At 37.5% G+C, this 135,637-nt stretch overlaps 6 protein-coding genes and 1 pseudogene across 6 annotated transcripts; all 7 read left to right on the top strand.

Moving 5' to 3' along the window:
• The first annotated feature begins 28,930 nt into the window (after positions 1 to 28,930).
• LOC143606414 (putative indole-3-pyruvate monooxygenase YUCCA10) lies at positions 28,931 to 30,257 on the top strand. The gene is made up of 5 exons (XM_077082190.1): positions 28,931 to 29,135; positions 29,209 to 29,543; positions 29,653 to 29,886; positions 30,028 to 30,093; positions 30,174 to 30,257. Exons 1-5 carry the CDS (start codon positions 28,931 to 28,933, stop codon positions 30,255 to 30,257), a joined length of 924 nt encoding a protein of 307 aa, XP_076938305.1.
• Positions 30,258 to 39,467: 9,210 nt separating this feature from the next.
• LOC143606404 (putative indole-3-pyruvate monooxygenase YUCCA10) lies at positions 39,468 to 40,852 on the top strand. Its single transcript, XM_077082181.1, has 3 exons — positions 39,468 to 39,703; positions 40,191 to 40,530; positions 40,640 to 40,852. Exons 1-3 carry the CDS (start codon positions 39,468 to 39,470, stop codon positions 40,850 to 40,852), a joined length of 789 nt encoding a protein of 262 aa, XP_076938296.1.
• Positions 40,853 to 41,023: 171 nt separating this feature from the next.
• LOC143606395 (putative indole-3-pyruvate monooxygenase YUCCA11) lies at positions 41,024 to 49,022 on the top strand. The gene is made up of 8 exons (XM_077082173.1): positions 41,024 to 41,077; positions 41,159 to 41,270; positions 43,081 to 43,241; positions 43,669 to 43,791; positions 43,872 to 43,983; positions 48,316 to 48,353; positions 48,701 to 48,766; positions 48,846 to 49,022. The coding sequence occupies exons 1-8, from the start codon at positions 41,024 to 41,026 to the stop codon at positions 49,020 to 49,022; spliced, it is 843 nt and encodes a 280-aa protein (XP_076938288.1).
• A 22,623-nt stretch (positions 49,023 to 71,645) lies between these two features.
• On the top strand, positions 71,646 to 75,539 carry LOC143606385 (putative indole-3-pyruvate monooxygenase YUCCA10; annotated as a pseudogene).
• A 3,578-nt stretch (positions 75,540 to 79,117) lies between these two features.
• LOC143606376 (putative indole-3-pyruvate monooxygenase YUCCA11) lies at positions 79,118 to 80,523 on the top strand. Its single transcript, XM_077082162.1, has 5 exons — positions 79,118 to 79,716; positions 79,826 to 79,831; positions 79,948 to 80,059; positions 80,144 to 80,266; positions 80,347 to 80,523. Exons 1-5 carry the CDS (start codon positions 79,118 to 79,120, stop codon positions 80,521 to 80,523), a joined length of 1,017 nt encoding a protein of 338 aa, XP_076938277.1.
• A 19,206-nt stretch (positions 80,524 to 99,729) lies between these two features.
• On the top strand, positions 99,730 to 101,486 carry LOC143606366 (putative indole-3-pyruvate monooxygenase YUCCA10). The gene is made up of 5 exons (XM_077082157.1): positions 99,730 to 100,285; positions 100,621 to 100,679; positions 100,789 to 101,022; positions 101,108 to 101,230; positions 101,310 to 101,486. The coding sequence occupies exons 1-5, from the start codon at positions 99,730 to 99,732 to the stop codon at positions 101,484 to 101,486; spliced, it is 1,149 nt and encodes a 382-aa protein (XP_076938272.1).
• Positions 101,487 to 108,215: 6,729 nt separating this feature from the next.
• LOC143606355 (uncharacterized) lies at positions 108,216 to 111,158 on the top strand. Its single transcript, XM_077082152.1, has 5 exons — positions 108,216 to 108,563; positions 109,818 to 110,075; positions 110,165 to 110,338; positions 110,407 to 110,631; positions 110,700 to 111,158. The coding sequence occupies exons 1-5, from the start codon at positions 108,216 to 108,218 to the stop codon at positions 111,156 to 111,158; spliced, it is 1,464 nt and encodes a 487-aa protein (XP_076938267.1).
• Positions 111,159 to 135,637: the final 24,479 nt, after the last annotated feature.

Below are 135,637 nucleotides of genomic sequence, written 5' to 3'. Positions count from 1 at the left end.
GATGTTTGTACTTACGGGTTTTCTTGAGCCTGAACGTACGAACGGGCGGGGACGAACCCGATGGAGCCGGTCTCTTGATGCCGGTCACCGTCGTCGTCGTTGGTTCTCCGGAGGTAACAGTCGTAACCTCCGGAGCAGTGGTCTTCTCACCACCGGGGTGCCCCGCCACCTCTTCACTATCTGACTCGGTGTCAGATAGAAGCACCGGATCAGCTGTGGAGGCCACCTTCTCCTTCCCTTTCCCGCCGGCAGCCTTCCTCTTCCGCACCAGCGGAGGACCATCTGCGGATTCCTCAGAAGAAGACAGGATGTAAGGAATTCCAGCAGCGGGTACAGCATTGAGGGGTTGAGGATAGAATATCGCCTTACCTGGCCGCCGGTGGCTCAGGATCTCTTGGCCCGGCGGATAGACCTCCACAAACCGATCCGCCGTTTGCTCCAGGATGGGCAACTCATTCTCGTCTAGAGCACGAGTGCCCACCCGCACGGGACCGTCAGCTTCCCGCGGGTACAGGAGCGACTCCAAATCATTCCCCTCTAAAGAAAAGAAACAGTTAGAAGACAAACTCAAATCAGCAAGAAAGACAAGACATACCATAAGGAATAGAGTTCAAACCGTATTCGAGAAGGATGGGAAATCGGGACGCATCCTTCCATACCCGGCTCATCCCCAGCATCACCATCCCGGACTCCGCAAACCGGTAAACCGGAGATTGGACCCGGGATATCTTCGCGAACCATTCCGCCTCCTGGTAGCTGGAAGCGTGAAGGCTCGGAAGCGCTTGTCCCTTCTTAAACTTCATGGCAATAGGGATGGCGCGGGCAGAAATGTAGAAGAACTCCCGCTTCCACGATCGGAGACTGCGCTCGGTCACGCAGATCTTCAAACCCTTAATACGGGTCGTCAGGGTGTACCACCCCTGGATGCACCTCCAAGTATAGAAGGTCATCAGGCGGTCCACATAGGGCTCAATACCCAGAATCCGGCACACCCACTCGAAGTGCCGGATCTTGGCAATCGCCATCGGATGCAACTCGGTTAGGTGCACACCGTGCCTCTCCAAGACACGGTACATAAACTTTGTCAATGGGAACCTAAGGTTCCCATAAACAAAGAATGCAGCATATACCCCGATCTTGCCACTGGGGGCATCGTACACAGTCTGGTGGGGTTCAGGAAACTCAGGCTCAAGAGACTCAAGCATGAATTTCCTGACGACATACTGGTACTGATCGACAGGTAGAGCACACTGGCACTCGCCAGCAGTACTCCTATCGTCGGCTACAGCTTCAGCATCATGGGAAGACATATTGCAGAGAAGAAAACGATTTCGGGAAAATGCTTGCCTGAAAAGGGGAGTATTTGCCGGAAATCGTTAACAAGAAGAAGAGAAGGGTGAAAGTGTGGATTACAAAGAACCCTCTCCCCCTTTATATAGTAATCGCAATTAATGCGGTGAATTTAATGCGGAGGAGAGAGAAATCGAAGGTGCAATGAAACTATGACACGTGGCAAAGAGCAAGCTGGAAACAGCTGTTGAAAGGACGTGTGCCAGTATTTTCGCGGCCACGCGCCCGAAAAACAGCGCCCACGCGCCTGAAAAAGCGTCTGGAATGACCATGTACTGTCACGTCACCATAACTTCCTGCACGTCCTGACACAGTCAGAAGAAACCGTCGCACGACGTTTCAGATGTTTGGACTGTTCCTATCTTTCCACCAACCTTTCAAATTTCAAAAATTCAAAATTTGAAAATATTAAAAAGTAAGCGGGAAAATACCCCTTACCTTGGCAAACAAGTAACCGTAAGACGGATGCGGGTACAGTGTAAAGGCAAAACCCTTCACGCACCTAGCACCCGCAGGGAATTGAAGCCAAGAAAAACCTTGGCAAACAAGTAACCGTAAGACGGATGCGGATACATTGTAAAGGCAAAACCCTTCACATACCTAGCACCCGCAGGGAATTGAAGCCAAATATTCCTCGGCAACCAAGTAACTATAAAACGGATGCGGGTACAGTGTAAAGGCAAAACCCAAGGCAAAACCCTTCACATACTTAGCACCCGCAGGGAATTGACGCCAGGAATACCTTGGAAGTAAAGTAACCATAAGACGAGCGCTGGTACAGTGTCAAGGCAAAACCCTTCACATACCTAGCGCTCCGCTGGGAATTGAAACCAGGAAGGATCTTCTGGGCAATGCTTGCGGAAACGGAAATAACACCCCCGCATAGCGGGAACGTCGAGAACTACGTTGTTGGAAACTCCAGGATGGAATTGGTGGTTTTAACATAATTGATCACTATGTTCAAAACAACCAAAACCTCATGGAAAGTCCACACAAGTGGGACCCAACGCTCCTGACTTGCGAGGAGGTTACAGACCTACCCGCATCATACCCAAAGACCAAGCAGGAAACTCGGGAATTTCTGCAAGTGACAAGGACTTCCGCGGGAGGAATCCCCATGGAAAACCTTAAAACTAAACCCTCTTCAAAACCCTTTGCTCAAGTCCAAAAGTTCACCTCACTTTATTAAACACGCATGAGAAGAACATTGGACTGGGGGGACTTGAAGAGGTAGGTCCCAGCAGAGCCCAGTTGGACCCGCAAGACTCACCTTAAACAGGAACGTCTGCGCAGAAACCAACTGGATCCGCAGGACCAACCATGCTCAGAGACGTGACGTCCTTACGCGCAGTACGCAAGCTGGTCTCGCAGGAAATGCCTCCCAATGGTGAAGGACTCCGCCTGTCCCCGCAGCCTCGGATACAAGCCATTAGGGAAGGCCACCCGCGCAGCAAGGCTACACGCACAAGGCACTTAGCTCTCAAACCATTCAGTGTCACCTGAAGGAATGAGCGAAGTCGGGAACAATCCCGCACAAGGACGGGAGGGGGAATACTCCCGCCCAAATAAGCCAGTCCGTACGATATGGGAAGATCTTCTGTACTGTACCTGACGAGGTATGGGAAAAAGATCTGACTAAAGATACGACAGCTTATGGACAACAGTATGGCGAGCAGCATGCTCCTACACTGTATGTCACTATTAGCCGCTGCCTACTCACCAACTCTTGTCATACCACGTGCGTAGCTGGCAGTTGGTAGAAAAGGAATAGTATACAGCAGGCCTGGTCACTATCAGCCGCTGCCTACCCACCAACTACCAGCAGGGCACGTGCGTAGGCTACTGTTGGTGGAACAGGAACACTGTTGCAGCCGGCCATACCTCCTTGGAAACCTACCTTCGGCTATAAATACCACAAATGGTATGACCAACTCATCTTATCTATTATCATCATATTATACCTGATATCTGCTCTAGCAATCTCTTAATATACTTTTATATTTAAAGAGCAATCTAGTCTGATTCTCACGCCGGAGGGTGGTCACAAGGAGGAACCCCCCCCCCCTTCTCAGTGACGAGCTCACGGTGTCTGTTTTGCAGGTTATCAGAAGAACCATCTTCCAAGGGTCTAACCCCTCGTGGGAAACAGCTATCCAACCCCCAGGTTACCAGTAATCTGTCCGGGGTCCGGTTAGTGTTTCTTCAGTTTTCCTAAGTAAACTCACCAATTAGTTCATGATCTATGCATAGGTATTATTAATAAGAGGAGCATGAACATTTGTTATTTTGAGACATTACAAATCAAATAACCAAAAGCACCATCAATTTTACATACGTTGTTCCATACACAAATTTAACTTACTAAAATTACAACACAACAATTCACCCAATAATACATAATAATCTAGTTACGACAAATACGCGCGGTGGGCATCGTCACACACACCACCGCGTACTTCTTCTTAGCGGCCTCGGTCCCCCTCTTGGGCTCTTCATCTGCGGCCAACGCAACGTTGGCCACAGATAATGCGGCCGCAGCTGCGGCCGCAAACATCATGTCCCTACGGGCACTTTTGTTGCTTCCTTGTTTTTTTTCATCCACCACAACTTTCTCAACCTTTGGGGCATTGGCCATCACCACCATTCCACGGCGGCTGGTGGTGGTGTTGGATGGTTGTTTGGTGACGGTGATGGCGGCTGAGCCACTGAAGAATGATGATGCCATTGTCATTGATGCCATTTGTTTGTGATTTGTCAGAAACAAGTGTTGGGTTTTTAGTTGGAATTGTTTGTGACAAAAGGTGATCCATTTCTTATCCAAATTATGTGGACAACTCAATGGGTTGTTGCCACGTGGATAATGTTTTATCTTGGAGAAAGTCTTAAACTTATGTGGTCTGGTTTGTGTTTCTTAAAATGTTCTCACACATTCGTGAACCGGATCTAAAGAATCTTAGGAGTATTTTTTATTTAAATATTTTACATTAAGCATATTTTGTTTTGTAAAGATAAATTTAAAACAGGATGAAGAAAAATTAAACAGAATTTAAAGATAATTTTTTTTACTAGCAAAACGAATTTTCAATCGGTAAAAAGCAATTACAACGAAATATAATTAGCAAGGTGTTGAAAGTTGAGATAGAGACAAAAATTCAATAAATGTGGTCTTAAGCATAGTCTTAACTCTTAAGTGTTACTAGAGGTGAAGAAAAAAACATGTATCTGGACCTGAAAAAAAATTGGAATCGAGTTTTTACTACCCGAACCCGTATCTGGCCCTACTTGCAGAGTATGAATAGGGTATGCATTTCGATAACAAAACCCATACTCGGAACTGGACCCGATTTGTATTAGGTAATACTCGAAACCTGAACTGTGTTTCTCCAATACCCGAAACCAGGTTTTTTAAATACCCGACTTATCCCCGAAATTATCCAAAAATTACCCTTAAAACTTGCAGCCCCTTAAAAAAACAATCTATACCGGAAAAAACCAAAAAATAGGATTTTTTTTCCAATACCCGGAAATAGGGTATTCAAATACTCAGTTTTATAATATTTGGTTTTATACCCGATCCGGCTCCCATTTTTAAAAACAATAACCGGGCCTGAACCCAACCCGGGTATTGCCTATACCTGTTATATCCAAACCCGGCTCCATACCCCGAAACTGAGTATTAGAAAAACCCGATTTGTCCACCTATAGATAGAGGTGCACAAATCGGGTTTTTTTCTAATACCCGAGTTCGGGTATGGAACCTGTTTCGGATATGATCGGGTATTGGAAAATCGGGTATTGAGAGAAATCGGGTAGGGTTCGGGTAGGGTATTGAGGAGAAAAACTCAACCCTATGTACCCGGATAGGGTATGATCGGGTTCGGGTATTGGAACCGGGTACGACCGGATATTAATACCCGGTTTTGAATTTGTAATTTTTTTATACATTTTTTAATTTGTTTAAAATTTAAATTTGCTTTGTAATATATAAAAATAATTAAAACGATACTACACAAGCCATAAATCCACTTAATTACAAATTATTACTTAGTAATATACATTTTACAAAAGCTTAAACATAAAAGTTGTGAAGTAAAAATAAAAATATACTATAAAAACTCATGTATTATTTTGGGTATTAGAAAATTGGTATCGGGTATCGGGTATAACCGGGTATCGGGTATAGGGTATGACCGGGTCCGGGTATTTACGGGTATAAATCGGGTACGGTTCCGGGTACGGGTATTGACCTCAAAATGCATACCCTATCCATACCCTACGGGTAGGGTCGGTTCCGGTTTCGGGTATAGAATACCCGAGTATGAAAAAAACCGGTTCCGGGTATTTTTTCGGGTCCGGTTCCAGGTACGGGTTTTTTATGCACCTCTACCCATAGACGGTAGACTGTAATACCTAATTGGGCCCAGACCAAAACTGTTGTAAGGCTTCACAACCATCCATTAAGCTTGATTTGTGTAAGAAATGTTACAGCTTATTATGGCATTATGGCCCATGTTTCCAAGTACAAAGCCCATGACAAAATTTTCAAGTACTTTTATTTAGTTATGTACTTATGTTATAGTATCATCTTTTGAAATGATGCAATAATTCTTTTATTCTTTAACAGATTTTTTATAAAAGTGCTGTTTATTTCAAACATTTGATCACAAAGGTGTTTGGTATTATTTTTAATCACAAGAAGGGTTTTCGGGGTTAGTATTGGCGAGTAATGGAACAATAGGGGTGTATGGGAGATCAGAATTGTAAACCACTTATTCGTCACTAGCGATTGCAGTTTAACTCTATTCGCCACTAACAATGGCAACTTTACCCTTATCCGCCACTAGGAATGTCAATTAAGTCTTATTCGTCACTAGCATTGACAATTAAGTTTTATTCGCCACTAGCAATGACAATTAGCTCTTACTTTCACAAATAGCTTGTCATTATCGTATTAGTCTATTATTCGTCAATACTAACCTAAAAAACTCCTATTGTGATTAAAAATAATACCCAACATCTATTAGACCATCTTCAATAAGAGATTCTTGGGTGTTCTTAGAAGAAAAAAATGTGAGGTGGAAGAGAGAGATGATGAGGTGGAGGAGAGAAGTAGGGGTGAGATTCTTTCCTAAGAATCTCTAAGAATTTGATTTGTGAGAGGAGATGGAAGAGAGAGGTGAGAGGAGAAAGAAAGAAAATGTATTTTTGGTGAGCCTATTACCATATGTATATACAAAAACACTATCCAAAAACCTCTTTATTGGTGATCTATTATAATCAAATGTTTGAAATAAGCCCACTTCTAAAAAAAATAATTTTCACATTCTCTCTCCAAAAGTAATATTTCACTCTTGCATTCTCTATGCTCCTCTCTCTCACATTTCATTAGTTCTCTAAACATTGGTATGTGACTTGTTAAATCATTTCAACCACACGTATTAAATCAAGCACTCCTTTTTACATATGTAGCTTGTTATTAAAGTTTAAAGATATGCAAACCTTGGCTCCAAAAATTACTGTTCTTACGCATAAATCTCCAATCTCTTTGAATGGATTTTAAAACCAAAACGACTAAAAATTTGGACTTCTTAAATCAATTCAACCCACACATATTATTAATATAAAATGCCGAATTTTGTTTTTAGCCCTAAGTGTCAAGTGAATTTTAAAACCAAAACTACTAAAAAAAAGGTTTTAGACTTAAATCAATTCAACCAAAACATGTTATATAATAAATGTTGTATTTGTTTTTAGCCAAATTGTCAACTGGTATAAAACAAACAGATATAAACAATTTTTTGCATTTAATAATTGACCTCGTAGTTGGGGTCTTTTTTAAATTCTACACGAGTGGCATATGAGTTTTCGATTAAAGAAATATTAGTTCAAAAAAAGGTACGGTGTATTATGATATAGCATGTGATTTTCTAATTATTAGTGTTTTATTATGGTTATAAAAACTGTATTTTACAATAATAAGTTAACCTTTTTATATAAAAATTTAATCGGGTGGAAGGCAAAAATGAGTAAAATTCAAACTTCGTTATGTGAAGACATATTAGAATCGGCGGAACATATTCTAATCTCTTGTTACACGGCTTTGGTCGTTTGACAATTTATTAGTAATTGATGTATTCCACCTATATATGCTTTTGATGTACGCGACCTCCTCAAAGAACACAAGAGAGTTGACAAAGGAAAAAAGAAGGTACTACAAGCAATAATATTAACGTCTTGGTGTCTGTGGAAGGCGAGAAATAAATCTTTCTTCAATAAGACGAGAGTATTGGCAAATAGAATAAAAGAAGACAATAAACGTCTCTCTTTCCTATGGGTCAAAAATAGAGGTAAAATGAATAGTTTGGATTGGGAGATTTAGAGTGCATTTTCGTTTTAAGGTTACATAATTGTATGTTTATGTAGTTTGGTGAGTTTTTTCATTTTGTTTTGGTGTATGTAATCCGGGAGTTAGCTACTTGCTACTCTCTGATTAAAATTATCTGAAAGAGTAGCATTATGTATAACTTTTCATCCTTGACAAACTATTCACTTTTTGCTAAGCTTTTAAAATATAACTGTACTTCAACTATTTTTTTATATATCATATGTCAAAATATCATCTATAGCCTAAATCAAAATTTTGATATTGTCATTACTTATTACCGGTTAATATATTTTATTAAAAAAATAAAGTTGTCCAAACAAATGTATAGATTATATATTGGAGTATTAAATTCAGGCCTTTAAAATTAAACCAAAAGCATAACTGAACCCAAACAAATATAGAACATCCAACAACAATTCATAGTATGTGCTACCAATATTCCATAAATTAATTTAACCTAGAACTTAATGTTATCGACATTACTTCTAATTTATAGCAATAGCATGCCCCGCAATCGTCGACCTTGAAAGGGGATCATATGTTCGGATTGGTGAGATTTCAGCTGGCTAGTGGCAAACTCACAAACCCTATGACTCCGGTTTAAATAAGCTAAATAGTTTTAATAACGGAACTATAACATATTCTTGAATAATAATCCATAGCATCAATTTGACTGATGACACTCATAAATTTAATTTTCGTTATTAAGTTTAAGGCAATCGCACCTTAATACATAAGTAATTCTACATGTTCATAAAGAACTATTTACTGATTTTTATCTCAATCGAAATGTTGCAAATGGTTTGCAAATGACACAAGTGAAAAAAATCAATAAAAAGATTGTGCTATTTCTTAACGGAAAAAGATAATTGTTGGACATGGGAATGGCAAATACCACGAGGGGGGGGGGGGGTTGGGGTTGAAACAAATTCGTTTAATATCTTATAAAACGATTATGCGAAGGTTCAATGGTCGGAGGAGAAGGATATTGGGGTGGGATTTTGAGTTGCAAGATGGATTTAATGTCAAAGATGTGAGCAAATCGATTGAGAGCATTATTAATTCTAGTGATTATGCCTACCCGATGGAACAAATGGGTTACTTCTTCTTAGGCTATGTGTAGTGGAGAAGCTACAAATAGGTGCATTTGTGACAGGTGGCGCCCAGTCAGCAAGGGGTGAGAATTTGTTTTTTGGGTGTAATGGTGTAGGGGCTACAAATTGGGCCAACAGTATCTTTTTTTATTATTTTCTTTTTATAATTAAACTAATCAAATAAAAACCAATTTCTTCAAATAATTAAATAAAAATGCATTAAAATTAAAAAGAAATACAAAAAATACATAACTAAAAAAAATACATAACTAAAAATATAAAAAAACATATAGCTCGGTTGGCGTACATGTTTAGGTTCGGGTCGGGAAATTGAAACGGATAGCTCGGTTGGTTTAAGTTCATCGGGTTCCATTGTAAGTTCACGTTCTTGTGAACCATGGTGTTGACCGAAAGGAGGGAATGAGTGGTTCGGTTGGTTCGGGTTGTTTCTAGGATTCATTTTACATATATATATATACACACAAACACGACATATATACATATACATATACATATATATATATATATATATTTATATGTATCACTAGTAATATAATAATAATAAACTTTATCTCCTCTAGCGACAAATAACCCTCGCCTTCGCCCAAATCGCCCCAAATTCGCCCCAATTTCGCCTAGGGGGCGTGTCCCGTCCCAAATCGCCCCAACCTTGCGCCTACTACACATAGCCTTAATACACTCCCTACAAAGGAGCAAAGGCTCGAATGTTCCTTTTATTGCTCCTTAAATATATGAATGCTGGCGACTTTGGTCTGATTCGTGTGTGATCGTTAAAAAAAAGGAAAGAAAGAAAGAAAAAGATTGTTGAGGCTATCTTATTCGCGGCTTGGTAGGTTATATGAAAGTCTAGGAACTAGGGTAGCGTTTGATATGCAGTAATGGAGGACGAAATGGAATGACCCATTGTGAGGGAATGAAAAATAGTGTGTTTGGTTGATCAAAGGAATGGAATGACCCATTACCTAGTCCATTCCATTCCCTCTAAAATACCCCAATTTCATTCCATCCATACCTCATGTTTTTTTTTCATTCCATTCCCACATTCACCCTACATAACCTCCACCACCACCCAACATCAACACCCACCACCGCCACCAACCACCGCCGCCACTGCCACCAGCCACCACCATCGCCGTCCACCGCCGCCACCAACCATCGCCATCGGTGGCAGCCACTCATCACCGCCAGCCGCCCGCCGCATATATCAACCATCACCCCACCATTACACATGCCGCCCACCGTCACCGCTGCCCACCACCGCCGCCACTGCCACCAATCACCACCATCAGCGTCCTCCGCCACCCCCACCCACCTCCACAAACCATCGCCATCAGTGCCAGCCAACCACCACCTCCAGCCACCGTCGCATCCATCAATCATCGCCCCACCATCACACACGCCGCCCACCGTCATCGCTGCCCATCACCACCTCCACTGTTACCGCCACCACCACCTCCACCGTTACCGTCACCGCTCCCACCACCACCACCACTCACTACCATTTTAAATTTTTTATTTTATTTTTTTATTACCTACCAACAATACAAAGTAATGATTCATTTCATTCCCATGTGGTAACCAAACATTTCATTGGAATGGTAATAACTCATTCCATTTCTTTGTCCATTCCATTCCCACATCCATTCCATTACCTCATACCAAACAGACCCTAGACGATCTGTCAAGCTAGTGACTTGAAGAGGGAGCTAATTTATTATTCGACAAATATTTTTCTTTTCTTTGGATCATCATAAGAAAAGAAAAATTGAAGATTACTTGGGTCGAGTGGTTCACAAATCTGTTGATCATATTCATATAACTATTAACTTAAATGTTGTTGGTTTTCGTTTGCTAACCATCAACGATATATATATATATATATATATATATATATATATATATATATATATATATATATATATATATATATATATATATATATATATATAAAATGGTTCAAATAAGAATAAGGAGTTTCATAGGAATGGTAAGAACCAACATAATTTTGACATTTGGCATTACAAATGATGGTGAAAGAACAATTCTAGGAAACTATGTCTGTTATAATCACGAAATAGTAATTCTAGAAAACTATGTCGGTTATTGGTAATTTTGTATCTCAATCATTGATTAACATAATCCAATGGATATGATTTATTCCTAGTCTTCTTAGGAAACTACGTATTTTTAGGATAACCCTTCCCTATATATATACACACTAGTTTTTAGCCTGCGTATTACGCGGATTTTGTTAGTTTTTGTTTTAAATTTTTTTGTTATTTTGCTAATGATATTTTTATTTTTAAATAGAGTTTTGTTCAGAGTTAATATTTTAATTTAATTTGGTTCATTTTTATTTAATCTTTTGTAAGGAGGTTTGTTTGGATTTATTACATACAAATTAGTTTGTTCTTCATTCATACAACATTTTTTTTTGTTATAATGAAAATATTTGTCCATTTCTTATTTAGGTTGATTATAATTATATTGTTATACCAAATGTTTATTTGTGTTTGTTTAGGTTTGTTCTATTATGTTCGTTTAACTTAGTGTTCGCTTACACCCGAGAACTGTTCGTTTAGGTTTTAACTGAATGAGCATGAACATACTAAGTTTTTAATGCACAAACATGAACACAAAATATTGTTAGATTATATGTTTGTGTTTTGTTAAAGTTAAATGGTCGAACACGGACATGCGACAATTCGTATTCGCTCGGTTCATTTACACGCCTAATAAATGTCATATTTCATAAAAGATCCTATTGATTTAAAAAAACTAACATTTAGAATTCGTTGAGCTATTATACCTAGTATATGCCATGAAAACTTATATAAATTTTCTAATCGAATATAAGATGTAAAACTAATCTTGAAGTTATTGCCAAACCTACTTTATGTAAGGAAATAAAGAACATATGGGAAAATTCGATGAAAAATGTAATAAGTTCTCCGATGAGAAAAGTCCACCACAAAGTAGAACGAAACATGTGATTAGAAATTTAAAATATATTAAGAGTATTGGTCAACCATTTTTTTTTAGAAAATGAAGCTTTCCATGATCCCATCAATTATTCCAAAATCAACAATAAGATGATACATAACTAAAAAGTGTGTTGACGTTACTCAAATATTGTATAAGTATTATCATATTAACTAAAACACATTTACTTGATGTTACGAAACTGAGCTATCACACGCAATGTTCTGTTTTGGAGAATCCTCCTGTTAGTTTTTAGGTGAGCTTAGCATCATCAGGCATATATAACATGTTAAAAGGCGCTAACGCATTATTTAAACTTTTAGTTATTGATTAGTGTAAAGCGGTTGCCATGTTCATGCAAATCAAATGACGGGCGAGAATCGTCTTCGCTTCCTTGAGTACAAACACATGAAAGGCCTCTACACTGATCATTTCTAAAAAACCACACTTCCTATTATAACCTAACCCGTACAGTATATAATAGATAAATTAAAAAAACACAAGAAGTTGAGAGTTAATTATTAGAGTTATTTTTTCAAATGGGTGGTATTGAAAATTCGATTTACCAAAACAGGTGTTTATCAAAACAGGGATTTTAAAAAATGTTTATTATAATAGATTTTTTAGGTTAAAATAAAAATATACTTTTGTTTATAAGAAAAAAAATCTCTTATATTCTTAACCAACCGCTCTTTCAACCTTGCTCCTCTACCTATATTTAGCGGACCTACAATTGATTGGAAAATAGTAACACCACCTTCTTGAAACAAAGAAAGTTGCATTTTTGACATCTTATGATCAAAACACCCAAATAACATAAAGATAAATAATGCACAAATGAGTTTCTAACCCATTGGGTTGTGTCGGTTAAGTGATTTATTGAAAACCGAAAGTAGTGGGCCGAACCAAGCGAATTTTACATATTGTGATATTTAAAGTACAATCATATTGATGGAAGTACAATCATAATCCAAAAGAATAACTTTTCATGCATGTTTTCTGCAATTTTTAATACATTTTGATAGTCTCTTCAGCCTTATATGCAACATATTGCTCTAATTCTAGCACATCTTGTTTCTTGATGTGCAACTAACTTTGTAACTTGACCCCTTAACCTCGTCATCATCAAAAGAACATATTATTATAAATCAAGCTAAAAATATCTTTACCTCATCTTTTTTAAGAAATTCAAAAAATTCCCTTTTGTGGTTTTTTGGTTTCCAACTAAAACCAAACTTCAATTTATTTGCAATATGCCATTTCTAAGTTGAACTAAAAGTTTAGCTCACATCACAAGGTAAACTTTTTAAACTGGTAAAGGCTATGACATAATCCTAAATATCCAAATATATTAATACGAAGCTACAACTTGATTTTCAAAATGTTACTTCTTATAATGTTTAATTTGTTTTTAAAAACTACTTATTCTATTTCTATATATCAATCATTAACAAATTTAAAACTTACTCGTTCAATGGCTTCACGTTCCATCTCTAGCTTATATCTTTTGTAGAATCTATAAGAAGCCAAAAGTTGTAACCTTGGATGTACCTTGGTATTATGCTACATGCACACCATAAAAATATGTACATCAAATTTATAAAAAGGGAGCTCTCAGCTTTTACAAAATACCTTTTTAACATTAGGATCAACAAACTTTTTATATACTACAAACCAATCACATGCCCACATACATAACCTGGTTACCGATTACAACCAACTTGTTTACACTCAAACTTATTAGCCCTAGCATATTATGGTCAATATTCAGATGAGATTCGAACACCAATAAAAAGAAACGAATTTGACCTGAAAACCGTTCACACAACCCGAATGACACCCCTAGGAGAGTTTGAGTTGATTACTTACACAAACTTCTTAGATCTACAAACACTTTCAAAAAAATTAATGCATCAAAAATTTCTTTCAAACTCTCATCACTTATATGCCTACACCTTCATCAATTAGAGAGATTAAACAACCAATACAGATCGATAAAGAAAAAGACATAAACTTTACCGTGAGTTAGTTTATTACCAACATAAGTAACATGGGCCTTAGCTTGAACTATTGTCGGTTTCGAAAATAACAACATAAGTATAAAAATAAACAAATATACCTTAGTAACATGGGCCTTAGCTTGAACTATTGCCGGTTTCGAATTGACACTCTTCTTCTCAACAACAACCGGTCCACTTTTAATTGAAGTAGTTTGCTTTATTACCATCTACTTTCTTTCTGTAATCATTTTGATGGCCCAAACTGTAGCCCGTATCAGTTTCACACTTGGGTTGAACAGCTGAATCATCAGCATCTTTTACTTCAAGTTCCTAATAACAATAATAAAACAACATGGACCTTTAAATTCAAAACAAAAAAAGTCAGTCTCTAGCACAAAAACAGTCAACTTCCATCGTTGATAGTACCTTAAAAGCATCAAGATTGTTGCTTTCTGCAACTCTTTCAGTAACTGACTCATTAAAACTCCCATTTTCTTCTTTACTTTCACAATTATAATCAGGAATTTGGGCTACTATATCCATGGAGTCATCTTCTTCACTGTAGTTTTAAACCTGTTAATGCGACAATTTTATCATCAACACCCGCAATTGCTACAAAATTCACAACCTTTCCTATAATAATAATTGAAGAGGTAGGTCCCAGCAGAGCCCAGTTGGTCCCGCAAGACTCACCTTAAACAGGGACGTCTGCGCAAAGACCAACTGGATCCGCAGGACCAACCATGCTCAGAGACGTGACGTCCTTACGCGCAGTACGCAAGCTGTTCCCGCAGGAAATGCCTCCCATGGTGAAGGACTCCGCCTGTTCCCGCAGCCTCGGATACAAGCCATGAGGGAAGGCCACCCGCGCAGCATGGCTACACGCACTAGGTACTTAGCTCTCGATCAGTGTCACCTGAAGGAATGAGCAAAGCCGGGAGCAATCCCGCACAGAGGCGGGAGGGGGAATACTCCCGCCCAAATAAGCCAGTCTGTATACTGAAGGACCTTTTACTGTACCTGACGAGGTATGGGCGAAAGATCTGATCAGAGATACGACAGCTCACTGATACAGTATGGCGAGCAGCATGCTCCTGTACTGTATCACTATTAGCCGCTGCCTACTCACCAACTACTGTCATACCACGTGCATAGCCGGCAGTTGTTGGAAAGGGAATAGTACGCAGCAGGCCTGGTCACTATTAGCCGCTGCCTACCCACCAACTACCAGCAGGGCACGTGCGTAGGCTACTGTTGATGAACAGGAACACTGTAGCAGCCGGCCATACCTCCTTGGAAACCTACCTTCGGCTATAAATACCCCAAATGGTATGATCATCTAAACACATTACATTATCACATTATCATCATAATATACCTGATATCTGCTCTAGCAATCTCTTAATATACTTTTATATTTAAAGAGCAATCTAGTCTGATTCTCACGCCGGAGGGTGGTCACAAGGAGGAACCCCCCCCCCCCCTTCTCAGTGACGAGCTCACGGTGTCTGTTTTGCAGGTTATCAGAAGAACCATCTTCTAAGGGTCTAACCCCTCGTGGGAAACAGCTATCCAACCCCCAGGTTACCAGTAATCTGCCCGGGGTCCGGTTAGTGTTTCTTCATTGGCGCCATCCGTGCATAAAGCTAGAACTTTATTTTTCTCCAGTTTTTTCAAACTTCTACAAAGATGGTTAGAGAAATTCCGGTAACCACAACCCCAGCTACTGGGATGAACACCGGCAACACAGCTTTTACGAACACTACCCCGACTACCGGGGCCGGGGCAAGTGAAGTAAATTTTACGAACACTACCCCACTTACCAAAGCTGGGGCAAGTGCAGTAAATGATCGCCTACTGGGATCCACCGATACCCAGTTTGAGAAACGAAGACTCCCCCGCCAGACTCTCGATGAAGTTAAGGCATGGGCGGAGGCACGACAAAAGGAATTCCAGGCTGAGTTGGACGAACGCTTGCGTTCCGTGCAACAGGCCGACGAATTCGAATACTGGGAGGATGACTCGGAGGAATCCGACTCCGACGCGAACCCTCGCCATAGGGCAAAAGGGAAGCGTAAGGAAACGGAATCCCAACCGAAAAGGCATTTTGGACAAGCCTTCAAACCAAAAAGCACAGGTGGAAGTCCACGAGACTTCTCCAAAACGTTTAGACCAAACGTTGCAAATGCAGGAACGTCCAAGTTTGCAAGGGACATTGCGGAAGCAATCGCCCCAAAGAGTGCCAAACAAATGCCTAACATAGGCACATATGACGGTATATCTGATCCAGACGATCATTTGAACAGGTTCATAGCGGGGGCAACCGTCAGTAATTGGACGGAACCCACGTGGTGTTACATGTTCCAAATGACGCTGGTGGGGGCTGCTAGAGCATGGTTCGATCGTCTACCGGTCAACCACATCTACGACTGGGCAGACTTCCAACAGAAGTTTAGCCAACACTTCAGCCAGCAACGAAAGTATACCGAGGAGCAATGGACAATCCTCAAATGCATACGAGAGGAAGATGAATCTCTGCCAAACTTCATCACTCGCTTCAACTCAAAGAAGCTAAGTTTGGGCAATATCAGCGAAGATCTTGTTCGCGCTGCCTTCATCCAGGGCGCACATGACCCAGAGCTCATCCGCACCCTAACGGGTAAAGATGGCATGCCATCCACATGGGATGGCATCATGACAGCAGCAAAACGCTATGCGGAAACAGAGAAGCAACTGGGTAGAGATCTCCCACATAGCACAAACCTCTACACCCAGAGGACGAGAGAAGACAACGTCCTCACCGCCCGACTAAATAAAAAACGAAAGCTAGGCATTTGGCAGTCAAGGGTAAACTTTGACACCTCATCCGGCTTGCAACATCGGTTGGGCGGAAGGGATAATGTACAGTCGCACCGGAACTCCAGATGGACGCCACTCACCAAAAGCGTCACTGAGATATTCGCCACTGAAGAGCTCCCATGGCCAAAGCCTCCAATAATCCGACATCGTCACGATGCTGATCGGAGCAAATACTGTGACTTTCACAAGACAAAGGGCCACAACACTGAAGAATGCATAGATGTAAAAGATATGGTCGAAGCATTTGTCAGAGATGGGACGCTCGCGCACCTCGTGGCGTAATAAAGGCTGAGCAGGCGAGTGCGTATAGAACCCCAGCTGGGGAAAACACGAATCAATTCCAGCTTCAAAATCGAGACTACATGCTGCGTAAAGAACGAGATCCCGAACCAGGTGCGTATCGGCTCGATGGCACTCCCATCCCAACATGGAAGGGAGCTCATTTACACAGTCTGCATGTAAATCAATTCCAATTTGTAAAGAAAAGGCCAAGAGCCACTTCTAATGGAAATGATTCTCTTTAAGAACACCGAAGCTGATGATTTTACATTTATACTTTTCTGAACTAATATGCCGGTTTTCACCGCATAATTACGTCGTCATTGCATGGGAAGGCGGTCTTACCCGCACGAACCCAGCAACGTGACAAACCTTCACGCAGGTTAGTTGAAGGAGAAGAGTTCAATTATCCCATTAAATGAAAGTGCCGGTCTATCCGCATGAATCATGAAAGGAAAATGAACAAACCTATCGACAACCGCGCGTCGAACGGTTCAAAAACAAAATTCTTAAAAAAGGATAAGGAAAACCTACACGCAGGTCAGATAAGGGTAAAGTTTTGCCATCCTACTAAGTGCAAGTGACGGTTCTACCCGCACAATCACGAAAGAGGAAGCAAAACTTCACACCTATCAACCACGTTCAAAGGTTCACTTATCCTCAAAAGGTAAGAAAAACCTAAACGCAGGTCAGATAAGGGTAAAGTTTTGCCATCCTACTAAGTGCAAGTGACGGTTCTACCCGCACAATCACGAAAGAGGAAGCAAAACTTCACACCTATTATCAACCACGTTCAAAGGTTAACTTATCCTCAAAAGGTAAGAAAAACCTACACGCAGGTCAGATAAGGGTAAAGTTTTGCCATCCTACTAAGTGCAAGTGACGGTTCTACCCGCACAATCACGAAAGAGGAAGCAAGACTTCCTGTTATCAACCACGTTCAAAGGTCAACTTATCTTAATGCCTTAGAAATTTCGAAAAGGAAAACCTACACGCAGGTCAGATATAAGTTAAAGTTTAGCCATCCTACCAAGTGCAAGTGACGGTTCTACCCGCACAATCACGAAGGAGGAAGCGAAACTTTAACCCACTATCAACCACGTTCAAAGGTTCTTATTCTAAACACTTGGAAAATTGCTAATTTAAACTAAGTATGCAAGTCATAAGTTTATAAAGCAAGGAACCCAAAGAAGGAAATAACAATCTTATACGCAAAAAGATTAATATTTCAAGAATATATTACAAGAATGGCCGGGTAACTACCCGCCTAAAAGAAAAAAAAACTATACAAATCTATCTTAGCAATGGGAAGGGATCTTCAGGATCAAGCTTCAGGGGCGCTTCCACTTGGACCCGCTCCGTCAGAAGAACGGGGTGGTTCGAGGAACGCTTTGAGGACAGCTAACCCATCATCAGCAGCAGCTACTTCGTCCACCTTCTCCACCACTGGATGCGGGAAGGCGGCGTATTGGTTCAATGCTTGGTCATAAATGGCTTCGGTATCCACATTGAACAAAGGGAAGTTGGAAGGCGGGACGCCTTTCTCAACAAACCCTAGACCAAGCAAGAAGCCGGCCTTTTCCCCATCCTCATGAGAAGCGTTGAGGGCTGCGGTCATAGCATCATCGTAAGAGGTCTCTGAAAAGACCCGACGCACAACCTACAAAGAAAAAATACAAGTATTAGAACCTTTTCTTACAAAAGAAAAGCGTGAAGATAAAACTAAACATACCTGAGGCAACGCTTCTCGAAGAAGCCATTGGAGGGCAGCTTGAGCTTCGTTATGGGCGCGTTCGGCTTCGCTCTTGTTAAGGTTGGCAAGTAAAACTTCCTTTGCGGCAGCCTCTTCGACGCCCTTAAGTTTCCGCTCGGTGTGGTCAAGCACCCCCCTCTGGTCCAGGATTTCCTGGAGTTTCTTGGCATCTTCCATTGCCAAGGCATCATGAGCGCGTTGGAGAGCCTCTAATTTGGCCTTGAGCTCCTCATTCTCCACACGCAAAGGCTCAGCAACGGCTTCAGCCTTGGCAGCCCTCTCGGTTGCGTTTCGCGCAGTCTCCCTGGCCAGCCGAAGCTGTTCATTCACAGCTTGGGCAGCCTTGGAGCGGGCCTCGAGTCGCGCCTGAACTTCAACCTCGAGGGCCTTGAAGGCCTTCTCCTTGTCGGCGGCAGCTGCCGCCAGCTGTTGGTTCTCCTCCCGAAGAGCACGCGCCTCAGATATGTCCTTGGCGCGAGCTGCTTTCAACTTGTCGTTTTCACGACAAAGCAGCTCGACGCGCGGCTGCATCCGGGCCTGGAGAACCCGAAGCTCATTAGTTAGCCTACCCTCCTGGTAGCTAACCATGGCTTCCCCCAACGCACCCGGAGGAGCAGCGTGGCGAGCCCAGTCCACGCACTCCACAGGTGTGCGAAGGGTTGTTCCTCGGCGTATGTTCCATCGAGGAACATACACTTCATTGGAATCCGACACTGCAAAAGAAACAAAAGCAGTAAGGAAAAGATGATAAAAAACATAAGGGAAAAAGAAAGGAACCCTACGCACCTGTAGGGTCAATGACAGGCCGATAGCCGCCAAACCCATCACCTGAACCTAAAGGAAATCCATCCAACAGGTCAGGCAGACGGGAAGGTGGCAAAAATCGGCGGGAAGCCCTGCGCGTACCTGATGGTCCGGCCATCGGTGCCGGTGGCGCGGGCATGGCGGCAGCCGCCGTGGTCGCCGTTGTGGTCGCCGCCGTGGTCGCCGCCTTGTAAGCAGCAGCAGTAACCGCCGGCTCTGTGAAGGATGCTGTAAAAATCGCACTCACAGCCGGCGGTGACGTCATCTCTGCCGGAACAGTTGGCTCAAAGGAATGAGCAACTGGACCAGCGGATGCAGGCGCAGGCGCCTGGGTCGACGCCTCAGGAAGGCTGACCGAGCCTACCGTCATTGGCGGGGGGATACTCCCCTGCGCTTCACCCCGGAATGCGTCAACACCCACGCCTGCACAAAGAAGAAAGTGTTAAATTTATAATGATAAATCTGCAGACATTATGATTGTACTTACGGGTTTTCTTGACCCTGAACGTACGGACGGGCGGGGAGGAACCCGATGGAGCCGGCCTCTTGGTACCGGTCACCGTCGTCTTCGTTGGTTCTCCGGAGGTAACGGTCGTAGCCTCCGGAGCAGTGGTCTCCTCACCACCGGGCTTCCCCGCCACCTCTTCACTATCTGACTCCGAGTCAGAGAGAACCACTGGATCAGCTGTGGAGGCCTTCTCCTTCCCCTTCACGCCGGCAGCAGCCTTCTTCTTCCGCACAAGGGGAGGACCATCTGCGGATTCCTCAGAAGAAGACAGGATGTAAGGATTTCCTGCAACGGGTACAGCATTGAGGGGTTCAGGATAGAATATCTCCTTACCTGGCCGCCGGTGGCTCAGGATCTCTTGGCCCGGCGGATAGACCTCCACAAACCTATCCGCCGTTTGCTCCAGGATGGGCAACTCATTGTCGTCCAGAGCACGAGTGCCCACCCGCACGGGACTGTCAGCTTCCCGTGGGAACAGGAGCGACTCCAAATTATTCCCCTCTGAAAGAAAAAGAAACAGTTAGAAAATTAACTAATATCAGCAAGAAAGACAAGACATACCATAAGGAATAGAGTTCAAACCGTATTCAAGAAGGATGGGAAACCGGGACGCATCCTTCCATACCCGGCTCATCCCCAGCAGCACCATCCCGGACTCCGCAAACCGGTAAACCGGAGATTGGACCCGGGATATCTTCGCGAACCATTCCGCCTCCTGGTAGCTGGAAGCGTGAAGGCTCGGAAGCGCTTGACCCTTTTTGAACTTCATAGCAATGGGGATGGCGCGGGCAGAGATGTAGAAGAACTCCCGCTTCCACGATCGGAGACTGCGCTCGGTCACGCAGATCTTCAAACCCTTAATACGGGTTGTCAGGGTGTACCACCCCTGGACGCACCTCCAATTATAAAAGGTCATCAGGCGGTCCACGTAGGGCTCAATACCCAGAATCCGACACACCCACTCGAAGTGCCGGACCTTGGCAATCGCCATCGGATGCACCTCGGTCAGGTGCACCCCGTGCCTCTCCAGGACACGGTACACAAACTTTGTCAATGGGAACCTAAGGTTCCCATAAACAAAGAATGCAGCATATACCCCGATCTTGCCACTGGGGGCATCGTACACAGTCTGGTGGGATTCAGGAAACTCAGGCTCGAGAGACTCGAGCATGAACTTCCTGACGATGTACTGGTACTGATCGACAGGTAGAGCACACTGGCACTCGCCAGCAGTACTCCTATCGTCGGCTACAGCTTCAGCATCATGAGAAGACATTTTTGCAGAAAGAAGAGTGATTTCAGGAAAATGCTTGCCTGAAAAAGGGGAGTATTTGCCGGAAATCACTAAGAAGAAGAAGAAGAGAGGTGAAAGTGTGGATTACAAAGAGGCCTCTCCCCCTTTATATACTAATCGCAATTAATGCGGTGAATTTAATGCGGAGGAGAGAGAAATCGAAGGTGCAATGAAACTATGACACGTGGCAAAAAGCAGGCTGGCAACAGCTGTTGACAGGACGTGTGCCAGTAATTTCGCGGCCACGCGCCCGAAAAATCGTGCCCACGCGCCAGGAAAAGCGTCTGGAATGACCATGTTCTGTCACGTCACCATAACTTCCTGCACGTCCTGACACAGTCAGAAGAAACCGTCGCACGACGTTTCAGAGGTTTGGACTGTTCTTATCTTTTCACCAACTCTTCGAATTTCAAAATTCAAAAATTTTGAAAATATTAAAAAGTAAGCGGGAAAATACCCCTTACCCCTTGGCAAACAAGTAACCGTAAGACGGATGCGGGTACAGTGTAAAGGCAAAACCCTTCACATACCTAGCACCCGCAGGGAATTGAAGCCAAATAAACCTTGGCAAACAAGTAACCGTAAGACGGATGCGGGTACAGTGTAAAGGCTACCCTTCACATACATAGCACCCGCAGGGAATTGAAGCCAAATAAACCTTGGCAAACAAGTAACCGTAAGACGGATGCGGGTACAGTGTTAAGGCAAAACCCTTCACATACCTAGCACCCGCAGGGAATTGAAGCCAAGTATTCCTCGGCAACCAAGTAACTATAAGACGAGTGCGGGTACAGTGTAAAGGCAAAACCCTTCACATACCTAGCACCCGCAGGGAATTGACGCCAGGAATACCTTGGAAGTAAAGTAACCGTAAGACGAGCGCAGGTACAGTGTCAAGGCAAAACCCTTCACATACCTAGCGCTCCGCTGGGAATTGAAACCAAGAAGGATCTTCTGGGCAATGCTTGCGGAAACGGAAATAACATCCCCACATAGCGGGAACGTCGAGAACTACGTTGTTTGAAGCTCCAGGATGGAATTGGTGGTCTTAACATAATTGATCACTATGTTCAAAACTACCAAAACCTCATGGAAAATCCATACAACTGGGACTCAATGCTCCTGACTTGCGAGGAGGTTACAGACCTACCCGCATCATACCCAAAGACCAAGCAGGAAACTCGGGCATTTCTGCAAGTGACAAGGACTTCCGCGGAAAGAATCCCCATGGAAAACCTTACAAAACCCTTTTCAAAACCCTTTGCTCAAGTCCAAAAGTTTACCTCACTTTATTAAACACGCATGAGAAGAACATTGGACTGGGGGGACTTGAAGAGGTAGGTCCCAGCAGAGCCCAGTTGGTCCCGCAAGACTCACCTTAAACAGGGACGTCTGCGCAAAGACCAACTGGATCCGCAGGACCAACCATGCTCAGAGACGTGACGTCCTTACGCGCAGTACGCAAGCTGTTCCCGCAGGAAATGCCTCCCATGGTGAAGGACTCCGCCTGTTCCCGCAGCCTCGGATACAAGCAATGAGGGAAGGCCACCCGCGCAGCATGGCTACACGCACTAGGTACTTAGCTCTCGATCAGTGTCACCTGAAGGAATGAGCAAAGCCGGGAGCAATCCCGCACAGAGGCGGGAGGGGGAATACTCCCGCCCAAATAAGCCAGTCTGTATACTGAAGGACCTTTTACTGTACCTGACGAGGTATGGGCGAAAGATCTGATCAGAGATACGACAGCTCACTGATACAGTATGGCGAGCAGCATGCTCCTGTACTGTATCACTATTAGCCGCTGCCTACTCACCAACTACTGTCATACCACGTGCATAGCCGGCAGTTGGTGGAAAGGGAATAGTACGCAGCAGGCCTGGTCACTATTAGCCGCTGCCTACCCACCAACTACCAGCAGGGCACGTGCGTAGGCTACTGTTGATGAACAGGAACACTGTAGCAGCCGGCCATACCTCCTTGGAAACCTACCTTCGGCTATAAATACCCCAAATGGTATGATCATCTAAACACATTACATTATCACATTATCATCATAATATACCTGATATCTGCTCTAGCAATCTCTTAATATACTTTTATATTTAAAGAGCAATCTAGTCTGATTCTCACGCCGGAGGGTGGTCACAAGGAGGAACCCCCCCCCTTCTCAGTGACGAGCTCACGGTGTCTGTTTTGCAGGTTATCAGAAGAACCATCTTCTAAGGGTCTAACCCCTCGTGGGAAACAGCTATCCAACCCCCAGGTTACCAGTAATCTGCCCGGGGTCCGGTTAGTGTTTCTTCAATAATCTTTTGCAGGTATGAACATATGAAATAATGACATTGTCCTTTGAGTTTTAAACTAAATTTTTGTGCGCATTTATACAAACACTTGGTGGGCATGTGCATGGTTCTGGGTATACAACAACATCAAATTCAAATATTCAATATTTCAATCACAAAAACATATAATAATAATAATAATAGTAGTAGTAATAAATCCCAAACCCTAGGCGTTCACGAAGAATAATTCAAAACGAAAATTTAAGATTTAGCACACAGAAAAAACGAATAGCTTAAAAAATCATACCTGCATAAGTCACGGTTACTTTGAACGAACTACCAAGAGGAACACATGTGGCGAGTGTTTGTTAATCAAGTGGTGGTTGTTGGAAACTCACATGGCGGATTTAGGATTTAAAAGGATGAGAAGATTGGGGAAAACCTTTGCTTTAACATTGAGATGAGTCTGATATAATCTTCTTTGTGAGGACTGAGGCTTCCAATGGGGAATATAAAAACAATTATATAGATAGTTAGATATTATATTATATAGAAAAGGGTTCAAATAAAAACAAGTAGTTTTCTAGGAATGGTAAGAACCAATAGATTTTTGACATGTGACATTACAACCTATGGTGAAAGAATAATACTAGAAAACTATGTCGGTTATAATGGTAAAAGAGTAATTCTAGGAAACTATGTCGGTTTTTAGTAATTTTAAATCTCAACCATTGATTAACATCATCCAATGGCTATGATTTATTGCTAGTCTTCCTAGGAAATACTTCTTTTTATTATAAACCTCCCATATATATATATATATATTTACATATATAGGGTAGGGTTATTGTAAAAAACAATAGTTTTGTAAGAAGTGTGAGAATAAATATAAACCATTAGATTTAAAAATAAATGGTTGAGATTTAGTGTTTCTTAAAAAGTAAATAGTGTTTTATTTTGGTTAGTAAAATTAATTCTTTTAGGGGTAAAACCGTCCAAATAGTGTTTGGAACACATTCAACTGCCCCTAAATTATAGGTTTTTTTTTTCGATCATATGGTATGTGCCAATATCAAGTACGTAATTTAAGAGTGTTTAAAATGACGGTTGATTGATGGTTAAGTTTAATAATTCAGTGGGTTAATATCCTATTAGGGGTATGATCAATGTCTTTGGTTATGTAACTGGTAAAAGTTTTAAGTATGCTAGGCCATATGTAGTGGGGTGCGAGTTTGGGCGCAAAGGGGCGTGAACACTGCCCCTCCAGCGATTTTTGGGCGAAAAGGGGCTGGGGCGGGTTCTTCTCGTCGCCTGGAAGAAGGGGCGAGTTCTTCGTGGTGGGTCAGCATGTATGGGTATGTGAGTGTTATATATATACAGATATATATATATATATTATATACATATATATTATTATTATATTACTATTTGTAGCCCCTACACCATTACACCCGAAAAACAAATTCTCACCCCTTGCTGACTGGGCGTCATACGGCGCAAAACGCCCTAATTTATAGCCCCTTCACTACGCATAGCCGACATAATTTGGTTTTTAGTTTTGTGTTGTGCAAATAACTTGTATGTAGGGTGGTTATGATCACAGTATTTTAAATATAAAAAAAGAAAAAAATTACGTTACTACCATTGCATATAAATTTATTGAATACCACATGTTAATTATGTATTGGTTCTCATTCTTCTCACAAAATTATTATTTCTTATTTGAACTCTTTATCTATATATATATATATATATATATATATATATATATATATATATATATATAGTTAGTATCATTTAAAAACTCTAAAAAAGTTAAGAACTCTTAGGATCTACACAACCAAATATTTTTTTAATTTTTTTATATATTAACATTATTTAAGAGTAGTTTTATCATATTTTACATAAAAATTTTTGATTACATATATAAATAACAAGTTTACATATATATAAATAACAAGTTTACATATGTGTAAAATTTATGTACTAACAAATTTACATAGGTGTAAAACAAAACATAGATATGTATAAAAACTAGTTTTCAAAATTGTAATCGTAAATATAGATATACAAAATGATAAAACTACACTCAACTAACATTAACATACAAATTTTTTTATAAAAAACATTAGTTTTCAAGGGTTCTTTCAAGTTCTTAAATAATTTAACAGTTCTGTAATGATACTTATCATATATATATATATATATATATATATATATATATATATATATATAGAAAAAGAGTTCAAATAAAAAACAAGTGTTTTGTGAGAAGTGTGAGAAGAACTTTAAAATAAAACAAACCACCTAAATATGACACTATACAATGTAAATATGAAACAATACAATTATTTAGAAACTACCAATCTCAACCACTAGATCTAAGCCCTTGGATCTATGATCTAGTGGTTGAGATTGATAGTTTTTAAAAGTTGTATAGTTTCCTATTTACATGGTATAGTGTCATATTTAGGTGGTATACTTTATTTTAAATCATTCTCACACTTCTCACAAAACAATTGTTTTTTATTTGAACCCTATATATTTATATATATATATATAGGGGAGGGATATTTTGAGAACCATGTTGAGTTTTAAGAACTCGATTCTAGGCCACACATTTAATTAAATGGATTATAATATGTGGTTGAGATTAAATCTGGCAAAAAAGTCAAAGTAGGATAGAGAATAAATATGTAAGTGGTTACACTAACTTTTACGTCCGTTACACATATGTAAAAAGTCGACTCGGTGCGTAAAAAATTATGTAATTTTTTTACGTATATGTATTATATATATTACGCATGTGTAAAAAAAATTCGAAAAAAAATCGTTACACTGAATTCTTTCGAGTTCTTAAAACTCAAAGGGGTTGTTAATTGAAATCTCCCATATATATATATATATATATATATATATATATATATATATATATATATATATATATATATATATGGTTAGTATCAATTAAGAACCCTTAATTTTTGTAAGAACTTTAAGAACCCGTAATAACCTATAGATCATTTGATCAATGGTTCAATGGTTTAAAACAATAATGACATGAGTGTAATTATAATAATCTTTAAAGAAATTAATAAAGAAAAAAGGGTAGTTTAGGGATTTTAGAGAAAATAAGAGAGAAACCGTGGAATTCTTTTCCTAAATATACTCCTCATTTAAAGGAGTATAATAATTCCCTTATTATCTTATTTTGTTTCATCACCCGTTGACACTTAATAAACAACAAAACGTTTTCATAAAAAATCAATCTTTATTTGTTTGTGAATGGCTAACACATTTGATATAACAACGTAGTTATACCTTTTGAATTAGCACGTATGTTAATCATCTTACGTTATCATAAAAAATATGTTTGAATAATTTTATTTTGAAATGATTGCTTAATATCGTACAAGACATTAAATCTAGTAATTTATTTTTGAATGGTTTGAATTTACACATGTGTAACATCTATTTTTTGTCACCTACACAAACGTAAATATTTGTTTTACATATGTGTAAATGTATATTGAATTATGATTCGGTTAATGTAGTTTTTTACCCATATTTTATAATATATTCATGCTTAATTGGTTACCTACAAATGTTTTATATATAAATAAATGATTAGCTTGAAATATGTTTATTTAGTATTTATATACATGTAATTGTTTGCATATATGTAAATATTATTTTATGTATATTTTACTTGATGACTTGCAATCAATATTATTATTTATTTTTTGTTTTTATTGTAACAGTTTGATTCATATTCATAGGGAAAAAAGGGAAAAATAACAAACTAATTGGATACAAGAGGAGAGACCAGAGAGAAATATAATTAAATTAGTTAAATAGTTAAACAGAGAAAAAGAAATGTTTTATATGTACCATTATACCCTTTTTATTTAATTTTTAGTTTTTAAAATCATATAATAATGAGTGGTCTACATTAGTTCTTAGAGAAAATAGGGTTCTCTCTCTCTCTCTCTCTCTATATATATATATGGGTGGGTTAACGTACAATAATGGCTTATCGTAGATTACGTACGCGACCCTCCAGAGCGTCAGATTAAAAACACGCGGTGGCAGTTTCGCAAATAACCCAACAATTGTGCGCGAACAAATTCCATCAATTACAACTCGACTCTGATCCAAATTCGGAACTCATCGCTCTATCTCATCCAATTTCTAAACTCTAATCACAACTTAAAGTATGAAATCTCTAAAGTCAAAAACCAATTTAAAATCGAACGTCGTTGAACATCAAAAAAATCTTCAAAATAGATGAAAAAATGATGATTTAATCAATCGAATTAATGTGTAGAAGTGTTTAGATTCATCAATCGATTATGAAATTGCAGAAATAATGCACTCAATCGAGCTGTGATTAGAGTTCAAAATATTACGTTTTAAACGTTCTGAACAAAACTAAAGATCTTTAAACGTTCTGACAAAAAATGAACATCTTTAAACATTCTGACCAAAAATGAACATCTTTAAACGCTCTAATTCGTTATAATACGTTCAAAAAAGTTTAGAAGTACAGAACTTCTAAACTAACAAAAAAGTCCAGAACAAAAATTTTAAATGCTCAAGTCAAATTCCTACCCTTAAACATTCAAATGTTAACCTTTAAACGTTTAAGGTTACAAGTTTAAACGTTCAGGAAAAAACAGGCAAATATTACTAAGGGTCAACTCCACTTTATATGACCACTTTTCAAAGATACATTGCTATGCCTAAAGCACGTTTCAACTATCAGTTGGTTATTGGACCGGCAAGTTTGACCATGTATAATGAAAAATGTAATTTTTTCTCTTTAATTTGCATATATGATCACCTTTAAAATAAATTGATATTTAAATTTTTTTCCTTATAAATCACACATTTCTAGTTTCTAGTACAATGTACACTTTGGTTTATCATAAATTAAATGTAAAATTTCTAAAATTTATAATGTAACATACTTTAGTCAGCACCGTATGAACAAATTAAAGATAGACTTCAAAGTAAGGAAACACATTATCTAAAAAGTTATATATGTAAAATACATACATTAATTAGCACAGTATGAACACATTCTAGTCAAATATACAAATTCTCAAAATTTGTTTCCAATGAAGATGCAACAACTCGGTTAATAAGAACTAGTAATATTCTGAATTTTAAGCGCTAATACATTAGACAGTTAAACAAAAAAATTAAATTTGTTTACAATTTTGTAGCTTTTATATACAGGATATATGCGCATAAAGTGCATCATCTATAACCATATACTTTGTGATACAACAACCATATCAAAGAGCTTAAAGAAAAATGAAGCAAGAAACTGTGGTTGTGATAGTGGGAGCAGGACCCGCTGGTATTGCAACGTTAGCATGCCTCAACCTTCTTTCTATCCCAAATATTGTTCTAGAAAGGGAAGATTGTTATGCGTCTTTATGGAAAAAGAAAGCTTATGATCGTTTGAAGCTTCACTTGGCAAAAACTTTTGTCAACTCCCTCATATGGCATTTCCGTTGTCTGCCCTACATTTGTACCCAAAAATATGTTTGTATAATACTTGCAAAACTACGTTTATCATTTCAAAACAGACCCATTGTACCAACGTAGTGTTGAGAGTGCGCGGTATGATAGTAGTACACAAAAATGGGTGGTTACCGCCAAAAATAGTGTTTTGGGTTTGGTCGAGGAGTATGTAGATGAGTTTCTTGTGGTGGCAACCGATGAAAATAGTGAAGGCTATATTCCCAACATTTATGGTTTAGACAATTTCAAGGGGTTAGTCATTCACTCTAGTGAGTATGAAATAGGAAAGAAATTTGGAGACGAAAAAGTGCTTGTTGTTGGTGCTGGAAATTCTGGCATGGAAATTGCATATGATTTGTGTAATTGGGGTGCTCAAACATCAATTGTTATTTGTAGCCCGGTAAGCACATTAACACTCTCTTGCGTGACGTTTGAGTTTGAACAGGCGCGTTAAATTAAGATTATTGTGTATATTAGCTTTAATATTCAATTCTTGTTTATTGTAACAGATACATGTGCTTACCAAGGAGTTAGTGCAACTTGGAATGTATTTATTAAAATACATCCCGTGCACTTTTGTAGATAAGATGGTTTTAACGTTGAGCAAGTTGTTATATGGAGATATTGACAGATATGGAATACAAATGCCACGTAAAGGGCCATTTTCGCTTAAAAAAGATACCCGGCGGTCACCTGTAATTGACGTTGGGACAATTTTAAAGATAAAAGCAAGAGAGATTGAGGTAAACATCCTTATTATGTAATAACATTAAATAACGTTTAAACAACTTTTTTAACGGTTGTGTTTTCTTTCTTCCATCTTAAAGGTTATGCCGGCAATTAAAGATATAAAAGACGATCAAATCAAATTTACAAATGGTTAGGAGAAACAATATGATGCCATTGCCTTTTCAACTGGCTTTAAAAGCACCGTGCGCAAATGGCTTAAGGTAACAAATACTAACTACATATTGTTTAATAACTTGACATTTTTTTCTCTTTTACTCTTAAAATTTTTTAAATTAACTAGGATGACGGAGGGCTCTTTAACGAGAAAAGAGAATATGGTCTTTATTGTGTTGGATTTGCGAGTGTCGGCTTATTTGGTATCTGATATACATCTATTTATACATCTCGAATCCCGTGTAAAGTTGTGTTTCTTTAATGTTTTGAGTTCGGTTTAGTTCGCGTTTCGTTTATCTTTTATTAATTTAGGTTTCGATTTAAGTATTATGTGTTTACCGTGTTTTAAATCGTTTGTTGTCTTGCATGATTCTTTCTATCATTTCATGTGAAGCTTATGTTCGTTTTGTTCATCAACGGTTACATGATTACTTCACTTAAGAGTTTTGATTTATTTTCATGTAGATGGTGGCTTGGTGATCAAGGGAAAAAAGGTCTAGAAGGTTCTTATCGTTGCTTGGAAGCTAAGGAAGAGATCTAGCGAGTTTAAGTAATAAAATAACATGAAAATCTCGTAGCCCCTCCAGAAGCACGCCGTGCCGTGCGACGGGGGTGGCCAGGCCCGGTCGCTCGCCGCCTAGGTCTACTGGTTAGCCATATTTTGCAAATTTTAAAGCCCGGCTCGTTTATATATATATACTATTGCAAACCTAGACGTTGGAATACACTTTGGCAGCCGATTTTCCAAGGTTTAGAGCTAATATTGAAGGTGTTTTGGAGTTAGGAATCAAGGAGTATCATCAAGCTTTCATACGGGTGTTCAAGAGTCTATTAAGACAGGTTTTCTCGTTCTTTATCTTTGTTCTTGTTCATTATCTTTCATGATGTTTCTCTTTGTTCTTTGGTTTAGTTATTTATCTTTGATTATGACTTTGCTAGGCTAGACTCCATGTCTACCTAAGTTTTATGAACATGTGTTGATTTGATTCTTGCTTTGGACTAATTGTTTGATTATGGTTTCGTTATTTTAATAGTAAAGACTTGATTTTGCTTTCATGATGCATATGAATGTTTATTATCTTGATTGATTGTTAATTTTAGCTTCACATAGATCTTATATCTCTTGATTGTGTTATTTAGATTAGGGTTTATGTTTAATCATTACTTGGTGTTTTGATTATTATGGTTGAATAGGCCTATTAGATCATAGAAGCTAGTTGATAGTTGGTTAGGGTTTAAATGTTTTGCTAAATTCCAATAGCTGTAAGGTGAGTAGTTGTTCATGTGTCTTGGTCAATCGCATGCTAGGATAGATTAGTGACAATATTCTTGCTTATTGTGTTGATCCTTGTTCATGATGTCGTGATAAGCTTATCAAGTGATCTAAGGCTTAGTGTTTCGTAAGATTGCTTGCTCTAGATACTATTAATTAACCCTAATTGATAACTGTGAGGAAATTAATATAACTGATTGCTTAATAATCTAATATTCATTCTTTAGGATTTTACTTGATGCGATTGAGGGTCCTTTAGGGTTTGTTAGATGAATACGTTTAGAAATCAGTTTTCATATCATGTTATTTGTCCATTGCTTGATGATTGTTGATGCATGAGATTCTTACCTAGGTAGATTCCTTCTCTGATGGGTTTTGATCTTGTGTTTTATTGCGTATTTATAGTTTACTCGTTCATTTAATTTCTTAGTTTAATATTAGTTTAAAAACCCCCTTAAAACATTTATAGTAAATAGTCGTGTCGTAAATCGAGTCTAATTAGTTAATTAACGTAATTTATAGAGTCTTGTGGGTTCGATATTCCGGACTTACTTAGCTTTAGTACAATTGACCGGTTCATTTGCCGGTGTATTGTGTAGTTGAGTCTTAAGTCTAGTTTTTATTACTTGTTTAGTTTAGTTAATATTTAATTGATTGTTTCTAGCACATCAAGTTTTTGGCGCCGTTGCCGGGGACTCTTGGCAATTGCGTTATTTTTTTTAATTGGACATATTTGCTATATACGTGCTATTTGTTTTATTTTCGTTTGAGTCGTAGGAGTCTAATTAAATTTTAGTTTAGTTTAATTTAGTTTTAGTTTTTATTTTTAGTCTACTCACTTAGTCCGTTGCGTCCTTAAGGTTTATGCCACATCTTCGTTCGCAAGGACCACCGTTAGATAATCCGGATTTTTCTCCGTTCAAGACCGAGACCAGCTCGTCAGAAGAGAAACCACCGTCGGAAGCTACTTCTACACCGAAATCATCACCATCCAGTTCGCCACCGGAAAGTCCGAGAAGTCAACCAAACGTTCAGATGGCCGACAATAGAACAATCACTGCTCAAGCCTTCGATGGCTTAATCGGAAACCAATCATGCATACTCGTTCCCGCAATCAACAATCCCAACTCGTGGCAGATTCCGTCATACGTCATGAACAACATCGTTCAAACTAATCAGTTCACGGGGCGTGATGACGAGGATGCACCGGCTCACATTAACCGACTTTACCGCGTTCTTAAAACTTTTAATTTACAAGGTGCTACCGAAGATGCTATTTTCTTACAGCTGTTTCCGTTTTCACTTGCAGGTAGCAGCTACTTGGCTTGACACGCAACCACCTGGCACGTTCACCACTTGGGAAGCACTACGTTCTGCATTTATCAAGAGATACTTCCCACCGGCTAAAGCGGCTATTCTTCGCGATCAGATTCACTCGTTTCACATGGAGCCGGGGGAGCAATATTATCATGCTTGGAAGCATTTTCATAACATGCTAGCCCGTTGCTCACAGAATGGTCTCATACCATGGGCTCTCGTGAAAAAAATTTACAATGGGTTGAACTACGAAACCCAAGTTCGGTTCGACACGGCCGCAGGAGGAAGTTTACTGGAAAAGAAGAATGTCACCGAATGTAACGAGATGTTTGAGAGATTTGCTCAATCCGATTATGCCAAAGAGCCACATCGCGGGAATTCCACTCCCGCCACTAGTACATCATCGTCCGCTCGAGGTGTACACCAGGTTAATCTGGATACTAGTGTGGCTGCTGCTTTAGAATCACTAACCCGAGAGGTGAAGGAACTTAAGGCCAAGGTGGACAGGTGTGAGTTTTTTAGGGGTGGACATGGTAAGTTGGAGTGCCCGGTGAAGAATCAACAGGTCAATTTTGTTGCTGGTCAGACTAGGTTTCCCAACAATTATAATAACAACAGTCAGAGTTGGAACACCTATAAGAACCCGAATCAGAATAATGCTAATTGGCGTCCGTCGGGTGCATCACCCGGATTTCAAAATTCTTATGCTCCAGGACAAGGTCATTATTTTAATAATAATAACACCGATGGTACTAATGTCCAAAATAATGTGCAGGATTCGAATGGTGGAATTGGGCGTTTGGAAGAGATGATGAAGCTAATCTTGGAGAGAGATCAAGTTACACAGAAAAAGTTTGCCGAACATGATTTGCTCTTCAAGAATCAACAATCTTCTATTCTCGATATTCAAAGGATTGTTGGTGATATTGCTCGTCGTTTAGAAGAAAGACCCCCAGGTCAGTTTTCGGGTATCCCTCATACTAATCCGGCTGCTCAATTGAACGCCATATCCACTCGTAGTGGTAGGGTTTTTGGTCCGGAGGTAGTTAGTAGAGAAATTAGGAAAGATAGGGACGATGATTTGATAGATGAGGAGATAGAGGTAGTGGCTCCAGGTAAGTCACAAAATACAACACCGATCATAGAGCCGCAAGTTAAGAAAAACGCCGATAAGAAGCCGGTTGGAGTCCGGCCACCACCACACACCATTGACCTAGCCTATGTCCCGTATCCTGCTCGTCTAAAGAATCAAAAGTATACGAAAGATTACGGGCATTTTCTCAATATATTTAGCCAATTGAATGTCAACCTCCCGTTCGTCGAAGTTCTCCAGCATATGCCTAAGTAAACCAAATTTTTGAAAGACCTTCTTAAAAAAGGATAAGTTGGAGGAGCTGTTGACTGTACCATTAAATGGAGAGTGTTATGTAGTAGTTCTCAATAAAGTACCGGAGAAATTATCCGACCCGGTGTTTTTACCATTCCATGCCTTTTCGGAAGTGATACGACGTGTCAAGCATTAGTCGATCTAGGAGCTAGTATAAACCTTATGCCATATTTTTTGTATGAAAATCTAGACCTAGGAGACCTCACCACTACTCTAATGACGTTGTCTTTAGCCGATCGTTACGTTAAGTATCCGAGGGGTGTCGTAGAGAATTTGCTCATTAAGGTAGATAATTTGGTTTTCCCACATATTTCGTTGTTTTAGATATGGAGGCCGACGAGAGAGTTCCAATTATTTTTGGTCATCCATTATTACATATTGCTAGGGTGGTCATTGACTTGTTTGAAGGTAAGATCACTCTTAGAGCCGGTGATGATAGTGCCACCTATTTGGCTAAGTCCATGAGACATCCGAGTGGTCAAGACGGTCTCATTGATCCATGTCATCCAGTTTACTCGATAGAATCATTTATCTCAGGCATGGATCCTATTCTTGATTGTTCTCGTTCTGAGAGTTTAAGTGTGGGGAAGGAACAAGAGGTTTTTAGTTCTCGGGAAATGGTGAAGTGTGTTGGAGAAAAAGGTGGTGGTAAGCGAAAGATTGAAAGGGTTCGTGGTGTTAAAAATAAGAAGACAAAGGTTGACGAATGGTCGGATCATGATTCGATATCTTTGAGGGCATTGGAGTTCTACCGAGGTGGAGGAAGCTCCACTCGGTCCGCCACGTGATTCGCATAGCATGGGTTCTTGAGTGAAAACTCAAGTGTAGAGTTTGTATAATTTCTTTCATTTTAATTTTTTATTTTCTTTTACTTTGAGTCGCTAATGTAGTTTTGTAGTTCGACTTTGTTTTGTGTTTTTTGAGTTTTGCTAGTTTGAAGACTGAATGAGCTAGAGAGACGATCCCCAAGGAAAATTTATTGAAAAAGACAAGTGTGGGGATGGAGCAGCCGAGCCGTATACTTTTTATTTATTTATTTATTTGCTGCTAATTATTCATGATTTATTTGTTTGTTGGTAAAATACTTTAATTGCTTAATATCTATCATTTTGATAAGATACATTTTTAGATATGTTTGTTTGTTTTTGTTTTGGCCGCTTACGTTCGTGTGTGAGAGAAAGAGTTACCATTTGCTGAGCACGTTCGTAGTTGGAGGGCATTTTTGGAAGAAGACCTTGGCATTATGTTTCATTCGCATATTACCAGCTATGTCTTTTCCATTATCTAGCTTATTAACTCTTTATTTTGCTTTTATTTTTAATTTTTAGATTTTTAGTTTTTTTGTAGTCCGACTTTATCTTTATTTTAATTTTATTTTTATTTTAAGTCGTCCTTATCCTTGCATTGAGGACAATGCAAAATTTAAGTGTGGCGATAGGATATTTGAGTCGTAGTTAAAATTTAACTTTAAAAATAAAATAAAAAAATTTAAAAAAATTAATTAAAAAAATTAAAAATTTTGAAAAATGTCCATTGAATATAGTTTTTTGCGTTAAAGTGGGAGATGATGATATTTATCGGAAATCGATTTTTCAAACTACTAATAATATGAGATAAATAAAAGAAAACGCACTTAACTTGGGATGTGTCGGTAGGCTCAACCTTAAAAATGAAAGGGCAATTTGAAAAAATGGTTAAAACGGAAATCTTTTGTGGGTAAAGCGTTTTGTCCGTGGAAGATAAGTAATGAAAGGTCGGGCCATACTCAAGCCTCATACTATCATACCATTAAGAAACGAACCACAAGGGACACGCTACATGTAAGCCCTATAGATGAAATTTTGCATGCTCACCTATGGTGTTGGATTTGGGGTATTGCTTGATAACGGGGGTATGTCATGTTGTGGGGAGCACTAGCTATTAATTAAATTAAACTTAATTGTATCTAATGGCTGCTTGGTAGATTTTGATGCTTAAGCTTAGGTGGATAAACAATACCCTTGATCGTCTTAATTATTCATGAAAAAAATAGAGCAACAAGTGTTTAAATTCTGCTAATTTTGAGGTTTAAGTCAAGTTGGGGTGGTCTGGTCCGGTAAAAGCTGAAAATAAGCGGGTCTTAATTGTGTAAACCACTGAGTAATATAATTGTCGGATCTTATTTGTCCCGGTAAATAATAATGCATGGGTTTAAGCGGACAACAATATCGATGATCGCGGTTTTTGCTTTCTTCTAAGCTTTAAAAATTAACCTATATGTTTGTTAGACTGTAATTTTCCGATTCTGATCCAACTGCATAAGACTTTTTCAGGGATGAAAAAAGAGTAAGTGTGGGGATATTTGATATACATCTATCTATACATCTCGAATCTCGTGTAAAGTTGTGTTTCTTTAATGTTTTAAGTTCGTTTTAGTTTGCGTTTCGTTTATCTTTTATTAATTTAGGTTTCGAGTCAAGTATTATGTGTTTACCGTGTTTTAAATCATTTGTTGTCTTGCATGATTCTTTCTATCATTTAATGCGAAGCTTATGTTCGTTTTGTTCGTCAACGGTTACATGATTACTTCACTTAAGAGTTTTGATTTATTTTCATGTAGATGGTGGCTTGGTGATCAAGGGAAAGAAGGTCTAGAAGGTTCTTATCGTTGCTTGGAAGCTAAGGAAGAGATCTAGCGAGTTTAAGTAATAAAATAACATGAAAATCTCGTAGCCTCTCCAGAAGCACGCCGCACCGCGGGGGGGGGGGGGGTCCAGGCCCGGTCGCTCGCCGCCTAGGTCTACTGGTTAGCCATATTTTGCAAATTTTAAAGCCCAACTCATTTATATATATATATATATATACTATTGTAAACCAAGACGGGGGAATACACTTTGGCAGCCGATTTTCCAAGGTTTAGAGCTAATATTGAAGGTGTTTTGGAGCTAGGAATCAAGGAGTATCATCAAGCTTTCATACGGATGTTCAAGAGTCGATTAAGACGGGTTTTCTCGTTCTTTATCTTTGTTCTTGTTCATTATCTTTCATGATGTTTCTCTTTGTTCTTTGGTATAGTTATTTATCTTTGATTATGACTTTGCTAGGCTAGACTCCATGTCTACCTAGGTTTGATGAACATGTGTTGATTTGATTCTTGCTTTGGACTAATTGTTTGATTATGGTTTCGTTATTTTAATAGTAAAAGACTTGATTTTGCTTTCATGATGCATATGAATGTTTATTATCTTGATTGATTGTTAATTTTAGCTTCACATAGATCTTATATCTCTAGATTGTGTTCTTTAGATTTAGGGTTTATGTTTAATCATTACTTGGTGTTTTGATTATTATGGTTGAATAGGCCTATTAGATCATAGAAGCTAGTTGATAGTTGGTTAGGGTTTAAATGTTCTGCTAAATTCCAATAGCTGTAAGGTGAGTAGTTGTTCATGTGTCTTGGTCAATCGCATGCTAGGATAGATTAGTGACAATATTCTTGCTTATTGTGTTGATCCTTGTTCATGATGTCGTGATAAGCTTATCAAGTGATCTAAGGCTTAGTGTTTCTTAAGATTGCTTGCTTTAGATACTATTAATTAACCCTAATTGATAGCTGTGAGGAAATCAATATAACTGATTGCTTAATAATCTAATATTCATTCTTTAGGATTTTACTTTATGCGGTTGAGGGTCCTTTAGGGTTTGTTAGATGAATACGTTTAGAAATCAGTTTTCATATCATGTTATTTGCCCATTGCTTGATGATTGTTGATGCATGAGATTCTTACCTAGGTAGATTCCTTCTCTGATTGGTTTCGATCTTGTGTTTATTGCTTATTTATAGTTTACTCGTTCATTTAATTTCTTAGTTTAATATTAGTTTTAAAACCCCCTTAAAACATTTATAATAAATAGTCGTGTCGTAAGTCGAGTCTAATTAGTTAATTAACGTAATTTATAGAGTCCTGTGGGTTCGATATTCCGGACTTACTTATCTTTAGTACAATTGACCGGTTCACTTGCCGGTGTTTTGTGTAGTTGAGTCTTTAGTCTAGCTTTTATTACTTGTTTAGTTTAGTTAAGAATTAGTTGACTGTTTCTAGCACATCAGTATCTCAAATGACGCGAAGAACATTGCTAATGATATTTCCCGATTAGTTCGTGGGACTAATTAACCTTGTATCAAGAAAACGTGGGTGGTTTGACTGTTTTCGTGTACTGTGTATACTATGTGCAATGATTTTGTAATCCATATGCGTATTTCTTATTTTTGTTACGCCTTTATAATAGTTTATATTAATAACATTACATATTATAATAATTTGTGTTGATATTAATAAATCCATTACCATGTTTACATATGCGGTTTAAATTGAATAAATTTTAAGCGATTTTTTTTGAACGAATGATCATTTGTATTACCGACAAACCTTCCAACTTTACTTACAATACAGATTTAAAATGTAGAGTTATTAACATTTATCCACGAATACACTACCTTCATTTTGATTTATGTTAACTACCTTTTTGCCATACTCTACGTGAATTCAAAAGAATCTATTCCAGATCGTATTGATACAATTAAAGACTTTCGGAGTTGGAGGATGAGTGGTGGTGGTCGATGGTGGTGGAGGTAGAGGTTGGTGGGTGGCGATGGAGGTGGCTAGGGATAATATAATGAATAAGAAGATGAGATGGCCTTGTGGAACCCACAAATATATAACACATAAGCATGCCAACTCAGTTAAATAAGGGTACATGTCAGCTTCTCCACTAACGACGTTAGTCACCTATCATGTTGTTGACATATAGCTGAAGAAAATAAGAACCAAATATTACTAAGGGTTAACTCCACTTGTTATGACCTATATTCAAAGATACATTGTTCAGTCTCAAGCCTGTTTCAACTATCAGTTGGTTATTGGACCGACACGTTTGACCATGTATAATGAAAAATGTATTTTTTTTTCTTAATTGGCATATATGATCACCTTTAAAATAAGTTGAGATTAAAATTTTTTTCCTAATAAATCACAACTTTCTAGTTTTTAGTACAATGTACACTTTGGTTTATCATAGGTTAAATGTAAAATCTCTAAAATTTATAATGTAACATACTTTAGTCAGCACCGTATGAACAAATTAAAGATAGACTTCAAAGTAAGGAAACAATATATCTAAAAAGTTATATATTTAAAATACATAAATTAATTAGCACAGTATGAACACATTCTAGTCAAATATAAAAATTCTCAAAATTTGTTTCCAATGAAGATGGAACAACTCGGTTAATAAGAACTAGTAGTATTTTGAATTTTAAGCGCGAAGCATTAGATAGTTAAAGAAAACAATTAAATTTGTTTACAAGTTGTAGCTATTATATAAAGGATGTATGCGCATAAAGTGCATCATCTATAACCATATACTTTGTGATACAACAACCATATCAAAGAGCTTCAAGAAAAATGAAGCAAGAAACTGTGGTTGTGATAATGGGAGCAGGACCCGCCGGTATTGCAACGTCAGCATGCCTCAACCTTCTTACTATCCCAAATATTGTTCTTGAAAGGGAAGATTGTTATGCGTCTTTATGGAAAAAGAAAGCTTATGATCGTTTGAAGCTTCACTTGGCCAAAAACTTTTGTCAACTCCATCATATATCATTTACGTTGCCATTGCCTACATTTGTACCCAAAAATATGTTTATTCAATATTTTCAAAACTACGTTTATCATTTCAACGTAGACCATTGTACCAACATAGTTTTGATAATACGCGGTATGATAGGAGCACACAAAAATGGGTGGTTACCTCCAAAAATATTGTTTTGGGTTTGGTCGAGGAGTATGTAGGTGAGTTTCTTAAAGGTAAGCACGGCCCCGTGCTTCCAAAAGCACGGCCCCGTGTTTCCTAAAAGCACATCCCCATGTTTCCTGAAAGCAAAGCCCCATGTTTCCTGAAAGCACAACCCCATGTTTCCTGAAGCACAACCCCATGTTTTGTTGTTTTCTTTGGTTTTTCTTTGGCTTTTCATTCGTTTCTTCGTTTGAGGCTTGGATTTACCTGAAAATACATTTTACCTGATAAGTAGTTATTTTAACTATATTATACGATAGAAGTTGCAGTTTTTAGAGATTATTTGATGCTAAAAGGATGTATATTTTTATATACATCATTTATCATTTCAGCGTAGACCCATTGTACCAACGTAGTGTTGAGAGTGAGCGGTATGATAGGAGCACACAAAAATGGGTGGTTACCGCCAAAAATAGTGTTTTGCGTTTGGTCGAGGAGTATGTAGGTGAGTTTCTTGTGGTGGCAACCGATGAAAATAGTGAAGGCTATATTCCCAACATTTATGGTTTAGACAATTTCAACGGGTTAGTCATTCACTCTAGCGAGTATGAAAATGGAAAGAAACTTGGAGACGAAAAAGTGCTTGTTGTTGGTGCTGGAAATTCTGGCATGGAAATTGCATACGATTTGTGTAATTGGGGTGCTCAAACATCAATCGTTATTCGTATCCCAGTAAGCACATTAACACTCTCCAGCGTGACATTTGAGTTTGAACATGCGCGTTAAATTAAGATTATTTTGTATATTAGCTTTAATATTCAATTCTTGTTTATTGTAACAGATACATGTGCTTACCAAGGAGTTAGTGCAACTTGGAATGTATTTATTAAAATATATCCCGTGCACTTTTGTAGATAAGATGGTTTTAACGTTGAGCAAGTTGTTATATGGAGATCTTGACAGATATGGAATACAAAGGCAACGTAAAGGGCCATTTTCGCTTAAAAAAGATACCGGGCGGTCACCTGTAATTGACGTTGGGACAATTTCATAGATAAAAACAGGAGAGATTGAGGTAAACATCCTTATTATGTAATAACATCAAATAACATTTAAACAACTTTTTAACGGTTGTGTTTTCTTTCTTCCAACTTAAAGGTTATGCCGGCAATTAAAGATATAAAAGACGATCAAATCAAATTTACAAACGGTCAGGAGAAACAATATGATGCCATTGTCTTTGCAACTGGCTTTAAAAGCACCGCGCAAATGGCTTAAGGTAACAAAAACTAACTACACATTGTTTAATAACTTGACATTTTTTTCCTCTTTGAATCTTAACATTTTTTAAATAAACTAGGACGATGGAGGGCTCTTTAACGAGAAAGGAATGCCAAAGCATAAAAGTCCAAATAATTGGAAAGGAGAATATGGTCTTTATTGTGTTGGATTTGCGAGTGCTGGATTATTTGGTATCTCAAATGACGCGAAGAACATTGCTAGTGATATTTCCCGATTAGTTCTTGCGACTAATTAACCTTGTATCAAGAAAACGTGGGTGGTTAGAATGTTGTCGTGTACTGCCTATACTATGTGCAATGATTTTGTAATGCATATGTGTATTTCTTATTTTTTTTACGCCTTTATAATAGTTTATATTAATAACATTACATATTTAAAAAATTTGTGTTGATATTAATAAATCTATTACCATGTTTACATATGGGGTTTAAATTGAATACATTTTAAGCGATTTTTATTTGAATGAATGATTATTTGTATTACCGACAAACCTTCCAACTTTACTTACAATACAGATTTAAAATGTAGAGTTATTAACATATATCCACGAATACACTACCTTCATTTTGGTTTATGTTAACTACCTTATTGCCATACTCTACGTGAATTTAAAAGTATCTATTCCAGATCGTATTGATACAATTAAAGACCTTCGGAGTTGGAGGATGAGTGGTGGTGGTCGATGGTGGTGGAGGTAGAGGTAGGTGGGTGGCGATGGAGGTGGCTAGGGCTAATATGATGAATAAGAAGATGAGATGGCCTTGTGGAACCCACAAATATATAACACATAAGCATGCCAACTCAGTTAAATAAGCGTACACGTCAGCTTCTCCTCTATCGACGTTAGTCGCCTGTGATGTTGATGATATATAGCTGAAGAAAACAAGAACCAAATATTACTAAGGGTCAACTCCACTTGTTATGACCTATATTCAAAGATACAATGTTCAGTCTCAATCCTGTTTCAACTACCAGTTGGTTATTGAACCGGTAGGTTTGACCATGTATAATGAAAAATGTATTTTTTTTCTTAATTTGCATATATGATCGCCTTTAAAATAAGTTGAGAATAAAATTTTTTTCCTTATAAATCACACATTTCTAGTTTCTAGTACAATGTATACTTTGGTTTATCATAAGTTAAATGTAAAATCTCTAAAATTTATAATGTAACATACTTTAGTCAGCACAGTATGAACAAATTAAAGATAGAATTCAAAGTAAGGAAACAAATTATCCAAAAACTTATATATGTAAAATACATACATTAATTAGCACAGTATGAACACATTCTAGTCAAATATACAAATTCTCAATATTTTTTTCCAATGAAGATGGAACAAATCGGTTAATAAGAACTAGTAGTATTTTGAATTTTAAGCGCGAAGACATTAGACGGTTAAAGTAAATAATTAAAGTTGTTTACAATTTATAGTTTTTATATAAAGGATGTGTGCGCATAAAGTGCATCATCTATAACCATATACTTTGTGATACAACAATCATATCAAAGAGCTTAAAGAAAAATTAAGCAAGAGATTGTGGTTCTGATAGTTGGAGCAGGACCCGCCGGTATTGCAACGTCAGCATGCCTCAACCTTCTTTCTATCCCAAATATTGTTCTTGAAAGGGAAGATTGTTATGCGTCTTTATGGCAAAAGAAAGCTTATGATCGTTTGAAGCTTCACTTGGCCAAAAACTTTTGTCAACTCCTCATATGGCATTTCCGTTGTTTGCGCCTACATTTGTACCCACAAAATATGTTTGTTCAATACTTTCAAAACTACGTTTATCATTTCAACATAGACCCATTGTACCAACGTAGTGTTTAGAGTGCGCGGTATGATAGGAGCACACAAAAATGGGTGGTTACCGCCAAAAATAGTGTTTTGGGTTTGGTCGAGGAGTATGTAGGTGAGTTTCTTGTGGTGGCAAATAGTGAAAATAATGAAGGCTATATTCCCAACATTTATGGTTTAGACAATTTCAATGGGTTAGTCATTCACTCTAGCGAGTATGAAATAGGAAAGAAATTCGGAGACGAAAAAGTGCTTGTTGTTGGTGTTGGAAATTCTGGCATGGAAATTGCATACGATTTGTGTAATTGGGGTGCTCAAATATCAATCGTTATTTGTAGCCCGGTAAGCACATTAACACTCTCCCGCGTGACGATTGAGTTTGAACAGGCGCGTTAAATTAAGATTATTTTGTATATTAGCTTTAATATTCAATTCTTGTTTATTGTAACAAATACATGTGCTTACCAAGGAGTTAGTACAACTTGGAATGTATTTATTAAAATATATCCCGTGCACTTTTGTAGATAAGATGGTTTTAACGCTGAGCAAGTTGTTATATGGAGATCTTGAGAGATATGGAATATAAAGGCCACGTAAAGGGCCATTTTTGCTTGAAAAAGATACCGGGCGGTCACCTGTAATTGACGTTAGGACAATTTCAAAGATAAAAGCGGGAGAGATTGAGGTAAACATCCTTATTATGTAATAACATCAAATAACGTTTAAACAACTTTTTTAACGGTTGTGTTTTATTTCTTCCATCTTAAAGGTTATGCCGGCAATTAAAGATATAAAAGACGATCAAATCAAATTTACCAATGGTCAGGAGAAACAATATGATGCCATTGTCTTTGCAACTGGCTTTAAAAGCACCGTGCGCAAATGGCTTAAGGTAACAAAAACTAACTACATATTGTTTAATAACTTGACATTTTTTTATCTTTGAATCTTAACATTTTTTAAATTAACTAGGATGATAGAGGGCTCTTTAACGAGAAAGGAATGCCAAAGCATAAAAGTCCAAATCATTGGAAAGGAGAATATGGTCTTTATTGTGTTGGATTTGCGAGTGCTGGATTATTAGGTATCTCAAATGACGCGAAGAACATTATTAATGATATTTCCCGATTAGTTTGTGGGACTAATTAACTATGTATCAAGAAAACGTGGGTGGTTTGAATGTTGTCGTGTACTGCCTATACTATGTGCAATGATTTTGTAATGCATATGTGTATTTCTTATTTTTGTTACGCCTTTATAATAGTTTATATTAATAACATTACATATTTTAAAAATTTGTGTTGATATTAATAAATCCATTACCATGTTTACATATGCGGTTTAAATTAGATACATTTTGAGCGATTTTTATTTGAACAAATGATCATTTGTATTACCGACAAACCTTCCAACTTTACTTACAATACAGATTTAAAATGTAGAGTTATTAACATATATTCACGAATACACTACCTTCATTTTGGTTTATGTTAACTACCTTTTTGCCATACTCTACGTGAATTTAAAAGTATCTATTCCAGATTGTATTGATACAATTAAAGACTTTCGGAGTTGGAGGATGAGTGGTGGTGGTCGATGGTGGTGGAGGTAGAGGTTGGTGGGTGGCGATGGAGGTGGCTAGGGCTAATATGATGAATAAAAAGATGAGATGGCCTTGTGGAACCCACAAATATATAACACATAAGCATGCAAACTCAGTTAAATAAGCGTACACATCAGCTTCTCCACTAACGACGTTAGTCTCCTGTCATGTTGATGATATATAGCTGAAGAAAACAAGAACCAAATATTACTAAGGGTCAACTCCACTTGTTATGACCTATATTCAAAGATACATTGTTCAGTCTCAAACCTGTTTCAACTATCAGTTGGTTATTGGACCTACAGGTTTGACCATGTATAATGAAAAGTGTATTTTTTTTTTCTTAATTTGCTTATATGATCGCCCTTAAAATAAGTTGAGATTTAAAATTTTTTCCTTATAAATCACACCTTTCTAGTTTCTAGTACAATGTACACTTTGGTTTATCATAAGTTAAATGTAAAATCTCTAAAATTTATAATGTAACATACTTTAGTCAGCACAGTATGAACAAATTAAAGATAAACTTCAAAGTAAGGAAACAAATTGTAACATCCCGTTTCCCGAATTTCGGTTAATAAAATGAAAATACAAGTTATTATGAGTCGGGCTAGTGTTGGGTTAAATGGATATGCGTTATGGACTTGGGTTATGAAAGAAAGAGGAAAAGACAATTTTCTTAAGCCCGTGATCCATAATTATATAAGCATTTATTACCAAGTAATTCTCATTTTACACACATTCCACACCTCCCAAAACACACACTTAGCTCTCTCTCTTTCTAGCCGAAATCACCAAGGAAAACCGATTCCGATCCAAGGTATGATAGTATGATGTTTTTTGAGCTTAAAACCGTTAGATATGGTCATGAAATGACGAGCCGACACCATTAAACCGTTTAAGTCACGAGATCCGGGTGAAATCGGGTATAAAACGAGCCTAAGATGAGCTTAGGGAACACCCTAGCTCAGATATGGATCGAACGGGGCGAAAAACGGTGAAAAACGAGTAGAAATTCGTTTTTCCTAGCAAATCCATGGTTTTCTGGCGACGGCGCCGGAAAAGTTAATACGAGGTTAAAGGATGTCAGAGAATGTTCTGACATTCTCTGACCTAACCCTAATTCGTTAATAGGAAGTTAACGAATTAGAGGTAATTCGTTAGTGGGGAGTTAACGAACTAGGGGTGATTCGCCAAGCAGTTCGTTAAAGTTAACCTAACGAACTAGACTCAGTTTGTGTTCAAGTTCGCTAAGCATGAGTAAACTAACTAGCTTCCGATTCGCTATGACCATTCGTTAAAGGAGATAACGAATTAGAAGATCCAATTCGTTACGCGAACTGATTCGTTATATGAACTAATTCGTCAAAAGGACCGGTTCGTTAAAAGGTCCAATTTGTCTAATAACCAGTTCGTTAAAGGGTTCAATTCGTTGCAAGAACCAGTTCGTTATGGTAACCCAATTCGTTAACGATAAGTAACGAACTAGAAGTTTAACATAATGACAGAACAATCCCTAGACTTAGAAAAGAATGAGATAATTACACAATAATCCTTGGACTTTGATAATTTATGGAAGATACCTTTAAAGGTTAACGAGTAACGATTAACTAATCGGTAATAATCCAATGAAGTAAAACTGACTTAGATACATGAGACTAATTAACTAGATGATAAGAGGAGCTAGAGCTGTATTTAATATATGTATGATTATACAGTTAGTCGTGCTCAGCTTTGGAAAGGATTAACTATAACCGGTGAACGTAATCGCATTCACGTGAGTTTCTAGCCCCACTTCCTTGTTATGTTTTTGGGGCTGTGTGCATACTCGATGTGATAGTTAATACACTTACCCTAAGTGGTAAGTGTATGCCTTGTATGACTTACATATGATGATTGCTTGACGATGCATGAACGATCTTCGGATATTGCATGTACTGTCAAGTGATAGTTAAAGGCATGTCTGATGTGTACATATGATAAGTGAAAGATGTATGTATGTTATGATGATAGTACATAAATGATCTTCGGATATTGCATGTGCTGCCAAGAGATAGTCAAAGATATGACTATATATATATGATATGGAAATGAGGTATGTATGTTATGATGATAGTACATGAACGATCTTCGGATATTGTACATAAAATTTATAAAGGTATGTAAAGACATGTATGGTACAATGTACTAAATATAGGGAACCGACCCTAATAATGTCGGCGAATGGAGGGAACCGACCCTAATAATGCCGGCGAATGCAGGGAACCGACCCTAATAATGCCGGCGAATGTAGGGAACCGACCCTAATAATGTCGGAGAATGGAGGGAACCGGCCCTAATAATTTTAGCGAATGCAGGGAACCGGCCCTAATAATGTCGGCGAATGTAGGGAACCGACCCTTATAATATCGGCGAGGGGTTATAGGGCGAAATTCTCTTTGAACGTATATGTATGAATGGAAGTATGTATGTAAGAATGAAAGTATATGTGTATGGAAGTATGTACCTTCGGGTGCATATGTAAGTATGTGAATGTATTATATGTCGTCTGATTAACTAGAACTCACTCAGCGTAGCTGACTTTTAGTATGCACGCAGGTTAGCAGACTGAGACAGCTGGTTTGAGCGGGACACATGGCAAGATTGAAGATGCTGGCGTTTGAAGATTTGTCATTCTGTTTGATACTGTGTTTTAATTATGTTTTAAAAAGACAAGTTATGAATGTTTGTACTGAATGGTTGACTAATATTATTACTTTCACGAAAGTTTTACTTAATTCTGATATTTAGAACTGTGTTTATGAGTAATTCCAATCTTCCAATGTAGGGCACCGGGAACGGGGCCTTACACAAATTATCCAAAACATTATATATGTAAATAAGAATGAAAGTATATGTATGAATGGAAGTATGTATATAAGAATGAAAGTATATGTGTATGGAAGTATGTACCTTCGGATGCATATGTAAGTATGTGAATGTATTATATGTCGTCTGATTAACTAGAACTCACTCAGCGTAGCTGACTTTTAGTATGCACGCAGGTTAGCAGACTGAGACAGCTGGTTTGAGCGGGACACATGGCAAGATTGAAGATGCTGGCGTCTGAAGATTTGTCATGCTGTTTGATACTGTGTTTTAATTATGTTTTAAAAAGACAAGTTATGAATGTTTGTACTGAATAGTTGACTAATATTATTACTTTCACGAAAGTTTTAACTAATTCTGATATTTAGAACTGTGTTTATGAGTAATTCCAACGTCCAATGTAGGGCACCAGGAACGGGGCCTTACACAAATTATCCAAAACATTATATATGTAAAATACATACATTAATTAGCACAGTATGAACACATTCTAGTCAAATATACAAATTCTCAAAATTTGTTTCCAATGTAGATGGAACAACTCGGTTAATAAGAACTAGTAGTATTTTGAATTATAAGCGCGAAGACATTAGACGGTTAGAGAAAATAATTAATTTTTTTTACAGTTTGTAGCTTTTATATAAAGGATGTATCCGCATAAAGTGCATCATCTATAACCATATACTTTGTGATACAACAATAATATCAAAGAGCTTAAAGAAAAATGAAGAAAGAAAGTGTGGTTGTGATAGTGGGAGCAGGATCCGCCAGTATTGCAACATCAGCATGCCTCAACCTTCTTTCTATCCCAAATATTGTTCTTGAAAGGGAAGATTGTTATGCCTCTTTATGGCAAAAGAAGCTTATGATCGTTTGAACAGGCGCGCTAAATTAAGATTATTTTGTATATTAGCTTTAATATTCAGTTCTTGTTTATTGTAACAGATACATGTGCTTACCAAGGAGTTAGTGCAACTAGGAATGTATTTATTAAAATATATCACTTGCACTTTTGTAGATAAGATGGTTTTAAAGTTGAGCAAGTTGTTATATGGAGATCTTGACATATATGGAATACAAAGGCCACATAAAGGGCCATTTTCGCTTAAAAAAAATACCGGGCGGTCACCTTAAAAAAGATCTTGACAGATTGAGACAATTTCAAAGATAAAAGCATGAGAGATTGAGGTAAACACCCATATTATGTAATAACATCAAATAAAGTTTAAACAACTTTTTTAACGGTTGTGTTTTCTTTCTTCCATCTTAAAGGTTATGCCGGCAATTAAAGATATAAAAGACGATCAAATCAAATTTACAAAATGGTCAGGAGAAACAATTCGATGCCATTGTCTTTGCAACTGGCTTTAAAAGCACCGTGCGCAAATGGCTTAAGGTAACAAAAACTAACTACATATTGTTTAATAACTTGACATTATTTTCTCTTTGAATCTTAACATTTTTAAATTAACTAGGATGATGGAGGGCTCTTTAACGAGAAAGGAATGCCAAAGCATAAAAGTCCAAATCATTGGAAAGGAGAATATGGTCTTTATTGTGTTGGATTTGCGAGTGCTGGATTATTTGGTATCTCAAATGACGCGAAGAACATTGCTAATGATATTTCCCGATTAGTTCGTGGGACTAATTAACCTTGTATCAAGAAAACGTGGGTGGTTTGAATGTTGTCGTGTACTGCCTATACTATGTGCAATGATTTTGTAATCCATATGTGTATTTCTTATTTTTGTTACGCCTTTATAATAGTTTATATTAATAACATTACATATTTTAAAAATTTGTGTTGATATTAATAAATCTATTACCATGTTTACATATGCGATTTAAATTTAATACATTTTAAGCGATTTTGTTTGAACGAATGATCATTTGTATTACCGACAAACCTTCCAACTTTACTTACAATACAGATTTAAAATGTAGAGTTATTAACATATATCCACGAATACACTACCTTCATTTTGGTTTATGTTAACTACCTTTTTGCCATACTCTACGTGAATTTAAAGTGTCTATTCCAGATCGTATTGATACAATTAAAGACCTTTGGAGTTGGAGGATGAGTGGTGGTGGTCGATGGTGGTGGAGGTAGAGGTTGGTGGGTGGCGATGGAGGTGGCTAGGGATAATATGATGAATAAGAAGTTGAGATGGCCTTGTGGAACCCACAAATATATAACACATAAGCATGCCAACTCAGTTAAATAAGCGCACACGTCAGCTTCTCCACTAACGACGTTAGTCGCCTGTCATTTTGATGATATATAGCTGAAGAAAACAAGAACCAAATATTACTAAGGGACTTGTTATGACCTATATTCATAGATACATTGTTCAGTCTCAAGCATGTTTCAACTATCATGGTTATTGGACCGGCAGGTTTGACCATGTATAATGAAGAGTGTATTTTTTTTCTTAATTTGCATATATGATCGCCTTTAAAATAAGTTGAGATTTAAATTTTTTTTTCCTTATAAACCACACCTTTCTAGTTTCAAGTACAATGTACACTTTGGTTTATCATAAGTTAAATGTAAAATCTCTAAATTATAATGTAACATACTTTAGTCAGCATAGTATGAACAAATTATAGATAGACTTCAAAGTAAGGAAACAAATTATCCAAAAAGTTATAAATGTAAAATACATACATTAATTAGCACAGTATGAACACATTCTAGTCAAATATACAAATTCTCAAAATTTGTTTACATTGAAGATGGAACAACTCGGTTAATAAGAACTAGTAGTATTTTGAATTTTAAGCACGAAGACATTAGACAGTTAAAGTAAATAATTAAATTTGTTTACAATTTGTAGCTTTTATATAAAGGATGTATGCGCATAATGTGCATCATCTATAACCATATACTTTGTGATACAACAATCATATCAAAGAGCTTAAAGAAAAATGAAGCAAGAAACGGTGGTTGTGTTTCTTTCTTCCATCTTAAAGGTTATGCCGGCAATTAAAGATATAAAAGACGATCAAATAAAATTTACAAATGGTCAGGAGAAACAATATGATGCCATTGTCTTTGCAACCGGCTTTAAAAGCACCGTGCACAAATGGCTTAAGGTAACAAAAACTAACTACATGTTGTTTAATAACATGACATTATTTTCTCTTTGAATCTTAACATTTTTTTAAATTAACTAGGATGATAGAGGGCTCTTTAATGAGAAAGGAATGCCAAAGCATAAAAGTCCAAATCATTGGAAAGGAGAATATGGTCTTTATTGTGTTAGATTTGCGAGTGCTGGATTATTAGGTATCTCAAATGACGCGAAGAACATTGCTAATGATATTTCCCGATTAGTTTGTGGGACTAATTAACTATGTATCAAGAAAACGTGGGTGGTTTGAATGTTGTCGTGTACTGCCTATACTATGTGCAATGATTTTGTAATCCATATGTGTATTTCTTATTTTTGTTACGCCTTTATAATAGTTTATATTAATAACATTACATATTTTAAAAATTTGTGTTGATATTAATAAATCTATTACCATGTTTACATATGCGGTTTAAATTTAATACATTTTAAGCGATTTTTATTTGAAAGAATGATCATTTGTATTACCGACAAACCTTCCAACTTTACTTACAATACAGATTTAAAATGTAAAATGTAAAATGTAGAGTTATTAACATATATCCACGAATACGCTACCTTCATTTTGGTTTATGTTAACTACCTTTTTGCCATACTCTACGTGAATTTAAAGTATCTATTCCAGATCGTATTGATACAATTAAAGACCTTCGGAGTTGGTGAATAAGTGGTGGTGGTCGATGGTGGTGGAGGTAGAGGTTGGTGGGTGGCGATGGAGGTGGCTAGGGCTAATATGATGAATAAGAAGATGAGATGGCCTTGTGGAACCCACAAATATATAACACATAAGCATGCCAACTCAGTTAAATAAGCGCACACGGCAGCTTCTCCACTAACGACGTTAGTCGCCTGTCATGTTGATGATATATAGTTGAAGAAAACAAGAACCAAATATTACTAAGGGTCAACTCCACTTGTTACGACCTATATTCAAAGATACAATGTTCAGTCTCAAGCCTGTTTCAACTATCAGTTGGTTATTGGACCGGCAGGTTTGACCATGTATAATTAAAAATGTATTTTTTTTTAATTTTCATATATGATCGCCTTTTAAATAAGTTGAGATTTAAATTTTTTTCCCTATAAACCACACCTTTCTAGTTTCTAGTACAATGTACACTTTGGTTTATCATAAGTTAAATGTAAAATCTCTAAAATTTATAATGTAACATACTTTAGTCAGCACAGTATGAACAAATTAAAAATAGACTTCAAAGTAAGGAAACAAATTATCCAAAAAGTTATATATGTAAAATACATACATTAATTAGCACAGTATGAATACATTCTAGTCAAATATACAAATTCTCAAAATTTGTTTACATTGAAGATGGAACAACTCGGTTAATAAGAACTAGTAGTATTTTGAATTTTAAGCGCGAAGACATTAGACAGTTAAAGTAAATAATTAAATTTGTTTACAATTTGTAGCTTTTATATAAAGGATGTATGCGCATAATGTGCATCATCTATAACCATATACTTTGTGATACAACAATCATATCAAAGAGCTTAAAGAAAAATGAAGCAAGTAACGGTGGTTGTGATAGTGGGAGCAGGACCCGCCGGTATTGCAACGTCAGCATGCCTCAACCTTCTTTCTATCCCAAATATTGTTCTTGAAAGTGAAGATTGTTATGCGTCTTTATGGCAAAAGAAAGCTTATGATCATTTGAAGCTTCACTTGGCCAAAAACTTTTGTCAACTCCCTCATATGGCATTTCTGTTGTCTGCGCCTACATTTGTACCCAAAAATATGTTTGTTCAATACTTTCAAAACTACGTTTATTGATGTGAGTGCGCGTAGCTTGTATAAATATGATAGATTGGATATTTAGCTTTTGCACAAGATCGCGTTTTAAATTTATAAAAGTGATTTCTACAAAGACTAAACACACACAAAATAGGCAAGTGTACCTATCGTATATGTAGAATATTATTGGTAAGAACCAAGTATCGATCCGTGGACACAAATGTTTCTAATGATAAATCGTTGTTTTACTTTAATCGGAGGTTTTAATCATTTTGGGGTTAATTTTTAACTTTTTATAAAATATAAATACTTATATATAATATATATATATATATAGGTGACCAAGACAAGAGATTCTAAACGAGTTGTTCAATTATGCGAAGGTTACCATCTAAGATCAAGAATCCACTTCATTTTAGCATTGATAAATAATATTTGAACATGTGGTAAACTTGCCATAATAATATATTATAGATAGCTCCTTAAACCTTAAGTGAGCATCTTTGGCACTAAGGAGATAGCATGCGAATTTTAAAGTCCACCATTTCCTAATGTCATGCCATCTCATTGATGTCAATTTAAGTTGGCAAGTAGTTTCGTAAAGTAGAAAGATTAGGATTGACTTTGATTTCTCAAATACCAATTCTAACAACTTCGGGTGGTTGTAGTTTAGTCACACAACCTCCCCTTGGTTGATTTATGTAGGTTATAATTACACATTCCATTAACATATGATTTCTTTAACTAATTTGATATCCTAAGCAAAGCCATTTTCGGATTACCAAGGTTTAGAAAAATACATCATAACTTATATCTCATCAATTCTAAGTACAATATAACGATCCATGTTTCGATAATGTATCAAAGTATTTCTATCATTCAAGAACATGAATCGAACATGAACGATTGCCAATGGAATTGACAACCACCAACTTTGAATTAGTGATTTAAGATGGTGAAACATTTCTCATTAAAAGATAATTGTAATATAACCATGTACTTTACTAGACTACACCATATGTTTTATATAATTATCAAGTAAAAAAAAGCTTCTTCATTGATTTTAGATGGTAAAAGGAGTTTAGCTCATAATGAGCATGATGATAAACATTAAGATGAATGATAATAACAAATACATGATTAAACTTGGAACAATCTAACTAAATGTAGATGAATCTTCCTTCTTAATGATGATGATGATGGATGATGATGATGGTTGATGGTGATGACCTCCAAGCCTTCAAAATCTTCACTAAATCTTCAAAGTGAGTGTTAGTGTGTGTTTTTATAAGAGAGAACCGAATAGATTTCTTTTCAAGGCACACTCTTCAAATGGCACAAGAGCCACTATTTATAGGCAATCTGGAGTGTGAAGCACAGACCCGTGCTTGATGAGCACGCCCCCGTGCATTTTTAAGACATGTGCCAGATTTGTTTTGTCTTTTCTATGACGTGGCCACGGCTCCGTGCTTGATGAGCACGGCCCCGTGCTTTTTAGTGACATGTGCTAATTCTTTTTGTCGTTTCTGGAAGGTAAGCACGGCCCCGTGCTTCCTGAGGCACGCCCCCGTGCTTTTTACTGACATGTGCTAATTCTTTTTGTCGCTTCTTAAAGGTAAGCACGGCCCCGTGCTTCCAAAAGCACGGCCCCGTGTTTCCTGAAAGCACAACCCCATGTTTCCTGAAAGCGCAACCCCATGTTTCCTGAAGCACAACCCCATGTTTCCTGAAGCACAGCCCCATGTTTTGTTGTTTTCTTTGGTTTTTCTTTGGCTTTTCATTCGTTTCTTCGTTTGAGGCTTGGATTTTCCTGAAAATACATTTTAACATGATAAGTAGTTATTTTAACTATATTATACGATAGAAGTTGCAGTTTTTAGAGATTATTTGATGCTAAAAAGATGTATATTTTATATACATCAAACATCCCCACACTTGAACCTTGCTTGTCCTCAAGCTAGCTACTTATAAATATTCTTTAAAAATAGTAAGTTATTCTTTAAAAATAGTAAGTTAGGACCATAGCTTAAACATCCCCAAAAGATTTCCAAGAAAATGGGAATAAAATAACCAACCTTAAATCATAGGAATATATGTAGTGATATATAAAAAGGTGATTTTGTTTTTATGAGTTTCCGTTTATGCAAAATGTCACGTTCTCACAATGTTCACTCACACTTGGTTTTATATCTGATCATACCTGTGATGTATGTATGTGAACACTCTTAGTCAAAATGCAACCTGTGAAAAATAAGCTTGTAGCAATTTCAAATCTCCACCTTTGTGAAGGGTTGTATAGATTAAAAGGTAATATGGGTTGGTTTTGAGTAGGAATTTGGTATTTTGTGGTGGTTCAAGGGTTTACGTTAATGAGGACGAGGACGGTAAATACAACTTCTGCTGATTGTTGGGAGTCTTAAGATGTCTTCAACGATTAGCTCCTTTCTCCCGATTGCTATTATTTTAACCTAGTGACTCTTTTAAGGTCAGATCGTCAAGACCAGTTTTGTTGAGGATGTGGATTAGTTCTTCCTCAATGCTATTCTGAACATAACTCCCAAATCTAATGGATCGTTCGGCTTTGAGCCTAATAGCCCCCACCCTCATTAGTTCGGTATATTCATGCTGAGACTGAGTTTGACTTTTTCTACATCTTCCTTTGTGGGACCAGTTGCCGTAACCTAAGCATCGTTCGTATCTTTTCGCTCTTCTCTTCATTGCGTTTTTGGAAATTCCACAAAATGGTAGCCTTTGTTCTCCTTGGCGCCACTTTTTCCTCACCTCATTGCTAAAGAGAAAGATTCTCTCCTAAGTTCTGGAGGCAACCTAGGTTTTGTGAAGTGATGTAGCAAAGGAAATTGAAATCGAAATAATGCATTTCCAGTTCTTTAGGGTCTGTCGGTAAAAGACCAGTGTTGTATTTTACCGGTGAGAGGGATAAAGTGGAAAGGTTTTGGTTTAGGATTTTGGGTTTTGTAATTTGGGGAATGGTTTGAGAGGATTGTGACAATATTACCTTTTTCCTTATACAATGCTTCGTGCGGTCTTAAAATGAATAATTGCGACAAGTTCTAAATCACACGAAACATATGACTCACTCAATGCTTCCGAAAAAAGATTTATATGGCATGATGTTTATCTCACAGTAAAGGAGGAATTAGGTATAAACGCCATATTTTGCATAAATTTGTTCTCATTATTACAAAACTTCTTTTTACTTTTTCACTTTTTTGGTTATAGTAGATTTGTAGTTAGTTATTTGCAAAAAAATTCTCTTGAATTTTCTTTTGGTTTTGTCAAAAATAGTCTTTGTTTGCTACAAAAAATTTTGTTATTAGAGAATCTTATAATTAGTTGAGAAAGCAATTGGTCAAGTAATTCCCCTCCCCACACTTGAATCTCACATTGTCCTCAATGTGAAAAGTTTCATAAAAAGATCAGTAATAAGATTCATATGAAGTATGGAGGGTAAAATGGAAAGGAACTTCCCTACGGGCCAACGAAATTTTGACAGAGCGTCCCCTATTTTCGTCCGTTTTCCTGTAGTGTACCTATATAAAAACTGCATACGACCAACAAGCATAATAATACTTAAAATTATTATTATTTTTATTATTATTATTATTATTATTATTATTATTATTATTATTAGTATTAGTATTATATATTTTTAACCTTATTTCAATGCCTAGTTTAATCAGGGTCTTGGCCAGACCCTACTTCCAAAATGTTCATTGATCTGGGTGGAGGGTTAGTACCTCCGAGATGGTCTCGAATGGTCCATCGATGTATGGTTTTAATCGATGTCCGTTAACTTTGAACTTCTGGCCTTCAGAGTTTGAGATCTCGACTGTCCCATAGTCAAAAACTGATTCAACTATGTGTGGACCTGTCCAACGAGATTTCAATTTTCCTGGGAAGAGACGCAAACGTGTGTTATATAACAGTACACGATCGCCAAATTGAAATTTCTTGTTTCCTTTTAAATGGGCGTCGTGTAAACGTTTAGTCTTTTCTTTGTAAGACCAGGAATTTTCATATGCCAGTGCTCTTAGTTCTTCGAGCTCGTGAATTTGATCTTCTCGGTTTTTATTGGCGGACATTAGATCAAAATTCACTGCTCTCAGAGCCCAATATGCTTTGTGTTTTAGTTCTACGGGTAGATGACATGCCTTCCCAAAAACAAGTTTGAATGGTGTTGTTCCTATGGGGGTTTTGTAAGCCGTCTGAGGGCCCACAAAGCGTCATCTAACTTTTCTGCCCAATTTTCGCGATTCATTCCTACAGTTTTTTCTAAAATCCTTTTAATTCCTCGATTCGAGACCTCCACTTGCCCATTGGTCTGAGGGTGATATGGTGTTGCCAGTTGGTGGTGAACCCCATATCGTGCTAAGAATTTATCCATCAGAGCGTTACAGAAGTGGGTACCTCTGTCGCTGATTAGGGCTTTCGGAGTACCGAATCGTGAAAATAACTTTTTCAGAATTCTTACTACAACCCAAGCATCATTAGTGGGAAGAGCTTGAGCTTCTACCCATTTAGACACGTAGTCGACTGCTACTAGGATGTACTTATTTCCGGATGAGTTAGGAAAAGGACCCATGAAATCTATTCCCCATACATCAAAGACCTCACAAAATTGAATGCCTTTTTGAGCCATCTCATTCTTGGCTAATATGTTCCCAAATATTGTTCTTGAAAGTGAAGATTGTTATGCGTCTTTATGGCAAAAGAAAGCTTATGATCGTTTGAAGCTTCACTTGGCCAAAAACTTTTGTCAACTCCCTCATATGGCATTTCTGTTGTCTGCGCCTACATTTGTACCCAAAAATATGTCTGTTCAATACTTTCAAAACTACGTTTATTGATGTGCGTGCGCGTAGCTTGTATAAATATGATAGATTGGATATTTAGCTTTTGCACAAGATCGCGTTTTAAATTTATAAAAGTGATTTCTACAAAGACTAAACACACACAAAATAGGCAAGTGTACCTATCGTATATGTAGAATAGTATTGGTAAGAACCAAGTATCGATCCGTGGACACAAATGTTTCTAATGATAAATCGTTGTTTTACTTTAATCGAAGGTTTTAATCATTTTGGGGTTAATTTTTAACTTTTTATAAAATATAAATACTTATATATAATATATATATATAGGTGACCAAGACAAGAGAATATCTAAGGCTTTTCTAACCGTGGTGGCGCTACTATGGTGTCCACCAGTTGGTCATTCATGGCAGTGTTTGAGAATATCTAAGGCTTCCTTTCCTGATACACACCTACGAATAACCTGATCGGCCCCTATCCTAAACAAGTATGGATCTTCCCAGAAGTAGAACTTAAGGTCGGAGAAGAATTTCTTCCGTTGTTGATGAGTTAGCCCTTTTCTTAGAATTCTACAAGCCAGATAGTTTGTGAAGTCGGCAAACCAAGGACTTTCATCCTTTTCCTGCATGATTGCTTGGATATGCATGAGAACTTCGTGTGGAAAATTATCATCGATAATTTCTTTATGATGTTTCTCTGAAGCTGGGCATTCTAAGCGTGAGAGATGGTCCGCGGCTACATTCTCTGCTCCTTTCTTGTCCTTGACTTCTATATCGAATTCTTGGAGTAGTAGGATCCATCAGATAAGTCTAGGTTTGGCATCTTGCTTGTTGAAGAGGTAAGGTATGGCGGCATGGTCGGTGTAAACTATGGTTTTGGAAAGAACGAGGTATGATCTACATTTCTCAAAGGCAAAGACTACTGCTAGTAACTCTTTTTCTGTTGTGGTGTAATTTTCTTGTGCATCATTAAGAGTTTTACTAGCATAGTAAATTGGGTGAAAATGTTTTTCTTTGCGTTTCCCGAGTACGGCTCCAATTGCAAAGTCGCTTGCATCGCACATGATTTCGAATGGAAGGGTCCAATCGGGTGTAGTCATGATTGGTGCATTGATGAGTTTGTCTTTTAATATGTTGAATGATTCAACACATTCTTTGGAGAAGACAAACGGTGCGTCTTTCTCCAAAAGTTTGGTCATAGGTCTAGCAATTTTGGAAAAGTCTTTTATGAAGCGACGGTAAAATCCCGCGTGACCTAGAAAACTTCTAATGGCTCTAACTGAAGTTGGTGGTGGAAGTTTGGATATGGTTTCTATTTTTTCTCTATCAACTTCTAGTCATGCTTGGGATATCTTATAACCTAGAACGATGCCTTCTTTGACCATAAAGTGACATTTTTCCCAGTTGAGTACTAAATTCACTTCCTCACACCTAGTCATCATTTTGTCTAGGTTTTTCAGACAATGATCGAAGGAGTCTCCAAAGACTGAGAAGTCGTCCATGAAAACTTCCATAGAGTGCTCGATCATTTCATGAAAGATGGCCACCATGCAACGTTGGAAGGTGGCCGGAGCATTACATAATCCAAATGGTATTCTTCGGTAGGCGAAAGTTCCGTATGGACATGTAAAAGTAGTTTTCTCTTGATCCTCAGGAGCAATGGGAATCTGAAAGTATCCGGAAAATCCATCAAAAAAACAATAGAACATTTTTCCAGATAATCGCTCAAGCATTTGGTCTATGAAAGGAAGTGGAAAATGATCTTTTCTTGTGGCGTCATTAAGCTTCCGGTAGTCAATGCAAACTCGCCAGCCTGTGATGGTTCTCATTGGTATTAATCCGTCCTTCTCGTTCATCACGACCGTCATTCCTCCGTTCTTGGGTACTACTTTAACGGGACTAACCCAAGGTGAATCTTAGATTGGGTAGATTAATCCGGCATCAAGCAGTTTGATTACTTCTTTCTTCACCACGTCTTGTATGTTGGGGTTGAGACGTCTTTGATGTTGGACCACGGGTTTGTATTCTTCTTCCATGAGGATTTTGTGAGTACAAAAGGAGGGACTGATGCCCTTGATATCCATGATCTTCCATGCGATGGCCTTCTTATGGTTTTTGAGAACCTTAAGAAGTTCGTCTTTCTCTTCTTTGGAAAGGTGAGATGAAATAATTACTGGGAGTTGAGAATCTTTTTCTAGGAAGGCGTATTCGAGATGTTTTGGTAGTTCTTTTAACTCTAAGGCGGGTGGTTCTTCAATTGATGGTTTTGATTTTTCATTGTTCTCGGTGATCTCACATACTATTTCTGATGTTTCTTGATTGTTGTTGATAGCATTGAGATTTTCGTTATCTAAGATAGGTTTGGTGATGGTTTCGGTTAAGATTTGTGTTTCCATCCTGCTAGTGATGGAGGAATCTCGCACATAGCAACTCACGATAGAATCTATAATGTCGATACAATATAATGCGTCATAGTGATGTTGCGGATATTGCATAGATTTTCCTAAGTCAAAAGTGATTGCCTCGTCATTGACCCTGAGAGTGAGTTTGCCGGTGCAAACATCAATAATAGCCTTTGCAGTGGCTAAGAAGGGTCTTCCTAAAATCAGAGGTACACTTTTGTCTTCCTCCATGTCTAGAATCACAAAATCTACTGGGAAAACAAACTTGTCAATTTTGACAAGCATGTTTTCAACAATGCCCCGAGGATATTTAACGGATCGATCAGCTAACTTAATGCTCATGCATGTGGGCTTTGGTTCTCCTATCCCTAGTTTTGCAAAAACCGCATAAGGCATTAAATTAATACTAGCTCCTAGGTCAGCCAGGGCATTGCTAACAGACAAATTTCCTATGAGACAAGGGATAGTAAAACTCCCTGGATCGGTCATTTTTGGCGGCAGCTTGCTTTGAAGGAAAACTGAACATTCTTTGCTCAAGGTGACATGCGAGAGCTCCTCCAGCTTCCTTATTTTGGTCAGCACTTCTTTGAGAAACTTTGCATAGTTCGGCATTTGAGCATTGGCTTCGACGAAAGGGATGTTGATGTGGAGTTGTTTGAAGAGTTCTAAAAACTTCCCATACTGAGCTTCTAATCGTTCCTGCTTCAGCCGTCCAGGGTATGGAATAGGTGGAATATAAGTTCGGACTGACTCCTTGGGTTGTACGGTGCCCGTTGGGATCAGTCTTTCCTGCGTTTTATCAGGGGATTCCTTTTCCATAACTGGTTCTGAAGTTGGTGAGGCAACAGTGGTTGTGCCACTTCTTAATGTAACAGCGTTGGCTGCTGCATTTGGGTTTGTTATAGTGTTGCCTGGAAGAGTGTCGGGTGGTCTTTCTGACAATTGTCGGGCAATCTGTCCGATCTGAGTTTCTAGATACTGCAATGATGCTTGTTGACTTTTGAGGTCGGCTTCATGTTTTAACAATACTCCGCTGATATCAACAGCTCTTGAGTCGGCTTTCTTTTTTGCTTCATTTGTTTTACTCATCAATTGGATTAGCATTTCTTCGATCTTCGAGTAGCTTGGGTTTTGATGGATACTAGAACTTTGATCTTGAAATTGAGGTTTAGGTTGGAAGGGTTGATTCATAGGTCTCTTTTTGAATCCGGATAAAGGTTGAGTGTTACCTCCGTCTTTCCAGATGAAATTCGGGTGGTTTCTCCATCCTGGATTGTAGTTATTGCTGAAAGCGTTGTTATGTCGAGCGATGAAATCGACTTCTTCCATGGCCATAATGACTTGTTTATAGTCACTCGTCTTATGACTTCCTCCACAAGTGTCACAGGTGAGTCTGGTTTTTGATAGTTCGGCTTGAAGTTGTTCGAAGTTTTTAGAAAGGGCTTCAAGTTGTGCTGTGACAAGAGTGTTGGAGTCAACGTGGTGTATTCCTTTATGGGTAGGTGTAGATCTTGGTGGGTTGTAAGCGAAACTCTTCTTTGCGGCTTTCTCCAGGACTTCAAATGCTTCGTTAGGTGATTTGGATCCCAGGTCTCCACCAGCGATCTGGTCGATGGCCTGTTTGTTTTGACTGGATTGTGCGTCAAAGAAAGTTTGGACTTGTAACCACACGCTCAGTCCATGATGTGGGCATCTTCTCAGAAGACTTTTTTATCTTTCCCATGCTACGTGTAGCGATTCATCATCATCGGTCCGGAATCCGGTAATGCTGGCTCGGTATTTGGCAGTTTTGTCAGGCGGAAAATATTTGAGGAGAAACTGTTCAACCATCTGGTCCCAAGTGGTGATGGAACCAGAGGAAATAGATTCTATCCATTCTAGGGCTTGGCCCCTTAGAGAGAAGGGAAAGAGTTTGAGTTTGATATGATCGTCCGAACAGTTTTGAATTTTAAAGGTTCCGCAGATTCGTAGGAATCGAGATATGTGAGAAAGAGGGTCGTCGTCGAGGAGACCATGGAATTGAACTGAATTTTCCACCATATGAATGGTGCTTGATTTGATTTCGAAATTTTCGGTGATTTCGTAGCCTTCGAGAGTTGGCTTGGCATATTGGCTCATGTTCGGCTCATTATTCTGGGCCCACATCATTTCTTCGGTTTGATTTTCTCCTGATGTGGTGGCGTCTACTGATTCGTCTTTGATTGCTTCTGCGGTTTCTGTAGTCCGTTTACGAGTTCGTCGACGAAAGAGTCGTTCGGGTTCAGAAAGTGGAGAAACAAGCTCGGGCTCAAAAGTAGAGGACATACATGAGGCTAAATCAAAATAAAACTAAAGTTAATCTAAAGGTTAATCTAAGTTAAACTACGAGTTAGGCTAAGCTATTTTAATTTATACTAAGGTCTAAGTTAATTAAGCTAAAGTAAAGTAAGGTAACTAAAGGTAAAAGGTAGGTAGGCTAGCCGTAAAATTATGTACTTTAGTATTTAGTAAAAAAAATAAAGATAAAATAAAATAGAAGTTAAAAAATTTGTACAATTATAGACAATGATTAAATTAAAACTTGGATTGTTCTTAGAAATGTACCGTGTCCCTAGCAACGGCGCCAAAAACACTTGATGACGTGTGCGTGCTAGTGGTATAAAATATGAAAGATTGGATATTTAGCTTTTGCACAAGATCGTGTTTTAAATTTATAAAATTGATTTCTACAAAGACTAAACACACACAAAATAGGCAAGTGTACCTATCGTATATGTAGAATATTATTGGTAAGAACCAAGTATCGATCCGTGGACACAAATGTTTCTAATGATAAATCGTTGTTTTACTTTAATAGGAGGTTTTAATCATTTTGGGGTTAATTTTTAACTTTTTATAAAATATAAATACTTATATATAATATATATATATAGGTGACCAAGACAAGAGATTCTAAACGAGTTGTTCAATTCTGCGAAGGTTACCACCTAAGATCAATAATCCACTTCATTTTAGCATTGATAAATAATATTTGAACATGTGGTAAACTTTCCATAATAATATATGATAGATAGCTCCTTAAACCTTAAGTGAGCATCTTTGGCACTAAGGAGATAGCATGCGCATTTTAAAGTCCACCATTTCCTAATGTCATGCCATCTCATTGATGTCAATTTAAGTTGGCAAGTAGTTTTGTAAAGTAGAAAGATTAGGATTGACTTCGATTTCTCAAATACCAATTCTAACAACTTCGGGTGGTTGTAGTTTAGTCACACAACCTCCCCTTGGTTGATTTATGTAGGTTATAATTACACATTCCATTAACATATGATTTCTTTAACTAATTTGATATCCTAAGCAAAGCCATTTTCGGATTACCAAGGTTTGGAAAAATACATCATAACTTATATCTCATCATTTCTAAGTACAATATAAGGATCCATGTTTCGATAATGTATCAAAGTATTTCTATCTTTCAAGAACATGAATCGATCATGAACGATTGCCAATGGAATTGACAACCACCAACTTTGAATTAGTGATTTAAGATGGTGAAACATTTCTCATCAAAAGATAATTGTAATATAACCATGTACTTTACTAGACTACACCACATGTTTTATATAATTATCAAGTAAAACAAAGCTTCTTCATAGATTTTAGATGGTAAAAGGAGTTTAGCTCATAATGAGCATGATGATAAACATTAAGATGAATGATAATAACAAATACATGATTAAACTTGGAACAATCTAACCAAATATAGATGAATCTTCCTTCTTAATGATGATGATGATGGATGATGATGATGGTTGATGGTGATGACCTCCAAGCCTTCAAACTCTTCACTAAATCTTCAAAGTGAGTGTTAGTGTGTGTTTTTATAAGAGAGAACCGAATAGATTTCTTTTCAAGGAACACTCTTCAAATGGCACAAGAGCCACTATTTATAGGCAACCTGGAGTGTGAAGCACGGCCCCGTGCTTGATGAGCACGGCCCCGTGCATTTTTAAGACATGTGCCAGATTTGTTTTGTCTTTTATGTGACGTGGCTACGGCCCCGTGCTTGATGAGCAAGGCCCCGTGCTTTTTAGTGATATGTGCTAATTCTTTTTGTCGTTTCTGGAAGGTAAGCACGGCCCCGTGCTTCCTGAGGCACGCCCCCATGCTTTTTACTAACATGTGCTAATTCTGTTTGTCGTTTCTTAAAGGTAAGCACGGCCCCGTGCTTCCAAAAGCACGGCCCCGTGTTTCCTGAAAGCACATCCCCATGTTTCCTGAAAGCACAGCCCCATGTTTCCTTAAGCACAACCCCATGTTTCCTGAATCACAACCCCATGTTTCCTGAAGCACAGCCCCATGTTTTGTTGTTTTCTTTGGCTTTTCATTCATTTCTTCGTTTGAGGCTTGGATTTACCTGAAAATACATTTTAACATGATAAGTAGTAATTTTAACTATATTATACGATAGAAGTTGCAGTTTTTAGAGATTATTTGATTCTAAAAAGATGTATATTTTTATATACATCATTTATCATTTCAACGTAGACCCATTGTACCAACGTAGTGTTGAGAGTGCGCGGTATGATAGGAGCACACAAAAATGGGTGGTTACCGCCAAAAATAGTGTTTTGCGTTTGGTCGAGGAGTATGTAGGTGAGTTTCTTGTGGTGGCAACCGGTGAAAATAGTGAAGGCTATATTCCCAACATTTATGGTTTAGACAATTTCAAGGGGTTAGTCATTCACTCTAGCGAGTATGAAAATGGAAAGAAACTTGGAGACGAAAAAGTGCTTGTTGTTGGTGCTGGAAATTCTGGCATGGAAATTGCATACGATTTGTGTAATTGGGGTGCTCAAACATCAATCGTTATTCGTATCCCAGTAAGCACATTAACACTCTCCAGCGTGACATTTGAGTTTGAACATGCGCGTTAAATTAAGATTATTTTGTATATTAGCTTTAATATTCAATTCTTGTTTATTGTAACAGATACATGTGCTTACCAAGGAGTTAGTGCAACTTGGAATGTATTTATTAAAATATATCCCGTGCACTTTTGTAGATAAGATGGTTTTAACGTTGAGCAAGTTGTTATATGGAGATCTTGATAGATATGGAATACAAACGCTACGTAAAGGGCCATTTTCGCTTAAAAAAGATACCGGGCGGTCACCTGTAATTGACGTTGGGACAATTTCAAAGATAAAAGCAGGAGAGATTGAGGTAAACATCCTTATTATGTAATAACATCAAATAACGTTTAAACAACTTTTTTAACGGTTGTGTTTCTTTCTTCCATCTTAAAGGTTATGCCGGCAATTAAAGATATAAAAGACGATCAAATCAAATTTACAAATGGTCAGGAGAAACAATATGATGCCATTGTCTTTGCAACCGGCTTTAAAAGCACCGTGCACAAATGGCTTAAGGTAACAAACACTAACTACATATTGTTTAATAACATGACATTATTTTCTCTTTGAATCTTAACATTTTTTAAATTAACTAGGAAGATAGAGGGCTCTTTAACGAGAAAGGAATGCCAAAGCATAAAAGTCCAAATCATTGGAAAGGAGAATATGGTCTTTATTGTGTTGGATTTGCGAGTGCTGGATTATTAGGTATCTCAAATGACGCGAAGAACATTATTAATGATATTTCCCGATTAGTTTGTGGGACTAATTAACTATGTATCAAGAAAACGTGGGTGGTTTGAATGTTGTCGTGTACTGCCTATACTATGTGCAATGATTTTGTAATCCATATGTGTATTTCTTATTTTTGTTACGCCTTTATAATAGTTTATATTAATAACATTACATATTTTAAAAATTTGTGTTGATATTAATAAATCTATTACCATGTTTACATATGCGGTTTAAATTTAATACATTTTAAGCGATTTTTATTTGAACGAATGATCATTTGTATTACCGACAAACCTTCCAACTTTACTTACAATATAGATTTAAAATGTAGAGTTATTAACATATATCCACGAATACACTACCTTCATTTTGGTTTATGTTAACTACCTTTTTGCCATACTCTACGTGAATTTAAAGTGTCTATTCCAGATCGTATTGATACAATTAAAGACCTTTGGAGTTGGAGGATGAGTGGTGGTGGTCGATGGTGGTGGAGGTAGAGGTTGGTGGGTGGCGATGGAGGTGGCTAGGGATAATATGATGAATAAGAAGTTGAGATGGCCTTGTGGAACCCACAAATATATAACACATAAGCATGCCAACTCAGTTAAATAAGCGCACACGTCAGCTTCTCCACTAACGACGTTAGTCGCCTGTCATTTTGATGATATATAGCTGAAGAAAACAAGAACCAAATATTACTAAGGGACTTGTTATGACCTATATTCATAGATACATTGTTCTGTCTCAAGCATGTTTCAACTATCAGTTGGTTATTGGACCGGCAGGTTTGACCATGTATAATGAAGAGTCTATTTTTTTTCTTAATTTGCATATATGATCGCCTTTAAAATAAGTTGAGATTTAAATTTTTTTTCCTTATAAACCACACCTTTCTAGTTTCTAGTACAATGTACACTTTGGTTTATCATAAGTTAAATGTAAAATCTCTAAATTATAATGTAACATACTTTAGTCAGCATAGTATGAACAAATTAAAGATAGACTTCAAAGTAAGGAAACAAATTATCCAAAAAGTTATATATGCAAAATACATACATTAATTAGCACAGTATGAACACATTCTAGTCAAATATACAAATTCTCAAAATTTGTTTACATTGAAGATGGAACAACTCGGTTAATAAGAACTAGTAGTATTTTGAAATTTAAGCACGAAGACAATAGACAGTTAAAGTAAATAATTAAATTTGTTTACAATTTGTAGCTTTTATATAAAGGATGTATGCGCATAATGTGCATCATCTATAACCATATACTTTGTGATACAACAATCATATCAAAGAGCTTAAAGAAAAATGAAGCAAGAAACGGTGGTTGTGATAGTGGGAGCAGGACCCGCCGGTATTGCAACGTCAGCATGCCTCAACCTTCTTTCTATCCCAAATATTGTTCTTGAAAGGGAAGATTGTTACGCGTCTTTATGGCAAAAGAAAGCTTATGATCGTTTGAAGCTTCACTTGGCCAAAAACTTTTGTCAACTCCCTCATATGGCATTTCCGTTGTCTGCGCCTACATTTGCACCCAAAAATATGTTTGTTTAATACTTGCAAAACTACGTTTATCATTTCAACGTAGACCCATTGTACCAACGTAGTGTTGAGAGTGCGCGGTATGATAGGAGCACACAAAAATGGGTGGTTACCGCCAAAAATTGTGTTTTGGGTTTGGTCAAGGAGTATGTAGATGAGTTTCCTGTGGAGGAAACCGGTGAAAATAGTGAAGGCTATATTCCCAACATTTATGGTTTAGACAATTTCAAGGGGTTAGTCATTCACTCTATCGAGTATGAAAACGGAAAGAAATTTGGAGTCGAAAAAGTGCTTGTTGTTGGTGCTGGAAATTCTGGCATGAAAGTTGCATACGATTTGTGTAATTGGAGTGCTCAAACATCAATCGTTATTCGTAGCCCGGTAAGCACATTAACACTCTCCCGCGTGACATTTGAGTTTGAACAGGCGCGTTAAATTAAGATTATTTTGTATATTAGCTTTAATATTCAATTCTTGTTTATTGTAATAGATACATGTGCTTACCAAGGAGTTAGTGCAACTTGGAATGTATTTATTAAAATATATCCCGTGCACTTTTGTAGATAAGATGGTTTTAACGTTGAGCAAGTTGTTATATGGAGATCTTGACATATATGGAATACAAAGGCCACGTAAAGGGCCATTTTCGCTTAAAAAAGATACTGGGCGGTCACCTGTAATTGACGTTGGGACAATTTCAAAGATAAAAGCAGGAGAGAATGAGGTAAACATCCTTATTATGTAATAACATCAAATAACGTTTAAACAAGTTTTTTAACGGTTGTGATTTCTTTCTTCCATCTTTAAGGTTATGCCGGCAATTAAAGATATAAAAGACGATCAAATCAAATTTACGAATGGTTCTGAGAAACAATAAGATGCCATTGTCTTTGCAACTGGCTTTAAAATCACCGTGCGTAAATGGCTTAAGGTAACAAAGACTAACTACATATTGTTTAATAACTTGACATTATTTTCTCTTTGAATCTTAACATTTTTTAAATTAACTAGGATGATGGAGGGCTCTTTAACGAGAAAGGAATGCCAAAGCATAAAAGTCCAAATCATTGGAAAGGAGAATATGGTCTTTATTGTGTAGGATTTGCGAGTGCTGGATTATTTGGTATCTCAAATGACGCGAAGAACATTGCTAATGATATCTCCCGATTAGTTCGTGGGACTAATTAACCTTGTATCAAGAAAACGTGGGTGGTTTGAATGTTGTCGTGTACTGCCTATACTATGTGCAATGATTTTGTAATCCATATGTGTATTTCTTATTTTTGTTACGCCTTTATAATAGTTTATATTAATAACATTACATATTTTAAAAATTTGTGTTGATATTAATAAATCCATTACCATGTTTACATATGCGGTTTAAATTTAATACATTTTAAGCGATTTTTATTTGAACGAATGATCATTTGTATTACCGACAAACCTTCCAACTTTACTTACAATACAGATTTAAAATGTAGAGTTATTAACATATATCCACGAATACACTACCTTCATTTTGGTTTATGTTAACTACCTTTTTTCCATACTCTACGTGAATTTGAAAGTATCTATTCCAGATCGTATTGATACAATTAAAGACCTTCGGAGTTGGAGGATGAGTGGAGGTGGTCGATGGTGGTGGAGGTAGAGGTTGGTGGGTGGCGATGGAGGTGGCTAGGGCTAATATGATGAATAAGAAGATGAGATGGCCTTGTGGAACCCACAAATATATAACACATAAGCATGCCAACTCGGTTAAATAAGCGTACACGTCAGCTTCACCACTAATGACGTTAGTTGTCACACCCCATTTAGGGCCTAGGAGTGCGACCAACAAGTTGTTATCGTGTTTAATAATAATTCAGAGTTGCGTTAATTTACGAACGACTTATAAAGCTTTAAGAATTGAAAGTGTAATTTATATACATTCAAAAGACGGGAATTTTAAAAATACCCGTTTAGAGTTGTTAACAAAAGATTACTTGTTTATGTTCTACAAACCACCATATTAAAATTATACAAAATGAATCCGAGCCATCGGAAATTAGTACTTCGTTATTTCCAAGCTCTAAATTTGTTCACCTGCAAAATGTAATAAAATACGTCAGCAACTAATGTTGGTGAACACGCTGACGCAAAAATACTTCTTTTACTTTATTACTCCTTGAGACTACGCCTGCCTCGGCCCAACGTGGCTTAGGAATAACAAAGTCAAATAACACATCATAAATATGAGCCTCTACTCTAGGTCACCTCAGCAAACACCGCAGCGTTTGACTTAATTAAGTACTCGTCAATATACACAACGGTCGTACTCCCTGCAGGAGAGCGTCCTACGACCAAGGGTGGTGCGATCATGCCCATACATCGCATAGTACCACCTATGCAAGGATCCAAACATACGTATACCACAGCCGGAGGGCTAGGTTTATACCCTTATTCATAACGGTTTTAGGAACACATAGTTCCTTGTAAACAATTTCAAATAACAAGTTTGACTCATTTTAAATAAGTAAAAGTTTGGGGGCGTATTCACCTTGTCCCTTTAGGATCGGCTTCACTCACCGTCCAAGGGTCTTTCCCTTTCTTTATCTCGCACCTATAGTACGAGTATAAATATTTGTTAGTCGGATACACGATCTGGCTTAAGACCTTTAGCCTTATATCTCAATCCTCGATTGAACCTTTAGTTCAATTTTTCTTTACTTGAAAACCTTTAGTTTAAAAGTAAATTATGAACCTTTAGTTTATAATAAAACCCGACGTTTCTTCTTCTCCAAGAAACGTAATCATTTTCTTATTATTTAAGAATACTCTTTATTCATTAAATAATATTTTCATAACAAGGAATATATACATATATACTTACACACATATATACGTATTCATCATATTCAATAATCAATCTTTCATTCAATTCTTTGTCATGTTTTCTTTTCTTTTCTTTTATCGAGGTATCGAGTATAAACTCGACTTAAGGCTTAAGCCTTTAACATAATATTCGAATTATATTGTATTCATTATTACGCCTAACCTTAGTAGCGTATCGAAACTCTAGAGACTCGAGCAGCACTCCGACGCCGCTTCACTTTTCTCAACACGTAAATCAAGAAACGCCAAATCTTCAATACTTGAGGATATGACTTTCGAGACTCCTCGCCATTATCACAACACATTCTTGATTGAATGTGGGTGGAGGGTGGTATAAACTTCAAGGAAACGTCGTTACACAAACGAGGGATAGGACACGTTTATCGAGAAAGTATGGCACGCTTATCGAGGTATGGCTAGAGAGAGAGTAGTGGGAGGTTGGAGCTGTTTTGGTGTGCAGAAATGTGATGCCCATGGTCGCTATTTATAGGCAAAGTTTTGGATCCCATCGCGTACCGCGATGGGTCCTTTGGCTGGCCCGTCGCATACCGCGACGTAGGCCTAGCCAGTCACACACTAGACCTGCCACGTGGCGACACGTGGCGGCAGTGGTGACACGTGGCAACACGTGGCGGCAGTGTTGCCACCGTGCGCCACGTGGCACACGTGTCACACATTGTCAGACACCCCATCGCGTACCGTGATGGGTGTTTCTTCTAACCTGTCGCGTACCGCGATGTGTCAGGAAAATCAGAATTTACAATTTAGACCCTCCACTTTGGAATTTGGCAATTTTAGTCCCTAGACTTTGAAAAGTTGATACTTTAACTCGAAATTTTCACGATGTTACATCCTCCCCACCTTGAAACAAATCTCGTCCTCGAGATTGCTTTACAAGAATAGTTGGGGGTATTTCTTTCTCATTTCCGATTCGAGTTCCCAAGTATATTCTGGCCCTATACGCGAGTCCCATTTTACTTTCACTAATTTCAATGTTCTTTTCTTTAATTTCTTTGTTTTCGAATCTTCAATTTGAATTGGACGTTCGACGAATTTTAAGTTTTCGATTATTTCTACGTCTTTTAATGGCATAGCCAAAGATTCATCGGTCAAACACTTACGCAGATTCGAAACATGGAATACATCGTGTATCCCTTGCATTTCCTCGGGCAGTCACAATCGGTATGCAACAGTGCCGATTTGTTCAAGTACCTCAAAAGGTCCAACGAATCGAGGACTTAGTTTTCCTTTCTTACCGAAGCGAACAACACCTTTCCAACGCGAGACTTTCAATAAAACTTTGTCACCGACTTTAAATTCCAACGGATTACGACGAACATCGGCATAACTCTTTTGGCGATCACGTGCCGTCTTAAGTCGTTCTCGGATTTGAATAACTTTGTCGATAGTTTCTTGGACTATCTCGGGTCCAGATAACTGACTGTCTCCAGTTTCAGACCAACACACGGGCGTTCTACACTTTCTTCCATACAACGCCTCGAACGGTGCGGTTTGAATACTTGCATGATAGCTATTATTGTACGAGAATTTCATTAGGGGTAAGTGGCCATCCCAACTTCCACCTAGATCGATCACACAAGCGCGGAGCATATCTTTCAACGTTTGAATCGTCCTTTCGCTTTGCCCATCGGTTTATGGATGATAGGCGGTGCTAAGGTTCAACTTTGTACCGAGAGCTTGTTGGAAGCTTTTCCAGAAATGAGACGTAAAATGACTGTCTCGATCAGATATTATAGACAGCGGTACACCATGCAAGGCAACGATGGTGTTTACATAAATACGCGCTAGTCTATCCATAAAATATGACTCATTGATGGGTATGAAGTGTGCGGATTTTGTCAATCGATCCACAATTACCCATATTGCATTGTGTTTTCGAGTCGTCTTTGGGAGTTTGGTATTGAAATCCATAGTAATTAACTCCCACTTCCAAACGGGAAGTTCGGGTTGCTGAAGTAATCCCGAAGGCCTTTGATGTAAAGGATGTATGCGCATAAAGTGCATCACCTATAACCATATACTTTGTGATACAACAATCATATCAAAGAGTTAAAGAAAAATGAAGCAAGAAACTATGGTTGTCATAGTGGGAGCAGGACCAGCCGGTATTGCAACGTCAGCATGCCTCAACCTTCTTTCTATCCCAAATATTGTTCTTGAAAGGGAAGATTGTTATGTGTCTTTATGGCAAAAGAAAGCTTATGATCGTTTGAAGCTTCACTTGGCCAAAAACTTTTGTCAACTCCCTCATATGGCATTTCCGTTGTCTGCGCCTACATTTGTACCCAAAAATATGTTTGTTAAATACTTGCAAAACTACGTTTATCATTTCAACGTAGACCCATTGTACCAACGTAGTGTTGAGAGTGCGCGGTATGATAGGAGCACACAAAAATGGGTGGTTACCGCCAATAATAGTGTTTTGGGTTTGGTCGAGGAGTATGTAGGTGAGTTTCTTGTGGTGGCAACCGGTGAAAATAGTGAAGGCTATATTCCCAACATTTATGGTTTATACAATTTCAAGGGGTTAGTCATTCACTCTAGCGAGTATGAAAATGGAAAGAAATTTGGAGACGAAAAAGTGCTTGTTGTTGCTGCTGGAAATTCTGGCATGGAAATTGCATACGATTTGTGTAATTGGGGTTCTCAAACATCAATCGTTATTCGTAGCCCGGTAAGCACATTAACACTCTCCCGCGTGACATTTGAGTTTAAACAGGCGCGTTAAATTAAGATTATATTTTATATTAGCTTTAATATTCAATTCTTGTTTATTGTAATAGATAAATGTGCTTACCAAGGAGTTAGTGCAACTTGGAATGTATTTATTAAAATATATCTCGTACACTTTTGTAGATAAGATGGTTTTAATGTTGAGCAAGTTGTTATATGGAGATCTTGAAAGATATGGAATACAAAGGCCACGTAAAGGGCCATTTTCGCTTAAAAAAGATACCGGGCGGTCACCTATAATTGACGTTGGGACAATTTCAAAGATAAAAGCATGAGAGATCGAGGTAAACATCCTTATTGTGTAATAACATAAAATAACGTTTAAACAACTTTTTTAACGGTTGTGTTTTCTTTCTTCCATCTTAAAGGTTATGCCGGCAATTATGTAAGGCCCCGAACCCGGTGACCCTACTTTAGCGTCGGATTTACTCATAAACACAGTCCTTCAAATCAGAGTTTAATAAAACTTTTCGCGGAATATAAAACATCAATCATTTGTTACAAAACGTTAAACCTTTTCTTTGATACCATAACACAAAGCTTTATATTTAAAACATCTTTACTTCTTTCTTCAGATGCCAGCCGTTCAATCCATGCCGTGTGTCATCCTCATGCTAACTCTGTAATTAGCTCACCTGCGTGCATACTAAAAGTCAGCTACGCTGAGTGAGTTCTAGTTAATCAGGCAACATACAGTTTTATTCTCATACATTCCATAACGTATCCGTAGACACACATTTCTACCTTAACCTCGTATAAATATCCATGGGAGGATCATCACGTAATATCTATTAAAAGAACCTTTACCACTACCATACTATATATAATTTCCATAGGAGGAACCCTATATTTTCCATTGAAGGAGCCCTATACTTTCCATTGAAGGAACATTATACTTTCCATTGAAGGAACTCTATACTTTCCATTGAAGGAGCCCTATACTTTCCATTGAAGGAACATTATACTTTCCATTGAAGGAACTCTATACTTTCCATTGAAGGAGCCCTATACTTTCCATTGAAGGAACATAATACTTTCCATTGAAGGAACCCTATCTATAAGTTGTTATTTAATATCCATGTAAGGAGCTAATCACTTCCCTCGACGATACGTGCAATATCCGAAGATCGTTCACGTACCGTCAAGCAATCAATCGTATTTATCACATATACCATACACGACATACATTATCATTTCTTTCTTTCATTACTTTATCACGTTCATACACATAAGCATATGTATCATACTTACCGTACACATAGCGTTACAACCTGACAGTACGTGCAGTATCCGAAGATCGTTCACGCACCATCAAGCAATCCTTCATACATAACATTCCTACCTTATACATAGCTTTACAACCTGACAGTACGTGCAATATCCGAAGATCGTTCACGTACCATCAAGCAATCATTCATTCATAACATTCCTACCTTATACATAGCTTTACAACCTGACAGTACGTGCAATATCCGAAGATCGTTCACGTACCATCAAGCAATCATTCATATATTTCACATTATCCATATAAGGCATACACTTATCTCTTAGGATAAGTGTATTAACTATCACATTGAGTATGCACACAGCCCCGAAAACATAACACATAAATGGGGCTAGAAACTCACCTGAACTCTGCTTCTGTTTCTGATAGCTGTAAATCCCTTCTCTTAACTGGGCTCGGCTGACTGAACAAGTTACACGTATCAATTAACTATCACCTCTCATAATGTATTTCTATCTTTATATGACCCACAACGAACGGGGGTCCGGGGGCAGCGCCCCTGGCAGCGGGGTCTAGGGGCGGCAGCCCCTAGCAGGGTCCAAGGGGCAGAGCCCCTGGCTGGGGTCGAGCTGCCAGGTTAGCTTGGAAAAATTTTATTTCCATTAACTGTCTTAACACATTTCCCATTAGGTTTTTAATTTATTTTCTAAACGAACTTCACTTCAGGCGAAGTTAAACCTTAGGCGAACTTGGCTTCAGGCGAAGTTAACCCTTGGACGAACTTGGCTTCAGGCGAAGTTAAACCTTAGGCGAACTTGGCTTCAGGCGAAGTTAAACCTTAGGCGAACTTGGCTTCAGGCGAAGTTATCCTTAGGCGAACTTGGCTTCAGGCGAAGTTAAACCTTAGGCGAACTTGGCTTCAGGCGAAGTTATCCTTAGGCGAACTTGACCGTAGGCGAAGTTAAACCTTAGGCGAACTTGGCTTCAGGCGAAGTTATCCTTAGGCGAACTTACGCTTGAAGGCGAAGTTACGCTTGAAGGCGAAGTTCATCAGGCGAACTTAATCTTGCAGGCGAAGTTATCGCGCTGCAGATCTGTTTGCCCATAACTCCTTCGTTTCTTAGCCAAATAACTCGATATTGGTACCCACGGAATCGTATGATCAGCGCCTACAAACCCCAACCATCAAATCGGCCTAAAATCGACGTTTTAGGGGTCCGATTTGGGCAGTAAGGTTTCGGGTCCGGTTAACCCGTCAAATCCTAACCATTTTCAGTAATATTAGCTTTGCGGGATTAGTTCTTACCTTACCAACTCAGATCTATCAACAAATCTCGGGTCTCGGCTTCGAATCTTGATCGGTTAGAATGTGTGTGTTTTGAGTGTGTATGGAGTGTGTGTTGGGGAGTTAGTGAGAAATGAGATATTTTGGGATTTTGGGGGTATTTATATCCCTAAAATCCCATTCTCATTTAACCCATCTCAATTAACCCAAGTCCACAACCCACATCCATTACCCAACACTAGCCCGACCCATACCAACTCCTATTATATTATTTATTTCCTGATAACCCGAGTAAACTTTCCATCTATTAATAAGTAATATAACTAATATTACCTTAGAAATTTCGGGATGTTACAAATTAAAGATATAAAAGATGATCAAATAAAATTTACAAATGGTCAGGAGAAACAATATGATGCCATTGTCTTTGCAACCGGCTTTAAAAGCACCGTGCGCAAATGGCTTAAGGTAACAAAGACTAACTACATATTGTTTAATAACTTGACATTATTTTCTCTTTAAATCTTAACATTTTTTAAATTAACTAGGATGATGGAGGGCTCTTTAACGAGAAAAGAATACCAAAGCATAAAAGTCCAAATCATTGGAAAGAAGAATATGGTCTTTATTGTGTAGGATTTGCGAGTGCTGGATTATTTGATATCTCAAATGACGCGAAGAACATTGCTAATGATATTTCCCGATTAGTTCGTGGGACTAATTAACCTTGTATCAAGAAAACCTGGGTGTTTTGAATGTTGTATTAAAAGGGATTAGGTGTTTGCTACAGGTGTGGAAGAGCAGGACATTCCTCTTGGGAATGTGATGATTACCATAGGTGTCACAACTGTGGAGGACGTGGGCACCTAGCAAGGGATTGCAAGAAGCCAAAGGGAGGACATGAAGGAGAAAAGAGTGCTTGAGGTTTAGCAGATTCCTCCGTATGCTTAGAGAAGCCATTCAAGAAGGCTAGATGCTAGCCATAAGTATTAAATCTATGTGTAACTTATTGATGACTCGATGCGTGTTGTTTTATGTTGAAATTTAGACTGGTGTTTATTAATTATGGTACAAATTGTCTGAATGCATGTTAGTCATGATAAATTGACGTGTTGTGATAGAATGTCGACTTAGGCTTTAGCATTAATATGATATAAGACAAAGCCTCTTAAAGATCGAAACGAGACTTGGTACATCGAGGGCCTCATGGACAAGCTACCTTAAATAGCTAATACACATGACCACCATTCGATGACTGCAAAGCCGGAAGTAAGAAGGGTAACACAGAGAACGAAGGCGATTCAATAAAGCGTGTAAATATAAGAAGTTTTCCTTTTATAGGGAATAAGTTAGGTTTCGGGGACGAAACCTCTTTAAGGAGGGAAGACTTGTAACATCCCGAAATTTCAAGATAATATTAATTATATTACTTAATATTCGAGAGAAAGTTTACCCGGGTTATTAGGAAATAAATAATAGAATATGAGTTGGTATGGGTCGGGCTAGTGTTGGGTAATGGATGTGGGTTGTGGACTTGGATTAATTGAGATGGGTTAAATAAGAATGGGATTTCAGGGATATAAATACCCCCAAAATCCCAAAGATATCTTCATTTACATCTATTTCTTCACACACTCAAAACACACACATTCTAACCGATCAAGATTCGAAGCCGAGACCCGAGATTTTGTTGATAGATCTGAGTTGGTAAGGTAAGAACAAATCCAACAAAGCTAATATTACTGAATATGGTTAGGATTGGATGGGTTAACCGGACCCAAAACCCAAACTGCCCAAATCGGACCCCTAAAACGTCGATTTTAGGCCGATTTGATGGTTGGGATTTGTAGGCGCCGATCATACGATTCCGTGGGTACCAAAATCGAGTTATTTGGCTAAGAAACGAAGGATTTATGGGCAAACAGATCTGCAGCGCGATAACTTCGCCTGCAAGATTAAGTTCGCCTGATGAACTTGGCTTCAGGCGAAGTTAAACCTTAGGCGAACTTGGCTTCAGGCGAAGTTAAACCTTAGGCGAACTTGGCTTCAGGCGAAGTTATCCTTAGGCGAACTTGGCTTCAGGCGAAGTTATCCTTAGGCGAACTTGGCTTCAGGCGAAGTTATCCTTAGGCGAACTTGGCCCTAGGCGAAGTTATCCTTAGGCGAAGTTACGCTTGAAGGCGAAGTTACGCTTGAAGATTAAGTTCGCCTGATGAACTTCGCCTTCAAGCGTAACTTCGCCTAAGGATAACTTCGCCTAGGGCCAAGTTCGCCTAAGGATAACTTCGCCTGAAGCCAAGTTCGCCTAAGGATAACTTCACCTGAAGCCAAGTTCGCCTAAGGATAACTTCGCCTGAAGCCAAGTTCGCCTAAGGTTTAACTTCGCCTGAAGCCAAGTTCGCCTAAGGTTTAACTTCGCCTGAAGCCAAGTTCATCAGGCGAACTTAATCTTGCAGGCGAAGTTATCGCGCTGCAGATCTGTTTGCCCATAAATCCTTCGTTTCTTAGCCAAATAACTCGATTTTGGTACCCACGGAATCGTATGATCGGCGCCTACAAATCCCAACCATCAAATCGGCCTAAAATCGACGTTTTAGGGGTCCGATTTGGGCAGTTTGGGTTTTGGGTCCGGTTAACCCATCCAATCCTAACCATATTCAGTAATATTAGCTTTGTTGGATTTGTTCTTACCTTACCAACTCAGATCTATCAACAAAATCTCGGGTCTCGGCTTCGAATCTTGATCGGTAAGAATGTGTGTGTTTTGAGTGTGTGAAGAAATAGATGTAAATGAAGATATCTTTGGGATTTTGGGGGTATTTATATCCCTGAAATCCCATTCTTATTTAACCCATCTCAATTAATCCAAGTCCACAACCCACATCCATACACCCAACACTAGCCCGACCCATACCAACTCATATTCTATTATTTATTTCCTAATAACCCGGGTAAACTTTCTCTCGAATATTAAGTAATATAATTAATATTATCTTGAAATTTCGGGATGTTACAGTTGGTTTGAATGTTGTCGTGTACTGCCTATACTATGTGCAATGATTTTGTAATCCATATGTGTATTTCTTATTTTTGTTACGCCTTTATAATAGTTTATATTAATAACATTACATATTTTAAAAATTTGGGTTGATATTAATAAATCCATTACCATGTTTACATATTCGGTTTTAATTTATTACATTTTAAGCGATTTTTATTTGAACGAATGATCATTTGTATTACCGACAAACCTTCCAACTTTACTTACAATACAGATTTAAAATGTAGAGTTATTAACATATATCCATGAATACACTACCTTCATTTTGGTTTAGGTTAACTACCATTTTGCCACACTCTACGTGAATTTAAAAGTATCTATTCCAGATCGTATTGATACAATTAAAGACCTTCGGAGTTAGAGGATGAGTGGTGGTGGTCGATGGTGGTGGAGGTAGAGGTTGGTGGGTGGCGATGGAGGTGGCTAGGACAAATATGATGAATAAGAAGATGAGATGGCCTTGTGGAACCCACAAATATGTAACACATAAGCATGTCAACTCAGTTAAATAAGTGTACACGTCATCTTCTCCACTAACGACGTTAGTCGGCTGTCATGTTGATGATATATAGCTGAAGAAAACAAGAACCAAATATTACTAAGGGTCAACTCCACTTGTTATGACCTATATTCAAAGATACATTGTTTAGTCTCAAGCCTGTTTCAACTATCAGTTGGTTATTGGACCGGCAGGTTTGACCATGCATAATGAAAAATGTATTTTTTTTTCTTAATTTGCATATATGATCGCCTTTAAAATAAGTTGAGATTTAAATTTTTTTCCTTATAAACCACACATTTCTAGTTTCTAGTACAATGTACACTTTGGTTTATCATAAGTTAAATGTAAAATCTCTAAAATTTATAATGTAACATACTTTAGTCTGCACAGTATGAACAAATTAAAGATAGACTTCAAAGTAAGGAAACAAATTATCCAAAAAGTTATATATGTAAAATACATACATTAATTAGCACAGTATGAACACATTCTAGTCAAATATACAAATTCTCAAAATTTGTTTACATTGAAGATGGAACAACTCGGTTAATAAGAACTAGTAGTATTTTGAATTTTAAGCGCGAAGACATTAGACAGTTAAAGTAAATTATTAAATTTTTTTTACAATTTGTAGCTTTTATATAAAGGATGTATGCGAATAAAGTGCATCATGTATAACCATATACTTTGTGGTACAACAATCATATCAAAGAGCTTAAAGAAAAATGAAGCAAGAAACTATGGTTGTGATAGTGGGAGCAGGACCCGCCGGTATTGCAACGTCAGCATGCCTCAACCTTCTTTCTATCCCAAATATTGTTCTTGAAAGGGAAGATTGTTACGCGTCTTTATGGCAAAAGAAAGCTTATGATCGTTTGAAGCTTCACTTGGCCAAAAACTTTTGTCAACTCCCTCATATGGCATTTCCGTTGTCTGCGCCTACATTTGTACCCAAAAATATGTTTGTTAAATACTTACAAAACTACGTTTATCATTTCAACGTAGACCCATTGTACCAACGTAGTGTTGAGAGTGTGCGGTATGATAGGAGCACACAAAAATGGGTGGTTACCGCCAAAAATAGTGTTTTGGGTTTGGTCGAGGAGTATGTAGGTGAGTCTCTTGTGGTGGCAACCGGTGAAAATACTGAAGGCTATATTCCCAACATTTATGGTTTAGACAATTTCAAGGGGTTAGTCATTCACTCTAGCGAGTATGAAAATGGAAAGAAATTTGGAGACGAAAAAGTGCTTGTTGTTGGTGCTGGAAATTTCGGCATGGAAATTGCATACGATTTGTGTAATTGGGTGCTCAAACATCAATCGTTATTCGTAGCCCGGTAATCACATTAACACTCTCCCGCTTGACATTTGAGTTTGAACAGGCGCGTTAAATTAAGATTATTTTGTATATTTGCTTTAATATTCAATTCTTGTTTATTGTAACAGATACATGTGCTTACCAAGGAGTTAGTGCAACTTGGAATGTATTTATTAAAATATATCCCGTGCACTTTTGTAGATAAGATGGTTTTAACGTTGAGCATGTTGTTATATGGAGATCTTGACAGATATGGAATACAAAGGCCACTTAAAGGGCCATTTTCGCTTAAAAAAGATACCGGGCGGTCACCTGTAATTGACATTGGGACAATTTCAAAGATAAAAGCAGGAGAGATTGAGGTAAACATCCTTATTATGTAATAACATTAAATAACATTTAAACAACTTTTTTAACGGTTGTGTTTTCTTTCTTCCATCTTAAAGGTTATGCCGGCAATTAAAGATATAAAAGACGATCAAATCAAATTTACAAATGGTCAGGAGAAACAATACCATGCCATTGTCTTTGCATCTGGCTTTAAAAGCACCGTGCGCAAATGGCTTAAGGTAACAAAAACTAACTACATATTGTTTAATAACTTGACATTATTTTCTCTTTGAATCTTAACATTTTTTAAATTAACTAGGATGATGGAGGGCTCTTTAACGAGAAAGGAATGCCAAAGCATAAAAGTCCAAATCATTGGAAAGGAGAATATGGTCTTTATTGTGTTGGATTTGAGAGTGTTGGATTATTTGGTATCTCAAATGATGCGAAGAACATTGCTAATGATATTTCCCGATTAGCTCGTGGGACTAATTAACCTTGTATCAAGAAAACGTGGGTGGTTTGAATGTTGTCGTGTACTGCCTATACTATGTGCAATGATTTTGTAATCTGATATACATCTATTTATACATCTCGAATCCCTTGTAAAGTTGTGTTTCTTTAATGTTTCAAGTTCGGTTTGATTCGTGTTTCGTTTATCTTTTATTAATTACGGTTTTGAGTCAAGTAGTTTATATGTTTATCGTGTGTTTTATATCTTTTGGTGTCTTGCATGTTAAACTTAATTCTTTCTATCTTTTCATGCGAAGTTTAAGTTCGTTTTGCTCGTTATTGATTACATGATTATTCCACTTAGAGTTTTAATTTGTTCATGTAGATGATGGCTTGAAAGTTAAAGAAAAGAAGTTCTAGAAGTTACTTATCGTTGCTTGAGAGTCAAGGAAGATATCTAACCAGATTAAGTAACAATTAACAACAAAAATTCCTGGAACCCCCCAAGGCACGCCGTGCCGCGCGAAGGCATGCCCAAGGGGGGCCGCGCTGTGCCTAGAGCCCCCTGGTCAGCCCATCTTTGCAAGTCCAAGCCCGTACTCGTTTATATAAACATCTCTTGCAAACCTAGCCGAAACGAAACACTATTGCAGCCGATTTTGGAGAGAAAAACCAAGAGTTTGAAGGTTCTTTGAAGGTTGATTACATTGGAGATCAAGGAGCTTTCATTCAATCGATCAATAAAGGAGTCTTAAGGGTTTTATCGCTCTACTTTCTTCGTTCTTGTTATTTATCATGAATCTCTTTTGTTTTGTTTGTTTGGGATTGATTTTAATAATGATTCTAGGCTAGACTTCATGTCTACCTAGGTTTGATGAACATGTTTGATGATTGATTCTTTCTTTGGACGATTGTTATGATTATGGTATTGTTATCTTAATAGTAAAAGACGTGATTTTGCTTTCATGATGCATATGAATGTTTATTATCTTGATTGATTGTTAATTATAGCTTCTCATAAATCTTTTATCTCTTGATTTTTTTCTTTAGATTTAGGGTTTATGTTTAATCATTATTTGGTGTTTTGATTATTGTGATTGAATGGGCCCATTAGATCATAGAAGCTCGTTGATAGTTGGTTAGGATTTTGAATGTTCTGCTAAATTCCAATAGCTGTAAAGTGAGGAGTTGTTCATGTGTCTTGTTCAATTGCATGCTAGGATAGATTAGTGACAATATTCTTGCTTATTGTGTTGATCCTTGTTCATGATGTCGTGTTTAGCTTATCAAGTTATATAGGGTTTAGTGTTTCGTGAGATTACTTGCTTTAGATACTATTAATCAACCCTATTTGATAACCGTGAGGAAATTAATATAACTGATTGTTTAATAATCTAATATTCATTCTTTAGGATTTTACTTGATGCGATTGAGGGTCCTTTAGGGTTTGTTAGATGAATATATTTAAAAATCAGTTTTCATATCATATTTTTTGTCCATTGCTTGATGATTGTTGATACATGGGATTCTTACCTAGGTAGATTCCTTCTTTGATTGGTTTCGATCTTGTGTTTTATTGCTTATTTCCAGTTTACTCGTTTATTTAATTTCTTAGTTTAATATTAGTTTAAAAACCCCCTTAAAACATTTATAATAAATTGTCGTGTCGTAAGTCGAGTCTAATTAGTTAATTAACGTAATTTATAGAGTCCTATGGGTTCGATATCCCGGACTTACTTAGCTTTAGTACAATTGACCGGTTCACTTGCCGATGTTTTGTGTAGTTGAGTCATAAGTCTAGTTTTTATTACTTGTTTAGTTTAGTTAACATTTAATTGACTGTTTCTAGCACATCAAGTTTTTGGCGCCGTTGCCGGGGAACTCTTTGCAATTGCGTTATTATTAATTGGACTTATTTGCTACATTCGTGCTATTTGTTTTATTTTTGTTTGAGTCGTAGGAGTCTAATTAAATTTTAGTTTAATTTAGTTTTAGTTTTTATTTTTTAGTCTACTCACTTAGTCCGTTGCGTCCTTAAGGTTTATGCCACATCTTCGTTCGCAAGGACCACCGTCAGAAGCTAATTCTACACCGAAATCATCACCGTCCACTTTGCCACCGGAAAGTTCGAGAAGTCAACTAGACATTCAGATGGTCGACAATAGAACAATTGCTACTCAAGCCTTCGATGGCTTAACCGTAAACCAGTCATGCATCGTCGTTCCCCAGATCGACAACCCCAACTCGTGGCAAATTTCGTCATACGTCATGAACAACATCGTTCAAACCAATCAGTTTCATGGGAGTGATGACGAGGATGCACCGGCTCATATTAACCAACTTTACCGTGTTTTGAAAACCTTCAATTTACAAGGTGCTACTGAAGATGCTCTATTCTTACATCTATTTCCGTTTTCACTTGCGGGTAAAGCTGCTATTTGGCTTGACACTCAACCACCTGGCACGTTTACTACTTGGGAGGCGTTACGTTCAACGTTTATCAAGAAGTACTTCTCACCTGCTAAAGCGGCTGTTCTTCGCGATCAAATTCATTCTTTTCACATGGAACCGGGGGAGAAATATTGTCATGCTTGGGAGCGTTTTCAAAACATGCTAGCTCGTTGCTCAAGAATGGTCTCACACTGTCACACCCTGACCAAAGGCGGCAGAACATGCGGGGGTGCAATCAATTGCCCAAATGCACAAGACACTATTTAAAGTGACAATATTTAATCAGCTCATTTATTTCATAAATCAATAATCAACACATATCGTCCACACAAACAATTTGAATACAAGTAACAATTATATTGTTCGTTTTACTAATATCCTAATGGTCTTGGTAACGTTTTCATCAAGTCCTCGAGTCAACAAAAGTCAAACTTATAACATTTCATAAAATAAAGTTTGTCAACACAAAGGTTGGTGATCAATTCATAAGTTTAAGCATATAATCGTTTATTAAGAGATTTATCACCTTAGGTGACAATATTTAAAGCCTTGAAATCATACATATAATCGTTTAATAATCTTTGAATACAAATCCTCATAATAAAATTTTGTCGTCATGACAATCTTAGATTTTTTTTTAAAAGATGATTTATAAAAGGTGAGTATAATAATACGTAAATCATCCCCTTTTTTGTAAAAGTTTATAGTTTAAGAGCGATTACTTGAATACATGAGGTTGTTATAAATACACTAGTTGTATGTAGGTATACATATATATAAAAAAATTAAGGGTAAAACAAAGCTTGCGTGTGTATGGAGAGGTTTGGGGCTTCGAATGGTGAATGGTTTGGAAATTTGGTGAAGAGTGAGTATGTTTGTGTTGGCTTGCGTAGTTGGGTTTTCTTGAGCTGGATTAATGAGGTTTGTTGAGTTTAGGTCGTTTGAGTGGTTTAGGCTTAGATGATTTGTGTGAGTAATGGTTGGGTTATTTAGATGAGGTTTTGCTTATTTGAGCTAGGGTTAAGTTGATGGGTTACAGGCTTCCGGAAAGCCGTGTCGCCGGAAACCGAGAGATGAGAGGGAAGTGGTGGTGCTGCTGCGTCGGGGGTCTTCCGAAAATGTGGTCGCCGGAAAACGGCAGGGGGTGGTTTCGGGTTGAGGGGGTGGCTGAAATGGTGGTGGTGTAGTAGAAGGTGGTGGTTGTGGCCGCCGGAGTTCCTCGCCGGAAATCGGCAAGGGGGGAAGAGGGAGCGGCTGGGTGTATGTATGTTAGGTTTAGGGTTTTCTTTTTAAGTGGTATATATATATGGTTACATATTTTCACAAACAACCCCTTAAGTTTCAATCTAAGTTAATACGAGATTTAAAGATTTCCAAAGCTTATAACGACTTTACGAAAATTAGTTTGAATCCCTTATGTTCTTTAACCACACTATAATATGAAAAACATCGATTTATTGGTGATCGAAATATATAATATAATATTGAATAATAAATAAAGTTCAAAAAATGTTGAGTCGGTTTCACGTAATAAAAGTTTACAAAACGAAAACAACTCGAGACTCGAATTTGACGAATGTCACAGTATCCGCATCTTTTTGGAAATTTCGTCTCGAAATTAAAATAAACTTAAAGAAAAAGTAATTATTAACGAATATTGTCTTTGGTAAGATAGTTGCATGAATAAATTTTATGCAAAAGAATATGTCAAATCCTAGCATGACTCGAAAAAAAAATGCTACAAATGAGAACATAATAAAGGCACTTATATATAGGAAGTACCAGCGGCGTATCCACCGTGCCCTTGTCATAATTCGCATTTCTATCGTTTACCTGCTATCATTCTCAGGTATGAGTTATCGCACACAAGTGTACTAGCTATGACTTCCATACGGGGATTTCGATAATTAAGTGTGCACCCAAAATTATTTAGATTGTCGTATGGTCCACATGGTTCGTCCATTGTGTGGCTTAAGAGACATATTTATTTTGAAATATTTAACATAGATGTGTAAATAAATTTGTTGAATTTTACCAATATTGACAAAACAGTACTAGCGCTTGAAAATTTCGGGATTGACTTTTTAATAAGTAGGAAAAATGGGGTACATAATTGAAGCTACAATATCCAACGGTATAAATCAAGGTGATAATAACAGTTCGGTTGAAATAACTAAATACGATCAATTAAAAAACTAAAAAAAATGTAGGGTAAACAATATGAAATGAGATTTGAAGTCGAAAGTCATCAAGATAATTGTCAAGTCTATGCATCGAGGCACTAAATAACACCGATAGATGAAATCCGATAACCGTAAAACGAGAAGTCCAATAAATGAACCCATAAGGTTGGGATAAACGATTATACCACTTGTAATAACGTCGTACGATGAGTTTCACACGTGAACAAACTTGAGGTTATAAGTAATTAAGATTACAATTGCGTGAAATCACGAGAATGAGGTGAGTTTCTTTGGGGTGACGCATACGTGTATCAATATAAATAAAATAGTATTTGATTAACAACCAAAACAATCAATGAAATGTGATAAAACATGAATACGGCCACTATTGTGAAACCATTTATATAATCGTCGTTATAATAACGGTTTCTGATAGCGCCAAAACTTGTAGACAGCCATACATAGTCCGTTAATAGATTAGATGAAATGATATAGATAATGTATAGATTCGTGTTTACATAAATACTCAAATATAAATAACATAATCATGAAAAATATCATTTAAAAGATAAACGAGATTGTTATTGAATAGTTTGGATTTGGTCATGAATAAACAAGGCACAAAATGAAAATCTCATGCGCATAATATTGTCAAATAAACATCAAATTAAATGAAAAGAAAATCGCAATAATTGTGAGACTCGAATTAATGTCGAAATATGTAGATCGCATAGCGTATAATAGACTAAAGTTGAAAATGAGGTCTTAAGTAAGGCCGTTTTATTGTTTCTAAAAAATGTACAAAATAACAAAGTATCACGGTAACGCATTGCTAGGGAAAATATTTAAATCATCATTGAATGTAAATCTTGTAACCCAAATTGTTAAAGGAGTTTGTATACATAAAGTTATTGTGATGAAAATAAATTATATAAAGTAATGATGCTTGCGATAATAAGAAGTAGTAATTCGAATAAATCGTTGTCGAACGAAAATTTGTGTCACAGTATCTAGTATATAAAGTATTTATAAATGCGTCCCAAAAATTTATAGAGTCATGGTCATTGAGTTTACGCAAAATGATGAAAGTTGTAATTTGTTATTGTTTAAAACTTACATTTAACATTCAGAATGAAACCTCGAATTTATAAAGTTATTAAGAGATTTATCACCTTAGGTGACAATATTTAAAGCCTTGAAATCATACATATAATCGTTTAATAATCTTTGAATACAAATCCTCATAATAAAATTTTGTCTTCATGACAATCTTAGATGTTTTTTTTAAAGATGATTTATAAAAGGTGAGTATAATAATACGTAAATCATCCCCTTTTTTGTAAAAGTTTATAATTTAAGAGCGATTACTTGAATACATGAGATTGTTATAAATACACTAGTTGTATGTAGGTATACATATATAAAAAAAATTTAAGGGTAAAACGAAGCTTGCGTGTGTATGGAGAGGTTTTGGGCTTCGAATGGTGAATGGTTTTGAAATTTGGTGAAGAGTAAGTATGTTTGTGTTGGCTTGCGTAGTTGGGTTTTCTTGAGTTGGATTTATGAGGTTTGTTGAGTTTAGGTCGTTTGAGTGGTTTAGTCTTAGATGATTTGTGTGAGTAATGGTTGGGTTATTTAGATGAGGTTTTGCTTATTTGAGCTAGGGTTAAGTTGATGGATTGGGTAAGCCGACCTTGACTAGTTTGGGTTTAGATTCGGTTTATACATGTATTTAGTAAGGAGTGTTTGGGTTTCTATTTTGATGTCAAACTCTATGGTTGGATGTGAACGGTGTGGCAATATGGTTTGGTGAATCGACATAGCATGGGTCGAAGGATTTGAGTCATAGTTGGGTAAACTTTGGTTATTGTATGTTCAAGGTATTTTGTGGGTGTCTTTGTCGGTGTCTTTGAAGTATTTGGATATTGAGTTTGATAGGTGTTTGTGGCGTAATGGTGTCGGTATTTAAGGCTTTTTGTTGGGTTAATGTTGTACATCTTGAATTTTGCATGGGGCTTGAGTAGGTGAGGGTATAACGTTGATGTGTTAGGTTTCGTTCATATTGAGGAAATATTTGAGTGCGCGGGAAACTATTGAAATGTATGGATGGTTTGATTTAGGATGGTAGTATGAGATGAGATACGGGTGTTTTGGAAGCTCGTGGTTGCGTATAGGGAGATTTTTTTTGACAAGTAATAAGTATTAATTTTGAAAATATCATATTTTATAATTAATGTTTGAAGCATCCATGAAGATTTTGATAATAAAAAAAAATTACAAGTTAATATACATATGAATATATGTTATATAAATAGAATTCTTGAGATCCGAGCGTGTGAACCACAAAAAAAATTATTTATTTATTTTTTTTATGAAGATTAATATAATTATTTTTTTTTGCTTATGAGGGAATTTAAAATACGTAAGTTGAATGTTAAAATTTGTTATGAGGTCTCAATATTGAATGATGAGTGTCGTTTTGGAAATATAAAGTTGCGAAATGAAATCCCTTTTTTTTACCAAGTTTATTATTTAATATCGTGTAATGAAGAATATTATGGTAAGTTAAAATGACCCGCATTGTAAATCGAGAAATCACAAGTAAACGATTTTATTTGTCTTTAAAATAAAATTTCTATGAAGTTTTGCGTGAGGATTTCATGAAAGTTACAAATTATAAGTTTGCGAAATTTTCTTGAAAATTCAAAGCGAAACTATCATAAGAAATTTAAAACGAGATGTATCACAAGATGCAAGTTTTATTAGTGAAAATTTATAATGAAGCAAAAATGCATAATGAAAGTTGTTGTAAAATAGATTTTAGGTAATGAGAATTCTACCATGGATATTATGTGATATAATTAAAACTTCGTGAAAAGTTTAAATAATTAATATTGTGAAAGGATCGTTCAATAAGCGAGATAGTTATAAAAATGAAATTTTATACAATTTTTTTTTGTACTACTTTAAAGAAAATTTAAAGTTTATATAATAGAAGATTTACTTGAAAATTCAAAGTAACATTTGTCATGAAATCTTTTTAATATGATGAAATTTATATAATGAGAATTTTGTTTATAAATAGTCTTAATGAAAATAGATGGCATATTAAAATCAAAGTGAATGGATCAAAAATGTATATATATACATATATTTATCAAAGAGATCGCAATGGATGAAATTTATATAAATAAAATCGTTGTGAAAACAAATGAGAAAATTGGCGTAAAACTTTACTACATAAAATCGAGATATAAAAGAATTATTCGCAATATAAAAAAAATATAACATTTATAAATGAAGACTTTTAAGAATTTATAACAAAATAAAAAAAAAATTGTTTAGATTCTTGAAACGTAATAATAATGTTTTAAGATTTAAAGGTGAAAAAATCGTGCATGAACCACCATGACTTGACAGTCCGACACTAAAAACCTTTTTACAAAAATACCATGTTGGAGTCTAAACATGTGCACGTACCACAGCGTCTTTTTCAAGTTTTCGACTCAAATAACGGTAATGACAAAGGCAATAAATCGAGATACAACGGGATGTCAAAACACTAGTCCACGTACCATCGAGGCTTTTATGTTTTTAACACCAAACATTTGGAAGGCGACCGGAACGCTCGCATTCGACAACTTAAAGTGGTCATCTCATATGAGACAATCTTTAAGGAGATTTGAAACAACGGGATCCAAGTTAAGCTCGTGATCCATAAAACACAATAAAAACTAATGTTTTTGCTTTTTAAGGTAAGGATACCTTGGAGTACTATGAAAGTGTGTGTATGTGTATATTTATGATTTGATAAAATAAATAAGTATATAAATAAACAAGTGCATTGAACAATCAAGTAGGGTAAACACGTATAGGCAACACGTATAAGGACCCTAAAGTAAAGACTATACTAGGTCGTTACGTCTAACCACCTATCTTATAGTCTTGTGGCTCTGATACCAATCTGTCACACCTCGACCAAAGGCGGCGGAACATGTCGAGGTGCAACCGATTGCCCAAATACACAAGACACTATTTAAAATGACAATATTTAATCAGCTCATTTATTTCATAAATCAATAATCAACACATCTCGTCCACACAAACAATTTGAATACAAGTAACAATTATATTGTTCGTTTTACTAATATCCTAATGGTTTTGGTAACGTTTTCATCAAGTCCTCGAGTCAACAAAAGTCAAACCTGTAACATTTCATAAAATAAAGTTTGTCAACACAAAGGTTGGTGAGCAATTCATAAGTTTGAGCATATAAGTATGTAGTAATAAAAAGCCACAAAACTTGTATATAAAACAATAAATAAAAGCAACAACTTGGATAAAATAGTTATCGCTAAACAAGTTAGCGACACCTAGCTATAATGGGATGCCAAATAGTCTAGGATTTTATTGACAATTGCTAAACACATTAGCACCACCTAGCTACAAGGGGTTGCCAAGTAGTCTAGGATTTTATAGTTATCGTTAATTGCATTACGTTAACGACACCTTGCCATGAGGGGTTGCCAAATGGTCTAGGATTTATAGTTCCACCATCCAAAAGTGATAAACACATAAGCATGTAAGCATAGAACACCAAATCGAGCAATTATTTAAGTAAAGTATACAATCACGTTTGTGGGTTTAAATATTCAAGTAAACAAAGCATTTAGTTTGATAAGTATGAAATGTCACCCCACAACGAAAAATGGAAAACGGGGTATGAAAGTACTCACCTCGATTGAGGAATCGGGAAATAATAAATGATCGACATATAAAAAGCTTGTGAACGAAATGAACGAATCCGACTTGATAGCTAATTGAAAACGAATAAATAAAATATATTAATGAACTTGAACTTAAGTTGAAACTACATTTGAAGCATTAAATAAGAATGTTCGGTTGTTAATCGGGTTACCGGTTAGTTTGTTAACGATTAGGGACTCGTACTTAAATGATAATCAATATGAAAATAATATTATTTTATTGGGCTTTTAAATAACTAAACCAATATTAAATAAAAACGAGACGTGTTTAAATCAAGAGTTCGGTTTTATAAAAAAATAAATTGATAATAAAGTTTATAATAATATTATTAAGGATAATGATAGTAATGATATAATAATTCTAAAAAAATATGTTAGATATATATATATATATATATATGTATAGGATTAGTATCATTACAGAACTCTTAAATTATTTAAGAACTTGAAGGAACCCTTGAAAATTAACGTTTTTTACAGTTTTTTTTGTATGTTAGTGATATTTGAGTGTAGTTTTATTATTTTTTATATCTATAATTACGATTACAATTATGAAAAATAGTTTTCACACATATCTAAACTTTTTTCTGCATATATGTAAATTTGTTATTACATAAATTTTACACATATGTAAACTTATTATTTATATATGGAATAACAAATTTATATATAAAATATGGTAAAACTAGTCTTAAACAATGTTAATATATGAAAAAAATTAAAAAAAAATGTTTGTTTCTTATGAATTCCTAAAAGTTCTTAACTTTTTTGAAGTTCTCAAATGATACTAACCCTGTATGTATATATATATATAGATATGTATAAGATAAAGATGATAATAATAATAACAATAATTATTATTAATAATACTAATAGAGTATAGTATATATAACAATAATTATTATTAATAATACAAGTAATAATAGTTATAGAATAAAAGTCTTGATATTAATTAAAGTGTTGTTGGTAAACATAATAATAATGTAAATAATATTGATAATAAATAATGATATCATACTCGATGTCGGTTCGAGTTCTAAACGAGTTCACAAAATAAATATAATAATATTATTGCTAATAATAAACAATAAGAAATATAATTTTAATAAATAATAATAAAATGATCTTTAATAATAATATTAACAACTTTAATATTTATAAGGAAATGATAATAATAATCATATTAGTAATGAATACATAGAATAGTACATTTAAACATAATAATACTAATAATAATTTTTATATAGTGGTATTAATATTAGTAGTAACAATAAATTTGTTAAGTATATAAAAATAATAATACCAAAACCGGTCTAGGATGAGACCCGAACCCGAGACCTCTAGTTTAATAACTAACGTACAAACCGACCGAACCAAAATAACAATTGTTAATTTAAACCCATAATAAAAATAACTTATCCATTTCCCCAAATAAAAAATAACTCCATATCCATCCAACCCGAAGCAAATACTATAACCGATACACAACCCACTTATTATCCATTTAAATCTGGAAATCAATATATGAAAACTCATAATACCAAAACCCCAATTTTAATTTACCTATTAACTGTCCTTGAGTTGTGGCTCTATACCGGGAAGTAAACGAACCGAAACTGCCGGAGATGGAAACAAAAACAGAACCGGAGGGACAGAGAGAGGGAGAGACGGAGAGAGAGTGAGAGAGAGAGACGGGGAGAGATAGAGAGGTAGAGAGAGAGACGGCTGAGAGAAACCAATTCCGCCCGCCGGAAAAACGAAAACCGACGGGAAGGGTTACAGGCTGCCGGAAAGCCGTGTCGCCAAAAACCGAGAGATGAGAGGGAAGTGGTGGTGCTGCTGCGTCGGGGTCTTCCGGAAATGGGGTCGCCGGAAAAAGGCAGGGGGGTGGTGTCGGGTTGAGGGGGTGGCTGAGATGGTGGTGGTGTAGTAGAAGGTGGTGGTTATGGCCGCCGGAGTTCCTCGCTAGTCGCTGGAAATCGGCAAGGGGGAAGAGGGAGCGGCTGTGTGTATGTATGTTAGGTTTAGGGTTTTCTTTTTAAGTGGTAAATATATATATGGTTACATATTTACACAAACAACCCCTTAAGTTTCAATCTAAGTTAATACGAGATTTAAAGATTTCCAAAGCTTGTAACGACTTTACGAAAATTAGTTTGAATCCCTTATGTTCTTTAACCACACTATAATATGAAAAAAGATCGATTTATTGGTGATCGAAATATATAATATAATATTGAATAATAAATAAATAAAGTTCTAAAAATGTTGAGTCGGTTTCACGTAATAAAAGTTTACAAAACGAAAACAACTCGAGACTCGAATTTGACGAATGTCACACACACCATGGGCTCTCGTGGAAAAATTTTACAATGGGTTGAACTACGAAACCCAAGTTCGGTTCGACACGGCCGCAGGATGTAACATCCTAAAATTTTAATGATGAATAAAGGAAGTTATGTTTAGTGTTTTCGCGTAATTGATTAATGTCGGGGAAGGAGCGGGTCTTGGACTTGGATTAATTGAGATGGGTTAAATGAAAATGGGATTTCAGGGATATAAATACCCCCAAAATCCCAAAATATCTTCATTTTCCCCCACTCTCCTAAACACACACATACACACACACCAAGCACACCCAAAACCGCCGCCGGCCGGGCCGAGAAAGAAGGAAGGATCGAGCGAGGTCCGGGTAAGAGAGAAAGATTAGTGGTGATACCAAGATAAACGAGATCCAAACAAGCTCAAAAGGTATGATTCTTGATCTTGGAAGTTTAAAGATCCGAGCTTTTAGTGTATAAACGACCGAAAATGGTCGGAAGTATAGTGGGTGGTATTGAACCTTAACAAGGGTGTTAAAATCGCTCGAAATGTTGATCAGAAACCGAAACAGCGGACATCTGGGCAACTTCGCCTTCATCTGGGCAACTTCGCCTTCAAGCGATGAACTTTGCCTGCAAGCTAAGTTCGCCTGATGAACTTCGCCTGCAAGCTAAGTTCGCCTGATGATAAGTTCTCCTGAGGTTTAACTTCGCCTAAAGCCAAGTTCGCCTGAGGTTTAACTTCGCCTAAAGCTAAGTTCGCCTGAGGTTTAACTTCGCCTAAAGCCAAGTTCGCCTGAGGTTTAACTTCGCCTAAAGCTAAGTTCGCCTGAGGTTTAACTTCGCCTAAAGCCAAGTTCGATTAGAAAATAAATTAAAAATCTAATGAAAAATGTGTTAAGACAGTTAATGGAAATAAAATTTTTCCAAGCTGACCTGGCAGCTCGACCCCAGCCAGGGGCTCTGCCCCTTGGACCCTGCTAGGGGCTGCCGCCCCTAGACCCCGCTGCCAGGGGCGCTGCCCCCGGACCCCCGTTCGCTGTGGGTCATATAAAGATAGAAATACATTATGAGAAGTGATAGTTAATTAATACGTATACTTGTTATACAGTCAGCCGTGCACAACTGAAGAAAGGGATTACGATTAACGGTGAACGTAACCGTGTTCAGGTGAGTTTCTAGCCCCATTTATATGTTATGTTTTCGGGGCTGTGTGCATACTCAATATGTTTGTTAATACGCTTATCCTAAGAGATAAGTGTATGCCTTATGTGAATAATGTGAAATGTATGAATGATGGCTTGACGGTACGTGAACGATCTTCGGATATTGCACGTACTGTCAGGTTGTAACGCTAAGTTAAGGTAAGTATGATATGTATGCTTATGTGAATGAATGTGAATAAGTTAATAAAAGAAGGAAAGGATGGTTGTATGGTTACGAAAAGGGTACCGAGCCCTAATAATACTCGAGGTATGATGTATGGTTGTATGGTAACGAAGAGGGAATCGAACCCTACTAATATTCGAGAACTAGGGAACCGAACCCTACTAATATTCGAGGAAAGAGGGAAACCGAGCCCTAATAATACTCGTGGAAAGAGGGAAACCGAGCCCTAATAATACTAGTGGAAAGAGGGTACCGAGCCCTAATAATACTCGAGGAAGGAGGGTGCCGAGCCCTAATAATACTCGAGGAAGGAGGGTACCGAGCCCTAATAATACTCGAGGAATGTAGGGCGTAATGCTCTTTATAACGTAAGATATGAAAGTAAGTTAATACAAAAGAAAGTAAGAAAGTAAGAAAATATGAAAGTAAGAAAGTATGAAAGTAAGAAAGTATGAAAGTAAGAAAGTAAGAAAGTATGAAAGTATGAAAGTATGAATGAAAGAATATAATGTTATGTGAATGGTATGATTATGTGATTATCTAGAACTCACTCAGCGTAGCTGACTTTTAGTATGCACGCACGTGAGTAAGATGAGGCAGCTCGCTTGAGGAGACACGTGGCACTGAACAAGAGCCTGGCATCTGAAGACTTATGATGTTTTAATTTTAATGTTTTAATGTGAAAAACAAAGGATGTTTTGAGACAAGTTATGGAATATTGTAATGTTTTATGAAAGTTTTATATTCCGCGTAAATGTTTTAATTAACTCTGATATTTAGAACTGTGTTTATGAGTAAATCCAACATGAAAGTAGGGTTACCGGTAACGGGGCCTTACACAGGAGGAAGTTTACAGGCAAAGAAAAATGTCACCGAATGTAACGAGATGTTTGAGAGCTTTGCTCAATCCGATTATTCCAAAGAGCCACATTGCGGAAATTATACTTCTGTCACTAGTACATCATCGTCCGCTCGAGGTGTACACCAGGTTAATCTGGATACAACTGTGGCTGCTGCTTTGGAATCACTAACTAGAGAGGTTAAGGAGCTGAAGGCCAAGGTGGACAGGTGTGAGTTTTGTAGGGGTGGATATGACACGTTGGAATGCCCGGTGATGAATCAACAGGTCGATTTTGTTGCTGGTCAGAATAGGTTTCCCAACAATTACAACAACAATAATAAGAGTTGGAACACTTACAAAAACCCGAATCAGAATAATGCTAATTGGCGTATGTTGGGTGCACCACCCGGATTTCAAAACACTTATAATCAAGGACAAGGTCAGTATTTTAATAATAATAACACTGATGGTACTAATACTCAAAATAATGTGCAGGATTCGAACGGTGGAATTGGGCGTTTGGAAGAGATGATGAAGCTAATCTTGGAGAGAGATCAAGTTACACAGAAAAATTTAGCCGAACACAATTTGCTCTTCAAGAATCAACAATCTTCTATTCTCGATATTCAAAGGACTGTTGGTGATATTGCTCGTCGTTTAGAAGAAAGGCCCCCAGGTCAGTTTTCGGGTATCCCTCAAACTAATCCGGCTGCTCAATTGAAAGCCATCTCCACTCATAGTGGTAGGGTTTTTGGTTCAGACGTAGTTAGTAAAGAAATTAGAGAAGATGGGGATGATGAGTTGATAGATGAGGAGATAGAGGTAAAGGCTCCACGTTATTCACAAAATACAACACCAATCATTGAGCCACAAGTTAAGAAAAACACCGAGAAAAAGCCGATTGGAGCCCGGCCACCACCACACACCATTGACCTAGCCTATGTCCCGTATCCCGCTCATCTAAAGAATCAAAAGTATACAAAATATTACGGGAATTTTCTTAATATATTTAGCCAATTAAATGTCAACCTTCCATTCGTAGAAGTCCTTCAGCATATGCCTAAGTACGCCAAATTTTTGAAAGACCTTCTTAAAGAAAGGATAAGTTGGAGGAGCTGTCGACTGTGCCCCTAAATGGAGAGTGTTCTGCAGTAGTTCTCAATACAGTTCCGGAGAAATTACCCAACCCCGGTGTTTTTACCATTCCATGCCTTTTCGGAAGTGATAGGACATGTCAAGCATTAGCTGATCTAGAAGCTAGTATAAGCCTTATGCCTTATTCTTTATATAAAAAGCTAGACCTAGGAGAGCTCACCCCCACTGGTATGACGTTGTCTTTAGCCGATCGTTCCGTTAAGTATCCGAGGGGTTTCGTAGAGAATTTGCTCGTTAATGTAGATAATTTGGTTTTCCCCACTGATTTTGTTGTTTTAGATATGGAGGCCGACGAGAGAGTTCCTATTATTTTAGGTCGTCCATTCTTACGTACTGCTAGGGCGGTCGTTGACGTGTTTGAAGGTAAGATTACTCTTAGAGCGGGTGATGATAGTACCACCTATTTGGCTAAGTCCATGAGACATCCGAGTGGTCAAGACGGTCTCATTGATCCATGTCACCCAGTTTACTCAATAGAATCATTTATCTCGGGCATGGGTCCTAGTTTTGATTGTTCCCGTTCGGTGAGTTTAAGTGTGGGGAAGAAACCAGAGGTTTTTAATTCTCAGGAAACGGTGAAGTGTGTTGGAGAAAAAGGTGGTGGTAAGCGAAAGTTTGAGAAGGTTCATGGAGTTAGAAAGAAGAAGACCAAGATTGACGAATGGTCGGATCGTGATTCGGTATCATTGAGGGCATTGGAGTTTTACCGAGGTGGAGGAAGCTCCACTCGGTCCGCCACGTGATTCGCATAGCATGGGTTCTTGAGTGAAAACTCAAGTGTAGAGTTTGTAGATTTTTCTTTATTTTAATTTCTACTTTCTTAGTTTCGTTGAGTCATCGAGTCGCTAACGTAGTATTTTGTAGTTCTTCTTTGTTTTGGTGTTTTTGAGTTTTGCTAGGTAAAAGAGAGACTGTATGAGCTAGAGATGATCCCCAATGAAAACTTTAATGAAAAAGACAAGTGTGGGGATGGAGTAGCAGTGGAGCCGTGTACTTCATGCTTATTTATTTGCTCCTGATTATTATATTTTATATATTTATTGGTGAAATATTTTAATTGCATAATATCTATCGTTATGATAAGATACAGTTTTTAAACATGTTTATTTGTTTTGTTTGGGCACTTACGTTCGTGAGAGAAGGAGTGACCATTTGCTGAGCACGTTCGTAGTTGGATGACATTCATGGAAGAAGACTTTGGCATCATGTTTCATGCGCATTTTACCAGCTAAGTCTTTTCCATTATCTAGCATATTAACTTTTTATTTTGTTTTTATAATTTTTAGAGTTTTAGTCTTTGTAGTCCGACTTTATTTTATTTTTGTTTTAATTCGTCCTTATCCTTGCATTGAGGACAATGCAAAATTTAAGTGTGGGGATAGGATATTTGAGTCGTAGTTTAATTTGAGTTAAAAAAATAAAAATAAATAAATAAAATAATAAAAAAAATTGAAAAATGTTTTAAAAATGTCCCTTGAATTTAGTTTTTTGCGTTAAAGTAAGATATGATGATATTTATCGGGAAATTGGTTTTTCAAACTACTAATAATATGAGATAAATAATAGAAAACGCACTTAACTTGGGATGTGTCAGTAGGCTCAGCCTTGAAAATGAAAGGGCAAATTTGATAAAATGGTTAAAACGGAAATCTTTTGTGGGTAAAGTGTTTTGTCCGTGGAAGATAAGTAATGAAAGGTCCGACGATACTCAAGCCTCAATTATTGGTATGAAAAGTGGAAATGTCATAAATTTTAAAAATTTGAATACGTTATCATATGATGCTTGCGTAGGTTTAACGTTAGAGTATGCCGTGTAGCCTATGATATAAATCTTAAATTGCTAGTTTAGTGTTTTACACCTCATTGGTGTATGGTTTTATAACCTTAATTCTTGTATTGATGGGATGCTTTGGTTCCGGAGACCATGGGTCTGTATGCAATCAATTCATCTGGGTATTCACAATTCCTAAGTGGGGTTGTGGATATTTAAAGTTAAGCCAAAAAGATCAAACCCTTATAAGTCTTTAAACATTATCACAAAAGTACAAAAGTACAAATTCACTACAGACTTGATCATCCACGCTGTTAGCCATGTGGGGTCCCCTTGCTCGCGTCTCATTACCATTAAGAAACGGACCACAAGGGACACGCTACATGTAAGCCCTACAGGAGTTAGTGCAACTTGGAATGTATTTATTAAAATATATCCCATGCACTTTTATAGATAAGATGGTTTTAACGTAGAGCAAGTTGTTATATGGAGATCTTGACATATATGGAATACAAAGGCCACGTAAAGGGCCATTTTCGCTTAAAAAAGATACCGGGCGGTCACCTGTAATTGACGTTGGGACAATTTCAAAGATAAAAGCAGGAGAGATTGATGTAAACATCCTTATTATGTAATAACATCAAATAACGTTTAAACAACTTTTTTAACGGTTGCGTTTTTCTTTCTTCCATCTTAAAGGTTATGCCGGCAATTAAAGATATAAAAGACGATCAAATCAAATTTACAAATGGTCAGGAGAAACAATACGATGCCATTGTCTTTGCAACTGGCTTTAAAAGCACCGTGCGCAAATGGCTTAAGGTAACAAAAACTAACTACATATTGTTTAATAACTTGACATTATTTTATCTTTGAATCTTAACATTTTTTAAATTAACTAGGATGATGGAGGGCTCTTTAACGAGAAAGGAATGCCAAAGCATAAAAGTCCAAATCATTGGAAAGGAGAATATGGTCTTTATTGTGTTGGATTTGCGAGTGCTAGATTATTTGGTATCTCAAATGACGCGAAGAACATTGCTAATGATATTTCCCGATTAGTTCGTGGGACTAATTAACCTTGTATCAAGAAAACGTGGGTGGTTTGAATGTTGCCGTGTACTGCCTGTACTATGTGCAATGATTTTGTAATCCATGTGTGTATTTCTTATTTTTGTTACGCCTTTATAATAGTTTATATTAATAACATTACATATTTTAAAAATTTGTGTTGATATTAATAAATCTATTACCATGTTTACATATGCGGTTTAAATTTAATACATTTTAAGCGATTTTTATTTGAACGAATGATCATTTGTATTACCGACAAACCTTCCAACTTTACTTACAATACAGATTTAAAATGTTGAGTTATTAACATATATCCATGAATATACTACCTTCATTTTGGTTTATGTTAACTACCTTTTTGCCATACTCTACGTGAATTTAAAAGTATCTATTCCAGGTCGTATTGATACAATTAAAGACCTTCGGAGTTGGAGGATGAGTGGTGGTGGTCGATGGTGGTGGAGGTAGAGGTCGGTGGGTGACGATGGAGGTGGCTAGGGCTAATATGATGAATAAGAAGATGAGATGGGCTTGTGGAACCCACAAATATATAACACATAAGCATGCCAACTCAGTTAAATAAGCGTACACGTCAGCTTCTCCACTAACGACGTTAGTCGCCTGTCATGTTGATGATATATAGCTGAAGAAAACAAGAACCAAATATTACTAAGGGTCAACTCCACTTGTTATGACCTATATTCAAAGATACATTGTTCAGTCTCAAGCCTGTTTCAACTATCAGTTGGTTATTGGACCGGCAGGTTTGACCATGTATAATGAAAAATGTAGTTTTTTTTCTTAATTTGCATATATGATCGCCTTTAAAATAAGTTGAGATTTAAATTTTTTTCCTTATAAACCAGACCTTTCTAGTTTCTAGTACAATGTACACTTTGGTTTATCATAAGGTAAATGTAAAAATCTCTAAAATTTATAATGTAACATACTTTAGTTAGCACAGTATGAACAAATTAAAGATAGACTTCAAAGTAAGGAAACAAATTATCCAAAAAGTTATATATGTAAAATACATACATTAATTAGCACAGTATGAACACATTCTAGTCAAATATACAAATTCTCAAAATTTGTTTACATTGAAGATGGAACAACTCGGTTAATAAGAACTAGTAGTATTTTGAATTTTAAGCGCGAAGACATTAGACAGTTAAAGTAAATAATTAAATTTGTTTACAATTTGTAGCTTTTATATAAAGGATGTATGCGCATAAAGTGCATCATCTATAACTATATACTTTGTGATACAAGAATCATATTAAAGAGCTTAAAGAAAAATGAAGCAAGAAACTATGGTTGTGATAGTGGGAGCAGGACCCGCCGGTATTGCAACGTCAGCATGCCTCAACCTTCTTTCTATCCCAAATATTGTTCTTGAAAGGGAAGATTGTTATGCGTCTTTATGGCAAAAGAAAGCTTATGATCGTTTGAAGCTTCACTTGACCAAAAACTTTTGTCAACTCCCTCATATGGCATTTCCGTTGTCTGCGCCTACATTTGTACCTAAAAATATGTTTGTTCAATACTTGCAAAACTACGTTTATTATTTCACCGTAGACCCATTGTACCAACGTAGTGTTGAGAGTGCGCGGTATGATAGGAGCACACAAAAATGGGTGGTTACCGCCAAAAATAGTGTTTTGGGTTTGGTCGAGGAGTATGTAGGTGAGTTTCTTGTGGTGGCAACCGGTGAAAATAGTGAAGGCTATATTCCCAACATTTATGGTTTAGAAAATTTCAAGGGGTTAGTCATTCACTCTAGCGAGTATGAAAATGGAAAGAAATTTGGAGACGAAAAAGTGCTTGTTGTTGCTGCTGGAAATTCTGGCATGGAAATAATCTTCTTTCATTATATAGAAACATAGATATTACATCAACATAGAAGGTAGGCGGGCAACAAGCTGCGCCGCCACCCCTTTCTGAATTGCAAACCCTAACCTGATAAAGACATACCCCTGCCCCTTTGGAGTCGACACATTGCTATGCACAACCCGTTGGACCCTGGTTAGGAAATGGATAGCTTCCGGTGCCAAGGAGCCAAAGGTATCAAAAGCCAGAGGGACAAAAACATGTTCGTTCTCTTCGCAGGCTTTAGCATGTTTCTCCACCTTCTTCGTTTCAGCCCTATTCATTGCTTGCCCAGCTACAAACCCATTATCCCTCAAACCAAATTGCATACGATTTGTGTAATTGGGGTGCTCAAACATCAATCGTTATTCGTAGCCCGGTAAGCATATTAACACTCTCCCGCGTGACATTTGAGTTTGAACAGGCGCGTTAAATTAAGATTATTTTGTATATTAGCTTTAATATTCAATTCTTGTTTATTGTAACAGATACATGTGCTTACCAAGGAGTTAGTGCAACTTGGAATGTATTTATTAAAATATATCTCGTGCACTTTTATAGATAAGATGGTTTTAACGTTGAGCAAGTTGTTATATGGAGATCTTGACAGATATGGAATACAAAGGCCACGTAAAGGGCCATTTTCGCTAAAAAAAGATACCGGGCGGTCACCTGTAATTGACGTTGGGACAATTTCAAAGATAAAAGCAGGAGAGATTGAGGTAAACATCCTTATTATGTAATAACATCAAATAACGTTTAAACAAATTTTTTAACGGTTGCGTTTTTCTTTCTTCCATCTTAAAGGTTATGCCGACAATTAAAGATATAAAAGACGATCAAATCAAATTTACAAATGGTCAGGAGAAACAATACGATGCCATTGTCTTTGCAACTGGCTTTAAAAGCACCGTGCGCAAATGGCTTAAGGTAACAAAAATAACTACATATTGTTTAATAACTTTACATTATTTTTTCTTTGAATCTTAACATTTTTTAAATTAACTAGGATGATGGAGGGCTCTTTAACGAGAAAGGAATGCCAAAGCATAAAAGTCCAAATCATTGGAAAGGAGAATATGGTCATTATTGTGTTGGATTTGCGAGTGCTAGATTATTTGGTATCTCAAATGACGCGAAGAACATTGCTAATGATATTTCCCGATTAGTTCGTGGGACTAATTAACCTTGTATCAAGAAAACGTGGGTGGTTTGAATGTTGCCGTGTACTGCATGTACTATGTGCAATGATTTTGTAATCCATGTGTGTATTTCTTATTTTTGTTACGCCTTTATAATAGTTTATATTAATAACATCACATATTTTAAAAATTTGTGTTGATATTAATAAATCTATTACCATGTTTACATATGCGGTTTAAATTTAATACATTTTAAGCGATTTTTATTTGAACGAATGATCATTTGTATTACCGACAAACCTTCCAACTTTACTTACAATACAGATTTAAAATGTAGAGTTATTAACATATATCCATGAATACACTACCTTCATTTTGGTTTATGTTAACTACCTTTTTGCCATACTCTACGTGAATTTAAAAGTATCTATTCCAGGTCGTATTGATACAATTAAAGACCTTCGGAGTTGGAGGATGAGTGGTGGTGGTCGATGGTGGTGGAGGTAGAGGTCGGTGGGTGGCGATGGAGGTGGCTAGGGCTAATATGATGAATAAGAAGATGAGATGGGCTTGTGGAACCCACAAATATATAACACATAAGCATGCCAACTCAGTTAAATAAGTGTACACGTCAGCTTCTCCACTAACGACGTTAATCGCCTGTCATGTTGATGATATATAGCTGAAGAAAACAAGAACCAAATATTACTAAGGGTCAACTCCACTTGTTATGACCTATATTCAAAGATACATTGTTCAGTCTCAAGCCTGTTTCAACTATCAGTTGGTTATTGGACCGGCAGGTTTGACCATGTATAATGAAAAATGTAGTTTTTTTTTCTTAATTTGCATATATGATTGCCTTTAAAATAAGTTGAGATTTAAATTTTTTTCCTTATAAACCAGACCTTTCTAGTTTCTAGTACAATGTACACTTTGGTTTATCATAAGGTAAATGTAAAAATCTCTAAAATTTATAACGTAACATACTTTAGTTAGCACAGTATGAACAAATTAAAGATAGACTTCAAAGTAAGGAAACAAATTATCCAAAAAGTTATATCTGTAAAATACATACATTAATTAGCACAGTATGAACACATTCTAGTCAAATATACAAATTCTCAAAATTTGTTTACATTGAAGATGGAACAACTCGGTTAATAAGAACTAGTAGTATTTTGAATTTTAAGCGCGAAGACATTAGACAGTTCATTATTATCATTGTTACAATCATGAACTCTAAATAAGATCAATGGTTATATTTCGAAACAACAATAAGTAGATATATTATGTTAATGATTAAATAATCTTTCTAGTGCGGTGATTAAGTAGGTTTTGCTATTTTGAAATACATTTTAAGACAAACAAAAACCCTAAATTGACCGTTAGATAAAATGGTACAAATAAAAGAAAAATCAATCGCTTGAATATAAAGGATTTAACTAATCAATTTGGTCTTTCTTAAGTTTAATTATTATCAAGTGCTGCAATCATGAAACTCTGGCTACGATTGAATATATTTCTAACAATAAGTAGACACATGATCTGATAATGATAATACGATCGGATGATCTTTCTAGTAGGGTGATTAAGTAGCTAGGTTGGAAAGATCATCCACATTAAACATTTAACATGAACTTAACCACATTAAATCCAACAAGTATTAGATGTATTTAGATTAACCCGTCCAGACAAACACAACCCAAACATGTAATTATGTCATAGACATTAACATTTAACCATGGTACACGACTTGTCTATACTATTATTACTAGTTGCATGCTCGCGCGATGCGGCGAGGTATGCACGCAAACATGGCATCAGATGCGTAACCGGTGTTCCTGTCTCTGTATGTGCGTGACTTCACAATAGTACGTGCGTAACCCGACGATAGTATGCTCATATTGCGGCATTGGAATCTTAACCGGTGTTAGTAAGCACGTCACACAACGATGGTGCATGCTAAGTCAGGTGTCGGTGCGCACGTAACGCTACATTGAACTCGTCTTGACCCGCAACCCGCTCCACTTGACAATGTTCTAACCGAAATTCGTTATGACTTGACCCCTTTCAACCCAAACCCGGACCGACCCAAACTAAATTAACCTTTTTGTATCGACTCATTCCAACCTTAACTTTTTAGACCCATGACCCGAACGGCCGAACTCGACCGATTCGTTTTCCGGTTTTTAATGGTAATCACGTAACACGTTAAGTTTTTAAAATAAAAAAATATAAAAATATTATACTCAAATTAAAGAGAATAAAATACTCGTTTTTATGGTATAATGTTTTAAAAAAAATATTAGCGTATGAAAAAGTTATAAACGTTTAAACGCCGTCGGGGTAGTTGGTTTAAAATAAGGGGTATATATGTAAGTATTATATAATTTAATAAAAAGTGATTAAAGTTAAAGCATCAAAATTGTAATTATTTTTTAATAAATTAAAAAACTGTAACATTTTGCTTTTGGTTTTGCTAAAAGATAAAATTGTTAAAAGACAAAATTGCCATTAAAGTGTCTTAATTTTATGCATCATGGTTTGTATTAAAAGCAACAAGTTTGGTATCCCTTAAAAATTAAGATGTCCGTCACTCATGCTTTATATATAGTATAGATATAGATTATTATTATTATTATTATTATTATTATTATTATTATTTTGAACGGCTGTTATCTAAACTAACGTAACAGTTGATAAGTATAAACGCTGGTCCTTGCGGAAGGCACATGGTGCACCTGTCTCTGTTCCACTGGAACTTCCATCAGCCACTCTCCCCACATTCAGTCTTTTGTTTTATTACCCCTTCAAACTACACAATATTGCAATTTGTAAATATTTGACATGAGCTAATTTGAATGTAAAAATAAAAATGAATGAAAATATATCGAGATAACTGATCTATATACATCTTATTACATATATATTTATCATGAAAACATAGAAACAAGATCAAATACATTTTATTCTTAACATGAAAATGGTGAGAACCAATTTATTGTTATCGTTGGATTTATTTTGATCGGTGTTTGTTGTTATTTTTTGTTCGTATTTGCTAATTTTTTATTATGAGAAGTTTTAAGTATGTGCTGATTTATATTTTGTTGTTATTATTAGTTTTTTTTTTCTGTTATAAGTATTTGCTGGTATTTATCTGTATTATTTTGTTCTTGATTTTGATTCTTTTGTTGTAATTTTTAGGTTTTTTTTTATGTTATTATAAATCATTGTTTATGTAGATTGGTATTGTAGTTGGTATTGTTTCTTACGTTCTCACTTTTTTTATAAATTAGTATCATTTCCTACGTTCTCATGTTAAGATTAAAATGTACATGAACCTTCCTCTGGAAACATAAGAATATTTAAGTATTAACTACAGTGTATATATATATATATATGTGTGTGTGTGTGTGTCATGTGTGTATTATTTTTTATACCCATTTATCAAAGCTACTTATCATGTAAGTTTGATTAACAAGTCAAAAACCTAAAGTGCACAAACACAACTATTTAAGCGGGTATGGTTTAACTGGTTAAAATTGATTGAATTTAAACATATATTTATTTTGTACAAAAAACTCTTAGCATTACACTAAAGATAATGTAACATGAACATAAATCATTTTTTCAAACAAGTAAGTAAAGAATGGCTGAGATGGTATAAATGGGTTGTAATAAATTTGTAAATTGTAAAAGATTTAAACGGGTAAAAAGCAAATTGACTGGCTGAACACATAAATCCGAAGGACTATACAATCAATTTCAAATCGATTTTGGATAAACTACTAAAAGAAAATGAAATAAAAAATTGTATACTTAGAAAAATGCGATTTTGGTTTCAAACAAGTTGATAATTTTAGTATAACCAAAATAAGATTAGACATGTTAGGCAAATCAATAAAAAAAATGTGACATGTTTATTAAACAGCTTATATTAATTAAACCATAATTTGATTAAACCATAACTTGAGATACTTATTAAACATTAGGTGTTGGAGTCCTAATTGGTTTCTTATATATAGGTTGATGATTATTCAAATATTTGGAATGTGTAACTAATAACATCAAAATTCAATTCAACTGTTGCGGCATTTTCACTTATGTGTGTGCGTTTGTAATAACGTAAGTCAATCAAGGATTACATCAAGCCAGGAGACACGTGTTGATGATTTTGATGCAATTAAGTTATTTGTGTATTCGGGATTAACTTGTATGCCAAATGAAAAACCATTGTAAGTTTTTGTACAAGTTGGTTGGTGTGGAATAAAAATTCGTTCAATTTTATCATGGTTTCGATACTAAGAAGGCTTTAAGGTTGTTTAAGGGTGAAGCTCCTAAACAATAGAGATGGTGTAAAAGGAGCATTGCTCCTTGGCAGATCTCAAGGCAGCACACTGGTAAGGTCGATGGGTTGGCCCATTGTAGGGTCCAAAAAGAAATGCGTTGGACGAGCATGAATGACTAAAAGTTGCATGGAAGATGATTTTCAAAAGTTACTGGAAATAAATAGCAACTTAGTCTAGCAAGTGCTACTGGGATTTAGTAGCAACTGACACGCAATGGAAAATGTGCTTTAGTAGCAACAAAACTTAATGATGCCTCTAAAGAATGTTTACAGTGAACAATTAGTCTGTTATCCGGCAACGAAATTTTGCGATGGTTCCCCTCTATATAAAGAAATCACCACGTCTGATTTCAGCCTTTATTTAATCGAATTTCCTACTTTAATTTTAAAGAAAAGATCTTCTGGTTCTTTGGACATTCACTTTCTGCCTTTATATATGACTATTGATTTCGTTAGACACAAATATTTTAATCTGAAAATAAATTAATACATGATTGAGAAAGTTATCCAAGTCACATGAAATCTATAATCAAAAACTAGAACCAGAAGTCTGGTTACCAAACATTACAATGGCCTAGTTAGTTTGATATTAATAAGGTATTTGCGAGGTCTCATTAGTTTCCCGATAATAAATTCTCATTGTTACCAAATTGTTTTCCTAAAATTTACCGGTTTCAATCACAAACATTACAGTCAAATCAATTGTCCATTTAAATGGTATATTAGTTCAATTAATTATGTAGCAAGAAGGGTCAAGAAAGTAAAAAAGTTTAAGTACATAAATAACCATAAAGATTGTCATCAAAATTTCAAGTTTTGACTTGGATTAATTTTATGGTTTGAACTTTGAAATTTGAAACACTAAAAAGTCTAAAAAAGTTTAATTTTCTTCAAACACCATATTTAGGTATTCATACTTAATAAACATATACTTTAATAAAGAGAACCATAAAAAATAGAATACATTAAGGCGGTGTTTGTTTTTTCTTCAAACATCTTCAAGGGAGCTAATGTCTGCAGGCGCGCAGACATTACCCTTGAAGACTGTTTGTTTTTTTTCTTAAAACAGATCTGAAGTTATCTTCTTTCATCTTAAAAGAAAAGCAAGGAAATCTTGCTTAAAACATCTTCACAAAAAAACCCTACTCTTCTCCCTTTGCAGCCACCCTCTCATCCACTGCTCCTACCACCGTCCGCCAACACCACCACCCACCGTACGCCGCCACCACCACCCCCGTACCCCGCCGCCACCGTCCACCACCATCCACCGCCACCACCACCGTCCACCACCCACCATCCATCACCACCACCGTCCGCCACCACCACCACCATCCATCACCGCCACCACCACCATCCATCACCCACCACCACCACCATCCATCACCGCCACCACCACCGTCCACCACCCACCATCCATCACCACCACCGTCCACCACCCACCATCCATCACCACCACCGTCCGCCACCACCACCACCATCCATCACCACCACCGTCCACCACCCACCATCCATCACCACCACCATCCATTACCACCACCACCATCCATCACCGCCACCACCACCATCCATCACCCACCACCACCACCATCCATCACCACCACCGTCCACCACCAACCAAAACCATCCATCACCACCACCCATTGTCCACCACCACCATCCACCGCCACTACCCACCGTCCGCCGCCACTACCACCATCCACCACCACCACCTTCCACCACCCACCAAAACCAAATCGGCATGGCAAGCAAAGACTAAAAACTAGATGTAACTTGAATAAATGACTTCTATCTTGTGAGATAAGTTTGACAGTTATGCAGACAGTATCAGCTTATAAAAACAAACAGTCTTATATTTTCAGCTTGCAGATCTTCAGACCACATCTTCAGTTGCAGACATGAAAACAGATGAAATCAGCTTGCAGACAGTTTATGTCTGCAAAAACAAACAGCACCTAATTAAAAGCAATGATTAAAATCATCCAAAAACCACACAACTAATATTATTACAATAATAACAACAATAAAATTACACATACATATAGACCATAAATGTAACTTTATTGTTATTATATAAATATATAATATAACATTTAATAAAAAACAAAACACAAGAATTTATTTGTCGGGTGAATAAATAAACAAGAAATATGTGTTGACAGTAAAAACATGAGGCTCCGTATCACCCCCGTTGCTGCTTTTCAGTCTCACTGTCCGTCAGTTATATTATTTAAACCTCGAACTTCCAACACCAACAAACAACAAAACACCTTCTTCATATATAAATCAAATCTAGTAGTAATTAATTAAACAAAAACAAACCACTTTACTTTCATTTCAAATCCATGTTCTTTCCTTCTTCCGAGGTTTCAAATAAATACCCCAAAACACAAGTTCTTAACAAATAATAATAATATTAATAATAATGTCATTGTCAACAAGAAGTAGAAGAGTGAAATGGCACACGGTCACACCACCTAGTCCTAGAATAATAAACTTACCAAGAAGGCATAGTAATAATATTACTCACCGGAGGAGAATTAATAATAATAATAATATTAATATTAATAATAAGGTGGTGGTGTTGAGGAGAGAGAGGGTGGCGGAGGACGGTGGTGAGGTGGCGGAGGAGAGGTGTAGGTTTCAGGCGGAGATGTTGAAAGCAGAATGTAAGTATTTGAGGATGGAAAGGAAGTTTGCAATGAAGAAATTGGAGAAGAATAGAGTTAGGATTGAGACAACTCTTAAATCTGCTTTGCAAAATCTTGCTTTGGTAAGTTTTTTTTTTTTTTTTTCAAATTATGTGAATAATTTTTTTTATTTGAAAAATTGTTAAATTCATGATTTGTTGCTTATAAAATAATTTTTTTATATATGAAAATACTTAAATTCCATGATTTGAAAATAATTATGTGAATAATATTTTTTTATGTGGTAAGTTTTTTTTTATTTGAAAATAGTTAAGTTTTGAAATTTCATGATTTGTTATTTCTTGTTTGATGATGGTGTTGTACACAATTTGAACTTGTAGAGAGTGTATTGCTAAGTTTATTGTTATTTTATTATTATTATTATTATTATTATTATTATTATTATTATTATTTAATTTGATGATGATGATGATTTTATACACAACGATTGAAAATTATATTATAGTCTGAGATTTCAAGATTTATTATTTCTTGTTTGATGATGGTTTTGAATTTGGAGAGAATATACTACCTAAGTTTATCATCATCATTATTATTATACTACATGGTTTTGAATCGGGCAAAGTTGTTAAACACGAGAAAGCTTGTTTAGATAATCAACATGTCTTTCTACCATTTGCCTTTGATACATTTGGTTTTCTGGCTCCAGAGGCTGTGAAATTTTTGAGTAGGGTTCAGCGCGTCGTACACGGAATCTCTTCAGCTTCTAGGTCCCAAAGCTTCGTTTTTAGCAGGATTGGCTTTGCTGTTCAAAAGGGGGTTGCGGCGCAGCTTGTTGCCCGTTTGCCTGCCACTTTATTGTAATCGTTTTATAGTAAATTATATAAAACTTCGAATATTAAATTAAAAAAAAAAATTATTATTATTACTATTATTTAATATGATGATGATTTAATTAATACACAATGGTTTGAAAATAATTATTATTAAAGTTCAAAATTTCAAGATTTATTATTCTTGTTTGATATGGGTTTATACACAATTTGAACTTGGTGAGAAAATATTAGGAAAGTTTATTGTTATATTATTATTCTATTATTATTGTCATAAGATATGTTTGACTAGGCAACCTTTGTGATATTCTCATTGTAGTCCTATAAGGCTATACATAGTTGTAAAAATGGTTACACTAATAATACACAATATCTTACTAAGTTTTTTATTTGTAAAATATTATGTATTATTGATCAACTTTTTATAGAAAAACACTTATGATATAACAAAAAAACCCTTTAGTAGAAAGTAAAGTAGGTAATGTATAGAGATATGTGACACATTCTTTTTAAGTTGATTAACAAAGTTTCATCATTTTACAGGGAAGAAAGAAGCTTTTTGAAGGGAATAACAACATAGAAATGGTGTTGGCTGAAGAAATGAAAGAATTATCAGAGAAATTGGAGGAGTTGCAGAGTAGCTATAACGGAAGCGAAGATCACGGGCTTCGTAAATGTAAAAATTTCGATAAAAAAGTGTTGTGTTTACAAAGAAGATTAGACAAGCTTGGAGGTTTAACAGATGATGAATCCAACAATGATATTATATTGACTTGCAAAAGTCAAACTAAGCCCACTGATGTAAGCTTAGTTAAACCATTAGATTAATGACAATGTTATAAATGTTATTTTGATTATAAGTTTATAACCTATAAGATTTAAATTTGCAGATGGAAATGCTTGAAAGAAAAATGGAGGGGTTATCGAAGGGGATGCTAGATCGGATGGAGAAGGAGTATGGATCGATAATAAACGGTTCGGTTGCTAGTTCGGCTTCCACATCAAAACGGATTGATTTTCCCGACCAGTTGTCGTTCTCTAATAGATTCTCTAATCAAATAAAGGTATGATAATAATAAGCAATATTTTGATTGTGTTAGTGTAAGTTAAAGTTAACTAGTGTTTGAAACAGGAACCATTGGTGTCACAAGAAACCAATAACAGATGCTCGGGTCGGTGCAAGATGTTAGTGAGACGAATCGTGGAGCAAGTGAGAGCGGAAACCGAGAAATGGTCACAAATGCAGGATATGCTTGGACAACTTAGACTTGAAATGGAAGAGCTTCAAACTTCAAAGGACTTTTGGGAGACTCAAGCTCTTGCTTCCAATCAAGTAATCCGAACCCTCGAGTCCAATGTAAGCTCGTGTTTATGTTTGAACACGTGTTTTTTCTAAGCTAACTTGTTTCATTTTGGTGGTTAAAGGTTGGAGAATGGAAAGAAAAGGCCATTGCGTATGAAACAAAGGCGAGTAACCTTCAAACCGAGCTAAGTTTGCTAAAGGACGAGCTTGAAAAGTTGAAGAAAGAGCAAGTGAAGGAAGTCGGGTCAACGACCAAAAAGGCGGTTGTTTCTTTAAGCAAACAACTCGAGCGAGAGACTAAGAACCGACATGAAAAGGTTGAGCAAAGTAAGAAAGACTCGCACCCGTTGTCACTCGGGAAGCAACTTGCAAGGGAGAAAAGGATATTGATTTCAAGAATGAAGGAGAACCGACCAAATAATAATGAAATGTCGAGTGACGGGAGGCGAAAAGGGTGTAAAATGGTGAGATCTCCATTCAAAGATATTGGGAACTCATCATCAGCAATAGGTCTCATAAGGCAGAATAGTAATGCTGTTTTCCCATTGCATTGTCCTGAGCCTGCAAGAATGGAGGATTAGGTTATGAAAAATGTGTCTTGCTTATGGAATATGATGTATAACTTTTTAACTTTAGCATAATAATAATGCACTTGTTGGCACTTGGCAATGCCCTGAAAGCTCATGAAACTTTAATTATTCATGTTTTTTAATGCAATTGTTAGAACATGTGTAGTGGATGATGGAGGCATTTTGTGTCATGTGACGTCATGTTATCATATGGGCATTTTACAACAAAATGGTGTAGTGGATGAAGCCCCTTAAAAATCATTACCTCATTATTATTATATTTTATTTTTTTTATTAAAAGTAAAACAACTAAAGCCAACCCACCGATCATTAACCGGCTTCTTCCTCCCATCCGGTGCTGCGTGGGAGGCGCCCCCACCCCATTTACAGGCCTAATTTCCATTCAAGGCACATTGGGGGGGGGGGGGTTGTCTTTTTGGGGCGTTTTGGATGGATATGGCACCAACTATGCACAGGTCTTAAAGGTGGGTCTTTGTAGCATTCTTTAAAACAGGACTATCAATGTAAAGTAGAATAGGGTTTAAACGAGCCGAGCTGCTATTTTTACAAGTTTAGGATCGAGAGGGTATCACTTTTGATAGGTTTAGGATTGAGATGGTATCGGTCTCGACAGGTTAGCTAGGTTCGGTTCCAATCCCTATGAGCTTAGACATCTAAGGTTATTTCTATTTTTAAAATGGTGTAGTTGATTTAAGGAAAATTAAATCGCTTGACATACCTCAAGTTGAATGTACCCGAAATGACTTTTATATGTTGGTACCAGATTGTAATTTGGTTTTTGGGTTTCGGCTTTCGACATGAGTTTTACACACCACTAAATCTTAATTGGCCCTAGTTAACTTATATATATATTTATTGTACGGAAATTTGAATCACTGACGGGCCACTGACCAATCCAATTATCTCCATTCCCCTAGCATAAAACCTTCGGGTATTAGGCTAGCCCTAGTTTAGGTGTGTTGATTTAGGCTCAAGTGAACTAGTAGTGTGTCACTATTTTGTAAATAACCAAATGGGCTTCACTCTAATTATTTTAAAACAAAATCTATGGTCCACTGTCCAAGGCCAAGTGTACATGTTTGCAGTTTGCATATAAAAATTTAGCATCCGCTCGCTCGCTTAAAACTTTCTTATAAAAGTAGCTAGAGGTGTATAAATCGGGTTTTTTCTAATATCCGGGTTCGGGTATGGACTGGTTTCGGGTATGATCGGGTATTGGAAAATCGGGTATTAAGAGAAATCGGGTAGGGTATTGAGGAGAAAAACTCAACCCTATGTACCCGGGTAGGGTATGATCGGGTTCGGGTATTGAAACAAGGTATGACCGGATATTAATACCTGGTTTTGAATTTGCAATTTTTTATATATTTTTTAATTTGTTTAAAATTTAAATTTGCTTTGTAATTTATAAAAATAATTAAACTATATTACGAAAACCATAAATCCACTTAGTTACAAATTATTTACTTAGTAATATGCATTTTACGAAAACTTAAACATAAAAGTTGTGAAGTAAATATAAAAATATACTATAAAAACTCATGTATTATTTCGGGTATTAGAAAATTGGTATCGGGTATCGGGTATAGGGTATGACCGGGTCCGGGTATTTACGGGTATAAATCGGGTACGGTTCCGGGTAGGGGAATAGACCTCAAAATGCATACCCTATCCATACCCTACGGGTAGGGTCGGTTCCGGTTTCATGAATAGAATACCCGGGTATAAAAAAAACCGGTTCCGAGATTTTTTTCGGGTCCGGTTCCGAGTACGGGTTTTTTATGCACCTCTAAAAGTAGCCAGGTTTATAAGTATCACATGATCACATCAAAGTCACTTAATTTTTTTTTTCTTCTTCCACAAAATTAACTCAACTTTAATATAATTCCTTTTATTATCTTCAATTGTTGTAAAACTAAATTAGTCAAATGAAATATATGTGAATATTAGTTTTATATTTTGATTATGTTTTTTTAATTTGACTTTAAGTGAACAATTATAAATTTTTTCTTTATTATTACAACTTATCTCAAGTCATTTTTGGAAAATATAATTACTAAAAGGTAACAAAGATTCTTTTTTTTAATAGTCAACGAATTCTTCAAATGAGCTACTAACTAAATTCATCACATCGGAATACTCTCACCTTTCGATCCGGATAAAATCTTCACCTAAGGCCAACGCCTGTAAACGCCCGAAGACACGACAGTGTGGAGAGATAACGCATTTAATTGAAGGATCCAACTAGTGAACGTCACCTGCTCGCCTAGATTTCTACCATCTCCTAGTGCCACTGAAACTAAATGATGAGGGACATAAAATACTAAATCTCCTTCTTATCATTCTACCACCAACTCATTAATAGGTAATAAAGATTCATATATTTTGCATTACCTCACTTAATTTTATTAACTTTTATAACAACCTTATACAAAATTGAAACATCTGATAAAAATTTGACTTTATGCATGGGTGACTTTAAATAAAAATTACTTTATAAAAATGTATTGTTACACTTCATTTTCATTTTTCTCTTTTGTTTACTTATCAAAAAAACATTCATAACATTCATTGATCCAATCACCATCAGGGTTTAGTTTATCTGTTTTTTTTCCTTTTTTCCCCTTCTTTTACAATTCAAGCTTCTTCAATTATTTGTTGTGAAATAGACACAAACATGGTAGATTATAGTAACCAAATGCATTTTAATTGTTTGATTGTTATTTTAGCTCGTATTCTTTGCTCATACATTTGCAATATTTATGTAGTTTTGCACTTTATATATAACTTTTTAGACTCTTTTATGTTAAGTTTATTTGTGAGTCTATACTTAAATTAAGAAATAACGGGAGAAGGGTTAGACATGTCCATCGAATAAAGAAAGACCGGTGAGAATGACAATACGAGAAAACGCTTGCCTTGTAACTAAACCCAACTCCATGACTACGCAAAGAAACGTTGGGCACCAATGTAGCCTAAACGTTGAAGTAACAACTCTTTCGGGTCTTTCAAACCAAAGCATACTCAACACCTTCATAGCATAATCATTTCTCTTTAGGCTTTTCTATAACTTGTTCAAAATGGTTTTGCCATCTCATCTTCATATTTTACCATACCGTGCCCAAACTACCTAAGAGCATCCACAACAGGCATCATTTCTCGAGGTCTAGATGAGGTGTCACGGCAGCAAACAACAACATCACGAACTTCACCGTTGTAGAGCCAATTTTGCCTTGAGAAGTTTATTGTAGCAAACTTGTAGCAAACGGATGATGTGGCAATCTCCCTCACATACACACATACATATATATTATATATATACACATTTAATATTATGTAGTGGAGTTTGTATAGGTTTGTTGTGATAGAAAGTTGGGTTTTTAAGAAAAATTTGAAATATGATGTGACAGTTTGTGTTAGTTTGTTGTTGTAGATGCTCTAATGAAGCCTAACTAGCTTACATGTCAATATGTGATTAACCTATTTTGACAATGACAAGTTTTGGATACAAAAAAGTTCCATGACTATTTTAAATATTAATTTAGTCAAAATGACTACTTTAAAAATGGTGTTACTAATATCAAGATTCTAATGGTTCAAACATATTCATAATTACGATTGCATTTTACAAACATAATTAAAAGAAACCGGAATGAAGATAGAATAACTTACAATATTAACGCTTGTGATGTAACATAAACCGCTAATTATATTCTAGTAATAAAAAGATTAGGTCTTTAAGACAACAAACTCAAAAAAACATGCAAGTTCATTATTATAAGATGCAAAAAAGTAAATCTAATAACTACATAAGTAAAAACCTATGACGACCATTTTCAATTATGCTTCAAATTCATAAGTGCTCACGGTGCTGTTCGTTTTGTAGGTGGAAGAACTTGTATCTCGGAAGACCATCGGTGATATAGCACACTCGTACCCGAGGAACGTTGATCGTATACAAGTAAGTCGATACACGCTTCTTCATTGGCGCCATCACCTGTTACAACGGCAACAAAACCACTATTTCATCAATTTTCTCTCTGAAAATCTTCACCATGGTTTCCGGTGTTCGAAACAACGATCAAGTTCTGGAGGATAATGAGCTTGAGGATGTTAATGAGGGACATCAGGTTCTGAGGGCGCCGCGTGACACTGCGCGCACCACCAGTAACCATCCCTTCAACACAACACCTCATAGTCAAACTGAAACTCCCCCAGACGATCTCACGTTCCAAAATCTGACTGGTACAAAACAAAAAGGACCAATGGGCCCGGAAGTTGAAACCAATAACCCTAAAGAATGGCTCATAAACGAACAACGGCGTTTAATGGACAAATACAATGAGTTGGTAAACCACAAAAGGTTAGCCGATTTAACACAAAGGCTCGCATTTGATAAACAAACCATTCAGGAAACAACAAAAAAGACGCGCGCGCTGGAAGACGGTCATTCTGTTCACACCGAACAAACTGATATTAATGATGAGGAAGAGGTGCACAGCATGAAGAAGACGCGAGATACTCATGCAGGAGGTTCACAGCTTCGCGCACACGTGCACATAGCACCTGGAGCCAAAGCTGATATGGATTTATACACACCATACAACCCACAAGCGAAAGGGCAAGTGGACGTAACCACACCATATAGGCCAACCATCTTGGTAAAACATTCAAAATTCGCTGAGCGCATTGCGAAGGCTCCCATTCAACACAAAACCAAGATGCCAAGTGGTTTAGGCAAGTACGATGGTACAACAGATCCAGATGATTTCTTACAAGGTTTTTATAACACTGGAAACTTAGAAAGCTGGACGATGCCAACATGGTGTCACATGTTTGCTCGCTGCCTCACGGGTGCAGCGCGTGTCTGGTTTGAAAGCTTGCCGACAGGACAAATCGATGGGTTCGAAGAGCTATTGGAAAAGTTCCAGGCTCACTTTATACAGCAGCGCAGACACACGCGCGACCCCGATGACATCATGCACTGCGTACGCAGGAATGATGAAACCATTGAAGACTACATAACTCGTTTCAATCAGGAATCTCTTGCAATTGGAGGCATCACTGAACAACTCTTGCGGGTGGCCTTTATACAAGGTGCACGCAGTGATCAACTCCGCAGAGCTCTCGTGAGCAGAGAAGGCATGCCAACCACTTGGGCTAAGCTTATGGAAGCATCGCGAGTCTTCGCGCGAAATGAAAAACAATTGCCCAAGACAGAGCAAGAGATAAAGGGCATCAAACAGAAGCACCACGCAACAATGAAAGGAGGGGCAAACAAAACTCCGTATGGTTCAGGTTGCAACAAACCAATTATTCTCCCGCAGAAAAGCAAGCGCAACAAAGTTCACCCCAACCCCAAAAAGACATTCTTAATCGCGGAGAAGGTGACAAGAAGGAAGGCGGCAGAGAGCCTAACAGACCTCTACCAAGAATATGGACTCCCCTCACCAAAACGCCTTCGCAAGTGTTAAGCACAGAGAATGTCCAGTTTAAAAACCCCAGGCCATTACTCCATAAGGGACCACCGAACAGTGACAAATATTGTGAGTTTCACAAATCCACAGGGCACAACACCGATGCATGCCATCATTTGAAGGATGCGATCGAAAAAGATATGAAATCAGGCAAGTTGGCTCACCTGGTAAAAAAATCCAAGACCAGAGAACGAACAACCAGACGGAGCCTCAGCCAGTAAAAAATTCAAAAGAATCTGTGTAGCTGAAGGAAGAAGGCAAGGGAAAGGATCGAGGAAGAGAAGCGCGCAAATCCAAGGGGATTGGCGCGAGCAACAAGTAATCTTTCCAAGAATCAGAGGAGGCCCGTCTATCAGCAGTCCTCTAGTCATCACTGCACACATCGCTCATTATGAGGTGTCAAGAGTCCTGGTGGACACCGGTAGTGAGTCAGACATCATGTATGAGCAATGTTTCAGGAAGTTGGATCCAGCAGACCAAGCATGGCTCGAAGTTGTGAGTGCACCAATCTCGGGTGTCTCAAATGAAATTATTCACCCCCTAGGTCAGATACAATTCGAACTAACTATGGGGGATGATAAGCACAAGCGAGCTGAAATTGTCAACTTCCTGGTCTTGCCCACCACTTCATGCCATAGTATGATCTTGGTAGAGGAATGATTGCCCAATTCAACGCCATACCGTCACCAGCGCATGGCGCGTTGGGGTTCCCAACACCAACAGGAGTAACATTTGTGTACCGAGATCATTTATGCGCAGTAATAAGTATACCTCGAGAGGGGAGAATAAAGCTTCCAGTGGCAAACAACGCGCCAGAGGAATGGATTCTCAACCCAAAATTCCCAGAACAAAAAATCACAATCGGAGCTACGATATCAGATGACACAAGAGTGAGAATGAAAAGATTGCTCACAACGTATATGTCAGTCTTCGCGTGGCAACATTCTGATATGACTGGGGTTCCGCGAGACCTAGCGCAGCACTCTCTCAACACATTCAAGTCCGTGGAGCCAATTGCTCAAAAGAAAAGAGTCATGGGAGACGAGAAGACAAAGGCCATGAATGAGCAAGTAGAGGATCTACTGCGCGCGAATATCATTCGCCCAATACGATATCAAACATGGGTAGCCAATCCTGTGATGGTAAAGAAGAGCAATGGGTCATGGAGAATGTGCATTGATTTCAAGGACCTCAACAAGGCGTGTCCAAAAGATTGTTACCCCCTCCCAAACATTGACATGAAGGTGGACTCTGTGGCGCCATTTAAGCTCAAATGTTTCCTGGATGCCTATAAGGGCTATCACCAAATTCAAATGGCACCACAGGATGAAGACAAGACTGCTTTCAGAACTGACAAGGGTGTTTTCTGTTACACAAAAATGCCCTTTGGTTTGAAGAATGCAGGAGCCACTTACCAAAGACTCATGGATACAATTTTCAACGAGCAGATTGGAAAAAACTTAGAAGTCTACGTGGATGATTTGGTGATTAAAAGCAGGGAGGAAAAACAAATGCTCAAAGACATCAAAGAAACCCTTCGGCGCCTAAAGGAAGTAAACATGAAGCTCAACCCAAGCAAATGCACATTCGGCGTGGAAGAAGGGAAATTTCTCGGCGTAATGGTCACCAAGGATGGTTTCAAGGTAAACCCAGAGAAGGTGGAGGCTATCCTCGGCATGCCCTCACCATCCACCATGAAGGAAGTTCAAAAGTTGAATGGTAGATTGGTATCAATTAACAGGTTCCTAGCAAACCATGCAAGCAAATCTACCCCATTCATTAACACATCGAGAAATTGCTTAAAGAAAAGCCAATTCAAGTGGACGCCTAAGGCCGAGCAAGCTTTCAGTGAGATAAAAGAATGTCTGATAAATCTGCCTGCGCTCACAGCTCCACTACCTGGTGAAACTTTAACGTTGTACCTGTCAGCAGGAGAGCGCGCCATTGGCGCAGTATTATTGGTGGATCGCAAGGGAATCCAAACACCAATTTATTATGTAAGTCGGGTGCTGACAGATCCTGAAACGCGCTACACCATCATAGAAAAGTTAGTTTTATCACTAACGCATGCGTCGCGCAAGCTTCACAGATATTTCAATGGTCATCCTATTGAAGTCCTGACTGATTACAACATCCAGCAAGTGTTGCGACGTCCCACGCTCTCAGGAAGGCTGACAAAATGGGCGCTGGAATTAGGGGAGCACACGATCACCTATAAGCCTCGTCCAGCAATCAAGGGACAAGTCTTAGCTGATTTCATCGCAGAAATCCCTGAAGGAAAAGTCGAAGAGGCTCAGCGCGAAGTAGACCCTCCGCAAGCCAATAATGAAGAAAACGTTTGGAGATTATTCACTGATGGAGCTTCAAACAACGAAGGGTCCGGCGCAGGCCTCAAACTGGTGGATCCAGAAAATCATGAGTATACTTACGCAATCAGGTTGGATTTCAAGAGCACCAACAATGAAGCTAAGTATGAAGCCCTGCTGGCTGGTTTGCGCATCGCGCACAAGTTCGGAGTTAAAAAGTTAGAGGCTCATGTAGATTCATACCTGGTAGCAGCACAAGTCAATGGCCTTTATGATGCCAAGGAGAACACCATGCCTCTGTATCTGGAGCAGGCAAAGAAACTCACCGAACAATTTGAGTTTTTCAGAATCATACACATTCCGCGCAGTGAAAATAAGTCTGCCGACGCGCTAAGCAAGATGGCATCAACCAGCTTCGATCATTTTGGCAAATATGTCATGGTGGAAGTAATGAGCAACCCGTCAGTGGGAGCGAAGTCTGTTCTTGTAATTCATACAACACCTTCATCATGGATAACTCCAATAATGGAATTCTTGAAGGAGGGAAAGGTACCAGACGATCGCGCACAGGCGAGGAAGATAAGACACAAGTCGCAGAACTACGAAATGCTCGATGGTACGTTATACCGACGCTCTTATCTTGGACCACTCATGAAATGCCTAGACGCTGAGGAAGCAAGCTATGTGATCAGAGAGATACACGAAGGAATCTGTGGAATACATGCTGGCCCACGCATGGTGATCGCCAAGGCAATGAACGCAGGTTACTATTGGCCAGGCATGTACTTGGACGCGTTAAAAGAGATCCAAAAATGCAAAGCGTGTCAGAGCTATGCGCCAAATACCATGCGGCCAAAGAACAACTTGATTCCGGTGACCTCTGCATGGCCTTTCCATAAGTGGGCAATCGATATTGTGGGTCCCTTACTACAAGCGCCAGGGCGAGTAAAGTTTTTGGTAGTGGCAGTAGACTATTTCAAAAAATGGGTTGAAGCCAAGCCACTGGCAAAAATCATAGCCGAGGCAATGAAGCAATTTATTTGGAGCCACATCGTATGTCGTTTTGGCCTGCACATGGAAATCGTGAGCGACAATGGCAAACAATTCACTGACAGGAAGATATCCAGTTGGTTCAAGGAATTGCACATCAATCAGGTCTTCACTTCAGTATACCACCCTCAAGGGAATGGCCAAGTGGAACGCGCGAACCAAAGCTTGCTGAATGGGCTGAAGAAAAGGTTGGAGGGAGAGTCCCATGCATGGGTCGAGGAGTTACCTAATGTCCTGTGGGCGCACAGGACATTAAGCAAAACCAGCAATGGCGAGTCCCCGTTCAGCCTATCCTATGGAACAGAGGCTATGATTCCAGCAGAGATTGGATGCCCATCCTATAGAGTGCTCATGATGAGTAAGACGGATAACGAGCAAGAAAGGAGGTTGGATCTCAATTTACTTGAGGGACGCAGAGAGGCGGCTATCATCAGTGAAGCCAAATACAAGAAAAAGCTAGAAAAATACTACAATCAGCACGTGAAAGAATGCCACTTCAAGAAGAATGATTTTGTCTTTCGGAACAGTGAAGCTAGTCGCGCAATACCCCCGGGAAAGATGTCTCCCAACTGGGAGGGACCTTATCAAGTCTCGGAAGAATTGGGAAAAGGCGCATACGCTTTAAAAGATTTAAATGGAAAGAAGATCCCGCGCACATGGAACGCAGCACAACTTAGAAAATGTTTCATGTAAAAGTTGTCAAGTTTGTAATCAAGGCTTTTTAAGCCATTACGAAAAATGATACGCTCTACTTTTTCTCAATATGCGTTCCATTACCTTTTGCATACATGTTTCACACTTCCCTTTATTAATTTTGAGCAATATGACAACATTGTATTGACATCAAACTAAAAATAAAACGAAGTAAAACATACATGCGCGAGCTTCAAGCTCAGACGCGTTAACGAGTTTTAACTCTAAAACGTCAGGGCCTTAGCCCAATAATATGAGCCTTAGCTCAAATTACTCATAGCATCCATCCTACGTATTGCGCAGCTGGACCATAAAAATACCTAAGCACAACTAAGGCAAAGCACATGCCAAAGCATAGTTGTTAAGGTCTCAGGCCGGGGCCGCGCATGGGATTATAATGGATATAGGCAGAGTAACACATACTGACACGTAAAGGCTAAAAAACTCATTCATAATTCCCTATAATAAATGCACGATAACGTCGCGCAAAAGAGGAATAATGAAATGCCAAGGCACGTGTCAGCATATTCAGAATATCGCAAAATAACTTGAAATATGACAACTGTTAAGGATTAAGTAAAAATAATTTCCTTACAACCTTGTTCAAGTTTCAATGTGTAAGCATACCTTATATTCAACAAGCACACACATGCAATATAAAGAGATGAATTGGGAATGCGCAAGATGCGAATAAGGGAAAAACAAAATTTCATTCCGAAACATAGAAGTTTACAAATTTACAAATGATGAGGTAAAAACTACAAACACAAAAAAAAACAAGAAGGGCTTTTCAAGTCTCTATGTTAATATCAGCCTCTTCATCTTCTTCATCATTATTTCCTCCCTCAGCATCTGGCGCAGCCCGCTCCTCGTCATCTCCAAACTTACCATAATCAAGCTGTTCGTCTTGAATATAGTCGTCTTCTGTCATGATAGCGTCAGGAGTAGGTCCTTTGGCCACGCCAGAGCCACTGGCAGAGGTAGCGTTGCCCATGCCATCATCATTGCCACCAGTCCCTTCACATTCATCAAGCAATTTCTTTAAAGCGCCAAGATCGGGCTGGTCAGCAAGCGCGGCTATCTGCAAGTCACAAGGAACAGTATAAGTACAAAAGATTATGAAAATAAGTCAAGTAAACTCATTAAGGTTAAAATACCTGCTCAAGGATGGGAATTGGAGTATTCAAGTACTTCTCCCCCACCTCAGCCATGTCAGCGCAGACAGCGTCGAGCTAATAAGGGTAGTCGGATGGATTCTTCTTTAGCATGCCATATTCATAACCATCCTTAAACCCCTCAGCCCGACCCACCAAGCGCGACGCCGCATTACAGTCCATCACAAGGGTCTGAAACTCGTCTGAGTATTTCATGGCATAAGCGCAACGAGTCACACCCTGTGAAATCAGCCATTGACGGTCCTGCGCGAGGGAAGAAACAGACGTCTCAAGAGCAGGGATTTGAGAGTTTAACAACTTAACAGTTTCCTTGGCTTGTTTTAGCTCTTCTTTGTCAGACGCTGCTGCCGCCAAGGCTTCATTCTTTTCCGCTCCCGCAGCATCGAGCTCTTTCTTCAGGCGCGCAACCTCAATCTCCAATAAAGATTTTTCAGTATTAACCTGCGCAATAGTTTGGTCACGCGCCTCCACTGCCAACTCCAGGTCACGCGCTCGACGCGCGTACTTGGCCGCATCTGCCTCTGCCACTTGCAGTTTCTCCCGCGCAGCTTGCAGCTCAAGCCCGCGCTTCACAAAAGCAGCAAAAAGGTGGTCATTAAGAAAATCCACGCGAGCGCGGTCCTCTTGAAACCTCCTTTCAGCTGGAGGAACAGAGTGAGCCCAAAAGTCTTCACATACGCCCAAGGATTGGAATGAGCTCTCTTCAGTGATACTCCAGCTCGGGCGGTATATGTGATCGGCTCCCTACAAACACAAAGCAACGCAAAGAAACGTTTTAGTTATCTAAACACTAATTTGGAAGTCTGCACAGCGGAGCAAAATAAACTTATACCTGAGGAGAACCGGCAGAAAGATTAGCGCCAGCTGATGAGCTCCTGCCTGCCCCTTGAGAAAAAGGCTGCGCCACGAAATCCCGTGGCGCTATAGGGCTTACGCGGCCACCATCAGAATTTTCAAAATTAACCTCCTCATCATCCTCTATAACAGGTCTCTTCTCCTGCGACTTGGAAGAATCAAAAATAGTCTCACGAGGAGGGCTGCGCGCAGGAGGAGGTGAGGGAAGTCTTGACGCTGTTAGAGCAGCGAAAAATAGTCTCCTGCTCCTTAGTGATCCCAATGAGGGGAGATTCAGTACTTGTTGGAGCAGGAGCAGAACTAACGGCGCCAGCGCTAGCAGTGCCACCAGCAGCTTGTGTGCCAGCTATAATTCCTATGAAAAAACCAACAAGGAGAAATGATTTATGACTTGAACTAAAGGAAAAAATCAGACAATCAAAGCGCAATAAATACCTTGGCGCACCGCAGTCCGCGAATTAAGCATCGCCATGAAGTCCATTTTCCCCCTTTTTGAGGGCAAAACAGAGGACTTCAAAACAACCTTCGGCATAGCCTTGGCACCTTGCTACGCCTGAGGTTGAGCCACCAACGTTGCCGGCCCTACAAACATTCGAGTGAACAAAGCTTCATTAATAACTCTATCGGAATCACACTCATAAAACCACAAAATATAAACAAAGTATACCTGTTGGAGAAGACGAAACAGCAGGCGCAGCACCGCTTCCCTTGTCCGCCGCGCGCAGAGATGAGGTGGCAGCACCATACCTCGTGTGGACTGGAGGATTTCCCACACCTTGAGGCAAAGAAGACGAGGAAAACTTGGAAGTAAAACCCTTGGTTTTCTCAAGTCCCTTCACTTGAGTAGGAGGAAGATTCTGGGCAACAGAGGCATCATCTTTTTTCTGTTTTTTACTGGCCCCTGCGCCAGTCTTGCCTTTAGCCTTGCGCTTGAGTTTTTGCGCTTCAGCTTCTGCCGCCTCCCCTCCCTCTCCCACAGGCTCCAACTCATAATTAGCGAGCGCATCTACAATACGCGCAACAGAAATGTTAAAACCAAATTTGGTATTCTAATGGCCTAAACACAAATACAAGGGCTTACCAGGCGCATCGCTGTCAAAGCAAAATTCTAAGTCGACAGGGATGAACATATCATCGAAGCGATCAGGGAAAGCAACTTCCCCAGCGTTCAGGGCGACAGAGCCACCTTCTGTATGCTCATCATAGGCGGCGTGGATGTATTCCTTGCTTTCTGCATAAAACAAAGACAAGTGATATCAGCAAAACGAATTATACTCGCGCAAAATTAATGCAATGAACAAACAACCCACTTGAGCCATCAACATGGATGACAGGCTCAGTTTTTGCGCTTCAGCTTCTTGGCGGGGGATGGTTCAGCAGTTAATTTTTTAACCCACGCGCCAGATGGATTCTTAAGAACGTCATCATTCGCGGGCGCGGAAGTAATCGCGCGCATGGTCATACGAATGGGAATAACACCAGCCTTGATATAAAAGAATTTTTCAGCCCAGTCATGAAGGCTTTTGAAGGAAACAGTGCAGCACTTAACCTTCTGACTGCGCGGTGTGAATGAGAACCAAGAATCTTGGATTTTCGGCTTATAAAAATATTGAAAGCGCCGAGGGGTGGGCTCCTCGCGCTGAGCTTTGCACATGAACTCAAAATGAGTCATGCGCACTAATCCACAGGGATGGACTTGAGATATATGAATCCCGTAAAATTGGAGGAGCGCACCTATAAACCTCGTCATCGGAAGACGAAGATTACAGTGGGTGAAAAAGTGAGAATATAAAGAGATATAGCCGGCGGGAGGATCCGCCGCCGTTTGCCCGGTCGCCGGGAGCAGACAACCATACTCAGGGAGAAAACCCTGAGAGGCGACGAGATTATCAAAATCAGATTGTTTCAACTTGCAGGGAATCTCATCCCATCTCTTCACCGCCTTGTTCTTCCCTCCCTCCTCCGACGAGGCCTCGGCAACCCGAGTACCCTTGCCGGTTTTCTTCAAAGTAGACATAACCACTGATTTTACACGGCTTTTACTAGGGGAAATTGTGATGTCTGGGTTATCAGACATACAATTGCGAATCGAACAATATGGTTACTTTAAGCACGGAATTCAGGGACAAAGAAGAAAGCTCTTAATCGGAATGTAAATGATAGGCAAAAGCTCTGAAATATAGGCCCAGGAGAGAGAGAGAAACAAGTAATAATCAGATCTACGCTCACGCGCCCCCACTCGCAGGCGTAGGTCAACATAAGCGCGACACGTGTTCCTGACACTGTATGAGAAGACGTGAAAGCCACTGTAGCACCTCGAGCACACGAAAGGTCTGACACATAACGTCTCCATCTCTGATGCATGTCAACACCAACCAACCACGTGCATTGACAATTCGTTTTAACCAAAGGGATGGAATTTCGCGCAACGCGCGTACAAGAAAAGAAAAAGGAAAAACAAGCCCTATTGAAAAAGCAAACTATTAAGTCTAATATCTATCTTACCTCGCTCGCGCGAGACAAGACACACATTAGACTGGGGGGGCTTGAAGGGGTATGCACCCACCTTAACATCGAGCGGGGCGGGTCAACCCACAAGATATAGACAAGAGGCTTGAAATCAGGATGTCATGAAGACACAAAGCCAAAGCCTATGCGCAAGCGCATGAAACATCTGCGCATGGCGCATATCACATATGCACACAACACACACATTTAGTGTGAGAATAAAGAGAAGACCTTGCGCATCCCCGGGATAGGCGCATAAAGGCCGCGCGTAAGCGACACACAACACATGAGACAATAGTCTAATCCAAATCAGGATAAGGACAACCATGATTGTACTCATCAGACAACCTTCCAGAAGGTATCTTTTAAGGAATAAAGAATGTGCTGATGTTGACAGCTGCCAATGAAGGGTGGACAACTCAGCAAAGCCCATGTGCCACCGCGTGATGGCACATGGGTCAGGTGAAATACCTTGGTCAGAGAATAATCAATGAAAAAGCACCAGGTGTCCTAAGTACACGTGGCGCGAAGCAATAGGAGGAGGCCAAAAAGGCCCTAATTGGGTCTGAGCCCAATCATTGGAAACCCTAATACTATAAATACCACACCACCTCCACAGTTGGAGGCAGGCAAGAAAATATATTCTAAGTCCTTTACTCATTTTCACATCCTTATTATCTTCTCCTACAATATCTGATTCTCACACCGGAGGGTTACCCCAAAGAGGACCCCTCTGTCCCTTTCTGAGGGGTAAGCTCACGGTGCTGTTCGTTTTGTAGGTGGAAGAACTCGTATCTCGGAAGACCATCGGTGATATAGCACACTCGTACCCGAGGAACGTTGATCGTATACAAGTAAGTCGATACACGCTTCTTCAGCATCTATGTATCCATTACTCCCATCAAACTCAAACTGAAAACCACCATCACCAAAACTATCATATCCATGGGCGAACATGGGTGAGTAATTGCTAGTCGAACCGGACCCATACATCACATTATATGGAGACATTGGTGAGTATTCATGGTTGAATATTGGAGAAGAATAGCCCGCGGCCGAATATGGTGGCACTAGGTCATAGAGAGATTGCATATTTGGGTAATTTTGCGGTACCACATTGTTTTCTACTTGAAAAGTTGGACGCGCTTCTTCCTCGGACGCTACAAGCGAACTCATGCAAGTTCCGACATCTTGAGTTGACACCACCATATTATTCTCACCATGGACACTAACAGGATCCACATCTTGATTTGACACCACTTGATTACCCGGTTGATCATCATGAACCAAAACTGGCTCGTTTTCAACCCGAACATTTGGTGTGACATTTGCACCAAGATTGATATCAATATCACCTTCATCCTTATCCTTCTTCTTCTTTCCATTAAGATAGATCTTAGAAAGAACATAATCATCAAGCTGCAAATAATAATAAACGTTACATTAACATATGAATATGTATAAATATTACTAACTCCGTCCTATTAAAAGTGTCATGGTTTGAAAAACACAAAGTTTAAGGTAGATTGAATGGTTACTTTTCTTACTTACCAAATGACAATAATGCCCTTGGAAATTGGGTCCAACAATAATGTTTATTAATTTTATTTTGTGTGTTTAAGGGTAAATTTGGAAATTGAATAATAAATTTTAAAAGTAGATATTTGTAATGAGACAAAAAAAATATATAGACACTTTTAATGGGACGGGGGAGTAACTGATAAAAAAAAAGTAATTGACAAGAATAAAATAAATAATAATAAGTAGTTGTATGTATACCTTATTGTCTTTTGAGTTTAACCTGGTTCTTACATAACCCATGATCACATATTCATGCATCATCCACTTGGTTTTAGTCAGTTTTGGTGGATGTCCTAAATGATAAACCAACGACTTCCTCCTGCCAATTTTAACATCATTCTCTGTGATAAATTTATCAGGACCTATGGCTTTCCAATAGCCAGGGCCCGCTTGTCGGTCCGGTCGGTTACCATTGGCATACTTCCTGTTTCTTGGCGTGAAAAAGTATAATGTATCTTCTGTAGCTTGTGGGTACTTCGCTGAAGATATTAAACATGCAACACATTAGATATAATAATCAGTAAAACATACAAACATACTATATGTTTTTTTGGATAACTAGGGGTTTATGACTCACCTAGGTACTTTAAAACGCTTTACTTTTTTTTAATTATTTTTTAACTTAGGAGGTGTTTGGGATTTGCTTATTTTATCTTCTTGTTACTTTAACTTATAAGTTATAAGTCATAAGTTGCAACTTTGTAACTTATAACTTAAATAAGTCATAAGAAGGTAAAATAAGGAATCCCAAACACCCCCTTAGCGTACTTCTAATCTATTTGCTACCCCTAGATGGTTCGCTTGTAACCCAAGGAACTTGAACACATCAAAAATTAATTGTCATAACTTACATGGATAATGAACTCCCTAGAACTATGAGAATTAAAAAAAAACGTCTAAAAGTACTTATTTGAACCCTAAACCATCTATTAATAAAAAATTTTCACAATAAATCATATGAACATTGCATGAACATAGCTTAAAATTTTTCATCAAACTATATAAGGTTCTCTTGATACGCAAGCAAACTCGCATAGAAGCACAATAACTTAAAAAAAATGCTTAGATCTACTTGGTTAAATCCTAACCATTGCTAATTAATACAACAAATTTGGTATGAATTCTAAACCATCTATATTTAATCCAAAACTTTCACAATAAATCATATGAACATGCATGAGACATAACACGTACATCTTGCAAGTTCGCTTGAGTAACAAGAGAATTCCATAGTGATATTTTTTGTAGCTTAAGTTTTTTAACTAAATATGCAAAACTTTCACAATAAATACAACAAATTCGGTATGCATTCTAAACCATCTATGAATCCAAAACTTTCACGATAAATTATATGAACATGCATGAAACATAACATGTACGTCTTATGAACATGCATGAAACATAACATGTACGTCCTGCAAGTTCGCTTGGGTAACAAGAGAATTCCTTAAAATTATTTTTTTAGTTTAAATTATTTAACTAAACTCTATGCAGTTCGCTTGACTAAAAAGCGAATTTACATAGAATTTGCATAGAGTCACACGAACTTAATTAAAAAAGGCTTAGAAACACTTAGTTAAATCCTAACCACTACTCATCCAAATAATTCGATATGAACATTGCATGAACATAACACATACCTCCAAGAACCTCTGGGTGACATTCATATATATCAGCATCAAATATCTTGGACTTAGGAACACTCTCATTGTTAATCTTCTTTGTCAAATAATGTATAATAAGTTCTTTATCAGTAGGGTTGAACCGGAGCCCAACCGAAAGAGCATCAATATCATGAGCCTGTTTCGCAACCTTCCTTGTCGGCATTATCATTCCGCCTTCATGCCATCCAAGAGGACAATAAATGCATGGACAGCAACCATAGTAGTGTTAGCACCACCATCATTGATCATATAGTTTGAAGGTGATGCATACTCAGGCTGTACTTGAGTTTGGTTAACACTGTCATGATCATCATTATCGCGGGTATCGGAGGCTTTGCGTTTTCGCTTCCCGGTGGTGTTATGATGTGTTTCTGGATTCATGGCCGGAGACTTAAGAAGGTGATGCCGGGAGGTTTTAATAAAAAGAAAGTATTTGAGTTATGTTGGGTTAAAATAACTATATATATACACACTTGAATTTGTTTGTTTGCTAAGGGATAAGCATAATAATAATATTATAATAACTAGGACATATATCTTTATTTGAATTTTTTGTTTATCCTGATATATATATATATAATATGATATTAAATCCCTTAAAATATTGTTTGTTCTTCAACTAACTAACCGTTTTTAAAATAAACAAAAAATTAAGTTAAAAGCTAGTTTAACTAAGTTATTCTAAATTTTTTTTCATGTACAGCTTAACTAAGTTATTCTAAATTTTTTTTTTCTAAGTTTGGATATAGTTTTTTATTCTAGATATGAAATATTTTCTTTTTATTTTTATGTAATATTGTAATGTATCATTAAGTTACTTTCCTTTAAAATTTTATAACGTTTAATATGTATCTAGATATATAACTTTATCTCGTCTTTTTTTTTCCAATATAGATTTTATTGTGATTTGGTTATATACACTTGGAGCATTTTTCGGATTTAAGAGAAAAAAAATATTTATGTTGATATAACTCATATTTGTTAAAGGTTTATATTGAAAGAAACTTTTTTTTAACAACAAAATCTCACATTTATCTAACATATGTGATGATTTGACTATTTGAGCACAAAGCCTCAAGGTTGTGAAGAGAAACACTTATATTGAAAAAAAAATTAACATGAGTGTTTATTGTGGTTTATATTAAACTAATTCTTAGCTACCGTTTTATGATTTTTATTTTTTTTTTTACTTTTGTCGTTTCTAATATTGTATATTTTTGAATTTTAATATAATTTATTATAATGAAGTTTATAATATACTTGAACCTATTTTGATTCATTTGCGTTTGGTTATAATCTTTTATTTTCATTTTTTGATGAAACATATATGAACGAATTATCCACTTAATGTTTTACATTTTTTTGTTTGTGTTCATTTAAGTGTGTTTGTTTATATTTATTTATGTTTGTTTGTGCTCATTTATGTTTATTCATATATGTATGTCTACCTTTGTTCAGCTATGTTTGTTTACATTTGTTAAATGAACGAGCATTCAACCCGAGTTTGTATTAGAGATCACTAAGATCAAAAACTAAATAAGGCATGCCTTCATAAATTTAAGAAATAGTATACTATGTTAGTAATCAACTACTAGTAACAACCGTTGTAGGTCTACAATTAAGGTTAACGTGATGGTGATATGAGTGATAAAAATGAACATGGGTTTACCCGGATAGAGTTTCATATATAAATGAGGACGTAAGGGGAGACCAGATTTGAACCGGTGGTCGATTAATTGGTGTTCATTCGACGATTCAGGAGAATTCTAACAAAAAAGGGGCGGTTGATGTAGGTGACGGTGGTGGTTGATGCATGAGATGTGAGGTTGACAATGGTGGTTGGTGATAGAAAGTTAATCAGTGTTGGAGAGTATAGACCAATAATGGAGATGAAAGAGTTTTACAAGTAAATAAGATGTTATAACCCGTTTAAGGGCTATCTAGGTTTGGTGAGACCAATGACCCGCAAAAATTATTGTTTAATGATGAAATAGTTTCACAAATAAATGAGATGTTATATCCCGTTTAAGGGTTATCCATGTTTGGTGAGACCCATGACCCTCTTAGTTTTTAACTTAAAATGAGATGTTATAACTCGTTTAAGGCTATCAGGGTTTCATGAGACCCATGACCTGCGAAAATTATTATTTGATGATTAAAATGTTTTACAAACAAATAAGATGTTATAAGACGTTTAAGGGCTATCCGGGTTTAGTGAGACCCATAACCACTTATTTTTTTTAAACTTAAAATGAGATGTTACAACCCGTTTAACATCCAGGTTTGATGAGATCCACGACCCGCTAAAATTGTTATTTGATGATGAAAGAGTTTCACAAATAAATGAGATGTTATAACCCGTTTAAGAGCTATCCAGGTTTAGTGAGATCAATGACCTGCTTTTCTTAACTTAAAATGAGATGTTACAACCCGTTTAAGAGCTATCCGGGTTTGATGAAATCCATGACCTACGAAAATTATTGTTTGACGATGAAATGGTTTCACAAACAAATGAGATGCTTTAAGACGTTTAAAGGCTATCCAAATTTGGTGAGACTCATGACCCGCTTATTTTTTTAACTTAAACTGAGATATTATATTTCGTTTAAGGGCTATCCGGGTTTGATGAGACCCACGGCCAGCGAAAATTATTGTTTGATGACGAAAGAATTTCATAAATAAATGAGATTTTATAAACTGTTTAAGAGCTATCTGGGTTTGATGAGACTCATTACCTTTTTTGGTAAACTAAAATGGGTTAAATGCATATAATTTCACCATTCAAGACTTACCCGTTCAATGACTTTGGCACTGGACATTTCCTAAACAGGTATTGTCAGGTCGGGTGTATTAAATAATAGATAACTGTTGGCACTCCAGCTTAAAAGATATTTCTTTTCAACCGAGTAACAAAACAAAATCATTTCGCTCCATATGTTAGGAATTTTTCTTATACTGAGTACATAGATAGATATTATAAATTAAAGAAAAAAATAAATTATATCATAAATGAATAAAAAACAATAATACTGTATTTAAAGTTTGTGGTTATACGTTAGTTTAAAAAATATCACAAAACCCTATTAGTTATTAGTACATTGCATGTTGAAACTCGAAGTTGCCACGTACGTCAACTAAAATCCTTTTGTACAAAATAAAACTATGCTCAAGTTAATAAGGACGGAGGTAACTATACATTTTTCTTTCATTTTTTTTAAGAAATCCACAAAATATTCATTTTGACCTAAGTGATTTCAACACTACCATGGTTTAAAAAAAAACTCAAAATGGTCCTTCAAAACCGTCGAGCCGATGTTTCTTCACCTGTCCTCCGCACAAACTTAATTCCAATAGAATATAGTCATTATCTAATAGATATAATTTACAAGTTTGGTGCCGCTAAGCCGCTATTGGGCCACTTGGCGGCACCTTACTTGTCCACACAATTTTGTTTTTTGGGTTTTTTTTTTGTTTTTGTTAATGTGACGAAAACCGATCCAATTCGCATAGACTTAATGTCTTAACATCCGGGACCAACAACGCTTGGTTTTACCAACGCCCGAGTTTACCTACCGCCACCACCCCACTGGTCCACTCAATTTTTATATATATATTTTTTCTTTTTTAGCTCTGGTATCGTAACGTACATAGCCGAAACCAACAGAATTCGTGTCTAGTTACCGCCTCAATGCCTGGACTGACAACGCTTGGGTTTTACCACTGTCCGGGTTTACTGACCAAACAAACTTTGTTTTAAATAATTTTTTTTATATGTTAATTTAACGAAAATATATTTTTTGGACGTTAAGGTTTTACCAATGGTGTCCATATCGTAAAGAACGTAAACGATACTAACTGAATTTACACCAACACCTAAGTTTCAACGTTGAAGTTTTTTCTAATTGCTCCGGCGCTGTGAAAATCTAGTTTGTTCATATTTGTGAGGCCCGTCGGAATTTGTGAGGACCGGCCAAACTATTTGTAAGGACCAACGGAATTTGTATTTATTAATATTAATTCAATCTTAAACGGTCTTAAATTTTTATTTTTTTTTTATAGGTATCACAATCGAAGTTTTATATAATTTACTATAAAACGATTACAATAAAGTGGCAGGCAAACGGGCAACAAGCTGCGCCGCAACCCCCTTTTGAACAGCAAAGCCAATCCTGCTAAAAACGAAGCTTTAGGACCTAGAAGCTGAAGAGGTTCCGTGTACGACGCGCTGAACCCTACTCAAAAATTTCACAGCCTCTGGAGCCAGAAAACCAAATGTATCAAAGGCAAATGGTAGAAAGACATGTTGATTATCTAAACAAGCTTTCTCGTGTTTAACAACTTTGCCCGATTCAGCCTTCAACGCAGCCTGACCCACAACAAACCCACGGTCCCTGAGCCCAACAAGAGGAGACACTCCTGTAAGATCCACACAGGCGTGTTTCCCCCCCCTGCCCACCCGAACATAAGAATATCAGCTGGTCGTAAAGTAGACCTCTCTTCAATAGGATCCGTGAGAAAGTTAACAGGGGCCTCCTTTTTAGCAGAAATCCCTGCCCGTTTAAGAACATCACACAGAACATCCCTAACCAGATCATGTCTGTATTTAAAGCCAGGCAATTCTTTGCAATGCACCGCATGGTCACCAAAAGAATCCAAACAGACCTTGCGACAAATTGGGCAAGGTTCATCCGTCGGGAACATAGGGATCATTAACCGGTACTTAAGGATAGCCCGATACTCCAAACCCGACATACGTTGGCCTAATCCTTCAATGGGGATGGCCGTTAGAAAATCCTGAGCCCGAGGAGCCCGAAGGCATTCAAACACCGCCTTTTGGCGAGGGGATAGATCAAACTTCACTTCTAAACTCTTGACGATTCCACTAAATAAGGCACTCGCCACAACATGTTGGGCTTTAGGGGGGGCGGTGTCCTTATTAGAGAACCCGCTAAGATCAAAATCTGGAAGTGAAGTACGTAAACGATCCATCGCACACCCATAATCAGAGTCCAACCCATAAATATCACAACCCCGAAGAATATGGTCTTGCAAACACCACGACTGTGCTCTCGAAGCCACAAAAGCATATGTAGATACATCCTCGGCCGAACAGAGACCCAACCCCCCATAACGGATCGGAAGTGATGCCAACCTCCATTGGAGATCCCCAAAGAACGGACCTCCACAAACCACGATGTCCTCAATCGCCCTTCGAAGACCATTGTCAAATATAGAAACAGCTTCCCCCACATACATAGGTTGGCATGTTCTCAAACCGAACAAAAGCTTGGCGACTCCCATACATGAGCGAAGCAAAAGAAGCTCGCATTGAGGATCCCGAAGTCTTGGGAGACAGCTCATCAGTTCCACAGCGCTAGATGCCCTTTTCATAGCCAAACTGCTGATAAACCCCGCATCCTGGCTTACAGCACCACCAAGGAGTTTCACGCCAAGCACTGGCCTTCCAATCCCGTAAGGGAACAACCCCTCCTGTGCCTTCACCCCATTGCATGTTGGCCAAAATAACTCTGTTTTCTTAACGTTTAATTCAAGACCCAAACGAGGCCCCTCAGACCTGATAATATCTAATGCTTTGGCTACCTCTCTAGTATCCCCGATAATCGTGCCATCATCCAAGTACCAAGCATGAAAGAGAAGCTTGCACCGATCTCTGATTTGGTGAACAAGTGGGTGCAAAGCTAAGGCAAAAAGGAGAGGCCCAAGAGGGTCCCCCTGTTGAACCCCAGTGGTGGATTTAATGAAAGTATCACCCACATATAACCTAGCCGACTGCCCATATAAAAAATCCACCCAAAGAGAAATGGAAGGACATCGACTCCGAACCTCATGTAGAAGGGTCGTTCTATCTACTAAGTTGAAGGCATTGGAGAAATCAACAGTAAGCATAGCCAATGACCCATCCGAATGAAACTGATTTAGAAACCTGTTCGTGCTATGAAGCACGGCCTCTGCCCCACTGGGGACTCCCACCCCAAATTGAAAGTCACCGAGGTATTTAACCATCTCCTTCCCGACACCCCTCATAGCCATCTTAGAGACCAACCGCCTCCAAATAGCCCAAACGGCAATAGGTCTAATCCCATTGTCCGGTTTAAGCAACGACGTAAGTGGGGCAGACGCAACAAACTCTGCCAACACCTTAGGACACATTTCCCCAAAAATAAATTAACCACCGCAAAGATAGCCTTGAGCAAACCATCAGCAATCGGAGACCCCTCTCCGCACAACGCATCTAAAATGTGTTGGGCTCGCAAACCGTCCCGCCCACACGAAGTCCCTTTAGGGAAAGACTTAATGCACCCAAGCACACTATCAACGTCCACGACAAGGGGAGACTCAGAAAGCAAGGAAGCAGGCATAATCGGAGGTGCCATGATGGGATGCTTAGACAACAAAGCGTTCAAAGTATCCTTACCGAAAGGTGCAACCCCTGAAGAGCATAATACCTTGACCGCAGCAGTGAAATGTCCGTCCGCAACTTTTCGCAAACATTGTTTAACATTGGCGCCCAACCCGGCGTTGTCAGACTCGGGTACAAACGCATCACCACCCGGGGCATCTCCTAGGGGTTGGTTAAAAAGCGATATAAGGAGCTCAAAGAAACCGTCACGGTCACCCCAAGCGGATAGCGACCGTTGAATAATTCGGCATTGCTCAGACTTTCTATTGCCAGACCTGCGTTGCTGACGATTAGAAGGTCTGAAAACTCGTAAGGTGCAACGTGGTAACAACAACAGTTTCACCCACGCCTCAACAGAATCTGGCATAGCCGCCACCTTACCCAGAGCACCCACTAAGGCTTGGGAAAAAGCCATACGACAACTATGAGGAATGTTTTTAACAGTCGTAATAGGAAGAGTGAAGACACGCTCAAGGAGAGCTACATCCACCTCCACCTTTCCCACCGCGACAACTTCCCTCCCAACATGTGGCTTCGCAATCCCCACTATATATTCCTCCACATCTCCCGTGACACACTTGTACCAGACCGACCCGTCATCATGATGGCACCCCCGACGGAGAGCATGTGACTCCATACACGCTCCACACATCCACCTACGCGAGACCTTTAAAGCCTCACCAACCGAAATAAACAAATCCAAATTTGTCGAGATCGCCTCCCGTAAGGTCTCTTTCTTG

This window comes from Bidens hawaiensis, unplaced genomic scaffold (genome assembly GCF_021521415.1).
Source record: "Bidens hawaiensis isolate Kalapana, Puna unplaced genomic scaffold, B.hawaiensis_p1.1 tig00002123_1, whole genome shotgun sequence".
NCBI lineage: Eukaryota > Viridiplantae > Streptophyta > Magnoliopsida > Asterales > Asteraceae > Bidens > Bidens hawaiensis.
The sequence above is the reverse complement of the archived record's forward strand: the minus strand, read 5'-3'. Positions and strand labels throughout refer to the sequence as shown.

What these genes read in the sequence shown, in the direction of transcription:
- LOC143606414 (XM_077082190.1), top strand. Translation starts at nt 28,931, where the DNA reads ATGAAGCAAGAAACTGTGGTTGTGATAGTGGGAGCAGGACCCGCTGGT. An exon ending in CCTCATATGGCATTTCCGTT is followed by an intron (nt 29,136 to 29,208) that starts GTCTGCCCTACA and finishes ATTTCAAAACAG; the next exon opens with ACCCATTGTACCAACGTAGT. An exon ending in CCGTGCGCAAATGGCTTAAG is followed by an intron (nt 30,094 to 30,173) that starts GTAACAAATACT and finishes TAAATTAACTAG; the next exon opens with GATGACGGAGGGCTCTTTAA.
- LOC143606404 (XM_077082181.1), top strand. Translation starts at nt 39,468, where the DNA reads ATGAAGCAAGAAACTGTGGTTGTGATAATGGGAGCAGGACCCGCCGGT. An exon ending in ACATTTGTACCCAAAAATAT is followed by an intron (nt 39,704 to 40,190) that starts GTTTATTCAATA and finishes TTATCATTTCAG; the next exon opens with CGTAGACCCATTGTACCAAC. An exon ending in CAATCGTTATTCGTATCCCA is followed by an intron (nt 40,531 to 40,639) that starts GTAAGCACATTA and finishes TTATTGTAACAG; the next exon opens with ATACATGTGCTTACCAAGGA.
- LOC143606366 (XM_077082157.1), top strand. Translation starts at nt 99,730, where the DNA reads ATGAAGCAAGAAACTATGGTTGTGATAGTGGGAGCAGGACCCGCCGGT. An exon ending in CAATCGTTATTCGTAGCCCG is followed by an intron (nt 100,680 to 100,788) that starts GTAAGCATATTA and finishes TTATTGTAACAG; the next exon opens with ATACATGTGCTTACCAAGGA. An exon ending in CCGTGCGCAAATGGCTTAAG is followed by an intron (nt 101,231 to 101,309) that starts GTAACAAAAATA and finishes TAAATTAACTAG; the next exon opens with GATGATGGAGGGCTCTTTAA.
- LOC143606355 (XM_077082152.1), top strand. Translation starts at nt 108,216, where the DNA reads ATGTCATTGTCAACAAGAAGTAGAAGAGTGAAATGGCACACGGTCACA. An exon ending in CTTTGCAAAATCTTGCTTTG is followed by an intron (nt 108,564 to 109,817) that starts GTAAGTTTTTTT and finishes ATCATTTTACAG; the next exon opens with GGAAGAAAGAAGCTTTTTGA. An exon ending in GTCAAACTAAGCCCACTGAT is followed by an intron (nt 110,076 to 110,164) that starts GTAAGCTTAGTT and finishes TTAAATTTGCAG; the next exon opens with ATGGAAATGCTTGAAAGAAA.
- LOC143606376 (XM_077082162.1), top strand. Translation starts at nt 79,118, where the DNA reads ATGGTTGTGATAGTGGGAGCAGGACCCGCCGGTATTGCAACGTCAGCA. An exon ending in TAAAAGCAGGAGAGATTGAG is followed by an intron (nt 80,060 to 80,143) that starts GTAAACATCCTT and finishes TCCATCTTAAAG; the next exon opens with GTTATGCCGGCAATTAAAGA. An exon ending in CCGTGCGCAAATGGCTTAAG is followed by an intron (nt 80,267 to 80,346) that starts GTAACAAAAACT and finishes TAAATTAACTAG; the next exon opens with GATGATGGAGGGCTCTTTAA.
- LOC143606395 (XM_077082173.1), top strand. Translation starts at nt 41,024, where the DNA reads ATGATGCCATTGTCTTTGCAACTGGCTTTAAAAGCACCGCGCAAATGG. An exon ending in CAATCGTTATTTGTAGCCCG is followed by an intron (nt 43,242 to 43,668) that starts GTAAGCACATTA and finishes TCCATCTTAAAG; the next exon opens with GTTATGCCGGCAATTAAAGA. An exon ending in CCGTGCGCAAATGGCTTAAG is followed by an intron (nt 43,792 to 43,871) that starts GTAACAAAAACT and finishes TAAATTAACTAG; the next exon opens with GATGATAGAGGGCTCTTTAA.